Source organism: Ostrinia nubilalis, chromosome 22, assembly GCF_963855985.1.
Source record: "Ostrinia nubilalis chromosome 22, ilOstNubi1.1, whole genome shotgun sequence".
Lineage (NCBI taxonomy): Eukaryota > Metazoa > Arthropoda > Insecta > Lepidoptera > Crambidae > Ostrinia > Ostrinia nubilalis.
The window spans coordinates 5,308,626-5,430,521 of record NC_087109.1 but is presented as its reverse complement, the minus strand read 5'-3'; the positions used below and the strand labels follow the sequence as shown (position 1 = coordinate 5,430,521).

The 121,896-nt window shown below is 37.7% G+C and overlaps 4 protein-coding genes and 2 long non-coding RNA genes across 7 annotated transcripts; 3 read left to right on the top strand and 3 right to left on the bottom strand.

The window, feature by feature from the left end:
• The first annotated feature begins 1,300 nt into the window (after positions 1-1,300).
• Positions 1,301-7,125, top strand: LOC135082989 (trypsin-6-like). The gene is made up of 6 exons (XM_063977751.1): positions 1,301-1,394; positions 2,762-2,993; positions 4,661-4,842; positions 5,507-5,604; positions 6,489-6,656; positions 7,069-7,125. Exons 1-6 carry the CDS (start codon positions 1,376-1,378, stop codon positions 7,123-7,125), a joined length of 756 nt encoding a protein of 251 aa, XP_063833821.1. The 5' UTR covers positions 1,301-1,375.
• A 1,193-nt stretch (positions 7,126-8,318) lies between these two features.
• Positions 8,319-55,865, bottom strand: LOC135082886 (solute carrier family 2, facilitated glucose transporter member 8-like). The gene is made up of 9 exons (XM_063977648.1): positions 55,603-55,865; positions 42,540-42,674; positions 24,896-25,125; positions 22,160-22,276; positions 20,842-21,048; positions 18,600-18,732; positions 13,687-13,916; positions 13,081-13,275; positions 8,319-10,721 (listed from the first exon to the last, which is right to left on the bottom strand). Exons 2-9 carry the CDS (start codon positions 42,616-42,618, stop codon positions 10,461-10,463), a joined length of 1,452 nt encoding a protein of 483 aa, XP_063833718.1. The 5' UTR covers positions 42,619-42,674; positions 55,603-55,865; the 3' UTR covers positions 8,319-10,460.
• A 3,742-nt stretch (positions 55,866-59,607) lies between these two features.
• Positions 59,608-89,901, bottom strand: LOC135082887 (facilitated trehalose transporter Tret1-like). The gene is made up of 8 exons (XM_063977649.1): positions 89,752-89,901; positions 70,528-70,757; positions 67,100-67,269; positions 64,755-64,908; positions 63,561-63,693; positions 62,756-62,985; positions 62,130-62,324; positions 59,608-61,109 (listed from the first exon to the last, which is right to left on the bottom strand). Exons 1-8 carry the CDS (start codon positions 89,822-89,824, stop codon positions 60,855-60,857), a joined length of 1,440 nt encoding a protein of 479 aa, XP_063833719.1. The 5' UTR covers positions 89,825-89,901; the 3' UTR covers positions 59,608-60,854.
• A 9,396-nt stretch (positions 89,902-99,297) lies between these two features.
• LOC135082948 (mannose-1-phosphate guanyltransferase alpha-A) lies at positions 99,298-107,376 on the bottom strand. Of its 2 annotated transcripts, XM_063977715.1 has the most exons (10): positions 107,202-107,376; positions 106,495-106,693; positions 105,989-106,157; positions 104,828-105,039; positions 104,361-104,454; positions 103,543-103,665; positions 101,975-102,070; positions 101,103-101,223; positions 100,321-100,464; positions 99,298-99,455 (listed from the first exon to the last, which is right to left on the bottom strand). In XM_063977715.1, exons 1-10 carry the CDS (start codon positions 107,239-107,241, stop codon positions 99,355-99,357), a joined length of 1,299 nt encoding a protein of 432 aa, XP_063833785.1. In that variant the 5' UTR covers positions 107,242-107,376; the 3' UTR covers positions 99,298-99,354. The 2 variants fall into 2 exon arrangements, with proteins under 2 accessions (XP_063833785.1, XP_063833786.1); XM_063977716.1 differs by lacking the exon at positions 101,975-102,070 and having other exon boundaries at positions 103,501-103,665.
• A 7,798-nt stretch (positions 107,377-115,174) lies between these two features.
• Positions 115,175-116,003, top strand: LOC135083120 (uncharacterized). The gene is made up of 2 exons (XR_010259543.1): positions 115,175-115,209; positions 115,798-116,003. It is a non-coding gene; the product is annotated as an uncharacterized LOC135083120 (long non-coding RNA).
• A 3,562-nt stretch (positions 116,004-119,565) lies between these two features.
• On the top strand, positions 119,566-120,394 carry LOC135082657 (uncharacterized). Its single transcript, XR_010259434.1, has 2 exons — positions 119,566-119,600; positions 120,189-120,394. It is a non-coding gene; the product is annotated as an uncharacterized LOC135082657 (long non-coding RNA).
• The last annotated feature ends 1,502 nt before the right edge of the window (positions 120,395-121,896 follow it).

Below are 121,896 nucleotides of genomic sequence, written 5' to 3'. Positions count from 1 at the left end.
GCAATAGTTTAGGCTGTTGATTTTTATTTTAAACTAGCTTTCCGCCCGCGATTTCGCCTGGGGTTTTCCCGGAAATTATTCGAACTTTTCTCGCCGTAAATACCATCCTTGGACTTTAACGAACATTAAAAAAAAGAATTGGTAAAGAATTATTTATATCGATCGGTCTTAGTTATACATTATTAATTAAACCAATCATGTAAAGTTTTGTAATAGTTAATCACCTACCTACTTATGTTGATAATAATAATCGATGTTTCTACTTAGAAACGAAAACAAAAATTAGGTGAAGAAACCTAAATGTATGCAACATTGGCTCAAAGCATGAAATAATTTACATAAAAATAAATCGAATGGTTAACTACGTTTTTACGGTAGTTACCAGTTTTACATACAATGACTGAAAAGAAAAAATGTCTCAAAATTAATTTGCACGGGTTTTATCCACATTACTCAAATATTTCTGTGTAAGTCTAGAAGCGATGATTACATGTTGTGATATTATCTTATAAGAAAAGTTAGTGACAACAGAGGAGCAGTAGTAGGTATCACCACCACTTACGACTCGGGTAGTATCACGCCTCCCCAACTAGGGGACTTGCCAGGCGTCCGGCTTTAGCCGGACATGTTTAGCTTTTTACGGTCTTGTCCGGCCTGTCCGGCTTTTGTTAGGCTTTTTATTTGGCCTGCTGCGCCAGGCGAAAGTCGACACAGAATTTTATGTTGGGCAACTCACTCAATACTCACTCGTGAGCTATGACACTAATTGCATCCCCCCTCCCCGTCACATGTCCTGCTTTTAGGGTAAAATGTCCAGCCAAAACAGAGTCCGGCTTTTGTGTTTTTGGACAAGGCAACCCTATCCCCAACCCATCTGATCAATTTGTCTCTGGTAATAAGAGAGACTGAGAGTTATGTTCTTCTTGCTACTATCTCAGAGCATACATGCTGAGCGGTTGCCATTTTTGATTCTAACTTGGTTCTAACTCTTGCAGGGGAAACTAAAGCCCGTATTCACAAGAAAATCGAACGCAAAGCGTTGAATAGAGCTCTGTGATTGGTTCGTATGTCACCCTGTGAGACCTCAATCAGGAAAGATTGTTTAAACGATTATTTAATTGTTTATTATTTGAATTTAAAAATTCAAACCATGAAACGACTGAACAAATAACTAAACCAAGAATGAAAAGATATTACACGATAAATTTTATTTCACAACTTATAAAAGTTGTAAGAACATAAAAAGATCGATAAGGCATCCATTATTCCATATTTTTCATGTAACACTCCAGTCCGTAGAAAATGTTTTTGAATTATGTTACGGTTACAATTTTGACCGGATTTTTAGTTATTTCGTCGTCTGAATTTTTGGGGAATGCGGCAGGAGTGTGTAAGTATGTGAAAATTAATAATAATGTGACGCATTACAAAAAACAAAAAGGTATAATTAAATCAATGAACAATTAAAAATATCTATCAATCCTCTTATTATAACATTGTAAGACAAGATACTGTTCGTGTTACTTTAATTAGTTTCTGTAGTAGTCAATAGCATTAATTTAGCTAAAATTATGCTACTAATAAACTAGTATTCAATAAAGAAATACATAGTTGATTTAAATTATTGGGAGCTTTTCGAATTTTGTTTCGAAAAATAAATAAAACGTCAATCTAACATTATCAGTTGCAAAACCTCGTATCGCAACATTAAATGCTCTTACCTTAATTCTCAGTATTCTTCATAAGTGCCACTTGTGGTCTAAACTGAATAAATATTTTTGATTTTGATTCTTTATTAATTTTATTGTGCACTAGCGGCCGCCCGCGACTTCGTACGCGTGGATCCCGTTTTACCCCCTTCATCTATCTTACGCGGTTTAGATTTTTTCATACAAATGTTTTTCCCGCTAACTCCCGTTCCCGTGAGAATTTTGCAATATTCTGTTGTAACTAAGCTTTAAATTTACTAAGGTACCTGCATGCCAAATTTCAAGCGTCTATCTTACGTGGCTTAGATTTTTTCATACAAATGTTTTTTCCCGCTAACTCCCGTTCCCGTAAGAATTTTGCAATATCCTGTTATAACTAAGCTTTAAGTTTACTAAGGTACCTGCATGCCAAATTTCAAGCGTCTAACTTAAGCGGTCTAGATTTTTCATACAAAAGGATTTTCCCTCTTGTTCCAGTTTCCGTGGGAATTTCGGGAATTCCTTGTTGTAACTAAGCTCTAAGTTTACTAAGGTACCTACATGCCAAAATTCAAGCGTCTAACTTAAGCGGTTTAGATTTTACATACAAAAGGATTTTCCCGCTAATTCCCATTTCCGTGGGAATTCCTAAGTATCCTATAACCTGCCCAGGAGTATGAAGAATAATTGTACCAAGTTTCGTTAAAATCCGTCGAGTAGTTTTTGTTTCTATAAGGAACATACAGACAGACAGACAGACAGACAGACAGACAGACAGACAGACAGACAGACAGACAGACAGACAGACAGACAGACAGACAGACAGTCAGACAGACAGACAGACAGACAGACAGACAGACAGACAGACAGACAGACAGACAGACAGACAAAAATTTTACTGATTGCATTTTTGGCATCAGTATCGATCACTAATCACCCCCTGATAGTTATTTTGAAAATATATTTCATGTACAGAATTGACCTCTCTACAGATTTATTATAAGTATAGATAGATAGATATAGAAGATTAATAATTCCAATTGAAGTCAATTTCGACATGACGATCGTGACAGACGGGCTGGGCAGCGGCCGGCGCTCACATGGGCCCAAGAACGCTCTCCGAATACGTAACGACTACGGTATGATGGTGGACGACCGGGGCAACCTGCGGATCCGAGGCGGGAACGTGACGGACACGAAGAACTTCCCGTACATGGCCGCCATCATCATCAACGGACGGCTGTGGTGCGCGGGCGCCATCGTCGACGAGAACTGGGTCATCACGGCTGCGCATTGCTTGAACTAGTTAGTTCTTTGCTATATTACTTACTATTACTTAAGCAAGGTTCTGGAGTGGAGGCCACGTACCGGAAAGCGCAGCGTAGGACGTCCACCCGACCTTATAAAGGTAGCAGGAAAGCGCTGGATGCAGGCCGCCACCAACTATGGAAATCATTGGGGGAGGCCTATGTTCAGCAGTGGACGTTCTGTGGCTGAAATGTTGATGATGATGATGATGACTTAGTGATGTCAGAACTGGGTCATCACGGCTGCGCATTGCCTGAACTAGTCAGTAATTTACCATATTACTTACACAATGCTTTTCTTCCTGCCTTGCCTTTTCCTATTACTGAGGGTTGACCTACTTTTGGACAAGTACAGGTCCAGTGTGCTTACCATGAGTTTACGTTAGGTGTGCTCGCTTAACGACTGCGTAAAAAAATGACATTTTAATGTATGACATATTGTGCAGCGCCCCTAGCGGCTACTTTCAAGAAATAAAATCTTCATAGAAATATTTGACATACTCGCTAGCGAGCACACCTAACGTAAACTCATGGTAAGCACACAGGTTGGTTCCTATTCTTAAGAATAGGTATGTTACAGTGGTAAGTTCTGTTGTTGACCCACAGGAGCTGGGTAAATTCCCAATGGAGGAAAAATCATAGCAAGGGCTTGTCATAAGTTCATCTGGCTAGCTACGAAATTTTACCTAAGTTTGTCGACAAAACAACAATGTTAACAGTATTGTTATGTATCTACCGTTGGAAGTAGCATGATTTCTGGTTGAGGATTCCAGAACGTGATTTACTTAGTTGGGTCTATCTGTCACCGTCCCGTCGCTCATGCTAGCATCTTTTGGATAACATTTTTCGGAACAACCCGGCAGAGTCAGGCTTAGATCCAAAGAGAGCATACTCAGAGCCTTAAACACTTACCTTTCAACCAGCGTGCTTCACGTGTCGCCCATAAAGTCCCTGGGCCAGTACCCGAATGGTGGATCTCTCGAAGGTTCTTGGAAATGCTTGGAATCTTGTGTTATGTACCGAGAACCATGCTCAGATCCAAAGGGAGCATATTCAGAGCCTGATACGTACTTTGCTCCCAACCAGCGTGCTCCACGTGTCGTCCCTGAAGTCGCTGGGCCAGTACGTGAAGGTGCGCGTGGGCAGCTCGCGTCCGCACGAGGGCGGTACGCTGGTGGATGTGGTCGGCGCCGTGCGGCACCCCAAGTTCGAGGAGGAGCCCGTGCCTCGCGCTGACGTCGCGCTTCTTTTGTTGATGAATGAAAGGACATAATGACGTTTTCATATGGTGCTACATATTTTCACAGCCAGATATGCGTAACTAGTGGCAGCGCTGCGCAGCGCTTGCCAACTCGGCTCAGTGAAATGCACCAGCGTAAGCCGGCACTCTCGACGGCTCTTAGACGTTTAGAATCGTGCTTTGTTACCAGCAGTTCTAAACATTGTGCTCCATGTATGTTTGGGAGACCAGAACCAAGCTTATATCCAAAATAAGCATACTGAGAGCCTTATGAACACTTACTTTACTCCCAATCAGCGTGCTCCAAGTGTTTTTTGGAACCTTCTGGTTGTTGTGGTACATGGTTCTTTTCTCCAAGTATGGATCCAAAGGGAGCATACTTAAAGCCTCCCTTTGTGTCTTATAAACACTACCTTTTCAACCAGCGTGCTCCACGTGTCGCCCCTGAAGTCGCTGGGTCAGTACGTGAAGGTGCGCGTGGGCAGCTCGCGCCCGCACGAAGGCGGCACCCTGGTGGATGTGGTTGGAGCCGTGCGGCACCCCAAGTTCGAGGAGGAGCCGGTACCTCACGCTGACGTCGCGCTCCTTAAGCTCGCTGAGAATCTTGGTAAGTTTCAATGTTGTCAAATTCAAACAGTTTATTTAGTACATAGGCCCTTTCCAGGGCACTTAAGCACCAAATATAGCTTGCCCTACCATGTTGATGTCTTTAGATGATTGAGAAGATGGTATTAAAATGGCTGGAATCTTATTGGGAGACAGGGGCTACCGCTGTATCTGCCGTATCAATGATACGGGGCCTAAGGAATACAAGGGCCTCACCCAGTGCCAGACATTTTTGAATAGACAGAGTTGGCATCTGCCTAGGGAAGCTTTGTAATTTTGCAATTACCTTTTTTAGATGAAAAGGGCCCCATGACCTTAATTATCACCTTCGCTCGCGCGTAATTATATTGCTATCGCGACTGTGCGACGGGCGTCCGCAGTGAGTGTGCGAGCGCGACAGCAACATAATTACGCGCGAGCGATAAGGATGGGTAGCTTGGGGTCATTGGACAAAATTCTACGTGCTCGCAGACCAGACTCACCCAGACTATAGTTGAATCAAATGAACGACTTCTTGACTAATTTGAGGCAATAACTTTTGGGGTTTTGATGACTGCCCTATTAGCTTATTAAGAAATGTACGTTAATCCTTTCTAAGCCTAGCGCAGCTGGATAGTCGGAAACCATTATTTCATTAATCAAAGCATCATTTATTTGCGTCATAGAATTCCACGACCAAGTGAACCTGATAAAGATTTACGAAGGAGTAAAGGAGCCGTACGCGCAGAGCTTCGTTGTTGTCAGTGGCTGGGGCGCAACAAGAGTAAGTCCATTTTATTGAGATTTACGCCCGTATTCATAAATATTACTATGAGGTCGCACAGTGCGCGTGGACGCACAGGGTCACATACTCGTACGAACTAATCACAGAGCTCTATTCAATGCTGTAAGTTCGATTTGCTGCTTCACATAAAAGCAAGCATTGTTTGTGAATACGGGCGTTAATTATAATTATCCACCCTTCCTATTCTTTGAATTGTTTAATTCAAAGAAGCTTAAAACTACAAAGATTTAAAGCATTTATTGTCCACTTGCGACTACTTTCGATAGTCGAGACTGTGTCGTCGCAAGTGGACTTAAGCTTATGCAAGTACTGATATAAGTAGATAGACTGACGTTGATGATTATGTTATTGTTGATGATGATTAATATGTTAATACATCACCATCATCTTCACATCGTCATTAAAGTCAACACCACCGTTTAATAACGTTTAATACGGTGCGTTAATGACGATGTGTCACCAAACGATGACAATAACGATGACGATGCTACTAATGATGATGATCATTCAGGACTCGGTCACGGCCTTCCGCGACCACACGCCGGACCTGTTGACTGCCAGGTTGAAGGTCCGCACGCAGCACTATTGCGTGGACTCTTACTAGCTCGTCAACGGGTTCCAGACGCTGATGATTATGATGATGATGTTGATAATAATACTGCTAATGTTGATGATGATGATAATTCAGGGCTCAGACACAACCTTCCTCGACCACACGCCGGACCTATTGACGGCCAGGTTGAAGGTCCGCACGCAGCACTATTGCGTGGACGCTTACTAGCTCGTCAACGGGTTCCAGACGCTGATGCATAATGATGATGTTGATAATAATACTGCTAATGTTGATAATGACGATAATCCAGGGATCAGACACGGCCTTTCGCGACCACACGCCGGACCTTTTGACTGCCAGGCTGAAGGTCCGCACGCAGCACTACTGCGTGGATGCATACCAGCTTGTCAACGGATTCCAGTTCACCCAGGACTTCTTCTGCGCGTCACTGAGGAATGGCACCAGGGATGCTTGTTTGGTAAGTGATTAATAGACAATTTTCCTAAGAGAATGTAAAGAAAAGGACGACAAAAATGTTGATAGTCTCCAATTCTGTTCGGCTTTATCTCCAGAAGTTTTTTTGTTAGCCATGGAGTTCCGGCACAGTAGAAAGAATATCGTACGAGATGTCATAAGACGCGACTACGGCATCTCAATATGCTTTCCCCAACTGCCTGGCTAGCGTGGGGAGTGAAGAGAAATCCACCCTTTTGCCTCTGGTAAATTAAAAAGGGTTTTCCTCCTGCATTGGAAACTAAATGAACTAATATTTTATTATTTGCAATTTATGATAAGAGGCTCAAATATACTCCACGATGCTTGGTGGTCCCTTTTTCCCTTCGCTTGATCCCTTTCCTGTCGCCTTTTACTTAATCCATGAATCCATACAGAATCCTATTTCTACTGTGCAGGAACCATACAGCTCGCTATCTGTTACTTTTCAATAAGACAACTCCATCATACGAAACTTTGCCTTCAGTTCGATGCAGGCGCTCCGGCTGTACAGCAGAATCGCCTGATGGGCGTCATGAGCTTCGGGCCCGAGCGCTGCGGTCACGAGTACCAGCCCGCTGTCTTCATTAAGGCTTTTTACTTCAGGTTAGTAGGAAACTACTGATTTGGAGATATTTCATACTTATCATCATAATAAATTTAGATACCTACTCATTGTTGTGCGAGTACCTAGCTACGACGCTACACAAAAATGCCAAAAACAGAGAAATATAGGTAAGTTCGAAACGGCACAATTATTTAGGTCGGTAGGTATGTCATTGCTAGTATGCGATCTCTTCCAACAACCCAGAGAGAGGACAGTTGTTCAAATAAAAGGCAGTTTGGCAGCAGGAAGGCTAAGGCTGCCATTTCACCACTTGTGCGAGGAAAATTTGCCCTATGCACTCATTCCTTGGTACCTTTTTCGTTATTACTAGTTCTAAGTTCAATACTCATTGCAGGGACTTCGTAAAATCAACGATAGCGTCGTACAAGTCAACAGCAGACCTGATCGAGGCGATGCAGGAGGCGGACCCGGTGGTGACGTCACACCACCTGCAGCCCGTGCACGCCGGCCACGACGGCTACGACGGGCGCCCTGAAGACGTCACGCTGCCCGACGATAGGCACGACTAGTTTTGTAGTGATTAAATTGATATTAAACTTTCGAACGTCCAGTTTTTCAATTATTCTCCCAACCCAGAGCTGCGAGGTCTCAGCTGATGTTGAAGCTAGCTTTACGAAGTTATTACTACTATTGTATCAATGTGAATAGCTTGGTTTTCGAAGTCTTATGCCCCGGTGGTGCCGTCACACCACCTGCAGACACAACGGCTATGACGCGCGCCCTGAAGACGTCACGCTGCCCGACGATAGGCACGATTAGTTTTATAGTGGTTAAATATTTGACTGTTGAATGCATCTTTCATTTTGCTTAACGCTTCCCTGGTTTTGAGACAGTGAGCCCAGAGTTATTTATTTTTCATCTCAGAGAATTACTCGAACTAGCAGCGTCTTTCCCTTGTTTTGAAAGTCTTGGTTGCCATATGTGGTTTGTGCATAAAATAGAAAAGATCACACACATTCTCCATATCAGTCCCTAAAATTGACATCATAAGTCCGGTTTTTCATAAATAATAGTCACAGATTCTTTCAAATAAATTATTTTAATTCAAAAACTAGCTTAATCTAAATAATTCGTCATCTATATCACATTGGGAATGAAAAGGCACGGTTTCATCACAATAAATTGGACATGGAATATGGACAATATATTAAGCTCTATTACAATAAAAGAGTCAAAATATACATGTCATTTTTAGAATACATATAATTGTTGAAAAAAAAAATACAGAATCTATTTTTTTGAAATAGGTAATTAGGCGATAATATAAAAAAAATACCTTCAGACGTTTATATTTGCCATAATGGTTTTTTGATATAGAATTAAAATGTATTTCTTTCTTAATATCGACGATATTTTTAAGTCTTAATCCGATAAATCTTCTTTTTTTTATTCTTTTTTGAGCGGTTGCGATATGAGTAAAAAAACGTAAATAAAATCTTAAAAATATTTTACTAAAAGATATTAAGTATTCAAAAGTAAAAGAAATAACAATATTATCAATATCGACAAATCAAAACATTATAGTTTCTTTATTGTAATTAAGATTTGTATTGATATAAAATATTATGTTTCATGAACTGTATGACATGCAATTAAAAATGATGTAGTATCTCGAATTTAGTTGATAATTAATTATCTTTAAGTACTTTATGTCCAGAAGAATCTCTAAAGTAGATATTGATTCATTTTTAATAGAAAATTGGAATCGTTTTGAAGGAAAGAAAGAAAGAAAAAAGGTAATTTTCAAATAATTAAGCGCCAATTTATTTTTACAACAATATTAGGTATTTCATTCAGATACTTATTTCATATTTTATTATCATTAAATGATGAAACGGGGGACTTTTTTGTTATTTTTTTAACAACAAATGAAGCTTTCGATCTTTTCGAAAGTTCAATCTATGTATCTCTACATTAAAATTTATCAAAATTGGTCCAGCAGCATGAAAATAAAATAAATAACAGAGGTACTTTCGCATTTATGACATAAATTAAACATGATTCATAACATGAGTTACATTATTAAGTAGATAAGTGAAATGAATAAAAATAGATATACAACAGAAAAATCAAAGATAATAAACTCGAAACAGTACAATTTAAGACGGTCTTATCGCTAAGAAACGATTCTTCCAGACACCTGTGTTTGATTCCTAACTCTACGGTATGTCCATAGGTTGACAAATTAATGGCTGACATATTGTAATTTATCGAAAAAATAAGCTTAATTGTAAGCAGTTAAGGTTCATACTCTAGTTTACAACACAGGTGTACAATCTCGTTAGATTAAGATCTGACGGTATACTTATTCACATTTACAGTGACATACCTTCATGTAGAGAGCAAGTGTTTCTATTTATGTATTTAATTTATATTATAGCTGAGTTGCACCATCTTGCTTTCACAGTAACTTTATCCGATGATTTTTGTATGGAGGTTGATAGACTTTTGACGTTTGTTAAAGTTAAAGTAAGATGGTGCAACACAGGCTTAGGTTTTTATTCATTAGGTCACACAAGTAAAATATGGCAACAAAACTTGTTGAGCGGTGACGCGTAAATAAAGAATGTTCTATCTTAGAAACTCAAGACGAGTGTCGCTTTCCATTTGACAATATTGGATGTAGACGAGTATTATTGTAAGTACAGTTCAATAACTGCTCGGTAAGTAGACTCGATAAGTAACGTCTCTACAGTTCATACAGCTCAATAACTGCTCGGTAAGTAGGCTAATGCCCGTTTTCACCATCAATCCCTAATTTTAAGTGACCCCTATGGTAACACATTACAGAAATTTTGTTTTTCAAGGAGTGACTTAAAAATTAGGGATTGATGGTGAAAATGAGCATAACACATCGGTTTAATAGTTCCATTCCCAGATAGGACCATATTTCAAAATCGTATTTGAGAGACCAGTAAGAAGTCAGTTGCTGGCTTGAACTAAAATTATGGGCTGAAATCATAGGTATGATACTTTTCTTAATAAATATAGAGTCATATAACATGACATTATGGCGATATAAGACGTAATAGCAGTTACGACAATCCACATCACTCCTAGTGATTTTTTTTTCCATTAAAAAAAATTCAAAATCGAAGACACTTCGAAAATAAAACCGGTAGGTATACAGTTACTTTGCTACACAATAATCATTCCCCGTTATCACAGTCTGCTAACTTCTTTCGCAGTTTCCTCATCCTCCTTTTTCCCTTCTAGAACGGCGTAGATTTCTTCTACCGTTCTGCCTTTAGTTTCTGGAACCCATAGAACAGTGTAGAAGGTCCCCAAGAAGCAAATGATGGAAAACATGATGAAAACCCAGTGGATCCCGAAGAGTTTCAGAAGAGGATCGTAGGCCTTTGTTTGGAGGAAGTCGCTGAGAGCTGTCATGGATATGATGAGGGAGGTGGCTGTTCCACGGTACTGGAAATAAGAGATTAGGTTGTCAGTAAAGAAGTTTTTACTTATATAATATCATGAACTTCATGTTCTTTGTATAAAATACTTATTTTGAGCATAGGAATAAAGGTTTTAAAATTGTTTCTTAGTGGCCAATAGTTTACACTATCTATCGTTTTAGCGCTCACCAGTTGGCGCCACTGTAGAGTAAGGTCCTGTCACTTGCTAGTAGCGAAGACAGTGGCACCAACTGGTGAGCGCTAAAGTGGTAGGAGGACTATCGCATTTGCACTCATCAAGATGGCGCCACTGTAGAGTAAGGTCCTGTCAATCGCCAGGGGTGCCAACTGTTAAGTATAAAAACGATAGCCCTCATTGTCTTAGGCTGGGTTGCACCATCTTACTTTAACTTTGACAAACGTCAAAAATCTGTCAAACTCCATACAAAAAGCACCCGTTATCGTCATAGTTACCGTTAAAGTTGGGTGGTGCAACTCAGCCTTAGAGGTACTTTTTTGGACCTGTCTAAACGCGTCTGTCCCAACTCCCACCCATAGATTTTGTCTAGTAATAGAAAACAATGGAATGACGTCAATGAGGATCAGTACTGTTGTAGAAAATTCTATAAAACTAGTATCTACGTTAATCTTTAAGACATAAGAAAGATATATCTTTTTGAATTATCCAAATCGGACCATTACTTACGAAGATATTAAGTAATAAACATAGGCCGTTTTTGCCGCTAAAAGTCAACGTACGCAAGGCCGCGTGACGTCACTATATCCGAATCAAGCGCAGCCGGCGTACTATTGGAATGGAAAATATTTTTTTCCGGCTAAACTATCAGTTTTAGAAAAAAACTTTTAATAACATTTATTCTTCAAAATAAAGTAACCTATCGACCAGTAATTTTTAAGGGGGGAGGGGGGAGGGGGGGAGAGGCAAGTCATACCCAGTTTCTGGCCTGGGGGGGGGGGGGGGGTAAGTAATACCCAGCTTCCGGCCGAGGGGGAGTCATACCTAGCTTATGCTTATGGACTGGGGGAAGGGGCTAGCCTTACCCAGCTTCTGGCTTGGGGAGGGGGGGAGGGGGGAGGGGACCGGTCAAGTCATAACCAGTTTCTATGGGCTGGGGGGAGGGGCTAGCCTTACCCAGCTTATGGCCTGGGGGAGGGGGGGGGGGGTCAAGTCATACCCAGTTTCTGGCATTTCTGGCATGGGGGGGTGTCATACCCAGCTTCTGACCGAAGGGGAGTCATATCCAGCTTATGCTTATGGCCTGGGGGTAGGGGCAAGCCTTACCTAGCTTCTGGCCTGGGGGGAGGGGGAGGGGTCAAGTCATACCCAGTTTCGGGCCGGGGGGGGGGATAAATCATACCCAACTTCTGGCCGAGGGGGAAGTCATGCCCAGCTTATGACCTGGGGAGAGGAGAGGGGCGGGGTAGTCATACCCAGCTTCTAGGCTAAGATTAAATAGATTTCCAGCACGGAGCGGCTGTCCTTTCCTGCAGCAGCTGGCCCGCCCATGGGAACGGCGAATAGATAGGTAGGTGCGTAGGTTTAACTCAGAAAAACTAAATAACAGGTAGGTATTGCGTGTACATCGAAATTATTTTCATAGCAATGTCTTGTAGCCTAGGCAGAGTGTATCTGCCTCAGCTATACCTTATTGTTAGAAGTAAATAAATTAATACTTATACATTTTTATATTTTACTTGGAAGAAGATATGACTCTAGCAACACTTATGAACACTTTATTTGAATAAATCGCCAAATATACCACCGCGGAGACCCCAATCGCGTCTCTGCGTGCCATTGAATCGTATGAGCGTATGGATTTTTTGCGTTATTTTTCACAATTTCTATTTTTTAAAATTACCTATCGATAGCTTACTTTATTCTGATGAATAAATGTCATTACAAGTTTTTCTCTAAAACTGATAATTTGGCTAGAAAAAAATATTTTCTATCCACGCAGTACGCCGGCAGCGTTCGGATCGGATATAATGACGTCATCGTCCCCGCGCCGGGCGGTCAGTGAACTTTTTTAGTAATTTGGCCATAACTTCGTCAATTTTTGTCGTAGAACAAAAATTTTTGCACTGTGTATTAAGGATTTCTTAGCCCTATAAATCTGCATTCACAGCTAAAAATCGAAATGATCCTCATTGGTCGACTACTTGATTTAATTTACATAATATCAGTTATTTATTATTTTTAGTGGAAATTATTCTTATAAGTTACCGCAAATACCTAATTGAAAAATATTAATTTTCATTTCAGAGTCATTTTTTAAGTTTAAAAATGGGTATAGGTAAGTGCTACAAGTGCTAGACCAAGAAAAAGCTTATTGTACTCGTATGTATTTAAAAAATAATCTCACCTGAAACGAGAACAGCTCGGACATGATGACATACGGCACCGGCTGGTACCCTGACGCGTCAGCAAAGATGCACAGGCACATGGCCATGACCGGCAGCCAGCCCGGCAGGCAGAAGGATGCTGACGTCAGGTAGAACCATAACCCTAGCGTCAGCATCGATAGCCCCGTGACGAAGGATGTGCAGGCTAGCAGCCACTGGCGACAAATCAAAGAAAATCAATATCATGGATAAAAAGTCAAACGTAAACCTTTGGTCTGTGAAAGATAATAGTAAAACAAGCACTTAAATTGGACGAGAAATGAAAAAGAGAAAAGCAGTGGATTAAGCTGAAAGTGATGTCACTTAATGCAGAGCAAAGCTAAGAAAAAGCAAAGTAAGGCTATATTCCTTCTGGGGACAAGCATCAACCCAACTGTGGTGCAGATCATACTCCTCTATAATTAGTGTGCTCATGCCGCGTAGCGAAGTCCAGCTAGACGGAGCGTCAAATAGCGAAAAATCGCTGATAAGGGCTAGTCGTGAGTTCGTGACATGCCGAAGGCAGGATAAAATTGCGCGAATTGGGATAGTCTCCAAATATAGGCTATCTGATGATGAATGCTCACCTTTCTTCCAGTCTGCTCCACAATACAACTGGCCACAATAGACCCCAGCAGTTGCAGAGCCCCAACCACTATGGTCTGCTTGTTCGGGCTCAGCTTCAGGCTGGTGGTCTCAGCTGCCTTCTCGAAGATGGATCCCGCGTACGTGAGCACCACCAGGTATCCGCACGTCTCTTGGGACAGCATCACGTTGACTGCTATCCGAAACGCTTTGAAACGCGTTTTGTCTTGCACTGAAACGTAGACAGGCAGTTATAATAATGGAGGTATTGTTCTGACTAATATTCAATTAGGCATCCCTCAGGGCTCCTTACTGTGGTCCTTACTCTTTAACATTTTTACAACTAGCTGCTGTGCATGTGTGTACCTATATATTTTTTAAAAAAATCTGTCGAATTCCACAAAAAAACAACGGTTATCGTTATAGTTATTACGGTTAAAGTTAGATGGTGCAACTCAGCCTAAGTTCATACATTGCTTATTATAGACACTATTATATGACAAAAACATGGTCTGAATTCATTTTAAAGTTACGGTCGACTTATTTACACCCTGTATAGAGTAGTTGCGTAAAGCTCTTTGCTTCCTACCTAAACTGGTTGGTGAAGTTCGTAAATAGAAACAAACACGAAAGCTAGAAATAGATGGTAGAGCTAAACCTGTTTAATACAAGTATTTATCCCAGTGTTCTTTTCCAAAGATACACCTGTTATGGATTTATAATAACCATCTTACCTAAGTCTGTCGCCATAACAACAATGTTAACAGCATTGTTGTGTTCCGGCAGTTAAGAGGTAAGATAGCCAGTTCCTCTGTGGTTGAGGATTCCGGGTGAAGCTTGCTTCCACCTGATCATCACTTAGGTGAGGTGAGATACAGGCCAAGAGCTTCCCCGTTGGGGATATAAAAATCTATATTTTACTTTATTTTGTACCAGTAACGTCTTCTATGCACTTTGTAGCATCGTGCTTGATATTGACCACTGTGAGTCTCACACAACAACAGCATGTTCAGAAAGTACGAGGCTTTTATTGTGTGTCAATAACGTCTTCTATGCACTTTTGTAGCACAAAACCTAACTGATATACCTACCTACTTATCAAAATGACCACTGCGAGTCTCACGCAAAAACAGCATGTTTCAGAAAGTACGTTCGAGGAGTACTAAATAAATTGAAATGTTGTGCTGTTTGATATCAAATTACTAATGATATCAAATTGGGGATAGACAAGTCCAATGGTAAAAATTTTCCTCCAACACGCGGCACAGATCTTGAGCGCTTGGCCAATGGCCTTGGCTTATTTAATTCGTCTTTGTGACAATACTTAAGTACTTGTATTGATAAATAAAGTGTTTTTTCTTAAAGTAGAAACAGCATAAAAACATCCTGCGCATTAGAAATCTATACTTAGGCTGAGTTGCACCATCTTACTTTAACTTTGACAAACGTCAAAAATCTGTCAAACTCCATACAAAAAGCACCGCGGTTATAGTTACGGTCAAAGTTAGGTGGTGCAACTTAGCCTTAATGTTACTATTTAACAACCTAAACGTACCCTTTTCAAATGAAAATAAATCATCATATCATTATTACCATCATCATAAACCTACAACTATACCCTGTATTAGTGTAGTCGCAGACGGTTTTTTCTAGAACATCTGTCTAGTGTCGACCGGTTCGAACAGACAAAGTCAATTAATTGGCTGAAGATGAACAACAAAAACAAAAATATTTTCTGACCTTGAGGGCGACCCGTTATCTAGGTGATTAGTATTAAAATTAATTCAAAATAGCTGTCTGACTAGTGCTATATTCAGTTCAACCAATAGACCAAATACGTCTACAAGGTGACGATCCCATAAAGGTAGCAGGAAGGCGCTGGTTGCAGGCCGCTACCAACTGCTCACTATGGTATGGTATGGTATGGGGCTTATGTTCAGCAGTGGATTTCCTATGACTGAAATGATGATGATAAATCGACGTCTACAGCTGCAGCTGGATAAAGACCTCCCCAAAAGATTTCCACAACCATCGATTTTCACTGCCCGCATCCAGGCTCTTCCCACGACTTTTGCCAGATCGTCGGTCCACCGAGAACAGTTAGCTACCTTCCTAAATTAAGTTCATAATTGTCTATTTTGCTATGTATGACGCGCTAAGCGAGACAAGTCACATGTTAAGTTACCTATTGGGGCAAGTTTCCTTAAATTTAACCACGAGCTGCAGGTGTGTTACCTACCTAAGAGGAAGACCTGTATATTGTAGTCGGTACTTTTTATTTGCTTCGGTAAAAGTCATGAGTAAAGGACACCTCATTAAATGATTTAACATTTTAAACAGTTAAAAGATGTGTCATAAATTGTGTCATAGACTATTCTACGATTGTTTTAGTAACTTTTAAATCCAGTTATGAAATCCAAGTAGTGCAAATAGTAGTTAAATCTTATTCTGGCACTTATAGCACAGAATAATAATAAGTACTACATAGTATAGTGAGTTTCGGAAATATTTAAAGAGATAACCTCCTTAGGTAACTGTAGGCAGAACTGTCAGTGCTTCTTAACTTTAAGGGGTATTGTGAATTGTGAACCTAAGTCAAAAGAAATAAGAATAAGGATCCATTAAATAAGGACCTAACCATCACCATTATGAGACATGTCATAATTATTATTTTATGCTTTTAACGCCTCATAAAGTCTGACACAAGGTATTCGACCTCATTTGAACAGATATAAAAAAATAAAAAAGGTTGTCAGAAATTGGCGCGAAAAATGACATCGCCATCAACGATTTTGAAGAATCACTGCTAACAGATAAATAAATCGAATATAAAAAATATCCAATTATCTTGAACATCCACATTCAAACAGGTTCGAAGTGAAACCTCGTTATGCGTTTGTTTATTTGCGAGAATTTATTTATGTCGACAGGACTGGATATTATACCGTTGGTTGGACCATAACTCAAATTGATCAGACAGCCCAATCACACGGTGCGACGACGCGTGCAACGCGATGCGACGATGTATTATGGATGCTTGAATTGCAATTGACATGCACCTTCGCCTGATTAATTTTATTTTCACGAAATATTTTGTTTGGCGAAAAGTTACTAAAATCAAATATGGTGCCACGTCCTCATCGGACTATTGGTAAAGACGATCACATAAATCTAAATCCTAAGGTTCTTAAAGAGAGTTTTAATAATAGCGGCTATTTAGTAACAATAATGTAGAGCAGGGTTGGCGAACCAATGGCACGCGTGCCAATGATGGCACGCCACCAATCACAAATTCAGTAATTCAATAGTAAATAATGTGTTTTGATTATGAGCTATCGTATTTGCCGTCATCAGTTAGTGCCACTGTAGAGTAAGGTCGTGTCACTCACCAGTGGTGCCACTTGATAGCATTAGATGTTAATTTAATGGCACGTGTCTATGCTATGACTACTTCAAATTTTTTTTTAAATAGTGGCACGTTCAAACTTAAGGGTTCGCCATCCCTGGTGTAGAGTATTATGAGCTGCTGACTGTACAATGTACAGTCAGCAGCTCATAAATTAAGAACGATGTTTGTACTAAAAATTATTCATAGATTTTTCTGGATAATATCATAGGTCACTTGCTGACTGTTTTATTTATTCTGTGGGTTTATACAAGGGTTATCTAAAGGAAAAGTATTTAACTGTTAATTTATAAAACAGGTAGAAGAAAACGAGTAATTAGTTCAATAGATCAGATACGCGGTCATAATACGAAGTTCGAAGTTCTTAGAAATAAAAAAAAAATCAGCAATATCCTACTTGTATTTTATTCTGTGGCAATATAGTCCCAGCACTACTTTTTAAACTTTTTAGAAATATTGCCGATTACAGCCGATTATGTTACCTCTTACATAACAATGTAAAATGTAACGTAGGTATTGTAAAATCAATGAATTAAACCAACGAATGGAGAAAGTGAAATGAGGATAATTTTACGCAGCCAGGTGTAGAATTTTAGATCCGGGAAAACCCAATAGTTTCAGAGATGTCTTAATGATTTCTAGCGATTTCATATTAACTCGTAAAGGATGGGATAGTAGTTTTTTATGGTTCATTCGACAAGGCTTACGGTCTTAAGGTGAGTCAAGTTGATTTCCTAACCAAACCGGGAATAACTTAATTACAAGATTATTTGAAACACGCCTTTCTGACCGCGAGATAACAATTATAAGATCGTTTCATCCACGAAGACGCGCCCCTCCATTCTTCCGCTAATACTACCGCTTCATCTTCTACTAATACCGCTTCGGCACACGCTAAATTATCCATGAGAGCACATGCACACAGCAATAATGACGCTCGAATTGCTCGGATCAAACTCCTCGCACCCCGCGCTTCCCTCGACCAAAAATTGGTGGGGCGCGTCTTCGTGGATGAATCGATCTGTTCCACTAAACCTTTATAAAACCCTTAATGGGCCAATAGCCCAAACCCGAATCCGTGTCAGATTGGCCGATTCCCGACGCAACGACGGTTGGACTACTTTGTGATGAAGTCACTTCTTAACACAAGTCCTATATTTAGCTTAGTTGAAGGGTATATTCGTAGTTTGTGCACTAGAAATTAATATTATACTTATTCGTACTTCTCTAAAGTAACTCTAAAAATACTTTTGCTTCACCATTTCAATACATAGATTCAGGGGGCGTAGTGTGAGTTTACGTCAACCGTATTCGTTGTTGACTGCGTAAATAAGTGACATTATGTATGACGGATTGTACAGCGCCCCTAGCGGAAACTTTCAAGAACTAAAATCTTCATATATTTTTTTAACACGCTCGCTTTTGACGACGTGTGACGTAAACTCACACGACGCCCCCTGATTGGCTTTTCATGTAACTCCCTATATGAACCACATAATCGACACTCACCTAGGCTCTTAAAGCTGGCATGTGCCATGGACTTAGTGTACTCCTCTTCTCTCTCCAACTCCTGGATGGCTTCTTCTAAGTTCTTATCATCGGTGGTGGTGTTGCGTAGCCATGCCAACGCTGTTCTGGCCTCCTGAAAACGGATAAGTTGGAAAATGACCAAAAGCATAACTCAGAAGCATAGAGATATACAGGGTGGAAACGATAAGTGATCTCACTCGATTATTTCTAAACTATACAAGATATCAATAAACTAGTTACTGATCCTGAAAGTGCTTCATAAGCTCTATCAAACGGTATTAATAATAGGTTACAGAATAAACTGGATCTATCCGAAAATTCATTGTTTCCAGCTTCCATACATTTGGTAAAGTCACATTATCTTAAAAACTACACATGATATCGTAAAACTGATTACTGGTTCTAAAAGTGCTTCACAAGCTCTATCCAATGGTATCAATAATAGGTTACAGAATAAACTGGATCTATCCAAAACTTCAATGTATCCTTCTTCCATACATTTTGTACTACCACATTCATGACACTCATCTCTTGACAATATTATAGCAAGTAAAGCCTAAAACCAATTGTTTTAGATGAATAATTTAAAATAAGAACATAATTTACGAGTTTATTTTAAGAGTTTATTATTAAATAAAAAAAATTACACTTCTAATATTGTGTGTCTGGCATACATTTAGCATGGAAGCTGGAAACATTGAATTTTCAGATAGATCCAGTTTATTCTGTAACCTATTATTCGTACCGTTTGAAAGAGCTTTTGAAGCACTTTCAGGATCAGTAACCAGTTTTTCAATATCTTGTATAGTTTAGAAATAATCGAGTGAGATCACTTAACGTTTCCACCCTGAATAGAGATGCCAACTAATGCGCTGAGTTCGAAACTCAGTGTCGCATTAGAAATTCACACTCACATAATAAAAAGCTTAGTTTTTAGTTTACATTATGGCGATGATGTCGCTGCTGTCATCATTGCTTTCACGAGCAATGTGTTCTGTTTTTGGGCATATTGCTAAGGCACTGGCCACGCCCCCTTGTCACATCTCCCTTTAGTTTCTGTGATCTGTGCTCAGAAGTAAATAAATACCAACTGCAAATGACCACAAGTCATCGGTCGATGACACCAGAAAAGGAAAAAACTGGTTGCATTAATTTGGTAAAAAACAAATGCAGTGCGAGGGCATAAAGGTTTTATCCGACAAAATGTTGTAGCATAAGATTATGTATGAGTAAATTAAATAAATAAATAATTCTTTATTGAAGTTACAAGTTTTATCATTACAGGGTTTGGCACAACTTCTTTTAAGTTTATAAAAACCTGTATTAGAAGTGTACCCTCTTCTCTGTGGTAATAATTACATGAGTAGGCACAAACAGGGTACAGTCGTGAACTCATGAGATTACATATTTTGTTGCCAAATCACACTTAATAAAATTACATTATACCTACCACAATGTTTAGCTTAATGTGCTGTCGGTACACTTGATGAACTGACCCTTATTATTATTATTGTAACGGTACAAAATTATGAGGTAAAATAAGAAAAAATATAATCATGCTAAGGTTTCCTTATGGCTTATGTATTTGTATTAGGTATGAGCGGTGTTCATACATACCTACGGCGTTCATTGATATCATCTGTTTTAAGGAAAAAAAAATAGTTTCGCTAAAATCTCGCTGATATCCGTAAATAACTATGTCAACTGAGGGCTTATGAGTTGGTTGAGTGAGTAGTTATTCGTTCGTTCGTTCGAAAGGCCTCCCCCAAGGATTTCCACAAAGACCGGTCCTGCGCCACTCACATCCAGGCACCTCCCGCGACCTTCACAAGATCGTCGGTCCACCTAGTGAGAGGCCTGCCCACGCTACGTCTTTCGGCTCGTGGTCGCCACTCAAGAACTTTCCTGCCCCAGCGGCATCAGCTTTATGTAGTAGAGTAGTTATTACTAGCTTTAAATTGTTATCCATTATTCATTTTAAGGTTTCCTCTTACATTCCTTCAATGTTATTGCACTTTAAAAAAAAATCATTTTTTTAAATTGGGACATAATTTGGTTGAAACTGTGCACAGATAAGAGTATGCACAGTTTTGTCTAAATAACAGCGCACAGGTATGGACTTGTGCCTGTGTTTTTTAAAGTCCAATAATATTGAAAGAATGTAAGGTATAAGCAGAGAACATTCCCTTATCACTACTTTCACGCTTCAAAATTCCCATACCTTTAATTTCCCCTGCTTGATCAAGAACACAGGCGTCTCGGGCATGGCCATAAACGCCAGCAGATGGAGCACAGGTACCGCCGTGCACAGCCACATGACCGACGCGAAGGGCATCAGGTCACCGCACAGGTATATCACGAGGTAGCCCAGGTTCTGTGCTAGGATGAAGAGGGAGCCGAGGGCGCCGCGGACGTTGTCGGACGCGATCTAGTGAAAAAATGGGAAAACAAATAAATAAAATTATTATTATTATTCTTGGACAATAAATAAACTAAGCAAAACTTGTACGAGTCTCCAGCAACTGCCCCCAAAAAGTGGGCCATGTCGCTGGAAGAAAAATATTTAAAAGTTCAATCCAGTGCTTTGCCCGTGGACCAAGCTAAAAGTGGGCCAAGTCACAGGAAGACTCGCTTCTACTATGGGTACCTACCAGATAACGGATATAATGAACATTATAATCCTTTTGTAAATAGTACTATAGGTAAGTGCAGTGCTACATGAAACCTTTTTTCAGCAGCAAATGCCCAATAGTAAAAGTTCATCAGTGCGTATCAATCATTGTTCGGTCTTGATTAACAAAAAGATGCAATAGGATGGAAAAAATCAATTTCCATTTCAGTCCATTACAGATTCCAGAGGCAATCATTGATTACTTTAGTTCATCGGATACAATAAAACCTTCCGACAGCAAAATTGAGTCGATTAGTGTTAAGAGATTCGACTTCAGTATTTTTTGTGGAAGTTTCCGCGTCAGTACCAAAAGATAGGAAAGGCGGTGAGCGTATACATAAGCAAAAGTGTTTAAACGCGGAAAGTGGATGGTTAACCCTCAGAAATATAAGATTCTCCTTATTAACTTTAATGCTCTATTCACCATGTTTGTAAGCTCCAAGCTTCAGCTCCACCAAGGATATTTTAAACTTGTTTCAATAGCAAGATTTCTTTAGCTTTGTAAATAGAGCAGTTCCAGTACTGATTATGGCAGCTGTTGCCATTCAAACTTAAACAATTGGCTCGTGGTGTATTATGGTCGCGGGAAGCACCTGGATACAGGCAACTAAGCCCCGTTTGTTTTGGAAGTCCTTGGTCCCCAAGATCTCCCAATCTTTTTTTTTTACAAATTAGCCCCTCGTACTAAGCTAAATATGCTTGTATCACGAGTGAGCTCACCACAATAGTCAAGCGGCGCAAGCGAACCCGTGTTCCCCGGATCACGAGTCGGCCAGTCCGACCCCTTCACCGTTCGGCTATCGTGGCTTTCAATCTTTGTCCAGCAGTGGACATCCTTTAGCTGAGTAGAGATGATGAGATGACCCACCTCTTTCAGGTACAAAGGTGTGACGACGTAGCACGTGGCGCACGCGAAGCCGGCCACGACACGTGACGCGATCAGCGCCCACGGCCGCAGCGAGAACAGCGTGATGGACCAGCTCATCTGGAACACAGAACACCTGTTAATAGAGCAAAAGCACGCGATACGTTGCGGCGGCGGTGCGATGCCGGTGCGGTGCCGCTGCTGTTACATAGAAATGTCTGTATCGGGCAGACGAGTGCGGCACCGCGTCGTTATTATCAGTTCCTTACGCCCATATTCACAAACATTACTATGAGGTCTCACAGTGCGCGTGGACGCCCAGGGTGACACACGAACCAATCACAGAGCTCTATTCAACACTGTGCGTTCTATTTTCTGCTTCACTTAAGCAAGTATCGTTTGTGAATACGGGTGTTAGTCTTCTCTACAGACAGTCACACAATCTTCTCTAATGTATAGAGATTGGAGGATTTGGCATACTCCCCGCAGTAGCTGAAATGGTTGAGAAAGCCAGATGTTCAAATTTCTTCCTTAGTGGCCTCTATAACGTTTGTGGTGGTCCTGTCCTTCTAGTCGAAATGACACGGCACATTTTTTTGTTAGATTGGTAGCTTAGGCAAACAATACGTTTATAAACTAAGGCTTCAACCACATTAACGCGAGCAGATCGCCATCGCCGGCGCGATCTGCTCGCGTTGGTGTGGTGACTGTGGTTGAAGCATAAGAAAAACTATCATGACAAATTAATATTGTACGATAAAAAATACTTGAAACGAATCTAAATGCTTCATAATCATAACGTTAATTATTTCAATTGGAAAAGCCCAGAGTGGCGGTCCTGGGGGGTGGCCTGTGTTCAGTAGAGGACTTCTAGAGCACTTAAGATTATTGCAGATAACCAAGAATGCTTTGAATTGCTTTTAAATGTACGTAATCAAAACGTCAAGTATCATGTATTGTACAGATTATTATCATTGCACGTTGGCTGACATGAGTCCAGTTTAAACCACTGAAGATAGGTTCTGGATCATTTGTTTTTCATGGAACAATGTTATTGCTATAGCTGTGATTGAACTGCATTACCTTATTCAAGTATAAATTATGTTTAACAGTACTTAATTAAAGAATTTAATCATCTATATGTACTTAATTACAATAATCATGAAAAATTACAGAGGTGAAGTTGGTAATTTTGTGAGATTATACGAAGTCTCTATTTCTGTAGTTTTGAATTCTTTCACCAGAAAAAATCCATCTACCTACATTATTCCTGGGTGACAAACACTCAGCTCTATTTGGAACAGCTCTTTTTAACCGAAAAGTATGTAACAGAACTAGTTTTCAATAAGAGTTTAAATAATACTTTATTTGCCTTTTTCCACCCTCTTTCAGGTTCAGATTAACAAAATGTTCTTTTCTTCAGTTTTAAGTATCTCTATGCCAAAAATCAAAACTGGTTCAGAATTGTAGCAACGTAAAAGACACCAAGTTGCTCTCGCATTTGTTAAGTACATGGGTACTTACATCAACATTTGTAAAGAGAAATTGAAATAATTTCCCCGTTGCAGCAATGGCTAAACCTAACAATTTAAACGAGCATGGGTATTACCAAGCTGTTCTACTTTGTGGATGCTAAACAATTACTGTAGTTGAACCAATTAAGAAGGTAGCCGCGACCGCTTGGGGCCGCAGCAGGACGGGTTTGGTGCGGCCCACGGCGGTATGGCCTGGCAGGAAGTAAGAGCCAAAGCACACGATGCGTTTAGGGTTGCCAGGTGTCCGGCTTTTCCGTCCAGCTGTCCGGACATGTTTGGCTTTTTAGGGACTTGTCCGGCCTGTCCTGCTTTTGTTAGGCTTTTAATGTGGCTGCCGCACCAGTCGAAACTTGAGCTACAGAATAATGTTCATTAGAAAGTACTCATTCATGAGCTGACGTTAATCGGCTTTTAGGGTCAAATGTCCGGCCAAATGAAGCACAGATTCAGGCTTTTATGTTTTTGGACCTGGTAACCCTAGATGACGCAGCGACACCGCTGCGGCGGTGCGGCGTCGGACCGCTTTGGCTCTAAGCATGTCAAGCTACTTTACTGCTACTGGGTTGTCGTGTGTCATGGCGAGAATTTTTTTTTTTAAATTCGGCGGTTCGGTCAAACCAGTGCTATCACACGCGATCAGCCGGCGTGCAGAGATGCCGACCAATGTATTTAAGTCTGATCGCCATCGCTGCACGCGGCTGATCGCGTGTGATCGCGTTGGTTTGGCTGAACCTTTAGGTAGTGCTACTTTTACTATGCTTTCGTATGCATGTATCTTGAAATGGCAAGAAAATTGGTTGAAAATTGTGGATTTGCTTTGTAAAGTGTGAAAGTAGTACCATATTAGATTGCTTGGATCTTCTAAGCATTTGAATTAATAAACTCACAGCTTGGCTTAACTATTGAATCCAGTTTTAAATGTTTCAAAAACAATTTTTTTCTCAGAAATTTTGTTTTCCTAGAAAAAAATATTGCATTTGTTAATTTTAATTTGAACAGCTTGTGTAAGCCATAAGTCATCCGCGCCAGGTGCCAATTAAATTCTTAACAGTGTAGTATTAATATAGGATCCCTACAAAAATCAAAAAGAGAGAACCTTAACGAGTATGCTAAGGAGGGGCAAGTAACATAAACCTACCTTTTTATAGGTATTTATTTGTATACAATAATGTTTCAAACTCCTGCGACATGCAAAAAAACTTACCGCAAGGAACAGTGACGTCAATATCGTGAAGCTCTTCCGCCCGAAGCGGTCGATGAGGTTCCCCATGTGGAATCCGCAGAAGATAGGCGGCAGGAAGGTAAGGGCAGCCATCCAGGACAGGGTCTCGTCGGAGACCGGCTCCGGCGCCGGGCCCAACGGGTCCTGCAGGACCGGCGTCATGGGAGACTGCCAGCCGAGCAGCATCCCGAAGTTTAATACTGGTATTGTGACTGTGAAGGAAATATTTGAGGTAAGAACAATGATACACAGCCTTCATTACCTGTATTACTAGGTAGTCCACTTAGAGCACCCACCCAAATAGCACCAGGCCTAGTCCACATGGAGCACCTATCGATATCGCTACTTATTCGAATTCAAATTTACATTTTTGTCCACAAGAGAGAGAACAAAATATCGATGCTCTTGTGCTACTTGTGCGGGTGAGAGCACCAAGAACAGAAAAAACTTAGAGAAGTGGAATGGGGACTACTTCGAATAGGTACTATAAAATCAAATCAAATCAGTTCATTTGCGTGAAAAGTGGTCTACAAGTTGTTGTACACAATATTAAATTACAAAATTATAATAACCACCTTATTGGCATGCGAAGCAAGGGATTTCTACCCCTAAAGAGGACAGATAACCTTAGAATGACCTGTCAATGAAATCGAACCCGGCGCATTTGAGTCTGAGACAGATGGTTTTACCACTAAGATTATCGTGTTAGGTTTGCCATTTTTCTTTACTCATGATCGTAAAGAATCTATCGAACTCTAATGTAACCATTAAAGTTATTAGTTACGATTCCATTGTTTAAATAATGAAAGCCTATGCCGTGAGAAAGGGTTAGACTGCTCATGATTCTACGATTCATCTACAACTAGCAACAATTATCTCGTCAATAAACTATAGCAGATCCCATTACAATAGATAATAATAACCTTCAAGTATGCCATTGTATTGTAATGCTGATAGACGCTCAATGAACGTCTGGGCGTTAGTCCATTATCACACGAGTCTCGCATAATATTGAAGATTTACTCAAAGATTCGTCAAATTATGTTAAGCTCACAAAAGTGAGTTCATCATCAAGGTCATTATGTGCCTCTTTCACGATTTCTTCTAAAGTTCTGAGTAGTTACTTCCTGATTCTCGAAAGATTGCAAATTAAAAATCACTGTTTACATTGTGAGCTAAAAAAACTCCCGGTAGTCAGTTACCTTTTAGATTAATATGGCGTCATACTTTAGAAATGCAGGCAATTTTGAAATTATTTAGCCGTTCAAAAACATAGCGTATTTAAACTTATGTATTTTCCTGTTAAACGTTACACTTATCACACCATCAGTATTTGGGGCTTCCTTTCGGCGAAAGCCATAGAAATGAGGTCACTAATTTAAAGGTTCGGCACTTCGGCAGAGCTAGGTGGGGTAGCTAGCTACTTGAGATAAAGTTGCAGATCTTGAATAAGTATACATAGGAGTTGTAAAGGTAACAGTAGCTGAGATGAGTTACTCAAAACACTAGACTAGATTGAATCATGTTTTGGTTTTGAGGTTTGTTCTTTAGTCATCTTACAATCAAATCTTGAGTCTGAGGAAAGGGAAACGCGCACTTCCCCTCATAAATCGCTCCATGCATGTTGATAAGCACCGAATTTACAGCCGCATTAATTTCTGATTGGCTACTCCTACACTGTTTGCAAACTAAAGGCTTATCAGGGTTTTATGTCTGCTTTTGATACGGCTACATGTTAGAAACAATTTGCCGCTTAGGAAATTAAGGCTTAGTTGCACCATCTTATTTTGACTTTAATAAACGTCAAAAATCTGTCAAACTCCATACAAAAAGCACCGGTTATTGTTAAAGTTACGGTCAAAGTAAGTTGGTGCAACTCAGCCTAAATGTTATCAGCTTCCGATTGTCATCTTCTACATTCGCTGCGGCGATGTTAAGCGGAATTCAATCATTAATTTTGAATAACAGTTACTATTTTTTTCAATATTGGATTTTAGGCTAGCTTTTTGAAATAATTGAAGGAATAAGAAGAAAAAATAGCAGTTGAAACAAAAAGTTATTGTACAGGTTTATTCGATTACCTCATTTTAACAAAGTCCTTAATAGAGCACTGACTTATAGAAAATCAGAATGTCCTTCTCATTAAAAATATCAAAGATAACGAATGAGTGATGCTTCTTTTTCCATACGTGTCATATTTTCGCCATATTAAGTATTTTTTAAGTATTCACAATCTCACAGAATACGTAACATAGTACGAGTAATATGTTTTACTCCTAGAAAGTAAAAAAGGGGTGTCGAAATTAATATGTTTAGGATGTTGCGCACTGACGTTGTACATGTATGGCATCCTAACTACTATGTTGCTAGGAAGTCGCAACTGGCCAGTTACGACATTCTCGTTTTGTGAGTACTACTCTAGTGGGAAATTATATCATTCTACATAGTTTTAAATCATCAGTGTTGTTTCCAACATCCCATTTCTGTCTAAAATAAAGGTTACTCTTTGAAAACAGTGCAAAATAACCATACCGACATAACAATAACGGGACTATTTCCACCTCGTTCGTTCAACTCAACTCCTGTGTAGCCAGGATCTACAGCTTGACCGCCAATAAAAACCCAACCACTGAAGGTCAAAATGTCCCGGGGGAAAGATAAATTGTCATTGTATCCGCAACGAAGTTAATCAGAAGAACAAATCGAAAGCCTTCCATGAAAGTTTGGATGTATGACCGTTGAAACTTCTTGGTATTTTCCACTGTGTTGAATCATTATCATCAGCAATCTGATCTGTCGTTTGGCCGCGAAAATAATATGTACTTTATACATAGGTAATCGTTGTAATGATTTTATAAATCAACTGCATATTTTCGTACTATATTTGTTTCGTTTGGAATGTTAACAAGTGACGTTTTAGGAAGATCAGTTTCATGGCCAACTGTACTGGAATAATTGGTTCCTGATTTAAGACTACTTTTCTTACATCTGGTTTTTGTAACAATGACGTCTTTAGTTTGAAGGCGTGGACGTAATGCATCATGATTCAAGTCGCATGGGTCATTGCATTTGTAATGGTAGATACGACATTACTAAGGTGATTTTTGCTATATTCACTAAATAGTTATTTTCATTTAACCGTGACTGTGCTTACTATTCCTACCTCTCGTTGCTACCGCTGCAATCCTGTGTAGCTAGGATCTACAGCTCTACTAAGAACCATGATGGTTGGTACTTATCATAAATCTTAATGCTATTGAAAAACATTAAGGAAAGCTCCAAATAACACGGAATACAGAATGACTAAGTTCACACCACGGAAACCTTCAAAATCGCCTTGGCGATGTACAACGTGAGGAGAATCCACCATGTTTGATGAGACATCTGATTATAAACGACTTGCAGAGTAAAATATTTTAGAGATTATTAGCTATACAACTTGATTATCAAAGAATAACAAAGCAAAACTGTGTGCGTTAAGAAATACGAGCTACCAGGTCATAAATCATAATGTATTCACAACGCATTGACTATTTGTTACCAAAAGTTGCTTTTGATTTACAATTATGAAACTAAATAGTAACTATTTATAATCCATTCATAATAGTATTATTCTACTCGTATCTATCTGTTACTATCATGAAGTTTTTGTGAAAACGTGTGGAGTGTGGGCCAGTTCCTCTATTTGCCTCTGGTAAATTAGAAAGTGTCGTGCTTCAGCAGTGGAGATTAAATGTATGACCTGATGATGATGATGATCATGACCTTTTAGGGCAAGGTTTTTATAATAATTTCTGAAGTAGGACATTTATTTCCTTCCCCATTATATGCGCTACAAAAAGGTTACCTTAGAGAAGTAGAATAACTAGGTCCAATTTATTTTTATATCAGTTAGTTAAATTAATCAGTTAGTATTATTTTAATCGCAGATTTAGCCAAAAACCAGGCTGAGCTACTTCAGCACCTAAACAGTTTATAAAGATTTGTAATTCAATATTATGGCCTTGCTATAAATTACAGGGCTTAAAAAGTGACACAATAAATTCAAAGATGAAGTAGCTGATGACAATATGCAAATATTTGGCTTTTTCTTTTATAACACCTTATCATTCTCGTATCAATGTCAAGCACATTTTGTGTTTCGTTCTGACGCTGATATTCTACAACCTTATCAAATGACGTCATTGTACACTGGAACTAAAGGTACTTTAATAAGTTACTCAAGAATGCTAACGAGTTTATCAGGGCAAAAGGATACGATCCAAACAATTTTGTGAATCCTCAAGGAACAATATTACGCCCTAAAATATACTGATACTGTCCAATATTTTTTGATAATGTCATTGACGGACTAAAAGTTGTTTTTAGGAAACTAGCCTATTATTACCCGACTACGGCAAAGCAAAAGGAGGGTTATGATTTTGACAGGCTATGTATGTATGTATGTATGTATGTATGTTCATGTGTACCCTCGTAACTTCTAAACTACTTATCAGAATTCGACAAATGACATATCATTAGAAGCGTCTTAATTGTCCGCTGGTTATAGGCTATATGGGGTTTCACAAAATCGAATGTGGCGCCCTCTAACGGACAAAACATACAGAGTAAAAAAATTAAGTTAAGATAAATATGCCGTGTTTGGTATCATTTGAAAGCGCTTTACTTGTACATTATGAATATATACAGGGTGACTGGAACTGATCCCGCCATAGCTAATACGCGTATAGAGGAGGTCATTTGCTAATTATTGAACCTTACTTTCTATAGCTAAAGTTTTATAGTTTAGGAGATATGTCAATTTTTATACTTTTTTCAGATTTTTCGGAAATTTGACCTAAAAACTGCAAAAATTTTTTTTCTCGCATGATTTCAACAGTTTTTTTATTTGATATTAATATCGAATATGTTTTTATTCAAATAAAATAAATTTCTGATCCAGATAATGATTGAATAGCTAGTTACGAGCCGCCAAAGTCTAACAAAAGTACAAACCACGATAAAGATTAAAATACGTTTCAAACAATGAAGCAATGATGTCGGCATATTACGGTTATGTCTCCTCTATACTAAATTATGGAATTATTCTCTGGGGGAACTCTGTTGATTCCGAAAAAGTATTTAAAATACAAAAAAAATGCATGCGTGCGATGTGTGGGGCAGGCTATAGAGATAGTTGTAAGCCACTCTTCAAAAAATTAAAAATATTGCCATTGCCATGTTTATATATCAAGGAATTATGCCTATTTGTAAAAAAACATCCTGATAATTTTAAGACGCATGAACAGGTATTAGAAAAGACTACTCGCCACAAGAACAGATTGTATTTGCCCAAAATTAATTTAACGTTATATAAAAGAAATGTATTTTGTATGGCTATAAGAGTTTTCAATAAACTGCCAGCTTATATACAGGGAGCTTCTATGCCTGAATTTAGAAATGTATTGCACAAGTGGCTGCTCGATAAATGTTTCTACTCTGTAAATGAGTTTTTTTAGAATTAAATAATTGTGAAATTTTATGTATTAATATTGGTTGTGTGAACTTGTGTGTTATTTTATGTTATTGACATTTAATTGTAATGATTAGTATAATTGGATTGTTGACATTGTTATGATTTTATCAAATGACTTTTCATAAGATTATTAATATTTTGACATGTTCTCCTAATTAACTTTCACATGCCAGTCATGGCAAGGTACACTGTAACGAAATTGATTATTTACAAACATCTAATGGACGTGTATTTCTGTGAATAAATGAATTTGAATTTGAATTTGAATTTGAATTTGATAAAAAATTCTACTTCGAATTCGATTTTTCAAAAAATAATGGTGATAATGGATTGCCAATAATCTTAAAAATACCTCTAGCTTCTTTTCTTCCCAATGATATGTCACACGTTGTAATTAGATATTGAAATTTGTCAAAAATTCAAAGTTTATGGAAGAAAATGGAGTAATAATACAAAAAATATCCATACAAAGTTGATTTTGAATTTTTTAAACTCTTTTCTTCATCATGTAATTATTATTTTGAAATACATTTTTCAAAAAACACATAAAAATAGTTATGAAAAGGAGTATAGCAGAAAATATGAGATGTTTGAAGAAACTTTGTATGAATAATTTTCGTATTATTACTCCATTTTCTTCCATAAACTTTACATTTTTAGTAAATTTCAATATCTAATTACTACGTGTGATATATCATTGGAAAGAAGAGAAGGTAGAGATATTTTTAAGATCATTGGCAACCGATTATCACCATTAGTTTTTTTTTATCGTATTCGAACTTGAATTTTTTTATCGTGGTTCGTACTTTTATTGAACTTTGGCGGCTCGTAACTAGTTATTCAATCATTATCTGGATCTGTAATTTATTTTATTTAACTAAAGGCTTATTCGATATTAGTATCAAATAAAAAAATCGGTTAAAGTCATGCGAGAAAAAAAATTTAAGCAGTTTTTAGGTCAAATTTCGGAAAAATATAAAACTTTAGCCATAGAAAGTAAGGTTCAATAATTAGCAAATGACCTCCTCTATACGCGTATTGTGTAGTGTAGTTGCATAGTAATTTTCATGTTTGGAAAGGCGTAGTCACACGTTACATATACCTACCTACCGTAGCACTTTAGCAACGTGTGACTGCGGTTTTCCAAACATGAAAATTACTATGCAACTACATTAGCAATTTTGTTAAGTTTTGTATTCTGAAAATCTTGTTTTATACTTTTTCAGCGTCGTTTTTTGTCGTAGTTGGGTTTTAGTTTTTTTACTTTTTATTTTGTAGTCTGAAACGGACTGAAAGTTATTTCTTGGAGATTTTATAAAGATAGAAAAACAAATTCTTGATTGGAAACGCTTTTCTTGATAGAAGAAGACCACAATTTCTTCCCCCAATATTTGTTGCAAGATCTTTAAATCCGATCGCCGATGGTAAGAAACAAAAAATACGATTCCAAAGGAAGTATAGCCTGACCAGGAACATAAAAACCCTCGCCATGTTGCGGAAAACTAATGGTACTAATTTCTTTTAATGGCAACAGTAACTGAAAACTTCATTGACATGTCACCTTGCATGTCAAAGTGTAAACAAACTTTATTTTAAATGTGCGCAATTGATTTTGTGAATTAAATTGCTAAAATCTTTTTATAGTCGTGAAAGAAAAGTGGTTCACAATGTGTTAAAGTATTTACCGAAGAGAAATACTAAGGGTTCGGACAATATTTTCATTGAATAATATTTCCGACAAGGTTGTCAAATTGACTGACATGTTTATCGTATAGTACAGTCCATTATGAAAATTAGCTGTGGTTTGTTTCAAATACCTATTTTAAAGTTTTTTGTCACTTTCTAAGTGTTGAATTTTATGGAATTGGGAAAGAAGTACCGAGTTTGAAGCGTTCATGAGCAGACATTGCAGTTGAATATTCAAGTTCTGAATTTGATTATTGATGAATAATAAAATAAATCCTACTAACTCGATTGATGGTGTCATTTAATTTATTTAAACCAGGTTACCTATAATAATATTTTTTCGTTAATTTATGAAAATATCAAATTAGCCCGTAATCCTGAATCCTGATACATAAAGTTAGCCTATTAATTTAACACAGGTACGACTGTACTCAGTGTTGCACTATCAAATGCAATTGACGCGCCTCTATGCCAGGGTTTTTATGTTCCTGGTCAGGCTATAAAGACCTACACTAGCAAATATTCTTATGCCGTATTCACAAACATTAAGGCTTGGTATTTCTGCTAAAGTAGGTATTTCGCGCTGTCAAAATCTGCGCGCGCAATACTTCGCCGAAGACAGCGCGCCAAAGAGCTCTCGCGGCTACACAGTATAGAAATACGCAGTTGGTTAGGTTAGGTTGACTTCCTTCCGTTCAAGCGTCACACTCACAGCACTTTCTAATACAAATCATATCCAAGTGATACAAATTAAAACAACTTTCAAAATTTTTGGGAATATATTTTAGAATCGAATAAATATAGAATATAACTGCCAAAGTAAACACGGCTCAAAGAGGCGTGGCGTCACCCGACCTTCCGGAAGTTCCGCGTGGGCTAAAATAATTTCAAGATTACGTCACCCGACCTATCGGTAGATCCTCGGGAGCTTGAGCGATTGGAAAAACATTTTATGATCAGTTACTCGTAGTAGCGATTATTTAGAGCTTGGATAATAAATTATAGTTGTTGCAATTCACAAAGCTTTGCATGTAGTTAATTACATTAATCAGTACACGCATCAATTTTGTTCAGTCTTTTTGTTTATTAATAAATAAAAATACCATACTAAAATTGCATACATATTTGTTTGTATTGGTCTGGGTGTTTTCTTTCCATAATTTATGTATAACGTATGTACGGGGCTCTGTATCGAAAATCACTATGAGCAATGAGCATCACACACGGTTACCTGGAGTGCATTACCGCAGCAAATTTTTTATAAATGTTGTGCTTTAGAGAGTCGAGATTATAGCAGATAATTAGTCCATCGTGAGCAGAAATTTGTCCACTAATAGCAAAATTCGTTCAAATTATAGTTTTAAAGTTATTAGGAAAACACAGATTTTGCTGGGGTAACGTTTCAAACATTACCCTGGCAAATTTTTTTCTTGAAAGTCGTTCTATCCCGGAACCAAATACATGGATAGATAGCTCTTGTTGCGTAGTAATTTGTCCACGAATAGCAAAATTTGTTCGTGTTCCGGTTCTCAAGTTATTTAGAATTTTGCTGGGGTAATGTTTTGTGATGTCCCAGATCTCGTAAATGGTTCAACGCAGAAGTTTGAAAAAAATACCAATGATAGACCTTGATATGTCCAAATTAGTGCAAACATTAGTCATTGATTTGAATGATAAACACCAGTGTAATTAAAAGATTTCAGAAAATCAGATAAAACGGATTTGTGAGTAAACCAGTACTCTTACAATCGAATAAAAAGGTGTAGCATGTACCCTTGGTACACCTTTATAACCACAGTAAATATAAATGATGTGGCTTTGCGCAAAAGAGAGATTTCAAGAAATCTAATTTATTTTAACAGTCTTACTTTCGTGGCCGAATACGCGATTCCCTTATAACAAGGGAACATGGCATACAATGGACAAATTAAAATGTTCCTTAAATAAGCTATCCTGTTAATTTCAGCTTTATATTACGACTTATAAGAAAGTTATCGAACTGCAAAAAAATATCAGGAATTCTTCTTTAAGCCGACCAAATTATAAAAGTTACAAAAAAGCGACCGTTCCATACTTAAGGCTTGCCATCTTAAATGAACGGTATAATATCGAGGTTTCGTCAGTACAGTTCCGAACAAAGGTGTTTGTGTAGTGTAGTTGAGTTGAGAGGTCAGATTATTGAAATAATAAAACGAACATTTTATTTTTTAAATACATTTTTAAAATAATTTACATTACAGATAACAATGAGAGGATGACATTGCAAGGTGGTGCCAGTCCAGTCTTAAATCCGTTGATATATGCTGCATCTGCCATGTTTTCAACCGACTTCAAAAAAGGAGGAGGTTCTCAATTCGACCCGTATGTTTTTTTTTTTCTATGTTTGTTACGCGATAACTCCGCCAATTATGAACCGATTTGAACAAATCTTTTTTCGGCGTATAGGTAATACCTCAAGGGTGGTCCCATTTAAATTTAATAATAGAAAAAACAACCCCCAAGGGTGGAAAATTGGGGATGAACTTTTTTATACGCAATATCTCCGCCGATTATAAATCAATTTGAACGATTTTTTTTTTGTTGAATAGGTATTATCAAAAGGGTGGTTTCATGCGAATTTGAAGAAAATATTTCACCCCCAAGGGTGGAAAATTAGGGATGAACTTTTTTATACGCAATATTTATAATTTTTAGTTTTTTTTTGTGTTCACGCATTTGAAGTCGGTTTTATTTTTTAAACAAGTTAATTGGCTAAAAGATTCTTCTATCTTGCAGTTTAGACTTTTATTACAGACCTCAGACAGTATTTTTTGGAAAACTTTTACGCATGGTGGAGGAAGGGACGCTCTAGACACTCAAGTCTACAAGGAGTCACATGAACTCCAGTTTTAAATCCGTTGACATCTGCTGTATCTGCCATCTTTTTGGCTAGAAGATTCTTCGATCTTGCTGCTTTGACCTTTAGCTACAGACCTTAGACAGTATTTTTGAAACATTCTTACGCATGGTGGAGGAAGGGACGCTCTAGAGACTCAAGTCTACAAGGAGTCATATGAACTCCAGTTTTAAATCCGTTGACATCTGCTGCATCTGCCATCTTTTTGGCTAGAAGATTCTTCTATCTTACAGCTTAGACCTTTAGCTACAGACCTTAGACAGTATTTTTTATTATTTATTTGTGTCAGTGTGCTCTTCTAAAGAGTGTAAGACGATTGTATGTAGGTACTATTAAAATGTAATTTTAACTCATTGGTTTTGTCTCATATTTGAGGAATGTACTATGTATCATGAGTAGAGTCTTCGTTTAAAAGGATACGAACGATTTAAATTTCAATAGGTAGACAAAATTGATAATTCTTAATTATCAAAAATTTAAGCTTTCTCCAGTAACACTGATATTATTATACAGTGACTCATCAAAGTCATCATTGTCAAAAATATTGACAAATCGCGAACTGTCACGGCCAAAAAACTGACACGCGTCCGTCCTCCGTAAGCGCCACCGCGCGACTGATTGAGATTGTCCAAGCCGTCATGGACGATTTTTTCCACATTTTTAACATAGTAACTAAATAAGACGCAATATAAAAATTTCATCCGTTAAAAGCCCTCAAGTTATTTCTGAACTTTAGTTTAGTAAAAGATTTAGAATCTCAAATCGCTTATTTTAAAAATAAAACCATAAATAGAAAACGAATTGAGGTAACTTTGGGAATTTATTCTATCGAGTCAACTTCATCAAATCGTGTTTCCCTAGCCCTAGAAAATATCCTCAACTATGCCCAATAAAAATCTTAGCCTTTAATTTTACTGTTTAGTACCTCAAAAATGAAAAATGAAAACCTCATTTTCGCCATTTTCTCTGCTACCCGGCCTTAAGTATGAGATCTCACAGTACCCGTGGACACACAGGGTGACACACGAACCAATCACAGAGCTCTATTCAACGCTGTGTGTTCGATTTGCATCGTTTGTGAATACGGGCGTTAATATGTTTTGTCTCACAACACAGAACACATGTTCTTAACTTAAAGCAAGGAGAAACCACCTGCGCGGTTCAGGTATTAGATTGAACTTAGTTGACCTCTCTCCTGTCACTGCGCAACTTACAGTACTTGCTATGTAAAGGCAAACCCGTTCCAAAGCATTATCTGCAGTATGCAGATTTGCTCCTATTGGGGTCTCGGGTGTTAAGATGCAGTTAAGCCCTGGGTACACTAGGGGATTTCCTAAATTAAAAGTAAAATAATAATTTTTAAAATCATTACAATTATGTTCAGTAAGGTGGGTTTTAAAGAGCACTTTTACAGAATTCGTAATAAAATCCTACTAGACTACCTATCTAACCGTCTAGCGTTTAAGAAGTCAAGGTTGCGTCATCATCACCATCATGTGCATCGTGACTTGGCTGCTAGGCAGTTCGCGGGGACAGTTAATAATATTTAGAAATTTCTAGAAGCATACCTAAAGTGGAGGTCTAGAAATTCTAGTTTCACCTCGCTATAGAGCTGTAGAATCCACTAAACTGGACTGGGTGTTTACTAACACAGATACGTGTTCCTGGGGCATAATAATAATTAATAACACACAAAATCATACTTCTTGTTATTAGTTACTGGGTGGAATTTTAGGCAGTGTCTGATTTTGTTCACAATTTCGTGGGTTTGAACTTTTTTAAGAAACTCCTTAAAGTAAGTAACACTAGCTGCCCCGACTGACTTCACAACGCCCAATGTTGATCAGAAATAACTTAGGATTTTAATGGTGAAAGTATTTTTCAAATCAGTCCAGTTGTTTCGGAGCTTCAATACAAACAAACAAAAAATTAAATCTCTTTATATGAAAAGATAGCAGTAAAAGTTCAGATAAAATCGGTTCAGCCGATAGGTTCAACTGTTAACTAATATTGTTATTAAAGATATTGTAAGTAGGTACCTACTTAATTTCCTTAGAGATAAACTATGAGTAGGTACTCTTCATTTCCAGTACTGTTACGAGTGTTACTTAAAAAGCAAATAAACACCTATCTTTGACTGCAGCGTGTAATATTGATGACGTCATAAGAGTCCAATTAAGGTTTTGTCATATTGGTTGCGTTCTGCGCTCTGCGGTCAGATAAAAGTGAACGCAGCCCTCATCGTGTTAACAATATTGTCGGTCTCTATACATTTTGTATTGATGCGTTCTGACTGCGCTTGCACGAGCAAAGAACGCAAACAGGTGCGGCCTGCGTTTACTTTAACCTGATCGCAGAATGCATACAGTGTGACAAATACATGGTAGATTTCTTATGTCATCTAAATTACTGACTGACTGACTGACTGGCATGGTGATCTATCAACGCACAGCCCAAACCACTGGACGGATCGGGCTGAAATTTGGCATGCAGGTAGATGTTATGACGTAGGCATCCGCTAAGAAAGGATTTTACGAAACTCCACCGCTAAGGGGGTAAAACGGGATCCACGCGTACGAAGTCGCGGGCGGCCGCTAGTTCACAATTAAAATAGTAATGTCAATTCACATTAGCTGCATCGCCATCGCTTCCCCTATGCGTTCTACTTACTTGACTCAATAAAGTCGTCTGCTTCAAAAGAAGTCCATTCATAAATACAATACAAAGATTCCATTCAAAACTTGAATAACTGGTGTGACAAGAAGTTTTTAGGACATTAAAAAACTTAAAGAAAAGGGACCAGCTGCATTTTGGGTGAAGGATGAACAAAAGACGGCAGATCAAGTGAGGCATCTTATATGGTTGCAATAAGGTGTTATTTTGCAACAAAAAAGGTGCTGCCGACCGTTCCTCACCCCTGAAATTTTGATTTAATTCCGAGTTATAAAGTTTTTTGTTGTTTATGTCCTAGGTGGCTATTGTAAAAGATATCAAAACTGTGAGTGAGACAAAGAAAACTGCGAATCATAAAATTCTTCACACGTGTCGATCGTAACAATAGTGGTTAGAAACTGATAAATACTCTTTCTTTCTTCACATGCCAGCTGCGCTGGTGAGATAAGATCCACTTCTCTTTAAAAAACATAAGACCACCTTTGTAGATAATCTTTGAAGATTTGGTGAGAATCGGTTTGACCCTCTCTCCCTCCCTAAACGTCTCACGCAATTAATAGATGCCCCTATGTATGTATAGGTGGTTAAGGCTTGGTATTTCTGCTAAAGTAGGTATTTCGCGCTGTCAAAATCTGCGCGCGCAATACTTCGCCGAAGACAGCGCGCCAAAGAGCTCTCGCGGCTACACAGTATAGAAATACGCAGTTGGTTAGGTTAGGTTGACTTCCTTCCGTTCAAGCGTCACACTCACAGCACTTTCTAATACAAATCATATCCAAGTGATACAAATTAAAACAACTTTCAAAATTTTTGGGAATATATTTTAGAATCGAATAAATATAGAATACTAGCTGACCCGGCGAACTTTGTTCCGCCCTAATGGCAATAAATAAGCAGACTTTTTTTTTTATTTCGAACGGGATAAAATCCTATGTCCTTCTCCTGGCTCTAAACTACCTCCCTGACAATTTTCAGCTAAATCGGTTCAGCCGTTCTTGAGTTATAAGTGGAGTAACTAACACGACTTTCTTTTATACAGGGTGTTAGGTAAATGGGTATATGAGCCGACACTAGCCCATGTTAACATGGTCATATAAATGGTATGGTGAAGTCAGAAAATTGATATCTTCATTTTAATTATTTTAATTTTCATACAAATCGGATTTTATAAAATTTATTTTTTATGAAAATTAAAAAAAATAAAATGATGATATCAAATTTCTGACTTCACCATACCATTTATATGACCATGTTAACATGGGCTAGTGTCGGCTCATATACCCATTTACCTAACACCCTGTATATATAAGATAACTGCCAAAGTAAACACGGTTCAAAGAGGCGTGGCGTCACCCGACCTTCCGAAAGTTCCGCGCCGGCTAAAAGAATTTCAAGATTACGTCACCCGACCTATCGGTAGATCCTCGGGAGCTTGAGCGATTGGAAAAACATTTTATGATCAGTTACTCGTAGTAGCGATTATTTAGAGCTTGGATAATAAATTATAGTTGTTGCAATTCACAAAGCTTTGCATGTGGTTAATTACATTAATCAGTACACGCATCAATTTTGTTCAGTCTTTTTGTTTATTAATAAATAAAAATATCATACTAAAATTGCATACATATTTGTTTGTATTGGTCTGGGTGTTTTCTTTCCATAATAATTTATGTATAACGTATGTACGGGGCTCTGTATCGAAAATCACTATGAGCAATAAGCATCACACACGGTTACCTGGAGTGTATTACCGCAGCAAAAAGCTTGCCATCTTAAATGAACGGTATAATATCGAGGTTTCGTCAGTACAGTTGCGAACAAAGGTGTTTGTGTAGTGTAGTTGAGTTGAGAGGTCAGATTATTGAAATAATAAAACGAACATTTTATTTTTTAAATACATTTTAAAAATAATTTAAATTACAGATAACAATGAGAGGATGACATTGCAAGGTGGTGCCAGTCCAGTCTTAAATCCGTTGATATTTGCTGCATCTGCCATGTTTTTGGCTAAAAGATTCTTCTATCTTGCAGTTTAGACTTTTATTACAGACATCAGACAGTATTTTTGGAAAACTTTTACGCATGGTGGAGGAAGGGACGCTCTAGAGACTCAAGTCTACAAGGAGTCATATGAACTCCAGTTTTAAATCCGTTGACATCTGCTGCATCTGCCATCTTTTTGGCTAGAAGATTCTTCTATCTTACAGCTTAGACCTTTAGCTACAGACCTTAGACAGTATTTTTTATTATTTATTTGTGTCAGTGTGCTCTTCTAAAGAATGTAAGACAATTGTATGTAGGTACTATTAAAATGTAATTTTAACTCATTGGTTTTGTCTCATATTTGAGGAATGTACTATGTATCATGAGTAGAGTCTTCGTTTAAAAGGATGCGAACGATTTAAATTTCAATAGGTAGACAAAATTGATAATTTTAAATTATCAAAAAGGATGATGGGCATATTGGGCGTTAAACCAACAGAAACAAAAAGTATACTAAATTAAAGCTTAATACTAGTACTTCATTTCATAGTATGACAACAATCCTGAAATACGCGGGGATACGGAGATAGAGGTCGTTGAATATGCAGTTTCTATAGTAGGTATTTCACATCACATTAGGGTAATAAAAATAATATTAGGTCAATTAGATTGCTTTTATCGATCTTATTGAGAGTATTGTATCATATCTTACTATCGATTCTATCGATTTAGTAAGTATGTATACCGAATAAATCATAATCGATTATTCGATTAAATTAATCGAATATATCGCTGATAGTAATAATGGTAATCAATAAAATCGATTAATAGAATTGTTAATCGATAAATCGTTATTTGGCAATATCGATTAATAATCGATCCGTGATCGATTATGCGACAACACTAAAGCTTAACTGGTAGAAATCCTATTGAAACATGACTGTGTTCATTTCAAGTTACCTACCCGTAGGTAGGTAACTTGAAATGAACCTTTCTCTGTGTTACCTACTCGTAGGTACCATTTAGAGAAATGAATTTCTAAATGGTACCTACGAGTAGGTATGGTCCTACGCACGTAATGTAGAACATGGACTTATTTTATACAATTTGTTGGCCCCACTCCTTAATTGTTGGACATAATAATTGATAAATAACTTAATGTATCAATGTAGTATATTAATTGATTATATTTTTTGTTTGCGCAATAAAACACCTATGACTATTATACATTATATCAATTCCCAAGCAAACCCGGGAGTTTTTGGTAGTTATTTATATGAAAATATATTTCTGATACTAAGTCCTAACAAATAATAGTAGTTACATTTCTGTTGGTTTTACGCCCAGATTCCATAGAAAAGTGCCCATCATCCTTTAAGCTGTCTCCAGTAACACTGATATTATTATACTGTGACTCATCAAAGTCACCATTGTCAAAAATATTGACAAATCGCGAACTGTCACGGCCAAAAAACTGACACGCGTCCGTCCTCCGTAAGCGCCACCGCGCGACTGATTGAGATTGTCCAAGCCGTCATGGACGATTTTTTCCACATTTTTTAACATAGTAACTAAATAAGACGCAATATAAAAATTTCATCCGTTAAAAGCCCTCAAGTTATTTCTGAACTTTAGTTTAGTAAAAGATTTAGAATCTCAAATCGCTTATTTTAAAAATAAAACCATAAATAGAAAACGAATAGAGGTAACTTTGGGAATTTATTCTATCGAGTCAACTTCATCAAATCGTGTTTCCATCCGTTAATAGCCCTAGAAAATATCCTCAACTATGCCCAATAAAAATCTTAGACTTTAATTTTACTGTTTAGTACCTCAAAAATGAAAAATGAAAACCTCATTTTCGCCATTTTCTCTGGTACCCGGCCTATGATCTCTTAAACATTTAAAGGTAAAAAAAGACTTATATTTCCTGGTCGATTGATGAGCACGACTCTACATGGCGCCGAGAAAAAATAAAGATAAGAGGAGATGAGACCATCGTTTTTGTAATAATTACGTGACAAATTCAATGGAAACCTTAATGCGAATAATACCTACACAATTATAATAATTTTATCATAAAATTCATTTCAGAAGATCATTCTAATGCGTAATGATGATTCTCAGAAGTGCCAAAATGAAGAGATCTATTTTTTGTGAGTTCGTGATTTAACCTAATAAGGATAAAGGAGGCACCCGGTTGAATCTAGCACTATTGACGTTATTAATTTAATATTTTCCTTCCTCATCGACCAATTTTAGGTTAATTTACTATGCATGCCAATATCGTCAATAGTTTACAGAAAATAAACACTTGAATAAATAAAGATTTCCACCTTTCAATCCTACGGACTAAACGAATTTTCATTTGAGTTTTATTACTAAGGAATTTTATCTCTTTTTTCCCTAGAACTCGATTAAGGGTAAGCTAGAGCAAAATATCGAAAATCTTCAAAATACAGAAGATCAGAAATTTGTTTTAACGAAGGAAGGAAGTAGTAGAAATAACCAATACTTTCTGCTAAACTTCAGTTTTCATTGCATACAAAGTCTGTGTTTAGTGGCTAAACAGTCAATTTATTATACCAGAGGGCTTAGTGTAAGTTTAAATTAAACGTCGACATTAGCGAGCGCGTTAAAAAAATATAGGTAAATGAAGATATTAGTTTTTGAAAGTTTACCACGAGTCGTAGACGAAACGTAGGCAGGCCTCCCACTAAGTGGACCGACGATCTGGTGAAGGTCGCGGGAGGTGCCTGGATGCGAGCGGCGCAGGACCGGTCTTTGTGGAAATCCTAGGGGGAGGCCTTTGTCCAGAAGTGGACGTCTTTCGGCTGAAACGAACGAATGAAATAGGTTTATGTGTTACTTACCCATGAGGGCCATGAAGAACTGATTGGCGAGGCCATCTCGGTTGAGGCGTTGGAACCATCGCGGCGACAGCAGGAACATACTCGGACCTCGTGCGGTGTGGCCCTCAATGGCTCATGCTTGGCGTCGCTGGTGGCCTGCAACAAGAGAAGTTATTAATAAATGGTTCATAAAAATAATTATGTATGAGGATTACAGTTTTACCCAAAAAGTGCACAATAAACACTCTTCTTGTCGTGTCGACAACAAACCTATACAGTATCAGCCCAATATTCCGCTACAAGAGTGGCGTTGTCAGTAGCATTCATTAAATTTTCCTGCGTGCAGTTGTTTGGGCCCGCAATACAATAAATATTATAACTGACTAATTAATTAAATAAGATTCTAACGATATCAGATCAACTACTCAAGTGAATAATAACCCAAGACAGACTCTTCTTATGCGAGGTTTAAAATAGACTAGCAATAAAATTTGCAGAAGTTGACTTCCGCAAGCTGTCACCACTGTGTAAATCTTGCAGAAGTTGTCTTGCTACAGCTATTTACATAGTAGTAAACCGTTTTTGCGGGTTTTTCCCCAAATGAAATGGGAAAAGGCACAAAAAAATAAGATAAACAATTTATTATAGGTACAAACACGTGTTTCTTTTTAGAAAAAATGCCCCCTAATGACGTCAATCTGAGACTTTTTTGCTAAAAGCGAAAATAAGTCTAGGGACACCAGACGTTATATTCTAACTAACCGTAACGTCACCGTAGTGAAAAGCCTTCTTCTACGGTAAGGAGTCTTTCGATGATGATGAGTAATGTAGCTCAAGAGACTTAGTCATGGAAAATCATAAATAAACAGGTTTGAGGTATCCCTCGCAGCGCACCTTTAAGTAGAACTTGCGTGCGTACCTAAGGTGCGCTGATAAAATGGGTGCGCTGCTTCAAAGAATTACTCACAGACAGGTTTCCACAAAGTGATTCTTTCCACTGGAATTCGAACCCAGAACCTCTGGTTGGTGGGAGAGTCTAACTCTCTTTCTAACTTTAGTTTTAGCGCTTAACTCAGTCAGTGCCTGAGGTATGGAAGCGGCACGGGAGGGGTGATATTGACATAATATGACGTAACAGAGCATACATATTTAATAATAATAATAATAATAAGCGCTGAACCTATACGTAAAGGTTCGGCCAAACCAACGCGATCACACGCGATCAGCCAGCGTGCATCGATGGCGACCAGACTTAAATGCATTGATCGCCATCGCTGCACGCCGGCTGATCGCGTGTGATTGCATTGGTTGGACCGAACCTTAATGGCGCTTTCGTTCGTTTGTACTGTATTAAACAGATAAATTATCGCTTTAGTTTACTATATTTGTAGGTGATATTAATATAATAATATTTCGCGTACTACTCCATTGACGGAGAGCGATAAAGTGTTCCCAGAATTCGGCGATTAGAAGCAGTGAGATAAACTTCGACCTCGTCCATATTTAGCCCATTTTGATAGTTTATTCCAGAATGTTCAATCAACTTGACTTATGTTTGCTCATATCTTATTTGGCTCATTAACGAATGAGGTTTCAATCATGAATAAAATTAGGTCATTTGTCATAAGGACCTGTTCTTGTGATTAATTTCGTTGCGGGTCCAATGACAGTCCAGTTTCCGGCAACGCACCTGTAACGCCCCTGGGTCTGCGGGTGTTTATGGGCGACGGTAATCATTTACCATCAGGTGATCCGTCTGCTCGTTTGCCTCCTATCACATAAAAAAAAAAAAAAAAAAGTTTAACTTTCCCCCGGGACCAACTTGACCTTCACTGGTTGGGTTATTGGCGGTCAAGCTGTAGATCCTGGCTACACAGGAGTTGCAGCAGTGGGAACGAGATTATGGTAGTAGTCCCGTAAGTCTTTATTTCAGAAGAACCATATCGACGACTTGTAGTTTCTTTAATTTTTGACATGTCAAAAGCCGACGACTCATTTTGGTGAGTCGCCAGGTTTGATGTGTAGACAGCATTAACTAGACCTTCAGTTGTCACCACTTCACGTGTCAGATCTCGTGGTGTACTCGCGTGACAACTAATTGGCTTCCACAATCTTCGAACCCGCGACAATTATGCTTCTAATACCACATAACTAGTTGTCCTTTGTCTCAGTAGTAAAATACATTAAATGTATTAACAGCACGCAATAAGAACCTACGGCATAGTATTTTATTATCTGTGCCAGACCGTTCTGTGTTGTGACCCAGTGTGTCATTTAAGTCACAAAATCAATAAACTCTAGGTACTTACTAACTAATATTATAAAGTTAAAGAGTTTGTTTGGTTGAACGCGCTAATCTCAGGAAGGATTTGAAAAAATATTATTGTGTTGCATAGCCCATTTACCGAAGAAGGCTAGGCTATAACAGCAACAACAATTACGCTACGAGCAACAGGAGCGGAGCATTAATGAAAAATATTGCTAAAACGGGAAAATTCGTACGATGTTCACTCGCACGAAGTCGCGGGCACAGCTAAAGCATTAGCTTTAGCTGTTCTTTGAGCAATTATTAACTTGTACCTACTAAAATCATCATCATCATCATCATCATTTTTTCAGCCACAGGACCTACTAAAATAATATTAAGAAAAACAACATAAAAGTAACGTACTAAAATAACTAGATAGTTGTTCGGAATCTAATGTTACTATGTTTGTAGACAGTTCCAGTGATAACTCTGTTTACATTTGGGCCAGTGATTCTGCTCTGAGTCACAATAATCCGGGGATCTATCACTCAAGTCATGATTCATAACCACCGTGACATTTGCTTCAACATTGGCAAGAGATAATTTGTATTATGTCTATTTCTCAACATGCTGCAACCACGCGCCGCTCATGCCAGCGTTACTTAGTTATAACATAAATATCTAACATATATCTACATTAAAGAGACAAACAAAATTGATGCATCTGTTTGTAACATCTAAAAAACAGAGTTTTACTAAAATTAAAGTTGCGTTACCTAGGCACATAAAAAAAATTGTCAAGTTTATCACTTTGTCACTGTTTTTAATAGGACTATCAGTGGCAGAGATAACAAAAAAACTTTGGCCACTTTTAATTAGACTTGTCGTCAAAATTTGTAGTTGATCGTGAGGTAAACCGCGAGCAAGAGTTAGTTTAAAAAGCAGAAGAACTACCACAGGCACTACGCATGTGGTGGTTAAGACTTGCGTCACATCGTGGTTAAAGTCTTAACCGACAGTGATGGGTAGAGGTAATTAGATCAGTATCGCTGTCACCTCTGTAGTTTAGAGAGCTGAAGTTAGAACTGGAGGTCTGGAGTTCACTTCCTAAGCACACAATGAAACATTACGTGTATTGTATGTTGTCAATTTTGGAACTGAACTGATCGAGACGTTTAACAACTACTTATGTATAAATGGTAGCGAAAAATGCTTGATATTGGATAATTTTGATAACAAATACAGGCATTATTAAAAAAAAACTATCCAAAAATGGAACCTGTATTGAAAATAAAAAGCAACATAGTACATGATCAGGATCAAATTCTGATCAAAATTAGATTCAAGATCCTGATGATTACTATATGCAAATAATCTAAAAAAGTTTATGTTTCTGAGTCTTAAGATCTTGCCCTCACGGTTTCATAGTAACAAACAAATTCGCAAACCGCAAGTCATAGAGACCTTAACGACCATAACTAACTCAATGGCAGAGAACGGCAATAAACTGAATATTAATTACACTTGACCTCATTGTGGACAGGAATCTACACTTCCGACCCGTAACATAATGTCTTTGTTGCCATGTTTATACTTCTGGTTGTAGTAGCTATGCGTGTGGCTCTACTTGTCACGAAATAGATTGGATTAGCACTGATACGATAATAATGCACGAGTGCACAAGAAAGGCTGCAGTGCGGGAGGAATGGCGACGGATTGTGAGACTTGCCACCGGACCTGGTGTGACGACCACGACCACTCTGGCAAGAGTGTAGCGACGAAGAAGACGATAATAATAATAATTGTTTTTATTATAGTTCTTGTAATTCACGAATGCAAGTGAGCTTTACATGTGTGGTGGCTCGCTACTGTTCGTTTTTCAAAAGTTTCTATCACTATCGTTATGTACAAGTACACGTACACACACAAGTAAAGTTCACTCGCCTTCGTGAGTTGCAAGAACTATACTTACTTACAATGACTAGGAGAACCATTAATATTAGGTGTTAAAGTATCAAATTGCCGTTCTGTATGGAGAATCCAACAAAAATCAATTTTTCAAACATTTAACTATGCGATTTTTAAAGAACCACAAATTTTTGTTTTATGAAAGAAGAGATGATGAGGATGAGATGATATCCAGCCTCTGTAACATCTTTGGGCTAATTCTGATAGCGCTCAACAAAAATCGACTGACTCTTATAAAATAGATGAAAATAATTAAAAATGAAAATTAGAGAGTTTTCTACCAGAGGGTAGAAAACTTAATAATGGTAAAAAGCTCAACTGAGAGGGACCAGCTGGAAATTACTGATGAAGTTAGATTACTAGCTGCAGAATAGCTCTATTTGTTTGCTATGGAAGTCTGGAAGAGGTCTTTTTTTCATGGACAAAATGATTTACCTGCTGTATTACTGGAGGCTGCTGAAACCTCTAGCTGGGCAGAATGACGGAGGATCACTGATCACTGTTCGAAAGCACTACGTCTGAAGGAGAGGCCTAGAGGCAATACACTAATCTCAAAGTGCCAAATACTGGTCAAAATTTAATAATTATTTTTGATTTTATTAAGGGCACTTTCAAATAAGATTTGAGAAGGACGTCTGTCTTCCACTTGCAAGACTTGGAAAATGCTTTAGGATAAACAATTAGAATTATCATAAACATCTAGTGACGTCCTCCTCATAATGTCTAATTTGAAGTAGCTCTTATAGCTGATGATGATGTTGATAATGATAAATTTCCCAGCAATCATTTGCATATCACATGTACACTCTAGTCGTCATAATTTAATACGGTGTAACAATTGACTCAATGTTACTAACTAGCTTTTGCCCACGGCTTCGTCTACGTGACTTTTGCCTTGCTAGCCTATGTCACTCAAGGATAATGTAGCATTCTAATGGTGAAAGAATTTTTGAAATCATTCCAGTAGTTTTTGAGTCTATTCGTTACAAACATACAAAAATACAAATATTTCCTCATATTATGAACATCAAGTACGAAGATTGTAGCGACCATCCGATAACTTTTAAGAGCACGCTATCACTAGTAGTAAATAAAATAGTATTACACACATTAAGGCTCCTTTCCACCAACACGGAGCAGAGCAGAGAAGTGTTTTGAATAACCAATCAGATTTCTTTATTTTCACATCTCCGCTTCAGTGGCAATGGATCGAGCGGAGAAGATAGGAGAAATGTCTGGCTCACTTGTTTTTCTATAGAATTTGACAGCGGCGGCGGCGCGCGATGCGGAGCTGTGCAGAGCGGTCCGGTGTTTTGTAGACAGCAATAGACTGACAGCTGACAGCTCACACATCTCCTCTCCGCTCCGCTATGGTGGAAATAGCCTGCCAGCTTCGCCGCACATCTCTCGTCTCCGCTCCGCTCCGTGAAACCAAGCCTTACTATAGAAGTGAACCGGTTACGACCGGATTGCACCGGATGAGCGGCGCGCGCGCATCGTGTCGGTGCTTTGGAATTGGTATCCAATTTAGCGGGTACATTTATCACAATGTTTTATTATTTTTTCATTAGACGATGCATCGTGTTTGATCGTCTGGCGTCTTAGATTAACTTCCTTTTCTATTTGTGTTGATTGCTGATAACAAGAACAACTCTGTGATAGTTGATGTTATTATTTCGCTTAGCTACTATTTTTATGTAATACAACTTAGAATTTGGAATCGAATTTGTCGAGAGACAGTGGTAGGGTTAAAAATATACATAATTTATTACTTTATTTTTGTCGATAAGATCCACAATCCAGATGTACCTACTTCTCATAATTTTTACTCAGTTATTCTAAACCTACACGTAGAGTTTGAAGCATTTTTCTAATTTAGTCTAAAAACGTGTCATAGACATTAAATGCAAAAGCTGTCAGTAAATGAACTAATTTGTGAGTTAATTTGATGAACTACGCACATCCTGTCTTTAATTAGTTATTTTCACTCTTTCATGCGATAATTGGAACTGTAGTTCCACAGTTTTGGTATCTGTTAATCCGACATACCGCTAATTCGATTCCTACTGTTTATTGGACTATTGTGGTGAACCTACTCATATAACACAAGAATAATAGCCAAACTATAAGTGAAATCTTAAAATATGTTGCCAATTTGAAAATATCTGTTTGTTTTTTAAAACTTTAAACTTTCTCCGAACCGGCCAATCTCAATCATTGGGCGATATTCAGCAGTGGACTTCCTACAGCTGATAATGATGATGATGACATCTGTCAATAGGCTAGTTTCCTAAAAAAATTTTTTTAGTCCGTCAATTTTAATATAAATTTTTTTTGTATATTTTTAATTGTCAATCAAACAAATAATTACAACGTTATAGTGCGTTGAAGTTCACAAGTCACAAAGTGCTGCACTTTTACGCACTCACTGACGTCTCTTTACATTTTCATTAGATTTAAAAAGCGAAAAATATGTGTCGATTAGTTTTTGATAAGCTAACTGACGGACTAATTAAAACTCTTGCTTTTTTTACCCAGGAAACATCCATATTTGCTGAAGTTCATACATCTTCACGCGTGCCGCGTGTGCTCTTTATCATATTACTAATGAACTATTGATCTTCTATATCTATACTGATCGTTCTCTCAGTTATCGATCGTGATTTACGTCTGCGAATTGTAAACGGTCGCTATTGTTTTGGGCATGATAAGGGTCGAGTTTTATTGGACCGATAAGATTTTTTGTAGGAAATTGTATTGAAGTATGTGTATACCAACCAAATATACGAGTACTTAGAGTAGGCGCACACCGTTGATTTTTCGTCGACCGATAGTTTAGTCGGGCAGTTGATCAGTATGGGCATGTACGGGAGTGCGCACACTACGCCGATTCGATTTGGCCGATTCTTCATACAAATTAAAATCGGGCACAACTATCGGCCAACTAAAAATCAACGGTGTGCGCCTACACATTTTTACATTTGATAATTAAGAATGTAGAGACGGGAGACTGAAAAATCGGACCAAGTGCGAGTTGGAGTTGGGCACTTTTAGGTAGTTAGTTGGTTCCTGAAATTAAAGTTTTCGAGCAATAATACAAATATTTATTTTGTTTTGTTTTTAGTATTTTTGTTGTAAAGCGGCAATCGCGGAATCACAATTCAGATACAGCCAGGTGACAGACAGACATACAGAACAGGGAATCTTAGTAATTCCAACAGGGTTTCCGGTATTTGTGTGAAAAATAATACCTATGCCAAATACAATAATATAATAACTTTTTCATGATTAATAAAACATTCAGTATTGGAATGTTTTATTAATCATGAAAAAGTTATTGTTCAATACCAAAAATTTCCATGAAATTCATGACAATGAGGGTGACGTGCTATGAAAAATACTATTGTTCAAGTGATAAAAGAACGTCATACAACAAGTAATAATGTATTTACTAATGTTTATTACCTATTATTAAATCTTGCATTAATCATATACCTATTAAAACGTAATAGTTTTTGCTAACGCTGTGTCAAAGAATACTTATTAATATTACTGTGTTGAAATGTTGACAATGGATGCCTGATTTTAATGTTTTTGTCTGAAATTGTACAATTTATACGTCGTATTACCTATTTCTTAGGAGTCTTTTAAATAAATGTAGAGTTATCTAGTTGAAATGTATACTGGGACGTAAAAGATTTTCAAAAGCTTATTTGAGAAAGACATGCAGTTTTACTTTATACCAAAACGATGTTATCCAATCCCTTTAAGCTGTAAAAATCAAGTATTTATTTAAAATCTTTATTGCACACAACATAAAAATACGAGGTATAAAAGGTGAGCTTAATGCCATGAGACATTATCTCCCAGCTGACCTTGGGCAAAACAGATAATTTGAGTAGTAAGTATCTATTTTAATGCAATTCAAAGTTACACCTTTAATTAATTCATGAACATTTGGAACTACTTATTGGGATATTTTAGAACTCTTACAGTAAAGATCGAAATAACATTATATCGATAGCAAAATACTTAACCATTACTACAGTCTAATTTTTTAGAATTCAGCAGAAATGTCATCAAAAATGGCCAACTGACATAAAAATATTTTTAGTCTGTGAACTAGTGATGCGACAAAACCTCTCGTTAATCGCGAAGTGAAATTATTGTAGTACTTGCGTATCATCGCCGGGTGATCGTCAAAATACTAAAAATATGCAACAAAGTCGCAACATTGAATGTGATTGTGATCTGATTATGAAATTTTCGAGAACAGGAAACAAACTGTATGCACAGATGTAATAAAAAAACACACTGGACAGTAAAACAATCAATGATATCCGTAAAGTTATTAAACTTCAAATAGTTGCAAAAAGTTCTGTTTGACAGTGTTGCTACTAGTGACATCTCGCTCGCTCAGTTCTTTGTTGCTCTATTCCGCTAGGGAGGTAATTTAAGATGCTATCAATTGAAATAATATTTTTATTTTCTTTTATTTTATTTACTTATATAGGAAAATAAGCAATGGAACAATACGTAAGCATAATTGCATAAAAAAGTAAAATAATTTCGTTTAAATAAAACCGACTAAAAATTAAACTGACTCCGAAAAAGTATACACTAAAAGTAGAAAAATAATTTTACGTTATCTCCAATATTGTCGAAGTTATCGCTGGAAAACTAAACAAAGTATCTTATATTTTTTATTTAAAATTAATCAGTAATCGGAATAAGTGAATACTTAAAATAATATCGATTAAATTTACAGATTATTGTCTATGACTCACAGGTTACAGCACTGATGTGTCAGAGACAAGTCATAGACAATATGGAGATAACACATGATTTTAAACGTCAAGTCAATTTGACAAGTCTCACAAATTTTCATCGTCCACGTATTTTGCTAAAATAATTTGTTTCAAAGATTGATTTCAAACTTGTATGAACATGAAAATGAAGTTGGTTTCATGGGCTTGTTAAATAATGTGTATGATATTATGAATGCGTAAGTGATTATGGTGTAATTGTGTATGAAAGTGTTTGTTTACATCTCTGCTGGATTCTAAAAAATCAAGGTATAGCTTGTAGTAATTTTGTTAAAAGATTTAACTCTATGTTAATTTCAATTCTATCTCACATTAATTACTTAAAGGGTAGGTTTTTTTATGTGACAGGAGGTATATTTATGCTCTGTCATCGTAAAAATATAGTTACACAATTCAAAGTGACTGTACCAAGAAAATAACGCGGTCTAGTGATGAATATTGCGAAAGGTAAACTAGGAAAATGCCACTGCGCATCGTGATATTGTGCATTCGGTGGGACATAAACCATAGACAACCTAGACAGGTTACAATAAATACGCCTCCATGGTTTGTTAAGTTAAACTTCCGGTTCTTGTAGTTAGAAATGATTTTGAATTTTCTATCTAAGTACATACTCCGTTGTATTTCCTACAAACAATTCCGTTTGTATACCGTTAGATATAAATAAAAAAATATTCTTCAATTTCAATCGAAATCCTACCTAAATACCTAATCAGGTAAGTATTATGTCCGATATCATTTATTTATTCAAAGATTATTTATTCACAGAGATTATATTATAATGTGGTAAAATAAATGTGGTCCAAAGTTAAAAAGACCTATTCACGTAAAAATAAAATCTTATTAAACACAAAATTGTCTGAAAAAATGAGCTAAAAACAAAACACGGTCGATATTTTTATGAAAACTTTCCACATTCATATAATTTAAAGAAAATGTCGTACACTCATAAGTGAAATACGACGTTGTTCATGTTCGTTAGAGCTTAGTTAATTTTGGGTTGAATATTATGATGATTTATTAAAATATTATCAAGTAAGATAATACAGTTTTTGTCAATTCCTTTGGTAGGTAATTTTACTTCGTTCAGTTAACAGCTTAATTAGGCTGATGATAAATTTATTTTATTGATGTGGTCCCTAACACTGAATTCGAGGTATTTCTCGAAGTGCACCCATTTTGAGGCGCACCTAAAGTACTTATTCGTTTAAGCGCACCTTCTCTCAAGGTATGTTCCGCGATTTTTCGAACGGGATTTCTTTAATTGTTTCTTAACCCTTCCGTGGATCATTCTAGAAGTAAAACGGTTCAGTTATAATAAACTGTCAACGTATGTTTTTTGCTAGCGAAAAATGACAAGAATGTAGAACGGAGGCGAGCCCCGCTTCTCACCTTGAGCCTACACTAAGAATGTGCAATGCCTCTGGTACTAAACATGAGCATGAGCTTAAGATCAATTTTAACTTTTAACTGCTAAACCCTGCACTTCACTGAGCATTATAACCCGGTTTCACTTCATGCATGGTGCATAGGAGTCTTCCAGTGACTTGGCCCACTTTTAGCTTGGCCCACCGGCCGAGTCGCTGGATTGAATTTTTGAGTAATTACTTTTTCTTCCAGTAACTGGGCCCACTCTAAGATTCTAGAGTAGATTTTTGTTGATTTGGTATTTAATTTGTTAATAAAGACATTGAAGGTGGGCCAAGTCACTGGAAGACTCGTGCATAGCAAGCTTCAAGTAAGGTTTTTTAAAGATATAAATACATAAATTACTATAAGTCCCGTTAACCCCTCGTGGTAAGATAATCTTGTGTTACGAGTGTACACACAATAGTCCAGTAGCGGCGAAGTTCGAATCCGCGTTCCTCGGATTTCGATTCGGTCAGTCCAACACCGACACCATTGGGCCACTGCTGAAGCTTATAAAGATATGTCGCAGTGGCTTTTTTAATCAAATCCTCAGTAACACCTAATAATATACGTCGTTGTTTGACGAGTGACATTCAAGGTAAGCATATCAGGAAGTTTTTTTCCATCGAAATACATGGCATGAATAAAATAGAGATTTTTTATTTTTGCTATAGGTGACGATAAAGGTCAACACAAAATGCTTTACAGACAGATTACTAATGCTACTTATGAAGCTCTACAAGTGATCAATAAAATAAAGGTCAAATTAGGTGTCAAACCAATCGGATTCGGCAGACAAAAAGTGTACTTTTAACTCTAGCAATTTAACTTTAGTTTTTAATTGTGCATACCTGGACTAAGATTTTGGATAATTTAACGATCTTCTTTATTCTGGTGCACAGATTATTAAGTATTTTTATAAAAACTTTTTTAAAGAACAATACTTTTTAATAGTCCCGTTAACCCCTCGTAGCTAACGGGACCATTGTGTATGATACTAAAATGCTAGTGTAACGACTTACGAGTAAGTAATATTATTCTTTATACAATTTATGATAATGGTTTAAAAAATCGTACATTGCCCTCAGATGATTCTTTCAGGCAATGGAACACTTTGAATAATGTCGTAAGGCAGGGGTGTCCAAACTAGATGGGACCCAGGGCCAATAAAAATGACTAAATACATTGGTGGGCCGCAAAATATTTATAAAAATAAAATACTGGTAATAATAATATCGTTATTTATTATCTATTTTTTCATTAATTTGTCTTTTACAATTCTGTCAACACCAACCTCAATATTAGTAGTAGCTAGGCGCAGTGCATGTTTGTTTAAGTGAAGTATCTTTCAATGAAGCTTTCCATTTTTTGCCCGAAATTCGTTAGTTTCGGGAAACGTTCAGCGAGGAGCTTAAAAAATTCAAGTCCTGTTTCAGTTCTGCCCTTGTAAAAGGGGTCTGAATGCAGATCACACAGTTCCAGTTGATAACCAATCTTGACACTCTCAACTGCGAGCGTTAATGGATGAGTGAAAAGTGCTATATAACTCTAATTTTTTTTTAAATCTGCAAAACGCTGTTCAAATTCGACGATTATTTCGTCCATGTGATCCAAAAAAGATTCTACGGGCCGCAATATTCCAAACCGCGGGCCGCGTGCGGCCATGGTTTGGACAGCCCTGTCGTAAGGGATAAAACGGATGACTTAACAGTAAACTATTTTTTTTAACGAGCACCTGCTACATTATAGAGTTAGGATCATGTAGAGGGAACTATAACATTATAGCAGCAGTAATAGTAGTAGATAGCAGGGATGTTATGGATAACCGTAACCGTAACCGAAACATTCGGATATCCGAAATAAAAAAATATCCGAAACCGATTCAAAAGTTTCGGATAGTTTCGAATTTAGGTACTTTTATAATGCCATCTAGTATCAATTTTTAATTTTTTATTACTTTTTACTCGATGTAGTGTGCGGCCATGAATGAACCGTGTTGGACAACTATTGCAATTTCATTCTAAAGCACAGATACCCGTAACCGTAACCGAAACTTTCAGATATCCGAAATAAAAAAATATCCGTAACCGAAACCGGTATATTATTCCTATATCCGTAACCGTATCCATAACCGAAACTACATATCCATAACATCCCTAAAAAAACTTCTATCTAGAAGTTTTTTTTTTTGGTATTTACTAAAGTAAACACGAGTGACGCGCTAGCATAACTTTCTAATGAGAGACAGTTGTAATTAATGATAAAATCTCTCTATCGATTTAATATGATGATCAAAATATCGATACTAAACTTTCGCTATAATTGTGTTACAACTAAGTATTTTAAAATAATGATAATTCTGTTAAATTATTTCCAATGAAGGTAGGCAATTTGTTATTTTCTGAATAATTATTACAAAAAGAATACTAAATATTTAACTTTAGTCATTCTGTAAAATATTTAAAATATTTCATCACTGGAATTCACTGGATCCAATATTTGATTTCAAAATCAAATAAATTTATCTTATCATGCAAGATAAGTTGCCCAATATGGGTAAAACAGGACAGGAGAACAGGAAATGGTCAGTTATGCATCATAGGAGTAAAACTAAACATTTAGAAAATCTTACCTTAACACATTTTCTTCTTTTGGTTTAGTTTTGTAACCAAAACAATATTTAACTTAAATTGTCAATCACTGCACAAATAATTTAATATTAACCACTGCCACTAAAATAAATAATAATTTTATATTTAAATCCTCTTTTTTCATTCACAAAGGTTCCAATTTTAAAATTTCAAAAATTAAAAACCACTCTTTCGAATTAAAAAACAATCGATCGCGACGTGTTCGAATTTTAAATCGTACGCAAGCGTGTGTCTGCGCGGGACTGCATCCATTCACTGACTCGCTGGGTAGTTCCGCAGGCTCAATTTAACCGCTCGACTCGTAAATGTAAACAAACAAAAAAATCCGTCGTTGATTTGTTGTTAAACGCAGCGGGCGCGATTTCCGCGGGTTCTCCGAAAGATATGAATGGTTTTATTTCTTTTTCACGTGCACACTGGCAGGTAACGAAACTTTTTTTATTGGTGTCATTACTTTTTATGGGTTACCTTTGGGTTGGTCGGTTCAAAAGTTTCGTAATAGAAAGATTTTACTTTATTGTAAGCCTCATTTAACTGGTTTGGGAGTTAATAAATAGTTATTGAAAAAATGCAATTTAAATATTTTAGTAAGTTCATTCTCATGAGGATCTCATGTGTAACCGTCTTGAAAAATACTTGACTGTATAAATTAGTATAAAGTTGTCAGTTATGCTAGTGGAAAAAATATTTTTTTACATTTGATAAGCTGAATGAAACACAATGTTTTTGGTACTGAAAAATATTTTTACAGTTGAGTATTACTGAAAAATCTTATTGTGAAAGAATTTGATACCTCGTCGTGGCTAATCTGTGAGAGGCATGAAGGATTTTAATTTCTTTTTCTTTCTAAGTAATGGACTGAGCCGAATGTTTTGGTTATCAATTCTCGATAAAAATATTGTTTCCGTATTATTAGCATTTTTATCATTTTACAGCGAATTTAAATATTCAGAGAAAACTTTTTCTCGAGATGAATATATCCATATCGATTTAATAGGTTGTACTTAGGCCCAGTTTTTGGATTCATAGTTAAAATAACAAATTGTTAAATTTTGCTACTAATTGTTAAATATTAACAAAATGTTAACTAATAGTTAAAAAAATTTACTAAAAGTCAAGCTAACGATTGTTCGAAAATCATTTTTTTCTGATATTTAACCACTTGTCATTTGACATCTGTCAAATTTGACCATTGGTTATTTTAACTACGAATCGAAAAAACCGGGCCTTAGGTAAAATTATCAAAGTAGTTTGAAAACAAAGTAATTTTAAAATTCCTCAGATCATAGAATGATCTGAGTAAAATTCAATAACTTATCTTCATGAGTGATACAACTGAACTACTATTTGATCTAATTAATATTCAAAGCGTGCTCAGGCAACACTATAAATCTGTATTTTCCGTAAAATTGTGGTTTTGAGGTAAACTTTAAACTAAATGTAAGTTTATTTACCTCAAACTTGCAAAATTAACAACAGATTTTAAGAGTTCCTTATCCTAATTTTTTTAATATAGTCACGGCACCCAGTTTATTTAACTTTTATTGTTAGTTTAGAAACACCCACACCGTTTCACAGCTTCGGTACACATCCTCTCTTCACTCATCTTCCTAGCACATCTATGATGGCAGCCAAATGAGGGTTTTCGCGATTGGAAAATCCGCCAGATGGCACTACGTAGACGCGAGGTCCAAATGCTGCATGATTGGTTATTTTTGACATGACATTGACAGATATGTCAAAATCCACCAATCACGCAGCATTTGGACCTCGCGTCTACGTATTGCCATCTGGCGGATTTTTCAATCGCGAAAACCCTCATTCATAAAAAACTCATATATTTTTTGTAAATAGGCTTTTATCCGATTTTACCGGTCTCAAATATAGCTTTCCCCACCACCACTTCAGAAGAACATAAGTACCTACTTATGGGCTGGTGCTGAGAAGAAGTGGCAGAAGAAAATCAGTCAACTTTGTCAGCTAAAGGATCTATTTGCCTTTGATATTTTTCTGTAAAATAAGTAGTTAAGTGGTTACTTAACTACTTACTTTAACATTTACTTAACTCCTGAATTTGGTTAATTTCAGGAGTTGAGTATTAAATGTAAAAGTTATAACTTTGACAAACTTTTTAAGTTCAAAATATTGGTATGGGGAAATTATTCATTCTGTGATTTGAGGATGTTCTGACGGATTATAATTATGTCAAGCTCTCTGTTAGTAGAATTATATTATGTGAGTTTTTATTATTTATCTAGAATAGGTATTCTAGATTAAGACCCATCGTTCGTGACTTCGTGCTTTATCTACGTAACTCTAATTCACGCGAATTTTATCATTCTAGACCGATTCTTACACGTACTTAACTTCATTGTATTGATTTTGCTCACTGCCTATTGGATAATATTTGATTTGTGGTTAATTACTCATTATGGTATTATTTGTATGTGAAATTTTTTCAGAAGTCATTTAAAATAAGTAGGTACATTTTGCACCAAAGGATAAGCAGAGTCTTACCAAAATGTCCCGGAGTAACTCACGAGCACAGCGTCATATTATGACGTAGGACTAGTATTATAATTATCTGTGACGTAGGTAACTAACGTGCAAGGAAAACTGTAGTAGCGAAAGCTTTTACTTAAGTTCTGTATTTTTTTTTCTTTGAACGTAGTTTAAGTAAAGTCTACCTAAGTGTTTCTGTGTGGCCATAAGAGAAGGCCTATCAATTGAACAAAAGATCTTACGTTTTGCCATTAAAATTAACGTAGGAGTAGAAATTCATAAACTTAGGTTTACGACTTGATTGTTTGAAGTTTTCTTAAAACTCCATTATTTTTGATGTGAGGATCATAACGCATATAATTGTAGGTTTAAAAAAGAGAGCTAACTTTACATTAAATTACGAGTTCAATAATGACAAAATTAAATACTCACGATGGAATTGCATGAAAAGGATAACTCTATAACTTTAAAAAAAAAACCGACTTCAAATGCGTGAACACAAAAAAAAACTAAACATTTAAAAAAAGTTCTACCCTTGGGGGTGAAATATTTTCTTCAAATTCGCATGAAACCACCCTTTTGCTAATACCTATTCAACAAAAAAATAATCGTTCAAATTGGTTCATAATCGGCGGAGATATTGCGTATAAAATAGTTCATCCCCAATTTTCCACCCTTGGGGGTGAAATATTTTCTTCAAATTCGCATGAAACCACCCTTTTGATAATACCTATTCAACAAAAAAATAATCGTTCAAATTCATTTATAATCGGCGGAGATATTGCGTATAAAAAAGTTCATCCCCAATTTTCCGCCCTTGGGGGTTGTTTTTTCTATTATTAAATTTAAATGGGACCACCCTTGAGGTATTACCTATACGCCGAAAAAAGATTTGTTCAAATCGGTTCATAATTGGCGGAGTTATCGCGTAACAAACATAGAAAAAAAAACATACGGGTCGAATTGAGAACCTCCTCCTTTTTTGAAGTCGGTTGAAAATGAAAAACGTCGTGATATAGCCACTTGATGGACAAGTTTTGTGAACCAAATTGTTTATTTCAATAAAATCTCATTAACACCACATTTTCGTGTCGGCTAAACGACATTTAGCCATACAATATTTACACACACAATTCAATTCAAATTCAACAAACACACTCACAAAACTTTTCAATTGCATTAAATAGGTAGATACTACATTTATAGACCACTATATTTTTACATGGGTCCCTTATTTTGTATTCAATATTTATAATATTATAATGGTATTGATTATAACTTATTAATCTAGTTCCAATACCATAACTACACTTAAGTATAAATTCGATAAACATTTCAACACATTGACTTGAAAACAATTAAAATATTATAACCTATAATTTTATTATAGCACGACGAAATTAAGTATTTCAGCTTAAACAACATTTCTACATTCATTTACATGAATATAATCACATTTTTTTAACTTTTCTACATTGTTCAGGCTTGCTTACGTAAAAGTGCACATAAAGGCCAACAAGGTGAAGTGAATAAAATACACAAGTGCAAAACTTTAAACTTATAAATAAAGAAAAAATCTTTCACTATACAAGCAGGCAAAATAACTTTGCTCAAACATCGATAAATATAAATTGAATGAAATTTTAATAAAGAGGTTATTAAACTTTAATTATAAAGTTTCTACAAATTCAGCACTCAGAAGTGAACGTCTACTGAAACAATGATGATGTCATCTAGGTACATTATGTCTCCACCAAATCGAGTTAACAAAGATTTAAACTTTAAAACCGTCGATGGGCCCACTCTAGCTATCGATTTAAATGTGAATGAGCCAGCCCATCTCTTTTAAACTCTTTATGAAACGTGCATCAGTGAAAAGTATGTCAAACTTAATTTGGTAAAATTCTGAGACTAATCCAATAAATTATGGATGAATATCAAAAATCGTCTGACATCCTAATACTAATGCGTTTCGAAACGAAGTTCTAGATGCTGAGTGCTTCATTAATAATTTTATTCAGGTAAATGAGAAGCTAAATAACTTGATAAATATTTGAGAAAAGTACATTAATGTTACAATAAAATTGTATTGTTCGTAACAAGCTCTTCATTATACTTACTTACTTAAATATTTAAGATTAAATAATGACTTTCAGTCGACTTTAATGTTCAATTTCTTATGTCTAAGAATAATTATTTATTTTTATAACTCATGTGAAGTTCTTTGATAAATAAAGTTAAACATTTAACTCTTAAATCTTATTCACTAGTGCATTTTTATATTTTCAATAAACTTATTAAAAAGGCAGACCTACATAATGACCATAACATTAATTTTCTTGAGAAAAATGTTGACGATGTAAATAAGAAAAAAGGTTGGCAGTATTCAATTTAAGGTCCAGCCTGGCAAACTCGCAAATACTCTGCCTTTGGTAAAAGGTATTCGTCTGTTTGTTTCATTTCTGACATCAGAAAACATCAGTAGAAGTATGCCTTGTAGAAAATTAGGACTATTTACAAGTGTAACAATATCTACCAACCCTTAGAGAAAATACTGATCAGAATCAGGTCTGATTTAAATGCATTTTTTCAATTGCAATAAAACATAATAAGTCTTCCTTCATCGATTCAAGGATCAGCCAAAATATAAATGTCACTAGTACCACTCATCCTGAAAGAGAAAAACAGTTTATCTCTCTCACACATTCAATAACACAACCTCTCTTTCCCACTACGGCACTGCTTCAGTTTTGTTTGACTTTTTGCCTCTCCGTGACAGTTTCCCATAGATTTCTTCTACAGTCTTATTCCTGGTCTCTGGGAAGTCGACTGTGGTGTAGACACAAGCGCTGAAGCATACAATGGCGAAGAAAAGGAAAGTCCAATGGATGCCGATCAGCTCACAAAGGTTTGTGAACCACTTCATCTGGACGAAGTTGCTGAGTTTGGCGCAGATGTTTGTGAAGGCCGACACTGTGCCTCGTAGCTGAAAAATTAATACACAAATTACCTACTTGATTGAAAAATTATTAAAGCAATGACTCGAGATTCTTGAGTAGGTATTCAGAGATAGGGGGGTGTATGTGTATTGTTGTACAGTCACGGAATGAAAAGGTTCGTCAGTTTTCAAATTGATTCCTTCAACGAATCGCGAGCACATATTACCTTTTGAAACTATGTTACAGAATAATCTCGAGTTAGAGAAAATAATCTTTAACTGTTCGTCAGTAAAGTTCAAAATAATCCAGATCAAAGTTGTTTGACGATTTATCTTGTCAAGAAGATTATTATGATTGATAAACTAAAACCTTCTTGTTGGTTCAACCTGCCATTATTATTTCTATTAAATAAAAAAAACTATTGTCAATTGGTCAATGTCATCATTGCATTGCACTGATGGGATAGAAAAATAAACAAGCAAAACCTTATTTGTTAGCAAACGTCATATTTATTTAAATGTTAGCAGCACTGTTTCTTGCACTGTTATGTTGGCAGGTTTGACTCTTACAGTACCTAGTGCAAGCGAAAACCGACACTAAGGTGACGAACCTTTTCATTCTGCGACTGTACCATCATCATTTCAGCCACTGCTGAGGGCTGAGTGTGAGTTTTTTTCAGTGAGCGCGTCAAAAAATGACATTAAATGTATGACGGATTGTACAGCGCCCCTAGCAAGAAACTTTCAAAAACTAAAATTTTCATACATTTTTGAAACGCGCTTGCTGGTGAGCGCGTTTGTAAAAACTCACACTCAGCCCACTGAACACGCCACATACAAGGAACCTCAAAAATTACGATCTACTGTTTTTGTCTTACAGCTGGTCCAGCTGCTATCAGCTATCTTCTTGAGATCTTCAGTCTAATTAAAAAGTGTTGGATAACATCTCAAATCTGGTTTACAAATTATATATTGAACTATAGATCAAGTAGGTTCTAAACCTATACAACTGGGACCAAGATTAGATCCTGGACGATCCAAAATCTTAAAACAGTTCTGTCAACTTACTTGGAAAGTGAATAGATCGGTGATAATGATGTAGGATATCGGCTGGAAGCCAGCAGCGTCGCAAAAGATGCACAGGCACATCGCAAAGACTGGCAGCCAGCCTGGCAGCCAGATGCCGTTGGCGGTCACGTAGAACCAGGCGGATAGGATCAGCATACCCACGCCCACGGCGAATGAGGTGGTGACTAGGAGAAGCTGGAAAATATATCAGTATTTTTTTATTTAAAGGAAAATGACATATTTTAACATTTATGTATACAGTTTTACCAGTGTAGAAGACATTAGGAACCTGTGAATCTAAGAGATTTACGATGCCATTACTATCTGTGCTATCTGTGCAATCTGGCAAAGCTAATTGAGACCCTAGAATTCACCGGTTTAATTAAAAATCCCAGCGATGGGATTTGCATCAAACTTTTATAATTTGAAAAGTTGATTTGTGGTTGTCGTAGTTACTATTTTTTATACCTTTATTATGTAGCATTTATCGTTATTGACTGTATTTTCAACCATGGTATTACCTACAGTCATACGGACTTAGCCCAGTTAGAAGTTACACCAGGCCTGTTTGTTACATTATGTAAATTCAACAAACGCATGGTTAAAGTGAAATAAAATGTCCTTACCTTTCGACCAGTCTTCTCCACAATACACGTCGCCAACGTGGACCCCAGTAGCTGAACCAATCCGATCAGCATGACTTGCTTGTTAGGACTGAGCTTCAAACTGATGGTCTCCGAGGCCTTCTCGAAGACGAACCCTGCGTAGATGAGCACGATGAGGTAGCCGTCGAACTGCTGCGTGATCTTGATGATCAGCGTGATGATGAAGGCCTTGCGGGTGGGCTGGTCACGTACTGGGGAATAAGAAATTGAGTTAAGCAACTTTTGTAGCTAGTGTTTTAAATTTTTTTTACCGGTATTTAATGGTAATGGATTTGCAGTTGAGAAATAAGGAGGTCAAATAATATTTTTATACCTACATCTTAACAACTTTATTTACCTACAAAGTGTTAAAAGTGACAAATTCAAATTATTATTTTTTATTGCAAAGAGCTATTGCGCTTCTAGAATTTGTAGTAGAACGGGCTACAGTGTCGCCACTGCAACACCTCCGCCTCTAATTTGAAGGCACCCCAAGGGATATTAATTTGGCTCTCAAAAACCAGTCGTAATAAAAAATACCTACACATACATCAATTCAGTTTTAACTAAAGCAAAGCAGAATTTATTTAGTTATAAATTGGATCTTTGGGGTAGTTTCTGAATCTAGACTATTTATCTACTACTTCTGCTTATAAATATGCAACCTGAAATTTATGTATTATGTCGCCAGAACTTAATTGCCTGGCAATCTGACATGTTTAGAAACGTGTCCTGGGACATTAGTCTCGTCGTATACGGGGGTTATTTCTACTTATAAAGCACTCACGGATAATCCCCCAGACGGACTTAGTGTCCGCCTTGGTCTGCTTCTCCACCCGCACGAAGCCATCGATCTCCTGCTCCAACGCGCGGTCCACCGTCGACACGCCTCGGAGCCACGCCATCACTGTCTTGGCTTCCTGGAATATAAACATACAATCTATACTAAGTTAATATTATAAATGCGAATGTAACTCTGTCTGTCTGTCTTGCTTTCACGCCTAAACCACTGAACTGATTTTGATGAAAGGCATAGAGATAGTTTGAGTCCCGGGAAAGGACATAGGATAGTTTTTATCCCGGTTTTTGAAACAGGGACGCGCGCGATAAAGTTTTTCTGTGACAGGCAAAATTCCACGCGGGCAAAGTCGCGGGCGGAAAGCTAGTAATTAATACTTTGGAATGTTAATTGGCAATGAGATTCTATGAATTTCTATGGGAATTTTATTATTAATCCTTCAAGGCCCGCGAATCTAGACACAATAGATAATCAATTGTTATGGCATTAATGTATGCCGTCTGGGACTTTAAAGGTTAATTTTGGAATGTCACGAGAATGTAGATTCCAGAGAATTAATTAACCAGACCAAAGTTCAAAATTCACTGCCCTAGTCCAATTAGTGCATGTTCGAAGGTTAATAGATTGCCGTGGTTTACTTAAGGGTCATGGCAAAGAACGCACCGTAAGGTTTTCTTTCTTACCGATTAGAATTTAAAAGATTTTTGCTATGTATAGGTGTTTAGCTTTACAAGCTGTAACCGCTCTTACATATTTTCAACAAAAATTTAGCATTAGGTAGATGTGCACAACGGTCAAATGTGTTAAACGAACATGTTAAGTAAAATCTATAATCTATTGTCAAGAGCGTTACACGCTTGTCATCTTTTTATGGTACCTACTGAAAAAATCTGTTAAGTACCTAATTGCCTAATTCAACATTTCCAATATGAAACTTTATATGAGCCTATGAATGGTATCGTAGGTTCTCTATAACGTCGCCTTAAAGTGAAAACTTCGGAAACGCATTTTTAACAGCACGCAGTTTTATTTTTTCACTTAAGAGGTTTTCCTCTAAGACGTTAAGGCAATCTTACATAGCTGTGATTTTGCTATGAACTTACGAGTCTCCATTTGAGTACCTAATATCCTTATTCAAAGAAAAACTAACCCTTAAAATTACAGCTATTAAACACTACTCACTTCAATCTTCCCCTGCTTGACGAGGAACTCAGGAGTCTCAGGCATGAAGAGCAGCACGAAGAACACCAGGGTCGGCACCAGGAACCCGATCCACAGCATGGCGTTCACGCTCAGGAGATCAGCACACACGTAGCTGGCTAGGTAACCTATGTTCCTGGTTGAAGAAAAGTCAAAATTAGTACTAGGTCTATTGTAATAGGGATGTTTCCTGTTTTAATTAGTCCGTCAGTTAGCTTTTATCAAAAACTACTCGACACGTATTTTTCACTTTTTAAAACGAATGAAAATGTAAAGAGATAAAGCGTGCCAATGTTCTAACTAAAGAAAAGGCCCGTGACGTCAGTGAGTGTGTAAAAGTGCAGCACTTTGTGACGAACAAAAACTGTTTATTTTCTTCAAAGTGCAATAGTTGGATATAAGCTTTATTATTTCTTTAAGTTTTCATGGATAAGTATAGATAGGTACAGTGGCTGTAAAAGTACGCGCGGAACTTCAACGCACTATCTATAACTTTGTAATTATTTGTTTGATTGACAATCCCAACTAATATTATAAATGCGAAAGTAACTCTGTCTGTCTGTCTGTCTGTTACGCTTTCCCGCTTAAACCTCGCAACCGATTTTGATGAAATTTGGCATAGAGATAGTTTGAGTCCCGGGAAAGAACATAGGATAGTTTTTATCCCGGTTTTTGAAACAGGGACGCGCGCGATAAAGTTTTTCTGTGACAGACAAAATTCCACGCGGGCGAAGCCGCGGGCGGAAAGCTAGTTAAATATACGTAAACGTGTCCAATATTTTTTTTATATTTAATTTGACGGACTAAAAGGTTTTTTTAGGAAACTAGCCTATTAGGTCTGGTGTTTGGGAATTTGACTCTCCTGCTTGGGATGTCCCTCTACTAAGCGGCCGATTCAAAGCTTGCTGTTTACGTGAGCGTATGCTCTGGCTAGCAGCTGGCTAGAGCTATCTAGCCAGCTGTATAGGTGTCTAGATAGCTCTAGGTAGCCTATGTTCCTGGGTGAAGAAAATAGTCTTCATGAGTTCGTTCGTTCGTTCGTTTCACCCGAGTACTTGTACTAAATTTATCTCACTATCGCACTAACTTTTAGGTATTAGGAATTTGGATTTATTTATTGCCTCGGTGTTCCCTTCACCAAGTCCATCCAAAGCCAGGTTTTCGTGCTTAGGAGGTTGGTTAAGACCACTGACCACTACGTATGTCGTAAGAGCCGGCCTTAGTCGTATGCCTTATACCTTCTCCCTTAGGACAAATGGGAAAATCTGATCTTCCCAAACCGCATGGGCAGTGTGGGAAGTGAAGGCTTCTGATGAATAACGTCCGTATTCACAAACGATGCTTGCTTAAGTGAAGCAGCAAAGCACAGCATTGAAGAGTTCTGTGATTGGTTCGTAAATCGTATGTGACCCTGTGCGTCCACGCGCACTGTGAGACCGCATAGTAATGTTTGTGAATACGGGCGTTAGTGTCGTGCTCCTGCAGTGAAGCAATGTAACTAGTGATAGGATCAGGTCAAATTGGACTCTATTACTTCAGAGATTAGATGGGAGCAATAATAAATTCTCTTTCATTGCGCCGTACTATTTTGTTTGTTGGAAGCTTGAATAAACCTCTTTATTCGAATGATGTAACTTTTAAAATAACTTAAACGTAGATTGATGAACTATCAGCTATACATTTTTAATAAGAGGAGGCAATGCAATGCGTTGCATGCAAATAATGGGTTACATTGTTATGATTTAACCGTCAGTGATGCATAAGAAGTCATTGTACACTCTTGGCCAAAATACGTGCTGGGAGAATTAAAATCACTTATGCTAGAACATACGATGACGACGATCCGTCGTTGTAAATACGAGTATAGACGCCAACACAAGCTACTGTGACATTGTGACACTGTGACATCTAAGGCTGAGTTGCACCAACTTACTTTGACCGTAACTTTAACAATAACCGGTCTTTTAGGAGTTTGACAGATTTTTCACGTTTGTTAAAGTCAAAATAAGATGGTGCAGCTTAGCCTTAGTCACTCTGTTGCTGTATACTGCAACTTAGTTAATTTGTTTTGTTGTACTTAGTTATAATTTACTTGTTTTGTATTTTTATAAGGCTTGCCTGGAACCTTTATAATGTACATCTAACGTTGTGCTTTCCGGAATGTAGCCTCCATTCCAGGACCAGAACCTTACTGCCCCTCGCTCGGCCGTCAGTTGTGCGTGATTTGTGCCTTGCCCATGCCACTTCAGCTATCCGGCTATGTCAGCGACTTTAGTTCGTAACTTACGGATCTCATTCCTGATTCAGATTAATGAAGACTTGCTCACCTGTTCAAGATCAGCAAAGAGCCCAGCGCTCCCCTCAGGTCAATGTCGCTGATCTCCTTGAGGTAGATCGGCAGCACGATGTAGCACGCCGAGCAGGGGATCCCGGCGATGGCTCGTGCCAGGATCAGGGCCCAAGGTTCCAGGCATATCAACTTGATCTGCCAGTACACCTGGAAAACGAAGTTTACGGTTACAAAAGGTTCAGTCAAACCAACGCGATCACACGCGATCAGCTGGCGTGCAGCGATGGCGATCAGACCTAATTGATCCATCACGCTGACCATCGCTGCACGCCGGCTGATCGCGTGGGATCGCGTTGGTTTGGCTAAACCATAAATGTTAGCTATAGGTCCAAGGATAGTTCTGAAGTTAACAAAATCGAAACAGACTCCAAAGAAAGTGCACAAAAACGTTGAAAAATATTGTACTTTCTGTAATTTATCGTCCTACCTGATCGTTAGTAACAAAGTTTTATAAATTAAACTAGCATTGATTATCAGGTTGTTTGCCAATATTTACCATAAATGCAGCTAAATAGTCACAGAAAAACACAATCTGCAATTTTGTTTTACCCATAAAATATATTCTCTGTCCTCTACAATTCGATAGGCATTTTTTTTAGCTAGAACTACTAAATAGCAACGAACACCAACCACAAAATGTTCGAAAGCTAGAAGAAACACATCAGTTTCTTATAAAAACAAAACAAAAAACTGAAGATAAACAACGGCACCTATCGCTTTATTGTTTGTCGTACGGAAGAACGTTTTTAAGCAGGTTCAATACACTGCTCTTTCAAGCTGGACCGGTAGTCATGGTACAGTAACTTGAGCTAATTTAAATTGGTTACTTTTGTCCAAGGGAAAGAAAGAGGAAGGAACTTCTATTCTTGTCTAAGAAGACAATCTTGATCACGTTAATTGTTCCGATTAAGGAACTCTCTAGGGTACAGAGAATCAGGATTACGGAAATACTTTTGTACGGGGATCGAACCCACGACCTTTATTCAACTAGCAGTAAGTTCAACTAACTACCACTTTAATAGTTTTATCTCCGTTTATGATATCTCTAATGTCATCTAGGTACGCTCTTAAATAATTCGATCCTTAGCATCGAACTTTTTTAAATTAATTTTGACTAAATTCCTCGCGAGTCCAAAGACAGAACTACTTATCCCTTGAGACTACTAAGCCTTTACTTACTGGTTGGATTTTATTTCGAATTGTCCAGTTATTGGTAGGTAGGTAACTATAATTGTAGTCGTCTTCATAAGATCTTCGAGTCTTCGAATTATTTTAATGTTGATCATGCAAGGCTCGCGAAATGCTAAACTAATATAAAATTTTAATTAATTCTGGTTTAATTACGACGTTGCAATCGAATCTTCTTGTTTATTCAATTTAGAGGGTCCAAAGTAACGTTGTGGTTTTCCTGATACGTTAAGACAGATCTGGAAATACCCAATTAAGCTTTTAAATACCAAAATAAGCAGCATTTGAGATTAAAAATTATATTACTTCTCAGTGATGACTTCAAAAAAGTATTACATATTTTTTTGACAATTTTGTATCTTACTCCTCGTAGTACAGTCGCGACCACATTCCACATTTTTGATACAATACAAACGCTCGTATTCATAAACATTGCGCAAACTATGAGGTCTCACAGTGCGCGTGGAGACACAGGGTGACACACGAACCAATGAATGTTAGAGCTCTATTCAACGCTGTGCGTTCGATTTGCTGCTTCACTTAAGCAAGCATCGTTTGTGAAGACGGGCGTAAGATTACAACGATGATATGTTACATATTTTGTACATCATTGACTCATTGATTTTAATAGTAAGGTGACGATCCTCTTTGTTATTTACAGCTTATAAGCTTTTAGTACAATATTTTTGTCTTGACGTTGAAAGGTTATTCATCAATTTGTCCATCTTCTTTCTTCCTCCATTCGTTCTCTTCCCTCTTCGTATTATGTTCAACTGGTTCATGCTTATTCATGCTATACTTTGAGGTTCTATACAATATGGACTATGGTGTACCATTGGCAACAAGAATATCTGATGCTGTAAACTGTACAGTCAGCGTCAAATAGTTCTTGACAGCCAAAGTAGACAAAAAGTTTGCAACTGTCTTCCAGCGACTTGGCCAACTTTTAGTCTAAACCAAGCTTTAAGGAAGACTCCAATGAGGGTTTTCGCGATTGAAAAATCCGCTAGATGGCAATACGTAGACGCTGCATGTCCAAATGGTGAATTTTCATACAGCATTTGGACCTCCCGTCTACGTATTGTCATCTGGCGGATTTTTCAACATTGGAATAAGTTTGTGAATAAGTTTTTTGGCCACTTTGGGTGTCTTTGGGTGTCACGAACAATTTGACGCTGACTGTACGTTGTTATTTTTATCTTTTGAACATTTTAAAGATCAAACCACATTATTAGCATAGAACAGGTAGGTAATGGTTTCTCAGAGTGCATCAGAATCGATCAGTGTTATCGCTTGCGCACGCGCCGCTTGTTTTTATAGCGGCGATTTGTCTTTTTATTGACATTGGTTTTTGTATTGAATACTTTGGGATATTGCGGTGTGAATACTTCTATTTGTTTGTGGAGGAAGTTTATTTTTACGCGTTTTGATCGGGAATGTTTGGATGAAATTGATATTGAAAATGTCGATAGATCGGTAACTAATTTAATACCAATTCTATAAAAAACTGAAAATCAGGAACATAGCAAGTTGGAATGGCGCAATTCAACAGGTTTTATTGCTAAGGGGATGAAAAGGATGGAAGCTGTTTAAGCTGGTGACGAATTTAGGATCAATGGGGGCTTTTGGCCGAAAAAAGCGCTTGGAAGCGCTTATAAGCGAAATGGCGATTGCTACGGCAGTTTTCCGCAAATATACGTTAGCTATAGCTTCAATAGTGACGTATTTCATTCATTTTAGCGTGACAGCGCTTACCGCTTAGCGATCGCCATTTTGCTTACGAGTGCTTCCAAGCGCTTTTTTCGGCCAAAAGCCCCCATTATTTATCTTCAAGATAACGCCGGTTTATTGCTGAGCGAATTTCCATACAGATTTACTTATAATTCCTGATAGAGTTTCAAAAGATGAAAACTACACACTTCGAACTAGGCCAGTCTTTCCCAAAGTGGGCGATAACGCCCCCTTGTGAGCGCTGCAGGCTTAAAGGGGGGCGGTAAGAGACCCAGAAAAAAAATCGGGACGTTGTGTAGAGGCTTGGGAGGCGTCATCTACTAGGAAGACTCTTAGACACCGACTGAGCTCGACTCTTGACTACAAAAATGGGGGGCGCTAAAAAGAATTTATTCTCAAAGTGGGCAGTAGACTAAATAAGTTTGGGAACCGCTGAACTAGGCTATTAAAATGTGAATCAGAAACTCTCAAATATAATGTACTTACGATCAAAGATAGAGTTGTGGCCAGCGTCATCATCTTCCTCCCAAACCTGTCCGTCAGGTAGCCCATGGGTGCCCCAAAGATGATGGCGGTGATGTAAGTGACCGACGTCATCCAGGAGATGTCGCTGCTGGTGAACGGCTCTGGTGATGGGCCTTCTGAAGACTGGAGTAGCGCGATCATCGGTGATAACCAGCCTTGGACCATCCCGAAGCTTAGCAGGGGTATGGTTACTGGAACAAAAAGGACATCAACAGGTCATTTAGTCGTCACTATAGGAGCACTCATCATCAAGTCATTCAGTTCCTACTGGCCCACTGCAGGAGATCCTCTCCAAGTTACCAGAGGCAGATGGAGGGTTTTTTATACTCCTCATGCTAGCCAGACAGGTTGGGGGTGAGAACAAATATTCTGTCTAATTTACCAGAGGTAAATGGAGGATCTCCTCATTTCTGATTCGATCACGCAGGGAAACTCCGAGCATAGCACGCTCCATCGCTCTTTGGGTGACCTTGAGCCTTCTTATGAGACCCATAGTAAGCGACCACGTCTCAGATCCGTATAGGTACCATCACTGGCAACACACACTGATTATAGACTTTTGCACAGCGCACAATTGGATTGACGCGTCATTCAACGTCAATAAAAAAATAATTCTCTGTGCCTCTAGCACGAAAAACTTTCGTCTTCGAATCGTTTGCGTATTCTACAAATTTCGACACAGCCTTCAAATTCAACGATAACTTATCTATCTCGACTGTCGAATTAAGTAGTGATTCAATATCTCCAATATCTCATACTAATTTCACTTTACGTCGCGTTCACAGGGGCGCTGTTTAAGTTTTCACTTTTCATACTAAATCTTTTGATGGCGATTCGAATACGCAAACGATTCTATGTCAAAAGTTTTTCGTGCTAAAGGTACTGAACTACTGATCAAATTAGTTTACAAATTACTACATTTCGAGCCAGTTTTTACTATTTATGTAAGCTTTTTTGTGTCGTGTGAATTGCAACCATTTGAATTCATTTAGCTCATATTATGTAATAGATTAGGTAAATGCCAAAATTGATGACGACAATTTTACAAGGTCAATACTGCACGAGGTTGCAAAGTAGTTTAAAATTTAACGAATTAAGAAAATCTGTTAGGACCATCATTTGATAAGATATTTGTGTCTTTAAAAGGGGTCACTGACGCACTATCACGAAATCTTAGAAACTACAAGTGCTAGGAGTCTCTTGCATGGGGGTTCCTTTTAGAACGTAGGGGCTCACTAAGAGGGGATTTTGCAAAATTCAACCCTTAAGGGGGTAAAACAGGATCCACACGTACGAAGTCGCGGCCGACCGCTAGTGGATAGATAAGAATAAAACACTTTTTGTACATCACACAAACCATATAAGATAGAAATACACGCAAAGGAGACGACACAATTCTTATCGACTGTCTTATCGTTATGAAGAAAGCTTAAAAAAAGCTATTTGACTTTTTTGTTCTAATAACACACAATAAAATCGCTTGATAAGTAAGTAGCTAATTCTCAGACTTCTTTTTATTCATACTGTAGCTTATTTAACCTGAGTCAAGTTAGGTTAGGTTAGGTTAAGAATAAGTGTACCTCTCCCTATAGGTAGAAGTTCCATTTTGGCCCGCGGCCAGTAACTTTTTAAAAGATTTATGTCTATGTGTTACTGAATGACTCTTTACCGTGCGGTAGGTATGGCTAGACTTTAAACTTTAAAGGATCAATTTTTAAATTTAAAACAGTGTTGAGTAACAACGTTTTGCCAAAATCTCCCTTACACTCTGCATCATACCTACCATTGTTTTGTCTTGACCATTTGTCTGCTGTCTGTGTGATCAGCTGCAGTAGGTAATCTACTATATAAAAATAAGTCGGGTTTTCCTCCTTGACGCTATAACTCCAGAACGCACGAACCGATTTCCACGGTTTTGCATTCGTTGGAAAGGTCTCGGGCTCCGTGAGGTTTATAGCAAAGAAAATTCAGGAAAAATTTCAACAGAAAAGCGGGAAGGGGGTAAAACGGGATCCACGAGTACGAAGTCGCGGGCGGCCGCTAGTTGTTAAATAAAATTTTATTCAGGTATGCAAAGTGTTCGATGAATCAATTTTCCTTGGGTAATAACGGTACAGGTAAACAGTCTACCATTAAATATTGATTTCAAATCAATAGTCCAATATTTTAAGTTTTGAGACAAGAGCAGGACATTAATAACACTTTTCTTGCAATTAACATCATCACAACATTATCATCATCATCATTTCAGCCGCAGGACGTCCACTGCTGAACATAGGCCTCCCCCAATGATTTCCACATCGCCCGGTTGGTAGCGAGCGGCCTGCATCCAGCGCCTTCCTGCTCCTTTATGAGGTCGTCGGTCCATATTTTTCTTGCAAAATCGCACTTATAAGGCCAGTACCTAAGACAGTTCTGTTTAGCTTGACGTGCCATCGTCCTTACATATAACTTAAAGTTAAAGTAGGAAAACTTAAGGCTTTACTTTTAGGTATCATCGCGAAATTTTACCACAGTTTAACTCACATTCGGAGTTAAACTTTCGGTCTGGAGGTCCATGGAGGTCCTATGTTCACTTCAATTTCTGGATTTTCCATAGTTCCGAAAATAAGATAGGTAACTGTTAATTCGACAGCCTTGTCGAAAGAATTTACGTCAAAGAATCCTGATTCATGAAAGAATACTATTGTATTAGGTAGGTAGGTTATTGAAAAAAAAAAGAACAAACCAGTTGTTAATTTATCACGATGCAATTTTTATGATTCACCACTTCCATTATTTAGCAGGTAACTTACGTATTATTTTATATCTGCACTTGTGTTTATATTGGCAAAGCTGTTGAAACTAGTTCAATACAGATGGAATAATCAACTCCTACCTACTTATTATTGGTAATAAGTAACATGAAAACGTGTTTTTGTTGGATTTTGAATGTATCTGGTATCTGTCACCGTAAAATAGAGAATTCCGCCAGATTATAATCTGACGTAGTTAATACTAACCCACTGTCAGTTGTGGTTGGAGGTCTTTGTACTACCATCATTATCATCATCATCATTTCAGCCACAGGACGTTCACTGCTGAACATAGGCCACCCCCAATGACTTCCACATCGCACGGTTGGTAGCGGCCTGCATCCAGCGCCTTCCTACTACCTTTATCAGGTCGACCATATTTGCTCAGAAATTAGGATGATGCTTAGTAACCTTTCTTTGAAAGCTTTTGTCCGGCACTTGACTCTCAAATCATGATGATGATTTTATTGAAGTGTACTGTAACAAAACCAGCAATCATAACTGATTTCGAGTTCAATGAGCATACTTTACTGATGGCGTGACACAAATCGAGGGCTATTTGTCCCATTGGTATTAAATTCCACTAATGCTTGCATTTATAGACTAGTACTAACTACAGTGAATTGAGATTAGAGCAAAGTTGTAAACGCGAACACGAATGCTGTGATAAGGCTTGTGGCACACAGCGAAACAAACTACGCTGGAAAAAATGCCAGTTAGGATTTCTTCAATATCTTTAAAAGTACCTGACTGGCTTTAAGAAATATAGACTAAAATATTTCAACTTTTTTTAAATTAATGAAAAATAAGTACCTATATCAAAAAGCGTAGTTTTTTAAGCATGTTGTGTTAACTGGAGATTGAAAGATTTTCTAACCGACCCTTTTTCTTTGCGGTCCTGTGTTTTCAAACGTTTAGGCGTGTAAGTATTTTGTTTAACTATTAACTTTCAAATTATTAGGTACCTGCAGTGAATACGATTTTGGGCATGTTTAATTAGTTTGTGTTACTTAATGTTGTAAACTTTTTTATATCCAACTCCACCATCGCTTGTGAAGACTGATAAAACGTTTTCGTTAATTATTTACGCATTTTGTTTCGTTATTTGAAGTCTCTATCTATACCCTTCAATAAATTAAAGGTGAAAAAGGTAGCTACACTCTCCAAGTGGTCGTGCAAGTTAGCTAAATAAAATAAAAGAATGACTACTGATTTTCACTCTATTTGCTCACCAAATAAACAAAAAAACGCACATGTAAACCTCACGTTTTTGATTCATTCATGCACAAGTAAAATACGTATAAATATTAACATATTGACAAATTGTTTGCGTGTCTTGGCCATAAATTATTCCAAGAGGACAAACAGCACAAAAGACAAAGTGTTTTAATAAAATTATAATAAGTTGTCCAAATTATATTATGTATGAAGTTTTGTATCCGATTCTTGATAGACAAAACGGCAAATTAATGTCCACAAGGTGGACCGACGACCTCATGAAGGTAGCAGGAAAGGCACCGGATGCAGGCCGCTACCAACCGGGCGATGTGGAAATCATTGGGGGAGGCCTATGTCCAGCAGTGAACGTCCTGTGGCTGAAATGATGATGATGATGAAACAATAATTTTATTAATTGTAAACTATGCCTTCCTTAATTGTAAATTTTTATTAGGTAGCTGTGCTAGAGGTAATTAATATTCAAATACCTAATTCTTTTACCGATGTACACTATTGTACACTAACTTGCTAAATGCAACGAAGCAAGCCTATATTGTTTCATAATTCCGTGGAACCACATCCATCATGTGCTCTGCTTAAATAAAAAACAGATGTTTGAACACATCCATCATGTGATCCTAAATAAAAAAATGTGTTATTATGTATACATATGTTTTTATTTAAGATCACATGATCGTTCAATATGTAAAGTAGCAGAAATAAATTTCACACATGACTTTGTTTCCGAATTTAAGATTCGATTCGAACTCGTTAAGAATTAGTATTTTGCATCACAATACAACAAAGCCAATTAGCACGAACGTTTGCAAATCAATTTAGACAGTGTGACTTATGAGTCAGTTTTTGCTATAAGTTCGGTTTTGCAACTAAATAATAAATAAAAAGTAAAAAAAACTAAAACCCAACTACGACAAAAAACGACGCTAAAAAGTATAAAACAAGATTTTCAGAATACTGAACTGAACAAAGTTGCTAATGTAGTTGCATAGTAATTTTCATGTTTGGAAAACCGCAGTCACACGTTGTCAAAGTGCTACGGTAGGTAGGTATATGTAACGTGTGACTACGCCTTTCCAAACATGAAAATTACTATGCAACTACATTAGCAACTTTGTTCAGTTCAGTATTCTGAAAATCTTGTTTTATACTTTTTAGCGTCGTTTTTTGTCGTAGTTGGGTTTTAGTTTTTTTTACTTTTTATTTATTATTTGTACTATTTTGGTGTTAAAGTGTATTTGTGGCGCATAATATGAACAAAAGTTAAATTGATGAACTAATAAGTAGTAAAGAAGCTATGAACGAAAAGATGTGAATTATATGCAATCAGCCCATGAATACAGGTAAAGTCACAAGCAAATGCTAGTAATATATATATATTCAAAATGTACAAGTAAAGCGCTTTCAAATGATACCAAACACGGCATATTTATCTTAACTTTATTTTTTTACTCTGTATGTTTTGTCCGCTAGAGGGCGCCACATTAGATTTTGTGAAACCTCATATAGCCTATAACCAGCGGACAATTAAGACGCTTCTAATGATATGTCATTTGTCGAATTCTAATAAGCAGTTTAGAAGTTACGAGGGAACAGATGAACATACATACATACATAGCCTGTCAAAATCATAACCCTCCTTTTGCTTTGCCGTAGTCGGGTAAAAATATTCTGATGTAGACTGTAAAATCTCCATAAACCTAGTGGTAAGACTACATGTCACAAACACAGAGGTACCGGGTTCGACCTACACTGGAGGTAAAACTAGAGGCTTGTTCTAAGTCCGCCTGGTTAACATGGTTTTACAAGATATCATACAATTTGTACCTATGACATCATGTTGACTTAATTAGTCATGCAAACATTAAACATAGATAGGGATAAAGGTAAACATTAGGTACCACAACAGCTATAAAGAAGTAAGATAACCAGTTCCTATGTAGTATCCTCCGCTAAAGCTCGCTTCGGCCTGATCATCACTTTCCATCAAGTGCAGGCCAAGAGTTTCTCCGGTGTGGGCTTAGATTAATAAAGCCTAGATGGATAGTCTTCATACAAATGCTTCGACAAATGTGAGGAAAAATCTTGTCATTAGTGTTAAATTTTATGTCATTACTGTCAAAACGTTGTTAAAAATGTTTAAATTAAGGCAATTTTTTCAACAGTGAGAGATTTATATCCATATTTATCGTAATAAAATGTTATTATTTAAAAAATATTTATAATGATATTTAAACAACTGAAACAAAAAAGTTTCAAGTTTCAAGTGGACCCTATAAGTTGCCTCACTTTTCGTGCGCTTACTATCTATATAGGCTTTATTAATCTATGGTTGTAAAACTTGTGGGTATAGATGACCCACGCTGAACTGTCCCACCAAACTCAGTGACAGGGGGGCGCTACCATCGTTCAACTATATAGTTTCCAACATGGCAAAAATCTGAACCAGCGATCCGGTATTGACGGTGGCGCCCCACTGTCAATGTCATCGACAGGACAGTCCAGTATTGTGGAACTATAATACTCTCGGTGTGCCCACCGCCTTTAAGCTAGTTTACGAGGATCGTTCATTGATAAAATTAATTACAAAAACTACCTACTGCAGTCTAGAAGCGGCGTCGTCAAAGTTTTTTTACTTTATAGCCCATAATTGGATGCCGTGAGTAGCCGGCGCCATTATTATTGCGATTAGGGTCAACGTATTAATGGAAGTAAACATTGTTATGGAGTTTGATGCTAATTCTAAAGGGGTAAGGTTTTGTACTATTTTTAGATATTTACCCCTTTGCTTCTGGCCAAGGGGAGTCATGGGGTCCTAGGGGCAAGTCATATGGGGGGGACAAGTCAGATTTTTAGGTCAGATACTTAGATAGGTAGTTTGAATCAGTTACTTCAATGCGATTTCACCCCCCCACCGGGTAAGTACGACAATGGACAATAACTTCATTAAGTTAATTAATTAATGTGATGTTAAGTTGGACTGAGGATCTGGTGGATCCTCGGTCCAACTTAACATCACATTAATTGTCTGGATCTGGTACCTGGATGCGACCGGCGCAGGACCGGTCTTTGTGGAAATCCTTGGCCCTTTGTCCAGCAGTGGACGTCTTTCGGCTGAAACGAACGATGTTAAGTTGACATTAAGTTTACAAGTAATCACAATGAAGAACGACTAATAAATCAGTTAAAATAAAAGAATATTTTTATACAAACACAATCTAGAACTCAGTTATCAATAAAATTCATCAGCCCAAGTTGAAAAAACTAAACACAATAAAAACCAGTCACGAATTAAAACGTGTCCCATGCCGTTTTATATTTATTACTGTTGTTGTCTGACCTATGACAAATATATGGACTTGATTAAAAATAATGCAATTTTCAATGTCATTATTTCGTCTTAATTTCTATCGGGGGCGCTTTAATTAATAACGATAGGTTTATGTAAGTAGGCCACGGAATGTGGAATCAAATTAAATCAATTAACTAACTTCTCGATTGATAACAGTCTCGACATAACGAGTTAGATAGGTACAGAAGAAATAAAAGATCGTTTTTATCAAAAGTTCATTTCAATTCAGTACCTAACCTAATACATTGATGCACCGATTAGTCGGTCCTTGCTTGACTTCGAACTCCTCTCGTTGCGGGTCCAATGACAGTATAACTTTTCCCCGGGACAATCTTGACCATCATTTGTTGCGTTTTTATTTGCGGTCAAGCTGCAGATCCTGGCTACACATGAGTTGCATCGGTTACAAAACCTTACATAATATTTTAGGCCTCGATATTTTATAGTGTCGTTTGTTTCGAGAACTTATCGCATTTAAAAATTCTTTACACCTAGTATTGTATAGTTTTCCATAGCTGGTAGTCAACGAGTGAGGTGAGATAATTGTTATTTTAGCAAAGGCTTCTAAAATGCAAGTCAAGTCAGGGTATGAGCAGATATTAAACACTTTTCAAGTGAGAATGGGATCCACATTTTGCGCACAATTTTACAAAATTAAATCAAAAGAATGTATAACTTGTTTTTTCGTCTGCTTTAGTATGTCCTAGAATTCAATAACTTTCACTGCACAAAACAAGTCTATGGATTTTCTACTATAAATTCCTCAAATCATTGGATATCGTAGAATTGGATAAAATCAATTGATTGGTTTGATAATTAATTAGGTAGGTATGATAACATTAGGCCTTGGGAAGGTCAAACCCGTCTGGCCAGGGTGGGGAGTTTTGGCCAAATCCTCCATTTGCCTCTGGTAAATTAGAGAGGGTCGTGCTCTTGCTCCTGCAGTGGAGACTAAATTATCTGATGATAGTGTACGCGCCAGCATTAAAACCTCATACATTTCGAACTCATGTCACACTATTCTATCACTCATTCTGACAGTCCTTTTCCTATCCTCTCCCTCCCACCTTCAGTCTCGCTCTCGCATCGCAACGCGCCGCTTCGCCTACCTATCTGGGCGTTAATTACTAAATAAGTATCCAAAATAAACCAATTCAAATAAACCCAAATCGCGCGCTAAACTCATCTCAATAAAATTCAAGTGTTTGTGAAAGTGAAAGAAGAACCAAGCTTGGACCGTCCTGTGGAGTCTGCTCAATCGAAGGTATCCCATCCCATTCCTATCCCAATCTCCTACAACTCCTTTCTGGTCCTACCGAGCCGCATGGTTCATTTCCTATCCTTTACACTTACAGAAAATCACAACTACACATTTTCACGCATCCGTCATTTTGACAACCCTCTAGAAAATTCTAGAAAATTCGCTCGTGACACATTCTTTCTGGAAAGTTCGATTCGTTTGACATTTGGCACATTCTAGAAATTGCTATTCACTCAAACGTCAACTCGTTTGTAAACACGTATATTTTTTAAATTCAATCTTTTAAAATTTTATTTCAATTCAATTTCAAATTCGCTTACATACGCTACGCATTTTATTTTCCTACTGGATTATAAATAAATACGCTCAACTCAACTCATTTTTTAACGCTAGCTCTCGTGCGTGTGTTTGCTCACCTACAATACAATGGAGGGAGTGAAACGCAAAATTAATTTGCTTGAAGCTAAAAAAGAAGCGCTTTTTCAGAGGGTTCAGGAACTATACGACCTCAGCCTAAAGGTCTCCGACCCTCAGATTGAACAAATTTTCATGTCTCGCATGCATTCGATTGAAAAAACAAGATCGGATTTTCTTGATACTATTGACGAACTTAATTTGTGTTATATGAAAAATGATGAGGAACTCAAACCTACATTTGCCGCACTCAACTCGTTTGACGATTTGTACTGTAACATCCTTTCGGTGCAAAGCTCCATCGCACAACTCAAAGCCAACACAGAGCGTCGCAAACAGGATTTCGTAAAAAAATTACCGCCTTTAGAACTAGTCTCTTTCGACGGAGCCCCTTCCAAGTGGCCCGTTTTCTACCAAAATTTTAAAACGCTTATTCATGAGAACACTGGTTTGTCTCCAGGTGAAAAGGCTCAATACCTTATAGGAAAACTTTCCGGAAAAGCACTTACAATTTGCTCGGGTATTCCACCTACTGGTGAGAACTATTACATAATTTGGAACAACCTATTAGAAAAATACCAAGACATAAGAGTACAAGCCTCTATGTATTTGGAACAATTAATAAACTTCAAATCGCAATCTTTAGATGAATTTTTGGAACAGTATTGCTCAGCTGAAGCTGCCTTACGACGTTTACAGATTGATGACCTTTCCGATTTCATTTTGACTCATATTGCTCTCAGTAAATTAGACAAAGACACTCTAAATTTATTTGAACAATCCATTAAGCACGTAAAAATGCCTACGTTTAATGATCTCAAGACTTTTATAAAAGAACAGAATAAAATCCATACTTTACGCTTATGTTTTACGCAGAATAAGCCGTACGTTAATAATAAAACGAATTTCGCATCGCAGTCTAAAAACTCGAAACCGACACAGTCGTTTGTTTCTAATACAGCTTCTGGAGTAAAACCCAACCAACATTACTTCCAATCTCAACCGAATTCGCAAGGCTCATACACTCCATCCGCTGTACGCAAGAATTGTCAACTTTGTAAGACGGAACCTGAACATGCCCTGTTCAAATGCAGTTATTTTCGCTCGAAAAATGCGCCAACTCGCTACTCTTTAGTGAAAAAATGTAACTTTTGCCTCAATTGTTTAGGCTTTCATAACATTAAAGATTGCAGATCTCAAAATCGTTGCTCAGTTTGCCAACGTAAACATCACACTCTTATTCATATAGATAATTTTAACGTGAATAGACCTATGACGTCACAACAGCTGACTTGCAGCGCGACGCTTTCGCCGACCGACGCGTCCATGTCCGCGCCCGGTCCGGTCACGCCGCCGTTGCAATCGATGCCAACCAACAATGTGTCTCTCTCTGCAGTCACGCCGTCGATCGCTGATGAATCTAGTACCACGGTCTTATTACCCACCGCGTCAGTGTATACTTATGACAATAATAAGACGTGTCAAAAATTACGCGTGTTTCTAGACACAGGTTCGATGAGCAACTTTATCACAAATAAATGTTGTGCGCGACTGAACTTAAAAGTCAATCCGCTACCTACCACTATTAAGGGCATAGGTCAGTCTGAAAGTGTGTCGCTAGGATATGTATCTTTCACAATTGCCTCACGCTTTGATCCCAGGTGTAAATACACTATTAACGCACGCGTCATTGATACAATAACCGATTATTTACCTAATGTAAAGGTTGACATAACCCAGTTATCGCATTTACAAGGTCTTCCTATGGCTGATGACAGCTTCGATATCCCTGCTGAAATCGATTGTTTGTTAGGCAATGAGATATTCCCGCTTCTTTTAGGTAGTAATAAAATAACTTCACCGCAATCCTCTGTCATCGCCATCGAAACCACGCTCGGATATCTCGCTATGGGACGCGCTCAGTGCTACTCAACTCATTCACGCAATGATAATAAAGCATTCTTTTGCAATGTAGACTCGCACTCATTAGAATCACTCACGCAACGCTTTTGGGAGCTTGAAAGTGTACCTACTAAGAGACACATCAGCCCTGACGAGGAAATATGTGAAAACATTTTCCAATCAACTCATTCTCGCGACGACTCTGGGACTTATACAGTTTCTTTGCCATTTAAACTCGACCCATCAGAACTCGGCGATTCTTACTTTACTGCTAGGCGTCGCTTCTATAACTTAGAGAAAAAGTTAGACTCAACTCCGGGCTTACGCACTAACTATAATGAAAATATTCAAGACTGTATCGATCGCGGTTTTCTGTCAAAAGTCGAAAACGCATCGAATTCAGAGGAAAATACTCCAAATTATTATATACCTCATCATGCAGTATACCGACCAGATAAACTCACTTCAAAAACTCGAGTCGTTTTAGATGCAAGTTGTAAAACAACCTCTGGAAAGTCGTTAAATGATGTTCTTTACACTGGCCCAAACTTACAAAGTAATATTTTTGATCTTTTAATTAACTTACGCATTTTCTCAGTCGCTTTATCTGCTGATATTGAAAAGATGTATTTCTGTGTGAAGCTTGATCAAAATCACCACCCGTTTCAACGCATATTATTTCGATTTGATCCTGAATCACCGATTGATACTTATCAATACAATAGGGTTTCTTTTGGCGTTTCTAGCTCGCCTTACCTCGCTATGCGTGTCGTTCGCCAACTCGCTGAGGACGAGCGCGCGAATTATCCTATCGCCGCGTCTGAAGCTCAATCCTGTATGTATATGGACGATTATGTCTCATCGATGGACGGGTTAGAAAAAGCTGAACAATCTTACCATCAAATGGTTAAGATGTTCATGGCCGGGGGGTTTAAAATGGTTAAGTGGATCTCGAACAACCCTGAGCTTATAAATAAGATTCCCGATTCGCATAAAAATCCACAGCTCGTCGATTTTGACACTGACTCAGAAATTACGACAAAAATCATAGGCATGCAGTGGCAACCTAATGATGACGTTTTTCTTTACAAAATTAACTCTACTAACTCTGACCAATGCACAAAACGCACGATTCTTTCCGCAACTGCTAGATTATTCGACCCTTTGGGTTTGCTAGGCCCTGTGACAGCGTTTCTCAAACTTTTAATTCAAGAATGCTGGCAGCGCGAACTTGAATGGGATCAGCCAGTTCCAGACTCAATAAAAAATAAATGGAATCGGTTTGATAGTGAGATTAACTATTTATCGCAATTAAAAATACCTCGTCACATAGGAATCACCGCGGGTTGTCACGTCACTATCATGGGCTTCGCGGACGCCAGCGAAGTATGCTACGGAGCTGTAGTTTATGTGCGCGTGAGCTCTGATGCAGATTCACCCGGTGAAGTCTTTCTTATCGCATCCAAATCGCGCGTCGCGCCTTTAAAGAAAATATCTCTTGCGCGGCTTGAACTGTGCGCAGCGCTGCTCTTAACAAATCTTTTATTATCGGTTCGCGATAGTATAGAGAATCGTTATCCTGTTAACTCAATTTACGCATTTTCAGACTCGACTGTCACTCTCACGTGGATACATTCTCCCGCGTACAAATTTCACACATTTGTTGCGAATAGAATTACTGAAATTAATTCGAAACTCAACGCCAAAATTTGGTATCATGTTAATGGAAATGAAAATCCTGCAGATGTAATATCGCGACCTGTAACTCCTAAAGCATTATTAAATCAATTAAATTGGTTTCACTCTCCTCAATGGACAGCTCAGCCAATCTCGCAATGGCCTATCGAGCCATTTCATCTAACAGTGTTCGACTGGAAGAGAAAAGTATCGCTCTTGTTTCAGAGACAAGCTCTCAATCGAACTCTCACCCTTTCGATCGATTAATTGATCGCATTTCCACGTACCCAAAATTATTACGCGCTACTGTGTACGTGTTACGCTTCGCTAAAATACTACGTTCAAACGGAGTGGTTACATCCTCTGATTTAGAACTCGCTGAACTCTATTTAGTACGCCATATACAGGCACTATTTTTTACTCAAGATATGCACGCAATTAAAAATAATAAACCCTTTAACAAATCGCTTCTCAAACTTAACCCCTTTCATTGACTCTGATAATATACTTCGTGTCGGAGGTCGACTCACTCACTCTCAACTCAACTATGGACAAAAGCATCCAATCATTCTATCGCCTAAACATCGCTTCACTCAACTTTTAGTTGATTACTTTCATGTATGTAATTTACATACTGGTCCTTCACTTCTACTCAGTCTGCTTAGACAGAAATTTTGGATACTTTCCGCACGTAACTTAGTACGTCAAAGAGTGCATCAATGCAATATCTGTTTTCGTTTAAACCCTAAATCTACAAACCCTCTTATGGGCGACTTGCCATCATTTCGCGTTTCAGAAGCTAAAGCCTTTGTTTATACATCGGTCGATTATGCAGGTCCCTTCTTTATTACTCACATTCGCCGCAGAGGTGTTAAAAGCCAGAAGGCTTATATTTGTTTATTTTGCTGTCTTACAACTAAGGCTCTACACATAGAGTTAGTTTCAGACTTAAGCTCTGATCTATTTCTCGCCGCTTTCCGTCGATTCATTTGTAGAAGAGGCCCCGTTTCCATGATATATAGCGACGGAGGTACTAACTTCATTGGCGCTAAACGCAAGCTTGACGAAATTTACGCTCTTTTGGAATCTGACTCTCACAAAAATTATTTAAGTTCACATTTGGCTGAACAACGCATTAAGTTTCTTCATAGTCCACCATATGGTCCGCACTTTAACGGCATCACAGAGATAAATGTTCGTTATGTAAAAACGCATCTTTATAAAGTTATTGGTCTTCAAGTGTTAACATACGAAGAGTTCAACACTGTACTTGTACAAATAGAAGGCTTATTGAATAGTAGACCATTGTGTGTTCTTAGCTCTGACCCATCTGATGTATCCGCTCTCACTCCCAATCACTTTCTCAATATAACTCCACTGAAATTCTTACCAGTAGAGGATGTCTCTGATATTTCTGACAATCGGTTAACGCGTTATCAGTTAGTCAATAAATTAGTGCAAAGCTTTTGGCGTCGCTGGAGTCAGGAGTATTTAACTTCTCTACAACGCCGTGAAAAGTGGAATACGGTGACCAAACCGATAGATGTGGGCTCTGTTGTTGTTATAAAAGATGACAATGCGCATCCTCTTTGTTGGCCATTGGGTGTGGTTGTGGAAGTATATCCCGGAAAGGACAAAATCATTCGCACCTTAAAGATTCGCACTGCAACCGGTACTTATGTTCGGCCTGTAGTTAGAGTTTGTCCTCTTCCTTTACAGTAACTCAAATAATGTTCTTAACTTTATTTTAACCTTAACTTTAATTTAACACAACTTTAACGCTAATTTAACTCGTTTAGTTCTCTCTAACGCATGTTTTTTTACGTTTTTAACTTTTTTTTTACAAACGCTACTCAATCTAGAGGAAGACCTCTAGGCCGGGGGAGTTGTACGCGCCAGCATTAAAACCTCATACATTTCGAACTCATGTCACACTATTCTATCACTCATTCTGACAGTCCTTTTCCTATCCTCTCCCTCCCACCTTCAGTCTCGCTCTCGCATCGCAACGCGCCGCTTCGCCTACCTATCTGGGCGTTAATTACTAAATAAGTATCCAAAATAAACCAATTCAAATAAACCCAAATCGCGCGCTAAACTCATCTCAATAAAATTCAAGTGTTTGTGAAAGTGAAAGAAGAACCAAGCTTGGACCGTCCTGTGGAGTCTGCTCAATCGAAGGTATCCCATCCCATTCCTATCCCAATCTCCTACAGATAGTGAAATACAATTTATTTGTTAATAAAAACCTAAGTATTTTAATAAATTTACATTTTGTAACGCTCTAAATTTTTCGAAACTTTTTAGCTTTTTTGCCGACAAATGCCTAATTTGTAGGATGCCATGAAAAGCATTAAATCGTTTTTACTTCATACCTACCTAGACAAATACTATGTGTAACAGCTGTACCTACTTACACATTTAATTTTTCATTGTTTCCGTTGATAAGACTAAAAACTCAATAGTTTTTTATTTTCATTTAAATAATAAAAAACTCCGTCAAAGAATTACCTAAAAATTAAACTGTAACTGAAGTGTTTCATTCAAAACTAACCATTGTTTTCCATCTTTGTTTGATTACAAAGACATAAAAATCACCGGCATATTTGATTAGAAGATGCTGAAGGCAAAAAGTTCAATTCAAAAACCGGGACAAGTTTTGTAACACAAAATAACTCGTATGCCTACTACATAATAAATAAAAAAAATAGGTCATTTCTTTCTTTCTCTTGTTGTTTTGAGATTTCTTAGGTACTTATCACTTTTTATCACAAACTAGCGGCCGCCCGCGACTTCGTACGCGTGGATTCCGTTTTACCCCCTTAGGGGTGGAGTTTCGTAAAATCCTTTCATAGCGGATGCCTAGTCTTAACATCTACCTGCATGCCAAATCAGTCAGTCAGTCACCTTTGAGTTATATATATTTAGATAAAATGATACAATTTTTAATAAGATAAGGGGGCTATTCACCAACTCGACACGACCATTTATTACAGACTGGACTGGAGACAATGACGTGTATCCAGTTTTGTGAATAACCCAAGAAAAGAGCCACTTGCTGGTTGTCACCAGAGTAAACGAGACGAAGTCAATAGAGGGAAAACTTGTCGACTAATTTTAGATTCCGATTACATTTACAGAATCGAGTGGACTGTTGGCCGTCGACCTTTTTGTTTATCAGTTTTTGATCGGCATTTCAATTAATAATACAGTTTTCACAAAAAACCCAAAGCACAAAATATAACAGAAGGTAAACTCATGTATGTACCTCGCTTTGCATACCTCTCTCGCTCGCACGCTCGGCCGTCGCGCCAGGGTTGTCTTGTCATGTGTTGTGTTTATTTCGTTATGATAGAAAAATGTTACTCTTAATACTATGCAAGAAAGACAATAACAGATATCCACGTATACTTATTTATATTTAGTACGTTATTATAGTAATAGTTTGCAAACAAATACACGAGAAGGAAGTAGTATTTAGTTGAGTGGTTGACACTATTATCCAACTAATATTATAAATGCGAAAGTTTGGATGTCTGGATGTTTGTTGCTCTTTCACGCAAAAACTACTGAACGGATTTTGATGTAACTTTACAGTATTATTGTTTATAACCCTGAATAACATACAAGCTATAATTTATGACGATCTGTGACAAACTAAATTTCACGCGGGTGAAGCCGCGGGCAAAAGCTAGTTATCCAATAATTCCTAAAACCTCTCTAAAACAATTCGATATTCCTAATAATTGAGTTGGCTTTCAATTTCAATTGAAATTCAAATAAATAACTTACTTACCTCCCCGAATCAACTGGTAATTTAAAAAATGAAAATTCGGTATTTAATTATGAGTTTAAGCAACCAAATACCGAACAATTATAATACGACTTTTTCTGTTCACTCATTTTCGTCAATTTCGCAAAACAAAATAATATCACAGGCGGTTGACCGGCGCGTGACTCAAGCGAACCACAGCGAACGTGTGGCGAACGTCTGTCGCGCCACGTCGCGCTCGCATTCGTCCAAGACAGTCTTGCTAGGAGCGGTGTCTATGTGTGCATGGCTCGAGCGCGTTTAGTATGGAGTTTGTCTTCTGTTATATTTTGTGCCCAAAGCCTCCTTATTTATTATTTTATCGTAACTTAGGTACGGGCCACTTATTATTCCTATACACTATACAGTAAATGCCAATGAGGTAAGTATTCTAAATTAACCAATGAGATCCTCAGATAAGGATCCTAACTAATGTATTTAACGACTTTTCAGTATTTTACAAAAAGGTAACATTCAGTAAAAGAAAATAAAGAAAAACGTTGGAATCGAATTACTTTAGGTACCTACCTAAGTTTTAGTTTTGTTTCAAATTGAATGCAGTTTTGGAAGAATTTCAATTTTATTCTGGACAACTTCGCTTCATCATTAATCGCATCCTTTGTTGTTAATAGATCCATTTTAATTATTATTATGTGAGTAGCCCATCTGTCCGTGAACCAATTTTGGTGTAAGAGAAAATTGAAAGTCAAAATGCAGAGAAGGGTGAATAAGAGCGTCATGTTTTGTTGTTAATCCTTTCTATGACAAACCAAAATCTAACATGGACAAAGCCACGTTCAGAAGCTACTACACGACTAGCAATATAATTATCCTAATAGGTGATAACAGTGATGAAACTTGACCATGACAATTGGTTCAAGAGGAGTTGAAAGGTCGCGTATCACGTTAATATATCACAAGCTTAGCATACCTATGTATTGTTTTGATTGGCTTAATCGATCGTTTTAACCAAATGCTATCCACTGCTGGATAAAGGCCTTCCCAAGGATTTACACATGGACCAGTCCTGCTGCCCGCATCCAGGTGCTGGACAGCAGTATCGTCAGTTCACCCAGTGGGACGCCTACCCACACCGCGTCTTCCAGTTCGTGGTCACTCGAGAGCTTTTTTGCCTTACGACCATCAGTATGTGCCCTGCCCACTGTCACTTATGTGCGGTCTAAGTATATCAGTAACATTGGTTCTCATAAGGATCTTCTCAATTCTTCTTCTTTCATTAAAGGACGAAACAGATTATGATAGAATCTAATGGGTTCTTTTCCCATTGTATTTCAAAGGCATAATTCCAAGGTCAAAATCTACGTGCAATGCGCATAATTTAAAAATTAACAGCACACAAATGCACAGCCATGCAAAATCGAATGACAATGAATGACAAACAAACAAGTTTAACTGTATCATGTATGGAGGAAAAAATACCATACAATTTATTATATTGAATATATTAACTGTTATTGATTACTTTTCTTTGACGACATTATTTATTGAGTAAATTATTGTAACAAAGATGAATCTATAATTTATTGATATGAAGAGAAAGAGAAAGCACCTTTCTCGAATAAATGTTTTATTTTTTTGTTGTTATTATTATTATTTGTTTATTTTTGTGCTACACTACACCTGTTTGTGGTTTCACTTGCGCTGGATTATTTATCTGTTTTCATAATACTTTAACATACACACGAAGTTGTTTGTAAAACAATGCATTTTTTATAAGTTACTTATTGTTACTTTAATTTGTTATTGCGATAACTACTTATTCCTAACTACTTAAATAAGTTCTTCTGTTTAGAACATTATTTTATTCTTATTTATTTATTTATTGTATGCCCTAATGGTCATCAGTGCCACAAGGTTTACAAAGTTGTGTTTGGGATTATTGTAAAAAAATGAACTTTAGGAAAGCTCCTAGATGAAAAACATATAGTTTATAGCTTTTAGAGAAAAAACTACACAAAATTTTTCAGTTTGTTGCGTGTTATCTAGCGAGCACTAGTTGCAAGTTTGGATTCACACAACCACAACCCTGACTGGTCCTTACTCCAAATCTGAATAGGTTGGCAAGAAATAAATCAGATTAATGCTTTGCAATTTTAGGATTTTTAATTTTTTACTGTTGATTTCTACTCGGCTAAAGAAAATAAATATTTACAGTTTTCTCAGGCATCCTTCCGTTCTTACATCTACCCTCAAATTACTTTTAAATTTAGCAAAACATTATTTGCAATTATAAAGTAAACTTATTAACGCAACATCAATATAATTAATTAGCTATAGTCATTGGGACGGATCATTGTAAGTTTAAGCACAAATCGAATTATTATTAAGCACAAAGTTTCACGGTTTTTGTAAAGATTGTCAACTTAAAACCTAGGCAGGGTTTTAAGTTGTATGCTGGGCATATATGTTTTCGGTAAAATGCTATCTAAATCGGTATAGCAATTTACTCGTAGTTATTTTATGGGCATGTACCTACTCTAACTGAATTTTCATCTGTAGGTAGATAGCTACGAGTATGTAAATGATTTTTGTATCTCATAAAAACAGATTGTGATTATTTACCTACCTTCTGTGTGAAATAAAGGCAAATGTACATATTTACGTGAAATATAAATATTTTTGGATCCGCTATTTTTATTTTTACAACCCGTTTATCCCTACCTTGATGACGTCTGCATTTTAATCTTCCCAAAATTCAATCAAAAATTCAACTCACAGATAATGGCGAACAAATATTGGTTAATCCGAGTCCCATTCTGCCACATGAACTTGCTCAGTAAAAAATTCATTTTCACACAACTCAACGCAACCTATGACCGGCCACCGGTGCGTCTGAGAAACGACTGAGGGTGCTAAGATGCGCGGGCGCCTGTTTACGCCGCGAAACTGTCAACAAACAATACATTTTTGTGCGTTGATGCTGCTGAATGGTGGGTGACATTCCGGTTGATATACGATCCTTCTGACGGCATGTTGGATGGATGTTGAAGCAGATAGGTAGGTTTTATATGCCAGTATTGGAGGGTTCCGTTGACAAAGATTTTATTAGGAGGTCAGAGGTTCAAAAATGTACAGGGTACCACTACTTAGATAAGTTAGCTTGCAGTTTGTAAAAGTGAATCCGCAATTTTCTTCTTACTTGTACCTACATAATTAATAGTCAGGAGACCTATACATGGTGGAAACGATAAGTGATCTCACTCGATTATTTCTAAACTATACAAGATATCGAAAAACTGGTTACTGATCCTGAAAGTGCTTCACAAGCTCTTTCAAACGGTACCAATAATAGGTTACAGAATAAACTGGAACTATCCCAAAATTCAATGTTTCCAGCAAAAAAAGAGAGAATATTAGTATGCCTGTCGCCTACAAATAGGTAAGTACGCTAACAGCACTTGTGTTTCGGTAGTTGGAGGTTCTGGAGCTCGCTTCCTCCTTCGGCCTGATCATCACTTTCCATGAGATGAGATGCAAGATGAGAGCCTCTGTGTAGTTTATATAAATGTTTAGCAGTCAGGCAGAAGGTAAACTTGTATCTGATAGTAGAATTTCAATATGGGGTTGCCGGGGAGATGTTTTACAGCAGCCCCAAATAGAAATAAGTAACTGTACATTGTAATCTACAAAGGTACATTATTTTTAAAGGTGTACTAATTGAGAACTATCGCGTTGGTTGAAATGTTATAACAGTCATAGGGTTTGCTGAGGAGCATGACGTTCATAAGTACCTACTGGAATGATAAATTGCAGTTAAAGCAATAGAAATCAACAGTAGGTAAATACTTCATCATTTTAACCGTAGGACGTCCACTGCTGAACATAGGCCTCCCCCAATGACTTCCACATCCACATCAGTAAATACTTACCTACCTAATATTATAACAGGGTAACATAATCTAACAAAAAAGGTAGTAATGAGATTTTAATTATTTGAAGGCTATTGATTGATCGGTCTACGGAAAGATTGTGGTAAATAGTTGCATAATTTAGCTTCTAAATTGATAATAATATTGTTGAGTCATAAACGAGTTATCTTTTAGCATGGCATTGGATTATCGGAAGAACCATACAAAGACGCTATCATTTTTTTAGTGTCAGGTAGATAGGATAAAAGTCATCTATCTGTATTAAGGCAACCGCTATACTGAGTCCTGCCTGTAGCTAAAATAATGATGATGATGATACTGATTGGCTGCTCAAGCAACTCGACGGATTGCGCTGAAATTCAGCATGCATCAACAACAGCATGATAGGTATAACCATCTACTTAGAAAGGATTTTCCTAAGTTTTTAACCCCTAAGGCCCGGTTTTTTGATTCGTAGTTAAATTAACCAATAGTCAAATTTGACAGATGTCAAATGACAAGTGGTTAAATATCAGAAGAAAATGTTTTTCAAAGAATGGTTAGCTTTTGGAGATTCCGTGGAGGGTAGTTGAACGGGAAGCATGGTCGATCTGTTTTAATGGTTTCAATTTATTATTTATTGGACTTTAATGTACAAATTTGGTGTTATTTTGTGTTCTAAAGTGCAGTGAAGTGATAAATTAATAAAAACATTGAAATACTTCGAATTTGAGCGCGCATCGAGTGTCGAGTGGGTTGTCGTATGAACAACCCGCTTTGGACCCGGTGGCGTCTCGAAACCTGCTTACGGGCATACTTAACTCCACGGAATCCATGAAAAATCAATAGAACTGAAACACCCACGTTCTATTGATAACTTTGTCAATTATTGTTCACTCGACATTGGCAGAAATAAACCTCCCAGAGAGGTTTGGTTGCCATTTAAAAAAAAAAAAAAAAAAAAAAAAAAAAAAAAAAAATGGTTAGCTTGACTTTTAGTACATTTTTTAACTATTAGTTAACATTTTGTTAATATTTACCCATTAGTAGCAAAATTTAACAATTTGTTATTTTAACTATGAATCAAAAAACTGGGCCTAAGGCCCGGTTTTTTGATTCGTAGTTAAAATAACCAATGGTCAAATTTGACAGATGTCAAATGACAAGTGGTTAATTATCAGAAAAAAATGTTTTTCAAACAATGGTTAGCTTGACTTTTAGTACATTTTTTAACCATTAGTTAACATTTTGTTAATATTTAACCATTAGTAGCAAAATTTAACAATTTGTTATTTTAACTATGAATCAAAAAACTGGGCCTAAGAAGACTATTCTGAGTTGAGATTTGTTTTTAGCTTAAAGCACGCTCATCTTCTACTTAAGTATGAACTTAAAGAAAAGTTAATAATTAACTAAAAGATAAGTGCGCTCAAGCTAAAAACAGGCAGCTGCTTCAGAACAGGGGTAAGGGGAATGAAACGAGTTTATTCCCGTTGTCCCCACCAGGCTTGTCCCCACTAAGTGGGAAAATAGATGAAGGTCCAAAGTTAAAACCGAGCAAAGTCGCGGTCAAAAGCTAGTAATTTCAACAGGTGACAATCACGTGGAGTGATCACTCTAAATCACGCTCACGAGCGTGTGCAAGATTTAATGAAGTCTGTTAGTCAATTTGCAAAAATACATAGAAGTTTAGCTATTCAATTGATTCTTTCACTAACAATGTCACGCGGTACGTTAAATATCTTTTCATAAGGATACATACTAAGTACCTTTACATTTGTTATGGACTTACTATACTTTCGTTAGTGTAGTGTATAATTTTAATTACCTATGTCGGTTACAGTCATCGTTAAAAAAATCTGGCAATTTTATAAACAAAATAAGACTGGCGGACATTGGCCAGTGCTTATGAAGGTTTTGATTTTATGGTGACAAATAAACACCTTAATTGGTAAAATGTTATTAAATAAAAGAAGAAGGTATTTCTAGTCTTAGCTTCTTAGGTATGAATAAATTACATGATGAACTTATTTGCTGCTTTATCAAAAAAATACAAACCTAATGGCTAATGGCGCTACTGAATACGCGAAAGCGGAGCAAGCGAGCGGCGCACAGATTTTGACGCAGAATGTGCACTTCGCAAAATGAGCACTTTTTAGGGTTCCGTAGTGCTGATAAGAAACCCTTGTTTCATACTGATTAGAGATGAAACGGATATCCGGTAACTATCCGGTAGGCCGGATATCCGACCTAAATTTACTATCCGGCCGGATACCGGATAGTAACTCACTATCCGGTCGAATACCGGATATTAAAAAACTACTACAATTTCCTATAATAAAATGAAATACATTAATCTTTGAGGTAAATATCAATAAAATGGCTTATAATAGTGATCGCTTTTATTTAAAGTCCAAAAAGTTACAAAAAAGCCATATCAATCCTTTCAAAAAACTATTTTCTTTTTCTGGGCTATTCACTAACATGACGAATACTTACATAATATTAAATATCTGTTAATGTCGAAATATTGCCAAATACCTAAAATAGGCGATCTTTTTTCACTGATGGTCTGATGACATGGTGCAGTTCAGTCAGATTACGCAGCAAATAAACTAATTTAATTTTCACTATTCAATCACACACGATGGAAACCGAAATCGCCCAAATTGATCTGCCCCCTAGACAAGTGGCAAAATATGACATTCTATTCGGACGGATTCGATTTTCGAAAGTGTGACTTGTCTAGTCTACTAGACCCACTGATCGTGTTCGAAGCACCTGTGCGGCGCTAAACTCGTCACGACATGCAACGAGACAATGGGCCAACTATCCGGCTGCCGGATATCCGGCTATCCGGCCTAGCAGCACGCCGGATATCCGGTATCCGGCCAAACAACTATCCGTTTCATCTCTAATACTGATATCATAGAAACAAACTCTTTACACTTGTATAGCAAAGTACTCCTTCTGCAAAGTGCACATTCGGCGTCAGATCCACTTCAAACACGGTTGGAATCTTATGAAGTTGGGATAACAATGAATACGTACGAGTATGACACACGGCCACACTGTTAACTATCCATTTCCGTTTTTGCTCTCGCTCTCATCAAATGGTGATTCTTTGCGATAGAACGAGAATACATGACAGGCAATGGATAGTTAGCACTGTTGCCGATGGTACCTACGACAAAAAAGTAATAATAGGTATGCTGTCGACTGTACAATACAGGATATACATACCTACAGACGTCATCAAATGCGGAGCTGCATGTGTTACAAAAAATATTATAATGTGTGTGACTAAAAACCATTGGTCAAGCAGTCCAGTCCCAGGTGACTTTAGTCAGACCGAACTGGTTTTGGCTGAACAACAAAAGATACTGGAAGGAAAAATAATTTGCTGTCTCAGTGCCTATAGGCGAAAGCTCGTAATCATTTCGAGATAAGTTGTTGCAATTAACGAAGGCGAGTGAGCTTTACATGTGTGGTGGCTCGCTACTTTCTTTTTCAAAAGTTTTGATAGACTACACTATCGTTATGTGCATGTACACGTACACACACAAGTAAAGCTCACTCGCCTTCGTGAGTTGCAAGAACTATAATAAAGTGTAAGTACCTATCTAAGCTTTCGATTTAAAATTAGACGTAGCTTTTCACACAATTATAAAGCACTAAGTTTTTAGGATGCGCACCGTGATAAAATCTTATAGATAATTTAATTTAGACGACAAATATATGAGCTTATCGCGTAAAATTTATAAAACGGCGTGATAAACGCTCATCGCGGCGCGCATCCTAGGCCTATCGGAGTACTTTACTCACTTTTTATTGAAGGAAGCTTAAAAGCTTAACATTCAGCTGAAATCACGCCTCACTTCATATCCATACAATGAACGACGCTTCACTTGTTTAAAACTTATTCGATGATAGATTAAAGAACAATAGGCGAACTTAATGCCTTCTGGTATTCTCTTCTAGTTAACATTCTTTACGAGATCGAGTCAGAAATGAGGAGATTCGTAATCGAACTAAAGTCGCTGACATAGCCCGACGGATTAGCAAGCTGAAGTGGCAATGAGCAGTGAACATAGTAAGTACGTATAACTGACGGCCTATGGGGCAGCAAGGTTCAGGAGTGGAGGCCACCGGAAAACGTAGCGTGGACCGTCCCCACAATGTAGAGACCGACGACAGGTGGCAGGAATAGGGTTGCCAGGTGTCCGGCTTTAGCCGGACATGTTTGGCTTTTTACGGCCTTGTCCGGCCAAATATTCTCTTGTCCGGCCTGTCCTGTAATATGAAATATGAAGCTCAGGATGTTGGGCAACTAATGATGACAGTACTCACTCGTGATCTATGACACTAATTGCACATTCACATGTCCGGCTTTTAGGGTAAAAATGTCTGGCTAAATGGAGTACAGAGTCCGGCTTTTGTGTTTTTGGACCTGGCAACCCTAGGCAGGAAGGCTCTGGATGCAGGCCGCTACCAACCGGGCGATTGTGGAAATCATTGGGGGAGGCCTATGTTCAGCAGTGGACGTCCTGCGGCTGAAATGTTGATGATGATGAAAACATTAGGGTCATACGTCACGAAAATACCTCAAAATTGGTCATCGCAACAATTATTTTCAGTTACTAGATGTAACTGGTTAGACAGGTCAGTTAAAAAATTGGTGCCTTCATTTATTAAACTTTTGTGAATGAAATGACGTGGTTGGGAGCAATTACCTCAATTACTTTGTCTAGGATCTTGACATTGAAAAGTTCATTCATTTATTTACGAATTACACGATCACATGTTCGCCAATTAGGTACGCCCAATTAATTAGGCTAGGTTAGGCACGTTTGACGCAAGTTTAACAATGGTAATGAGGTAGGTATAATGTGAAATGTAAATTAATCGTGTTCTCCAAAGAAAAGGTTTTAGAACTTGGAAACTTTCAGCCATTATACTCAATATGTTTATTGCTTCCATTTAGGTGTTACATAATAATATTTGTAGAACATTAAGTTAAGGACCCTGTTGGCCGCTGCAAACTAAAAATCTAAAGGAGAGGCTTCTTTTTAAAGATAGAAAGTTATAGTTTAGGTACATCGCTAATGAATTTTATCGTCTAGATATTATTTTATGGTGTAACAGCATTTCGTAGTTAATAGCTCTTTTAGTCTTGGTTAGGAATTTACTATTATTATTTTCTTTTAATATTCATTATTATCTCAGTTATGAGCTTATGAGATACAGCCTGGTGACAGAAAGATGGCCCCTTTGCGTACGGAACCCTAAAAACGCCTTAGCGAAGCGAATTCGGAATTACAACCTTCACGTATGTAACTCTATTTCTAGAGCTAGGAACCTTGTCTAGTGGTAGGTACTAATAGAGGGTGGTATTTTGTAATGCCACTTGGAGGGAAAGTTAATACTGTATATAGAAAATTTTACTCAAAGAAAACATTCCTTTATTTTTTAAAAGAAATAAAACTGCATTGAAAGATTCCCAGAAACCTTGCTACACCCGGGAATCTGTGCTATACTTTACTTTCCCTCCAGGTAGCATAACAAAATTCCACCCTGTATATCACGAGTATGCCTGTGATTTGCTTTAACTATTTTAGAATAATGATAATGCGTATTACCATACTATAAACGTACGTGGCGTCCATGATGATATCACAGAAATTAATTTGTGTACAAATGAAATAAGAGCTAGATTTTTGCAAGTATCAGTGAAAACGTCTGATTGTTGACACTATAATCGGGTATTTTCTATATTTATTAGGAACGCGATGAGGTTTGATGTAATTGAACTGAGTTATTAAGTTACGATAAAGATGGGAAATAAATAATTAAATAATGTTTATTTAAAAATCCATTTATTTCAGTTTATATACAATATTTATTTAATTAAATTAGGAAGTTCGGGACTATAGATTTGCATTTGTATAAAACATTGTGCTAAGAACAGACGAACCCATTTTTATACCTACCCGAAAGTCAAGCTTTCTTCAACATTAGTTATAACAATATAACAATTTTTTTTGTGGTAGGAAACTGGAAATTGGTCAACCACTCACTAGTTGGCGCCACCGTCTAAAGCCTGCAATACACGTTGGCCGAGCTTAGGCCAACGCGAGCGTAGTCAAATTAATACAAGGCAAGTGGTACTGCCTCGACGTTTGGCAAGTTTGTCGAAAACCAATGCAAACCGCGTAGACAAACATGTGAACACTATTGGCCGAGTGCGCACGAGCGCCTTTAATTTGTGCTGAAAAACCGACAACGTTCCGAAGTGCGGCAAGTGGTCGCGAGTGATCGCAAGTTGTAACAAGCTACGACAAATGAGTTCTATACACGTTGGCGGTTGACTTACCTCAGCCAACTAGGCGAGCGAGACCGAGCGACAGCAAGACAATGCAAATTTACTGTCTACACCCAAGGTGTAGGCGTTCACTCGGCGACGCTCGGCCAACATGTATTGCAGGCTTAAGCTACCGCCGCAACAACAAGCTACAAGCCGTAACTAGCGAGTGACAGGACCTTGCTCTAGTAGCGCCAACTGATGAGCGCTGAAGCGGTATGAATAATTAATGCTTCAACCACACCAACGCGTGCAGATCGCCATCGCCAGCGCGATTATAGCAAAATGACAGGTCGCGTGAACTGTCATGGGTCGCGCGACCTGTCATTGGCCTTTGATCGCGCCGGCGATGATGATCTGCACGCGTTGGTGTGGTTGAAGCTTAACGCATTTTTGTTCACCAACCGAGCTAGGATCCGTGCTACGATAAAATCCTATGGATGATTTTAAACGACACAAATATGTCTTTTCGTGCAAAATAGATAAAATGGTTCTATAAAAGTTTATCGTGGCGCGCATCCTAGGCCAACAATATGACGTTACTGTAGAGCATTGGTTCCCAAACTTATTTGACACGCGCCACCTTTCGACCATACAAAAAATTCCGCGCCCCCCCTCCTCCAGTCAAGATTATTTATTGGTCGTATCGAGCAGTCTGGAATGCATTCTCTCAGCGGTCGTAGGTTTCTTATACTTAATTACACAGATGGCCCGCGCCCCCCTTTAAAGGTCCCGGGGGGGGGGGGGGGGGGGGGCGTAAAGACCTTTAACTGAAATAATAATGATATTAACCGTGTTGTTCTGCATTAATTCATAACATTAATATACGAAACTTACATAATAGGTAATCTATTTATCTCCGATCGTTTCAGCCAAATGACGTCCACTGCTGGACAAAGGCTATTTACATCTTAGAGTAACGAAAATAAAACAATACAAAATATGTGCTTTACTTATTGTCTTATGCATACAAGTCTTTTTTCAGATGAATGTAACATTGGAAGTTCATTATTTCATAAATTTTACTATTTAGGTACAACCCGGTTAACTGCGCACCTGACAGCCGTGACGTCATATCGACGGTCTGGTATATACAGGGCGTACCCGGAGAAGTGTGCGGGTAAGTGGGAGGAAGAGTCGCATCCAGCGAGGTGCGCAGTTACACTGAAAAAAATGTTTGATTACTGCTTACACAACAAAAGTGACCACCGAACTAAGTGTTAACTATAACCAAACTAATTCTAGCTCACTACAGAATTATTTGTTTAATTTACACAACATTTTGTTCCTCATAACCAGTATTTGGTGGTCACTTTTGTTGTGTAGGTAAGCAGTAACCAATCATTTTTTCAATGTAACACGACTGGGTTGTAGCACGGATACCGAATCACCAAGGTGAACACTGAAGTCTTATGAAGTTCATAATTTTGCACCAAAATGTATGTTTGGTTATTGGCTGTGAACACAGCTATACTATCTTATTATTAACTTTATTTAAATTGCAAATGTGATTTTGTTACGTTTGTCCTTCGCCTATAAAATTTAAGTTTCATAGCCAAACCAATAAACACAGGGTGTACGTACAATAACGTTTAACAAAATGCGGTCATGTGGTTAATAATGCATTTCGTAGCGACCAAACAGAACCAATGAAAAATTACACTTTTGATAGTTCTTGTTTTCCACCAAATACAAATAGCTGTCAAAACTAATTCTGACACTGACCATACAAAACATTAATGTTATTTTAAAAGTCAACGAGCCAAAAATATCTTTGAACGGTTAGTTCAACTGTATTGCATTGCAATAAGTGCTATTTTGCTCCAAAAAATTATTTGACGTGCTGTCATCTGTACACTCTAGATATGCAACTTAAGACTAGGCGCAGACCATCGATTTTTAGTTGGCTGATAGTTGTGCCCGATTTTAAATTGTATGAAGAATCGGCCAAATCAAATCGGCGTAATGTGCGCACTTCCATACCCATACTGATCAACTGCCCGACTAAACTATCGGCCGACGAAAAATCGATGGTCTGCGCCTAGTCTAACTCCCCAGTCATATACAAACTTTTTGGTATTTCTACTTGGTATGTTATATTTTGGAGATACTATAAAATGATTTCGTGCTTGAAGCTCCTGGTCAGATGCTTGTGTGGTAGTACTATGGAGTTGAGCAGGATCGTCTCGGCCGGGACCACAACTCCTGCGCCTGTGGATAGAAAAATTGTTTAAGATAAATAACTATGAGTTAAATTGCACATAAAAATGCGAAAGTTCTACTTGTGTTCACCAGTTGGCGCCACTGTCAAGTAAGATACGTCATTCGACAGTGGCGCCAACTTGTGAGAGTATTTGAGAAAAGGATGTTATGGATATCCGTAACCGTAACCGAATCTTTGGGATATCCGAAATAAAAAAATATCCGAAACCGTAACAGATTCAAAAGTTTCGGATTTTAAATTAGCATTATAATTATGTAGAGGCATAACAGCCTGATTTACCTTTATAATGCTTTGCAATTCTTTCTTTCTTTCTAGTATCAATTTTTTTTATTACTTTTTATTCGATGTAAAGTGTGCGGTCATGAATGAACCGTGTTGGACAACTATTGCAAATTACATTCTAAAGTACAGATATCCGTAACCGTAACCGAAACCGGGATAATATTATTCCTATATCCGTAACCGTATCCATAACCAGTGGCGGCGTAGCATGAGTTGGCACCCGGGGCGATCACCCCCCCGTTATAAGTCCTAAGGCACCCCCTGGTACCCCCCAGGATTTTGGGGTTACCTACCGATTCAAAGATTGAAAGACAATCGCACCCCACTGTAGCGCAGACCGCAGATTTGCCATGCAGATGTGCCAGTGAGTACTAATCTGCGCGACTTGTGTCACCCCCTGATGTTTGGCACCCGGGGCGGACCCTCTCTAATAATGATCATCATGCACCTGGGCTTGCCGCTGTATAGCCTCCACTCGCCGTCAGTTCTGCGTGCTATGTGACCTGACCATTACCACTTCAGTTTTCTAACCGTTTAACATTTAATCGTTGAAAGTTTCTTACTCCTTACCAAGAATGGTGATAGAAGGATTGAGTCTCCCATCAGTATTGAATAGCGGCGTGTTGTCCATCTTCGCGAAAGGTTTGTTGGGATCAGGATCGGAGGGAGTGCCTTCCACGCGAGACCATTCACCCACTACTGCTTCCTGGCCCACTGGAAAAATGAAGTAATAAATAAAATAAATAAATAATATCCTTGGACATTTAACACTACGCCATTTAGTCTTAAACATGCTTAGTTTGTAATAGTACAAGTACGATTGGAAGGTCATTTGTTGTTGACTTCAGACCGCGAAGCGATCATCGCTCAGCGAATATAATATTTGATAGCTCTTGCGAGGCTAGGATGCGCGCCGTAATAAAATTTTATACATGACTATACAACAAACGTATTGGTTTATCGCGTAAGAGTAGGCGCACACCGTTGATTTTTCGTCGGCCGATAGTTTAGTCGGGCAGTTGATCAGTATGGGCATGTATGGGAGTGCGCACACTACGCCGATTCGATTTGGCCGATTCTTCATACAAATTAAAATCGGGCACAACTATCGGCCAACTAAAAATCAACGGTGTGCGCCTACTCTAAAATCGATAAAATGGCGCAATAAAAGCTCATCCTAGGCCTACAAGTCAAGCGGTCGAAAATAGGGTACATTTACAAATAACATGTCGATGTTTACTTTTGTAACAACACGGGGCAACTGGCAGTTGAATTTGAAGAACTTTATGATTGGAGACCTTTTGCAAATGAAATAAGATTTATATTTCTATGGCTAAATACTATCTACTTACCGACTGAATACATAACCAGCGCGTGTTCGTTGATGGTGGCGTTGTTGAGAACTATCGACTCCTTGATTCGGACGCCCGCTTTGACCGTCACTCCCGCGCCGATAGAAACGTTTGGGCCGATCTGTACACAAAATAAAACATTATATTGAATTCAAAATTTAAATTATTATTTATTCAGTCTTCGTTAAAAACTTATTTTAACGAACTAAAATGAGTTTGAGTGTAGTAGACAAATAAAACAAAACAACACGACGCGAGTCTAACAACTTATCTTTGGAGATCATGGGGGAAGGCCTTTGTCCAGCATTTGTCACTAAATGAGGATAAATTCGTCTCAAAGAATAAGTTACACATACCACAGCAGTGGAGTCCACAACAGCCGTTGGATGTAGGAACACATCGGGCAGTATCTGGCAGGACGCGAGTCTAACAACTTATCTTTAGAGATCATGGGGGAGGCCTTTGTCCAGCATTTGTCACTAAATGAGGATAAATTCGTCTCAAAGAATAATTTACACTTACCACAGCAGTGGAGTCCACAACAGCCGTTGGATGTAGGAACACATCGGGCAGTAACTGGCAGGACGCGAGTCTAACAACTTATCTTTGGAGATCATGGGGGAGGCTTAGTCCAGCATTTGTCACTAAAATTCACTAAATGAGGATAAATTCGTCTCAAAGAATAAGTTACACATACCACAGCTGTGGAATCCACAACAGCCGTTGGATGTAGGAACACATCGGGCAGTATCTGGCAGGACGCGAGTCTAACAACTTATCTTTGGAGATCATGGGGGAGGCCTAGTCCAGCATTTGTCACTAAAATTCACTAAATGAGGATAAATTCGTCTCAAAGAATAAGTTACACATACCACAGCAGTGGAGTCCACAACAGCCGTTGGATGTAGGAACACATCGGGCAGTATATGGCAGGACGCGGCACTGTTGTCGCGGCCATTCTTGTGTAACTCCAAGTAAGGGGGCGTCCATTAAATTATACGTGAGACAATTTTTGCAATTTTTCAACCCCCCCGCCGCCCTTGGTGAGATTTGGAGAGATTTTTCCAGACCTCCTCCCCCTCCCCACAATCTCACGTGAGATTTCTTAAAATACATATTTTCAATGTAAATGGGTAATATCTAAGCTTCGATTAGGATTTAATATTAAAAAAACTCTTCTAATTTCTTTATTGTTAGACGGTTTAGAATGAAAAATTGAATAATTTATCACAATCATCTTTTAAAATATATTAATTTTTTTAGTTAATTATTCATTTTTCTCACAATTTCACCCTTTTTCTTGCCGAAAAAAATTACGTGATATTTGTCGAGACCCCCCCCCCCTCTCCCCTACGTGAGATTTAGTGAGATTTTTCTTGACCCCCTCACCCCCCTAAACGTCTCACGTAATTAATGGACGCCCCCTAATGTCTGTTCGCGTATATCACGATACCACGATGCGGACTTTATTCAGTGTTGGACATCATTTGGCTGATAGAGGGAGGACGACAATACATACCACAGTAGACAACCTGGTTAAAGTTGAGCGAAGCACCTAGATACTAGCAGCAGTCACCTTTCCGCACATCAGTTTAGACTAGTCTAGTCTAACAACACTTTTGGGGATCATTGGATTTTGTCCAGCAGTGCAAGAGAAAAGAGGATGAATTTGACTGCGAGGCAGATGCCAAATGAAGAATGAAAACAACATTTACCACAGCAGTGGAGTCCACAACAGCCGTTGGATGTAGGAACACATCGGGCAGTATCTGGCAGGACGCGAGTCTAACAACTTATCTTTGGAGATCATGGGGGAGACCTATGTCCAGCATTTGTCACTAAATGAGGATAAATTCGCCTCAAAGAATAAGTTACACATACCACAGCAGTGGAGTCCACAACAGCCGTTGGATGTAGGAACACATCGGGCAGTATCGGGCAGGACGCGAGTCTAACAACTTATCTTTGGAGATCATGGGGGAGACCTATGTCCAGCATTTGTCACTAAATGAGGATAAATTCGCCTCAAAGAATAAGTTACACATACCACAGCAGTGGAGTCCACAACAGCAGTTGGATGTAGGAACACATCGGGCAGTATCTGGCAGGACTCGAGTCTAACAACTTCTCTTTGGAGATCATGGGGGAGGCCTATGTCCAGCATTTGTCACTAAAATTCCCTTAATGAGGATAAATTCGTCTCATAGAATAAATTACACATACCACAGCAGTGGAGTCCTCAACAGCAGTTGGATGTAGGAACACATCGGGCAGTATCTGGCAGGACGCGAGTCTAACAACTTATCTTTGGAGATCATGGGGGAGGCCTAGTCCAGCATTTGTCACTGAAATTCACTAAATGAGGATAAATTCGTCTCAAAGAATAAGTTACACATACCACAGCAGTGGAGTCCACAACAGCCGTTGGATGTAGGAACACATCGGGCAGTATCTGGCAGGACGCGGCACTGTTGTCGCGGGCGTTTCTGTGTAACTCCAGGTAATGTCTGTTCGCGTATATCGCCGAGCCTGCTGTTTTTACTTGCGACCACCAGTTAGTCACCTGGAATGATAATAATATTACTCATTCAAGAACAAATAATTGTACCGTGTGTACAGATGGCAGCACAAGGTAAACTTGCAAAATAGCACTTATTGCAACAATGTAATGAGGGCTATCGTTTTTATACTTAACAGTTGGCACCCCTAGCGATTGACAGGACCTTACTCTACAGTGGCGCCATCTTGATGAGTGCAAATGCGATAGTCCTCCTACCACTTTAGCGCTCACCAGCTGGTGCCACTGTCTTCGCTACTAGCAAGTGATAGGACCTTACTCTACAGTGGCGCCAACTGGTGAGCGCTAAAACGATAGCCCTCATTGCAATGTATCTGTAAATGATGTACTAGCTTTTGCCCGCGCCTTTACCCGCATGAAATTTAATTTGCCACAAATCGTCATAAATTATAGCCTATATGTTATTCTGGGTTATCCTACTAATATTATAAATGCGAAAGTTTGTGTGGATGTCTGGATGTTTATTACTCTTTCACGCAAAAACTACTGAACGGATTTTGTTGAAACTTTACAGTATTATTGTTTACTAGCGGCCGCCCGCGACTTCGTACGCGTGAAAGAGTAACAAACATCCATCCAGACATCCAAACTTTCGCATTTATAATATTAGTAAGATAATCAGTATGTCACAATTTGTGGTGTCTTTGAATCAATACAAGGCAGTAAGATTCAAAATTTACCTGCATAGCATACAGTTTATTGGTGCCAGCCAACTGCGCTAAGACGTCTTGTTCCCACGACATGTATCCTGGATGACCGTTTTGTCCATTTCCACTAAAAGAAAAGTTACACATAAAACAATATGATACCTAATATTAACCATTACATCATCTTCACATGCTTTGTTAATATAAACCAAGATAGTTTTAAAGACAATGTAGGATTGTGCATCAAATATTTTATCTGTAAAATCTACAATTTTTTTGTGACACAGGACATGAATATAGTCAAAATAAATAAATAAATAAATCTTTTGAAGTTAAAATTGAATATTTGTGGAAATCCAAGGGGGAGGCCTTTGTTCAGCAGTGGACGTCATTCGGCTTAAACGATTGAAGTAAAATAGGATTAATAAAATAAATGATACTTCACTTTATTTTCTGTTTTTTAAGATCAACTTTTGCATACAGGTTTTTAATATCCTTACCTATAATATCCATTCTGTTTCTTCTCAAAAGCCTCCGCCATAGTGTGGAAGACTTGCAGCGAACACACATACACCCCGCAGTTGATCAACGTTGACACGTAGCTGTTCGGTTTCTCCACGTAATGGTTCACCGCTTTGGTGGCTGGGTCTCGGACCATGCAACCGTAGTGGATCGACTGCTGTCGGGTTGCTTCTGTGCCCATTATTGTAACCTGAAATTGGTTATTTTAAATGTTAAGAGCGCTTTCACATTAGGGCGTTAGTAGCGCGACTGCAGCGCGGCAGCGGCATTTTTATAATGTGAAAGCATGCATCCGCTGTCACATAACATGTTTTCGGTAGCGCGTCAGACGCGCGTTTGTTGCGCTGCTAAATTGCCTAAATGTGAAAGCGCTCTAAGTGGACTTAATGTTAACATTTTTGTATCAAACATGCCAGAAATTATTTATGGGCAGTTAAATTAAAACAAAGTGATTGCTTAGTGTCCACCCACAAGGTGGACCAATGACTTCATAAAGGTAGCAGGAAGGCACTGGATGCGGCTACCAACCGGCTTTCTTACCAAATTGTGGATATCATTAGAGTAGGGTTATGTTCAGCAGTGGAAGTCCAATGGCTGAAATTATGATGATGATCATTGCTTAAATATGTACTGTGATGTGTGTTATGTTTAGCATTGTATCTATTTGGATTAATTAAAAGAAATAAAATATATTCAAATGACATTCAAACAATAATATGCATGACTTTAAATTAGAGATGAAACGGATATCCGGTAACTAGCCGGTAGGCCGGATATCCGGCCTAAATTTACTATCCGGCCGGATAGTGAGTTACTATCCGGTATTAAAAAACTACGACATCCGGTATTAGAAACCCTAGACAAGTGACAAAATCTGACATTCTATTCGGACGGATTCGATTTTCGAAAAGTGTGATTAGTCTAGTCTACTAATAGACCCACTGATCGCGTTCGAAGCACCTGTGCGGCGCTAAACTCGTCACGACATGCATCGAGACAATGGGTCAACTATCCGGCCGCCGGATATCCGGCTATCCGGCCTAGCAGCTGGCCGGATATCCGGTATCCGGCCAAACAACTATCCGTTTCATCTCTACTTTAAGTGACTGTATGAATCTCTCTTTTGTTATTCTCTTTACCAATGCTTCACTTCTCTCTGCATGGAAACCCCATAACTGCTTCAGTGGGAAGTCTGCGCAGACATCTCCGTTCAGCAGGAAGAAAGCAGACGGATTCCCCGCTCTGACTTGATCTCTGAAGTGGTATAAACATCCACCAGTACCAAGTGGAGCGAACTCTTGTAGGTACCTAGAATTGAATAAATTATGTTTGAAATTTCCATATGGCCAAGGTAATGAAGATAAGAATGCTAATTGATTTAACTTGACTTTAAGTAAGTAACGTTAAAACTATAGGCAATAAAAGGCTATAGTAAAAAATAAATATTGTTACTAGGCATTTTATAGTTTCATACTTATAATAATCTATACTTAGATCATTTATAGAAAGTTAAAACATCTAAAACAGTCATAAATCATTAAAAAAGTGAATAAACAGTCTTGGTGTCCTATAACATTCCTATAAGTTCTTACTTTGTTGAGTTATTACAACACACATAAACATTATCATTGTAACGCTGACTCACCGAATGATAACGTGATATTCCTTCTGCATATCAGACACAAATTGTGTCATAGTGTTCGTAGTATAAGAACCGATGATAAGGATCTCTTTGCACTCCTCCAGCTTGGCACATGCTGCGATGTGGTGCTGGATTAACGGTAAACCAGCGATGGGGAATAAGGGCTTTGGAGTGTCGAGGGATAGTGGACGGAAGCGCGTCCCTGAAAAAGATATGTAATTGGTTTCCTTAAATTGTAATTGTGTAAAATAAAGGTATTCAAAATGTGTAATTAATGTGCTTTGATTTCTAAACCCGTCAATTATTGAGCTACTACAAATCCGTAGTAAATGGGTAGATAACATTGTGAATGAGTGAGTCACTAATTTATTTCTAGCGCAATTAAAGGTATTGGTATATGATAAACTATCAAGAATAATTTATAATCTGGTAGAAATCAAATCAAAATATTTATTGCTAGTTTATTACATCATTATAACTGCTGTTCTAAGATATTACTCAACACTTGATATTATAGTTTTGTAAGTGGTCATAACCTCTGCGCAAATAAAGATATTGTTTTGTATAAACTGCAGCGGGATTCTATACTATATTAGCAGTTGGATATGTAGTTAATTGCATTGAGATAAGCATTATAACTTTAGTTAATGACTTGGTTTCTATTTGTTTGCATGTTACCGGTGACGTGACACTGTTAAAAGATTTATTACCTTTTTGAGGCCCGCCAATAAGTATCACAGCCTTCAACATTGTGCACAATAATTAATGACACTTTCTAATAATGATATCGCTACTAAGAATTGTAGATTTGTAATAAAACAGCCGCAAAATTTGCTAAAATTACACGTCAGTCCTAACTCGAACGTAAACACAACAATCACTGACAGTGACAGATGTGTTGTGACACTAGTGATGTACATGAATTTGCATATTTTCATTTGGTCGATACCGCAATAATGCCAACCGGTTTCAAGCTTGACAGATTTTTATCTTGACTAGTCTGTCTTATCTATACTTATAATAAATCTGTAGAGAGGTCAATTCTGTACATACATGAAATATATTTTCAAAATAACTATCAGGGGGTGATTAGTGATCGATACTGATGCCAAAAATGCAATCAGTAAAATTTTTGTCTGTCTGTCTGTCTGTCTTTCTGTCTGTCTGTCTGTCTGTATGTTCCTTATAGAAACAAAAACTACTCGACGGATTTTAACGAAACTTGGTACCATTATTATTCATACTCCTGGGCAGGTTATAGTATACTTAGGAATTGCCACGGGAACGGGAATTAGCGGGAAAATCCTTATGTATGAAAAAATCTAAACCGCGTAAGATAGATGAAGGGGGTAAAACGGGATCCACGCGTACGAAGTCGCGGGCGGCCGCTAGTAATAAATAAATATAGCCTCAGTATAGCTTTAAGAGTATTGCCACCACGAATTATATTATGCTTCCAGACTAGTTTACAAAAATAAATTAATTTTTAGACAAACTTTAAGCGAAAAACAACTTGAGTTTTTACAATACTAACGCTCACTCACACTCACCGAACCGGGGCAGAATGTAAAACAATTTTAGGGCCCCATCAGGATAATCAATTAATGTGAGTTTAAATAGGTATTGCTGTATCGGTATTCAGTAAATGTTTTTAAAACAACACCTCTCCCTAGGCTTTGATGGCAACACAGAGTACAAAAAATTGTATGTGATAAGCGCCATCTATGATTTCTATCTTAAAACTCTAATTTTGCATGAAATGTTTTAGTTTCATCATCATAGAGGACGCTGGCGAGCAGTTAAACTGCACGATATCTGTTCAGTGAATAAAAATATTTTTATCACTTTCGTTTATTTCACTGAAGTGTGAACTTATGTATTTATTGATTTCGTATAAAAGTGATTATTATGTATTAAAAATTGTTTATAAAACAACAATCACGGGAACTATTTCTTCGAATATTTTTTTTTATTCTATTGAATCAACACTGATCATTATTGATCAACAACAGATACTTACCTACATAACTAGCCAAGTAAAATCAACATGAATGGTACCTATTTACTTTGAGACAATAAAGATAAGTCCACTGCCAAACATTCAGTTAGTCTCACTCAACTCTCAATCCCACTTGTCTCATAAAACAACGAGGGATTCAAAATAATCCAATCCATTATTTGGTTTTGACGTCTATAATATTAGCGAGGCGGTAACGAGGCGTGTGTCCATTGTCCATAATGTACATTTCCCGGAACTAGCGACCGAAACTGGAAGCAAGAGTAAATAAATAGGACACAGCCCATCAGACGATTTTTTTTGGAAATTAGCATTATTTTCAACGACATACGATGCATTATTCATTATCATCGTCTTGATGTGCTGTCCAAAAAAAAATAAAGATTTGGCGAAATTTTTTTTTTTTTTTTTTTTTTTTAACAATGTTTGTTACATTACAAGATAATTTCACTCAGTAAGTAGTTGGGTTTGTTGGATTTTATTGGCGCTCAATCTGGCCACCTAGTCATAGGGCATGCATAGTCATAGTGCCATGCACTTTAATTCTTCGTCACCTGCCGTTGCTGTGTTGGAAAAATTAAATGGAAACGTACCCAAAGAGGTGGGGATTTGCTACCTACAGGAATACCTACCGGGATTTATACCAATGTCGACGTACCGTACATTTGAATAGATACATAATGTTGCCAACGTGTAGCTAGGTTACTAGCATAGCTGGGCACCGTTAATCAAATAGTTAACTTCGTTAATCGTTAAACCGTTAATAAAAAAATTAACTTCGTTAAACGTTAAAACGTTACATTTCGCAAGAGTTAACGCAAGTTAACGTTAATCGTTAATCCGTTAACACATGATAATAAAACGAAAAAAATAATATGTTCAAATAATTTCGAAAGCTTGTATCGCGCATGGAATTTATTCCTCTTTTATGTTTGCGCTACAAGCTTTCGAAATTATTTGAACCTTGCATAAGTACAATTATTTTTTTCGTTTTAGTACAATTGCATTTCAGAATAAAAGCTTGTTAGGGTTCCGTAGCCAAATGGCAAAAAACGGAGCCCTTATAGATTCGTCATGTGTCTGTCCGTCCGTATGTCACAGCCATTTTTTTTCCGAAACTATAAGAGCTATACTATTGAAACTCGGTAGGTAGATGTATTCTGTGAACCGCATTAAAATTTTGATGCAAAAATAAAAAAATAATAATAAATATTGGGGGCTTCCCATACTTAGAACTGAAACTCAAAAATTTTTTTTTCATCAAACAATACGTGTGGGGTTATCTGTGGATAGGTCTTCAAAAATGATATCGAGGTTTCTAAAATTTATTTTTTCTAAACAGAATAGTTTGAGTGGAAAAAAGTTGGTCCCCCCCCCCCCCCCCCCCTCTAAAATAAGAAAATGAAAAATCTATAAAAAAAAACATAAATGATGTACTATCGGGGACTCTTCCGCCTGACCACTTTGTAGAAATTTTAGCGTAAGCGCATCGCTCCGGTCACGTGCTCACCCCGTCTCTAATTGGTTACGCATTTTACTATATTTTTACTACGACCAATAAGAGACAATCAGGGCTTAGGTTGCAATACGAAATACCATTGTGCACTTTATTATCATACGGTTAAGGTTTAAAACGAAATGTTTCTTTTTCTTCAATCTTTCTTAGTTTTAGGCTGAGTTGCACCACCTAACTTTAACCGTAACTATAAACGGTAACCGGTGCTTTTTGTATGGAGTTTGACAAATTTTTGACGTTTGTCAAAGTTAAAGTAAGATGGTGCAACTCAGCCTTAGAATTTTAATAATAGAATTCGGTTACAAACAAATAGATACGTATTTTTTTAATATTGTGTTTTTATACGAGGTCTGTCTGCTTTTTGCTTTGGCGAACTGTCGACATAATATTCTCTCCTTTGTTTTTTTGTGAAGTTTTGTGATCAATAACCGATTGATTTTGTTTTGTGTTGACCCGTGCTAGTAATTGGACTGTTTGATTGCCTTTTTATTGACCTCCGCGCGATTACTGAACCATGCCTCTCAAAATAATTCTTAATTCTTATATTTACTTACAAACTTATCTATACATTGTTAACTGTTTAAGTATTATTTAGTTTGAAGTTTAATTGTTATTGATTTAAGACCTTGTGTAAAGACACTTAATGTGCAATAAAAAAATGAATTTTTAAATAAAACTAACTTAATATTATAATATTTACGATAACCAATTACCTGGATCATTGCTACCTAGTGCAATATTTGTATTAAATTGTTATAACGTAGATAAGTGTTTCTTTAAAACGGAAAACAAAAGTTGCTAATGTATTAAAAATAAATAGAAACCTATTAAGGTTTTACTTACATTCAAGGATTTAAGAAAGTTATTATGTAGCCAGATCTTACAATAATTGTTTTTAAGGCACAAATATTTTTTAACTCTTTACTAATTAATTCAATAACATATTGTAATAAGTAAAATTCGAAAGTAACTGTATGATTTTGTATTTCTCGCCTTAACTAGCTAAACTAATATCATGAGATTTACACTCTTAATATCAACAGTAATTATAGAAAGGGCTACTTTTTTCTCGGGAAATTGCACAGTTACCTCGGAATGTGCGATACCAATTTTGTGACCCGAGCGGGCAATCGCTAGTTCAAATTTTACACGAAGCCTCATAAATATTTTGTAGCGATTCTTTATTGGGTTTCAAATTGACTAAAATGCGACGTTGCCAAACGAGCGCTACGGATGCGGGTAATAAGCAATCATCAACAGCCCTTTACAGTCCACTGCTGGACTATGAGCCTCCTCCACTATAGTAGAGGGTTTTGCCATAATCCCCACGCTTGGCAGGCGGGTTGGAGATCGCAGTTTAAAAGATTTATGTTTGTCAGAGAGCGCTGCTGCCCGTTCTCTGTTTGATGTGTAGTCCCTAAGTCGCCTCTTACGACACCCGCGGGAAGAGTAGGGGTTGGTGACAAATGTATTCTACTCTGCCGTCACCACACGGCCGAATAAGCAATACTCAATCCTAAACGCTTTACATAGAGCTTGGTTTGCTAGGGCAAACATCTACAGTGGTGCGCCGACGCTGCTTAGATCCGAAACATGAATGAACGGGGGCGGAGCATAATCGAGCGTGTGTGTGCAAACAATTTAGGCCCTTAAGGTGTCAAGGCGTCCGAGTCCCCGATAGTACATTACAAAAAAAACTACCAACGAAAATTGTTTTGAACGAGATCTAGTAAGTACATAGTTTTTTTTTAATACCTCGTAAATAGTAAACCGCTTATTACCGCGTAATCTTTCATACAAATAACTTAAATTAAAAAAATAATAATTTTAATTTCATAAATCAATGGTACGGAACCCTTTGTGCGTGAGTCCGACACGCACTTGACCGGTTTTTTAAAAAAAAGATATTTAATTATTATAATTTTATTTTACACTTTTTAGTAGCATCTCAATCTCAGAGCCTTGGTTCAATTACAATGCAATTTAGCACCAAAGTGCTCGAAAAGACAAATCCAGCAAACCCAAACTCGATAAGTTTCCACCGTTTCGTTTTTGAATTCCTATGGCCACCTCCTGACTCCATCATCAGGACCCTGGACATCATCTAGTACTAAAGTGCTCAAAAAGACAAATCCAACGAACCCAAATTCGATGCGATGCCGCCGTTTCATTTAGGAGTTCCTATGGCCACCTCATGACTCCATCATCAGACCAGCTCAATGGTACCTAAACTTTGCATCGTCATCGTACTTACATAAGTATACCAAATTTCAGCTCAATCGGTTGAGGAAAACTGGTCTTAAATTCATTTGCAAGAGTTGTCCCACACATAATACTAACAAGTTTAGTGTCGTTAGTGATCTGGTTACAAAAACTGTTGTTTTGGGTTCTGGAAGTTCTGGAAGCCCGAACGTACTTGTCAGAACGCGTTTTTCTAGCGTTTTTCAGCGTGCCTGCTGTATCTTTTTGGTAAATAGTAGGTACTGGATTAACGATTAACGGACTTAGGATAATTTAACGGAAGTTAACGAGTCCGTTAACATTTTTTTAAGTTAACTTAAAAGTTAATCCGTTAATAGAAATGTTAACTTCGTTAATTAACGATTAACGGATTAACGAGTTAATGCCCAGCTATGATTACTAGGCTTTTCCTGCGCATTACCGCATAATACCTACTTATACCCTAAAAAAACCTAAAAAAATATTTATTATTATAAGCGTAGGTATTAGGTAACCCATAATAATATCGGTAAGGAATAAATATCTGATTTTGTGTTACCCTATGGTAGATTTATTTAAATTTAATTTTCACTGTATTTATAATTCAAAAGGTAGGTAAATCCACTGCTTCTTGGTATCGGAGAATTTGGAGGTGAATCGACGATCTCATAAAGGTAGCAGGAAGGCGTTGGATGCAGGATGCAGGCCGCCACTATGAAAATCATTGGGCATGTTCAGCAGTGAACGTCCTATGGCTGTAAACGATGATGACGATGATGATGAGAGATAATCTATGGAAGATCTTAGGCTGGGTTGCACCATCTTATTTTAACTGTGACAAATGTCAAAAATCTGTCAAAATCCATACAAATAGCACCGGTTATCGTTATAATTACCGTTAAAGTTAGGTGGTGCAACTCAGCCTTAGTTATTTTGAAATAAGTTTCATATTTTTCTAACTTATTACCCTGAAACGCGGCCAGACGGTAAATCGGACAACATACACATTGTAACAGTGCCTGAAATAGCCAAAACCCACATCGGCACAAATAAACCCTTTGACGAAGGTGATCAGTAAATCAATGTTCGTCCGACTGCTAAGGTTTATTCCACTTTGTTCATCTGGGTAAAATAATTCCTAGGCGACTGTTTTAGTCGACTCAATTCACCTGTTGTAGGCCTAGGATGCGCACTGCGATAAGTGGTTATCACGCTATTTTATCGATTTTTCCCATACAACGTCGATAAAGTCTATCACGGCGCGCATCCTAGCCCAGCTGGAAAATGAAATTGGGTGAAATGGTTCCGAGGTGAAATGAGGACAATAAAAATACACATTGTTAACTCAAGTGATATCACCCAATTTTCCGGGAGGGACTGTGGTTGAAGGCTTTGTCCGGATTCCCATAGTTCTTCCCATCAAGGCGATCGACGGAGCACCGGGATTATTTTAGTGGGTATGCCTCATCATTCGGATGAGGGAAGGCCCATATAACTTACCCTGTCCCCGCAGGGTTGGTAGAATAGAATAGAAAAACCTTTATTTGACACGAAAACGATATCAGTACGAAAGTTAATATGCATTTTTCCCGAAAAAAAAAGGTGATATCACCCAGGTGAACAAAGTGGAATAAACCACTGTTAAGCCGGTTTGACTGAGTTAATCGGGCATTCGTTACCGCGCCTCGGTAACGGTAATCCGAAGTGTTCATAAGTTATGAATACTTAATTGAATTACAATAATAAATCAGAATCTAGTCTAGTATGGTTATTATTCTGCAGCTGTAGGATTTTAAATTTAGGTAGGTACTTATTTAACGCTAATATTTCGCACTGTAACACCTTTTTTTGGCAAGATTGAATACTTACCGATTTCCACAAACAAACATTCCAACGGACCGTAAGGTCACATATTACAAAGTGCGCAGTATTTCCTTTGTCACTTGATTGTGTCATTGTTAGTGATTCACTGAGTTTTGATTAACTTCTATTAAAATTAATTACATTGTTTTGGTACACAGAGCAATAAATAACCTCACTTTTTGAATGTCTCCGTTTGACAGATCAATGCGTTACGTTCCATTCTTTTAGTATAGAAGAAATGTATAATGAAATTAAATATTCAACACTAAATTTTTATAAAACTTAATATTTAGGCTCTTTAATTTAAATTCTAGCTATTTCTAGTATTTTCCTCAATGTTTATATTAAAATAACATTGTAATGTATCTTGATCGGTCATGGGTTCGGAACGTTCTAGAAATTTGACATATTCTGAGCGAAACGAAACGCGCGGGAGACGGTCCGAATACTGTGAGTGACGTTTCTTCTGTTTCTAAAAGTTAAATAAATTAATTAAATTTAAATCGGAGGAGCAGTTTTGTGAGTTCTCATATCAAGATTATTCAATAAGAGGCTGGTTGACTCAAATAGAACTTATTAGAAAAAGAAATAAAAAATAAAAACGAAGAAACATTTTTATGGTTTGTTATTGTTGGGTTCGATTCGGACCACAAGTCACGGGTGATGACCGGCGCTTTTTGGAGTGACCCCTTTGCTCGACCGGCCGTGCGCTTGGACGGAAGTTCGTTAGTGTGTGGTGTTGTGGCATTCTGAGTCGGCCCTAAATGTGCCATTCCCAACTCAAACGGGCAGGGCACGCAGATTATTGTTGTTGAAATAAAGGAATTCCGGTTGGACACCGAAATCCCGCTGTTCGCCGATTTTGTGGACTCACTGCCACGTGCTGAGTTTTATTACTGTTGAAGATTGTGTGTGGTTGGGCAGTGCTCGGTGGCGAGCCTCTGCGCTGTCTGCTGTTGCTGTCTGTTGTTGCTGTTGTTGCTGACGTTGCCTCCATAGCAGGTATGTTGTGGTTTCTTTCTCAAACTCATTCGCCTCTCCGCTGAGTTAGGATGAATTACTAGAAACGTCCACCGCGGTCCTGGGCTACCCTACTTCATAGGTTGATTCCGTTTTCTAGTGAGCTTGTCAATTATTTTAGTTTACTTTGAAAAAGTAGATTACCCACAATGATTACATTTTACCAAAAAGTAAATTCTTAAATAAATTTACCATTGTGAAGTATTATCAATGGATTTTGTTGTGTTAAGAATTTTTAGTTCGCTTTGTGAAGGTCGATGATGTAATAATTACAAAGATTACATTTTACCAAAATGTTAGTTCCTAAATAAATTTACCATTGTGACGTATTATCGATGGATTTTGTCGTGTAAACTATTTTTAGTTCGCTTTGTGAAGGTGGACGACGTAATAATTATGATGATTACATTTTACCAAATGTTACCTTCTAAATCGATTTACCAGTGTAATGAATTACCGTTGGATTTTGCTGGATTCACATTTGCTCCACCCTTGGGAGCGATGGATTGTTTTTTTTGTGTATAGTAATTTAACTAAGCGAACACAAGTAAATTAATTTCTTTGTATTAATATGCTTATTATTACCTGTTTAAGCTGTAGGGTATTAATGCACCAGTGGTGCACTTACTGTATCGATATTTTTATTATAATATATTTTTTTGTACACTAGGAGGTGTTTGGCACCGGCTGTCCCGCAGTGCCGGACGCTTGCTGCGCCCGACGGGTGCGAAGGGGGTTGAGCCGAGTGGTGATATTAGCGCGCTGATCTTAGTCTAGTAATTTTAGTCTGTACCAACCAAACGGCCCAACGACCCATCCCTTAATTTTTCTTTTTAAATATTTGTGACAATCACAATAAATTGTTGTCAATTTAAATATCGATTTTTTATTTTGCTCCGGCAAAAATTTCTTATTTACATGGCGCCCGAACAGGGACGTTGTTGGGTCCGTGGAGATTCTCCCCGGCACTGGTCTATTGCTCAGTGACGGATTGGTTGGTCATCTTAAATTTTTTGTTTTTAATGCTGTGTGTTGAGTGTGATCATGCTGTGTTAGTGTTTAACTAAGATTAGTTAAAATATTGTAACTTACTTTACTTTTTGTTAAAATTAACATTTTGATAATTCGATATGAAGGAGGAACGCCCTATCCGTTTCAATCTTTTGAACAAAGACGAATTGGTTTACGAGGTTGCCATTAGAGATGCTGTGCCTGAGCGAACTGTACAGTTGTTGCGTGCTCAAATTAAACGTTTGGCTCAGGATATACCTAGCGATGAGGTGAGTGTGTTTGAGGGAGATGCACTGGCTGAGCTTAAGATTATTTCTTTTAAAATAGACGAGCTTGAGGAGCTCTGTGATAGGAAACCCCTATTACTTAAACAACCTTATCGCGTGCAGGCTTTAGGAAACCACATCTTCCATAGGTTAAGTCGTGTTGAGGGTGTGGATGGGGATGATAGGACTTTGTGGGAACAGTTGGATGAGCGTCTCATCCCACTTTTAAAACGGATCGACCGTATGACGCACACATTCGTTAGTAGTTATGATTTCCAACCTGCTGAAGAGGAAGTATCTAGGGTTGCTGGTTTGGCTGGGAATGAGTCATTAATGGTCAAACCTGTGAATTGTAATGCGTGTGTTCATTCTTTGAATTTGAGGTTTAACGGGAGAGACAGTGTGCAGGATTTTGTTGTTAGGATTGAGGAGTTGTGTCTGTCTCGGAATATTTCGAGGGAGAAATTATTCAACTCGGCAGTTGAGTTATTTACAGATGAGGCTCTATTTTGGTACCGAGGTACTCGTGACCAACTAAATAGTTGGGAGGATTTAAAGGCGTCGTTGCTGGAAGAGTATTTGCCCTACGACTATGATCATCGTTTGTTGCAGGAGATTCGTTCGAGGACCCAAGGTCCCGACGAATCCATATGTAGTTATCTAAGCCTGATGCAAAATTACTTTTCGAGGTTGCGTAAACCTTTGGACGAGGAAGAGAAGTTGAGCTTGGTCAAGTTCAACATTAGGCCATCTTACTCCGTTCCTTTGGTCAATGTAGAAATAAAATCGTGGGCCGACTTGAAGAGGCATTGTAGGCAGTTGGAAGCGGCGAAACAGAGGGCAGAATCCTTCACCGAACCCCCGCGCGGTGTACAGAATGCTGTCGCCCCTGACCTGGCCTACAAAGGTAAGTCTGCTCGCCCGAGGTGCGAGGCAGTGGTTAAAAATCCGAGCGTTGAGAAATTTTGTGTGCGTTGCCGCGTACATGACCATACTCTCCTCGATTGTAAGGCGCCTCATGTTATTATTTGCTATCGTTGTGGTGAGAAGGGCGTGACCGCTGTCAATTGTCCGAAGTGTGTACGCCAGAAGGACGTCAAAGTTTCTGGAGTCACAAAACGCGTGGCGACGGACCGTCGTTTTGATGTTACACCTGTTGAAGAGTGGCGTGCTTGGTGTGAGTACGTGCGTGTATTTTCTAGAAATTGCAAAGCTAATGTTGCGACGGTCCGACCAGATGATTGTCAGGATGCGCGTCCTTATTTAGATGTTGAGATTGGTGGTGTTCCGTGTTCTGGATTGTTGGATTCTGGAGCGGAGGTTTCTATTGTTGGTGGTTCTGCTGTGAATTATTTTTCTCATCTGGGTGAGTTGTATAAATCGGATACGGATGCTGTGGTAGCGGCGAATGGTACTACTTCCCCTACGGTCGGATATATGTTTTTACCTGTCGTAGTGAATGATGTGTTGAAGGTTATAAAGTTTTATGTGGTTCCTGGAGTTTCGTCGTCTTTGTTGTTTGGCATCAACTTCTGGAAAGCTTTTCAGATAGCGCCTGATGTTTTGCGACTTGTGAATCGGAGGGATTCAATTGTTAGGCATGCTGAAGCAGTCGTGTCTCGGAAGTCTAGTGATGCTCATAAAGATTTCAAACATCCGAATCAAACCACTCCTGGTTTGTTTGGAAAACCGAAGGTTCGTCGTAGACCCTTCCAGTGTGTCAGCGTTGGTTTTGTTGGTCCACTGCCCAGGTCTCGACGGAAGGTGTTTGACTTTAAAGTAGATAAGCAATTGAGGAAATCTCACTTGCGAGATGCTGATTGTTGTGATAGGCGTCTGAGAGACGTAGTGGTTAAGAAAGATGATGTTGTTTGGCGGAGTACGCATGTTCGTAGCGTAGCTCCGAGATTTAAAAATTATGTAAGGTAGCTTGAAGTTCTGTTGAGGTGTTAGTTTTTTTGTTGTGTATAGTGGTGGTTCTGTTTCTGTAAGATAGTTTGATGCTGGAGGGCCAGCGTGAATTTTTCTCGTTATCCTCGTAAAATTCTGGTGGGTGAGGGGGTACTGTAACACCTTTTTTTGGCAAGATTGAATACTTACCGATTTCCACAAACAAACATTCCAACGGACCGTAAGGTCACATATTACAAAGTGCGCAGTATTTCCTTTGTCACTTGATTGTGTCATTGTTAGTGATTCACTGAGTTTTGATTAACTTCTATTAAAATTAATTACATTGTTTTGGTACACAGAGCAATAAATAACCTCACTTTTTGAATGTCTCCGTTTGACAGATCAATGCGTTACGTTCCATTCTTTTAGTATAGAAGAAATGTATAATGAAATTAAATATTCAACACTAAATTTTTATAAAACTTAATATTTAGGCTCTTTAATTTAAATTCTAGCTATTTCTAGTATTTTCCTCAATGTTTATATTAAAATAACATTGTAATGTATCTTGATCGGTCATGGGTTCGGAACGTTCTAGAAATTTGACATATTCTGAGCGAAACGAAACGCGCGGGAGACGGTCCGAATACTGTGAGTGACGTTTCTTCTGTTTCTAAAAGTTAAATAAATTAATTAAATTTAAATCGGAGGAGCAGTTTTGTGAGTTCTCATATCAAGATTATTCAATAAGAGGCTGGTTGACTCAAATAGAACTTATTAGAAAAAGAAATAAAAAATAAAAACGAAGAAACATTTTTATGGTTTGTTATTGTTGGGTTCGATTCGGACCACAAGTCACGGGTGATGACCGGCGCTTTTTGGAGTGACCCCTTTGCTCGACCGGCCGTGCGCTTGGACGGAAGTTCGTTAGTGTGTGGTGTTGTGGCATTCTGAGTCGGCCCTAAATGTGCCATTCCCAACTCAAACGGGCAGGGCACGCAGATTATTGTTGTTGAAATAAAGGAATTCCGGTTGGACACCGAAATCCCGCTGTTCGCCGATTTTGTGGACTCACTGCCACGTGCTGAGTTTTATTACTGTTGAAGATTGTGTGTGGTTGGGCAGTGCTCGGTGGCGAGCCTCTGCGCTGTCTGCTGTTGCTGTCTGTTGTTGCTGTTGTTGCTGACGTTGCCTCCATAGCAGGTATGTTGTGGTTTCTTTCTCAAACTCATTCGCCTCTCCGCTGAGTTAGGATGAATTACTAGAAACGTCCACCGCGGTCCTGGGCTACCCTACTTCATAGGTTGATTCCGTTTTCTAGTGAGCTTGTCAATTATTTTAGTTTACTTTGAAAAAGTAGATTACCCACAATGATTACATTTTACCAAAAAGTAAATTCTTAAATAAATTTACCATTGTGAAGTATTATCAATGGATTTTGTTGTGTTAAGTATTTTTAGTTCGCTTTGTGAAGGTCGATGATGTAATAATTACAAAGATTACATTTTACCAAAATGTTAGTTCCTAAATAAATTTACCATTGTGACGTATTATCGATGGATTTTGTCGTGTAAACTATTTTTAGTTCGCTTTGTGAAGGTGGACGACGTAATAATTATGATGATTACATTTTACCAAATGTTACCTTCTAAATCGATTTACCAGTGTAATGAATTACCGTTGGATTTTGCTGGATTCACATTTGCTCCACCCTTGGGAGCGATGGATTGTTTTTTTTGTGTATAGTAATTTAACTAAGCGAACACAAGTAAATTAATTTCTTTGTATTAATATGCCTATTATTACCTGTTTAAGCTGTAGGGTATTAATGCACCAGTGGTGCACTTACTGTATCGATATTTTTATTATAATATATTTTTTTGTACACTAGGAGGTGTTTGGCACCGGCTGTCCCGCAGTGCCGGACGCTTGCTGCGCCCGACGGGTGCGAAGGGGGTTGAGCCGAGTGGTGATATTAGCGCGCTGATCTTAGTCTAGTAATTTTAGTCTGTACCAACCAAACGGCCCAACGACCCATCCCTTAATTTTTCTTTTTAAATATTTGTGACAATCACAATAAATTGTTGTCAATTTAAATATCGATTTTTTATTTTGCTCCGGCAAAAATTTCTTATGCCTAACAAGATGATCCTAGCAATAAAAAGTATGAAAGTAAGGTTTAAATAACTTTGTAGAACTATTTTCAGTTCTTGAATTTTCATATAATTAACTCTCATCGTTATTTAAATAAATTAATGAAGAATTAAATATAATTTTATTCTGATGATAATTATGATTGCTAATTTTAGATTTTTCATAATAAGACATTCGGCAATCGCATATCAAAGAATGTTTATCTGTTACTTCAAAATTGTCGTATTATAGTATATTTCGTACTTTTCCCATTATCTCGAACAAATCCTTTGCCTCTCGAAAAAACTCGTTATTTCTTTTCTATTTAGCATAAAAGTGTCGTATTTCTCTTTACATCTTTCTTGAAGCTATTATGAAAGATTTAGATTTATTGAAAAAGTTTCTCGACGCGGCTTAGCGAAAAAAATTAAAGCTGCTCTGTACCGATGTCTAGGTAAAGGTGTGTTCACATTAAAGTGGGGCGTACGCGGTGCGTGCGATGTTTCAGTGAAAGCGAACTTAATGCCATAATATTATGGAATCTGCTCCAGTCCTTACGCCTAAATTGGAATTAGAGTAGATGGAGACTGAAAATTTTGTTTTCGAACTCCCCTCCTATGTTCTTCTGATTAATTTCTTTGCGGGTCCAATGACAGTTTAACTTTCCCCCGGGAACAAACTTTTGACCTTTATTGGTTGGGTTTTTATGGCGGTCAAGCTGTAGATCCTGGCTACACAGGATTTGCAGTGGTGGGAACAAGAGGTGGGAATAGTCCCGCGATACCACTTCAACCCTCGTTGGTGCCGCTGTCTTCGCCACTAGCAAGCAAATGACAGTGATATTACTCCACAGTGGCGTCCATTGGTGAGGGCTAAAACGACAGCCCTCTTGGATTTTTTTCAGCACTGTGTTTGGGGAAATATTATGCAAATGGACTTTTTTGTTAAAGACAATTAAACGTTTCCGCCAAATTGAACATTACGGTCGAAGCATTCGGATAAATTAAGACGAATGTTCTGCTTACCCTTATTTTGGGTCACTCGCTTTGTAGGGCTTGTTCAGGCGATAGCAAGTCAAGCTAAATACTGTGCATCTTATGTATTTGCAATAAGAGCGGTTTTGCAACTAAATGTAAAGTAGGTACTTACTATAATGTGCTGTTAAACATTCATCAATATGATACTACGGAGAAAATACGGAGAATTGCGTATATTGAAAGTTTGAAAAACGCAGACTTTAACATTTTATTTAAATTTCAACCTGAAAGATGAATTCACTTTAATCTACATTTAAGCTATCAGTAGGTTAAGTTTTTTGGTATTTTTGATATATTTTATCATTTCTCAAGAATGGAAATTGTTTTTAGCTTATTTTTATTTAGGTAAAAAATAAAACATTTAATTTTTATCTTAATTACCCTAGTATTCTTAAAAGAACTGAATAATTCAATTTCGAAAACAATAGA

Coding starts and splice junctions, on each gene's coding strand:
- LOC135082989 (XM_063977751.1), top strand. Junction 4,843..5,506: donor TAAGCTCGCTGAGAATCTTG/GTAAGTTTCAAT, acceptor TTTGCGTCATAG/AATTCCACGACCAAGTGAAC. Junction 6,657..7,068: donor GCACCAGGGATGCTTGTTTG/GTAAGTGATTAA, acceptor GAATCCATACAG/AATCCTATTTCTACTGTGCA.
- LOC135082886 (XM_063977648.1), bottom strand. CDS start 42,618: ATGTTCCTGCTGTCGCCGCGATGGTTCCAACGCCTCAACCGAGATGGC. Junction 22,277..24,895: donor TGACGTCACTGTTCCTTGCG/GTAAGTTTTTTT, acceptor TCTGTGTTCCAG/ATGAGCTGGTCCATCACGCT. Junction 18,733..20,841: donor TCAAGCAGGGGAAATTAAAG/GTATGGGAATTT, acceptor ATCCGTTTTCAG/GAGGCCAGAACAGCGTTGGC.
- LOC135082887 (XM_063977649.1), bottom strand. CDS start 89,824: ATGAATTTTTTACTGAGCAAGTTCATGTGGCAGAATGGGACTCGGATT. Junction 67,270..70,527: donor CCACAACTCTATCTTTGATC/GTAAGTACATTA, acceptor TTCGTTTTCCAG/GTGTACTGGCAGATCAAGTT. Junction 63,694..64,754: donor TCAAGCAGGGGAAGATTGAA/GTGAGTAGTGTT, acceptor TTTATATTCCAG/GAAGCCAAGACAGTGATGGC.
- LOC135082948 (XM_063977715.1), bottom strand. CDS start 107,241: ATGTTGAAGGCTGTGATACTTATTGGCGGGCCTCAAAAAG. Junction 102,071..103,542: donor CCTGCCAGATACTGCCCGAT/GTGTTCCTACAT, acceptor CCTTACTTGGAG/TTACACAAGAATGGCCGCGA. Junction 100,465..101,102: donor GCTGGTTATGTATTCAGTCG/GTAAGTAGATAG, acceptor TCATTTTTCCAG/TGGGCCAGGAAGCAGTAGTG.